Raw genomic sequence first — 144,179 nt, 5'->3', positions numbered from 1 at the left:
TTTTGGTGCAAGGGGCCATCTATCACAAAGGCAGGCTTGCCTGGGCGGCAAGATAGACTGGAGTGCCCAAGGGGACTGCCTCCGATTCCATGTTAAGGCTGTCATCATGCTTTAGGAGTTCACGTTACTTGGTGGGTGAAATCTAATTAAAGAACAGACAGCCAGTTTGGGGTTTGCATCCTGTTCCTTGTCAGTCTGCCGTGAGGTTGGCACTCTAGCTCATGAATTACTCTAAGCAGCTTGATAGCCGCATAGTGCAGATGTGGAGAAGGAGCTATGCTGCAGCAGGAGAACTCATACAGCATTCCTCTAAGCTGGAGCTCCAACACCCTTTTGCATAGCGAGGTGTACATTCCCTGTCACACCAGTCCACCTGTCCTTGGCCAGGACAAAGGCAGTGGCAGTACTAAGACTAACAGAGTGCTTGTGTTAGACACATTCCGAAAGTGGCATAAAAGTCTGAAGGAGGTGAGCGAGAGCCTTGTTCCATACTCTCCCCTACTTGTGCAGCACCAGGCACAATCTGGCCTATAGGAAGCAAACAAAATAAGAGAGGTGAAAAATGGGTGCTCATTTCCTTCCTCCACTTTTCAAAAGGTATTCATGGTAATTATTTGTTTGTTACCAACAGAATTCTCAGGACTGTGTAAGAAATGAAGGTCTAAGACCCTGATGCTGCAAACACCTTATATAAATTTCTTCCCTGAGTATTCCCATTGATTTCAAATCACACCCTTGCTCAAGTGTTTGCAGGCTCTGACTCCAGGTGTACAACAAAGATGGCTATACAAATGGATGAGGGATCCAGAACACTGTGCTACTAAAAGCCCCAGCGCTGCATTGAAGTAAATAGGATTTCACAAGAGTGCAGAGATATTCCACAAAATTGCACAAGAGAGTTCACAGATTCTGATGCAGGATCAGGACCTAGAGCTGGGCAAATTACAGCAGAAAAAGTGTATAAATATTAACTGAAGTGTATTAGTGAGTTTTCTTCAGCCCTCCTCACACCTATTTCATGTTGGCTGGCTGTAAACACACATACAATAGAGCTTTCTGAGGGATGAGTGTGAAAATTACATTTCAAAGCACCATGCACGAGTATGTGCGTGCTTATCCAGTCAAGGTATAGAAGCAAGTACCAATATATAATTGATTAGATATAAGCTGCAAGATGATACAAAGTGTCTGTCAAGGGACAGAGTTATGTCTCTTAAGTATGTGCAGTTTACTGCTGCTCAATGGGTTGGGGCTGCATTTGGGAAAAACCCAATAAGAGAGAGAAATCAAAGTGGAAAAAATGGAGGAAAATAATTTCAGCAAAGCATTAGACATTTCTAAACTTTAACAGTTGGTTGCACTTGTTCAACACTACACTCTCACTCTAAGTAAATATCTTACTGATATTCTTAGCTAGGGAGTGTGTTTGTTCATTTAGTTTTGAACACAATTTCACCCATGTTATACACCAAAGAAGAGAAATGCCAGAACTCCATTGAACACTTAGGGACTTACTTTAAAAAAGATGTGGTTGTTCCACTTTGACTCACTCAGATTTCATACAAATAAATGGACTCTATACAAATTATGCATCAAAGCAGTGGTTATATTCTATCATCATAACAATCAAAATATAGCATAACAGGACAACAGAATATCTCCATCAGTGTAAACATCTTTACACTATCCTGCTAATGATACTGCATTTCCACAGAGTTTTATTTCACAAAATGTCAATAATTCCTCCTCCCTCCCCCACAGGCTCCCCACGGCATTTTTGCTGGTGCCTGGGAATCATTTGTGATGATTCTTCTTTAGCTGATGTAAATTAGCATATGTCCATTAGCTTCAATGGAGTTACCCTGATTTATAGCACCACAGGATCTGGGCCTTATTTCTTAATCCAGGATGAATGTACAGTGTAATAATTTCAAGTTGTTGAATCCCTTTTCAAGGAAACTATGTCAGACTTTCCTACAACTTTCCAAGTAAATCAAATTTGAGTAACTTTATTTTAATTTTTATAGAAAAATGTTAATGATCTGTACAGAAAACCAAGAACGGATGGTGATGCACTTTTTTCCTCCCAAGAATAGCACTAAGCACTGTGTGTGCAGCAGCTTCAACAATGGGAAAACAGAAAGTTGAGTGCAACTCTATTTGGCTTTTACAAAAAGGTTTCCCTCTGCACACACCTCTTGAGTTTCAGAAGCTTGACATCTGTTTTGGTTCCTTGACCAAGCACGGTTTAGATAAAGAATAAAACAAAAACAGTCAACTCCTAAAGATAGTTTGCTGATTGGAAAAGTAGATACATGTGTATATGGGAGTAAGTGCTAGGACAATATCATATCCAAACAGAGAACCATCAAATATGGGGACTGGCTGAGATCCTTAGCGGGTGGGCCTGTGTTTCTGAGGCTAGGTGGTGTGTGTGTGAGGGAGAGATGGGGAAAAATTGTTCTTCTCTGGACAGGTTCCTTACCAGATGTTTCTTACTACATCAGATGACATCTGGCCATTTAAACATTTTTATATGGTTGCATGATTTATTTAGAGAGCATGGTTGAAACTAGTGTGTTGAAATTTTTTTTATTTAAATAGCTTTTACTAGCATCTCAGTAAAGATAATAAGCCATGGAATTTAAAATTAGATAAGTGCTGTGCTTGCTTATAGGATTTTTTAAAGACCATTACATTTAAGCAACCTTCTATTCACATTTGCTATTTTGTTATTTTTGCTTAGAGTCAGGGGACCTAAATAAACCTGGAGTCTCTATGGGTTATAGTTATGTACTGTTTTATACAGACTGGAGAGCCATATGCCTGCAAGCTGAGATAACTGCATAATAAATGTATGTTTTGTGAAATAATACCTTTAACATATGTTATTAAAACCACCACCACCACCACCACCAGAGAAGTCTGTTCACTACTACGTCTGCCACCCTAGAGCTCTATCAAAAGATAGATTTTGAAGACCACCAATAATGGTGAAGAAAGAATATTTTAAAAAGCAAGGAGTACGTTTCGATATATTCAGTCCTTTTAAGGACAACTCTTTCCATAATCAGAGTGTCTAGCATTTTTGCTTTCTGTGAAACCAAACTGTTGGTGAGCTGACACTTTCAACAGGAACAAGACACATGGGGGACATGAAAGGAAAAAAAAAGGTCCTGTAGCCTGTAAGATCTTGCTGTCATATCTGTCTACCATAAATAATGAAGTACTATATCCAACCAAATTTGATTATATATGGTTCTGATTTATTAAAAATACTCCCATCATAATTTGGGGGCATGTGTACAATGTAAAATGCCAATTAAAGCAAAGAAATACCAGAAAGTCAGTTCAATGGCCCTTTGTAGCCTACAAATAAAATTCTACCATTCAAGATGCTAGCTTTAGGCAAAAGCCTTTCAGGATGGCTGATAGGCTTGGGCTTTGGCGGATCACTGGAAATCATCTCCTTCACTGAGCAAGCCTAGCTTCTGGTCCCACACTGTTCATCTCTGAGTACTGTTAGCAAAACATCCCAACGGATGTTGATGATCAGGACAATGTACATGGAGAGAACAGGGCTCTCAGTCTGCAGAGAGATGAATGGAAAAGTTCAGACCTCTCAGAGTTGTTTGAAGCTCTCTACAAATACTGCCAGACATCAATGCACGATTTTATACTCAGTTCCTGGTTTTAAGGTTCCCCTCCCGCAACCATAATGGCTAGAGAGAGAAGGGGAAACACTGGAGAAGATGGCAGTTCTTCTCTTGTTATTGGTTGTAACATTTGGTACTTCCCCGTTCCCATGTAACTTTCTCTTTATAAAAAGAAAACTCATCAATTATGCAGCAGGCTTCCTTTCTAGCAGATTCAATTCCAGTGAGTAATTTTGAATTTCTATGAAAAAAGTGGCAGCCCCTTCCTTCAGAAATGGTGAAATGTTAAGGCTCTAGATCTAAACCAAAACCTTGAATTACAACCAGGTAACATACTGGCAGATAATGAAGTCTATGGAAAACAGGTGTAAAATCATTCAAGCTGGTCAGAAAATGAAGTTTATGCTGTACAGAAAGTTTCAACTTTTGGCAAAAAAAATAAAAATGAAATATTTTGGCCCCAAACTGAAATATTCTTATTCTGAAATGCTGTGTTGGTGCCTTAGAGCAGCAGTTTTGTGTTTCATGCTCCTGTTTCCCTCCATGGGCTGAGCTTAATAGGTAGACTACATCCTCCATGATGCACCATGCTCTTGCCTCTTAATGAGACTTTTTGGTTTTCAGATGCGCAATTCTCTCCCTGCCCCTCAATTCCAATCAACATTTTCTGCACACAAAAGCAGATCATCTAGCAAAAAAAAAAAAGCACTTGGCAAAGGCGGCCATTTAATTGAAAACCCAATGTTGTTGCTGAAAAGCAGTTTCAATGGAAATTTTTTAATCAAACCTAAAAATGATGCACCTGCGAAGCAAAGGTAAGTGGGTAGCCACATTTTACACTAATTTTTTGTGACATTCAAGGGTAGCCTTAGTTAGAGCATGAGTCTGTAACCCATTGTAAAGGTAATGAAGGCATAGACAATGACTGCAGCATTGTTCATAGCTATAAAAATGCTTCTTGACAGACGCAGCTGAATAAAAGCAGGCCCAGCTATTGCTACGCCTTGGGAATCCACAAGAGTCCTCAAGTTGTGAACTTCATTAGCAAAAGGCAGAAACACCCCTTCGATAAAGGCAAGTGATATTATTGCTGCCATTTGGCATGATGTCTGCCCCCACCCTACATGAGCATTAGCCAAACCTTTATCTCAGTCAGAGACAAGGACAAAGACAGTATATTGTCTCGGCCATGTCTACGAAAGCAGGCCTCCTTTGAATGAAAAAGACAAAAATGTCATCTGAACACTGATGGCTCTGCTTTCTCTATACTGCTGTAAGCTTTTGCTCTTTCATTTTGGATGAAAACAAGGGGCTTCTGAAAATACAGTATAACTGAATTATATGTATATCTAGACTTAAGCGATTTGTACTGGTACTTTATAATCCTACACAGAAAGTAAATCTGTTTCCAGCTGTTAATGTTTGAAACAGAAGTGGAAGAAGAAAAAAGGACTCTGGTTGTAAAGCACAGATAGCCATACTTTCTCTTTTTAGATATATATAATGTAAAAGAGACATTGCCTGTGCTGAACAAAACATTAGCATTTTAATAGTCCTCCACATGAAACCTTAAGCTCACTTGTCATGCATCACTGAGGTGAATATGGTAGGCAAGGGTAAGTTCCTTTACTGCAGGGAGTGTGACTTGAGAATGTTTCCTGCAAATTTGAGCCAAAGTGCAGCTGCACATCTGTTTACATTTTGCATGCAATGATATTTGACCTTTTTTGTTACTGAAATTAGTTGTCCATGTTTACAATACGTCAGCTACATTACAATGCTTTTAATCAAAACATTTTGGTAATGCAATGTGAAGGCAGTCAGGGAATGCAAAAGTTAAGGTTCCAAACACTGTTCTTGTTGTTGTTTTGCTTATGATCATACCCATGATGTGGTAGGTGCTTTCCACTTAAAAGGATGGCCCTTGCCTCAGGGCTTCAGTGTTAATTTTGCTGCATTGCCTATAAAATACTTAACATTTTCTGTTTCTTTTTCTCTGGCTAAACATGTAGCTTAATAAGTTGTTCATTATACGACAAACAGTAAAGTATACAGCTCTATAACATAGTAGTTAACTTTTCTTAACTTTAGGATTTCTTGGCTGTTTTCTGATTTTAAGTGTACAACCTTAATGGTCCTTTAACATTATTTAATTTGTATGTACACTTTCATTATTTTGTGTTAGCTGATCAGCCTTAATTTCTGTTAAAACATGTATCTTGAAGTACAAGACCTGAGATCTGTGTGCACACAATACTGAGACAGCCATGGCTTCACAAAAAGTTGTACATAATTATATGGCCTTTTGATAGATGTTTTAATTTAAGTGTGGGAGGCTACTTTATTCTTTATATATTATGAACTGGGAATATGGACAAATATAGTAAAAGAAAACAACCAAAATATTTCACATCTTCTTTAACTGATAGTTTCAGCAGCTCTCTTTTCTACCATATATTGCAGCCTGGGATAGCAAGCATTGCATGATCATATTGCATGGTTAGCAGTACGGGCTACATGATTACTAAAAACTAGGGTTGTCAATTAATCGCAGTTAACTCACATGATTAACTGAAAAATTGAGATAAAAATTAATCGATTAATCGCAGTTTTAATCACACTTAAACAATACCAACTGAAATTTATTAAATATGTTGGATGTTCCTCTACATTTTCATATATATTGTATTCTGTTTTGTAATTGAAAGCAAAGTGTACATTTTTATTACATTTACACTGTAAAAATAAAAAATAGTATTTTTCAATTCACCTCATACAAGTACTGTAGTGCAATCTCTTTGTCATGAAAGTGCAACTTACAAATGTAGATTTTTTTTGTTAGTGCATCTGGTATGTAAATATCTTGCAATGCCCATTACTACAGTGCCACGAGAACACCTGTTCTCACTTTCAGGTGACATTGTAAACAAGAAGTGGGCAGCATTATCTTCTGCAAATGTAAACAAACTTGTTTGAGTGATTGGCTGAATAAGAAGTAGGACTGAGTGGACTTGCAGGCTCTAAAATTTTACATTGTTTTGTTTTTAGTGCAGTTATGTAACAAAAAAATCTACATTTGTAAGTTTCACTTTCACAACAAAGAGATTGCACTACAGTACTTGCATTAGGTGAACTGAAAAATACTATTTTGGTTTTTTACAGTGCAAATATTTTAATCAAAAATATAAAATGAGCACTGTACACTTTGTATTCTGTGTTGTAATTTAAATCAATATTTGAAAATGTAGAAAACATCCAAAAATATTTAAATAAATGGTATTCTATTATTAACAGTGTGATTAATCACACAATACATTTTTTTAATTGTGAGCCATCATAATATTTTTTTCATCGCTTGATAGCCCTACTAAAAACTGTATTTTCCCAGTGTATCACAATTAGAAACATATACCCATTAATTTCATGCTGATCTGCTGTGCAGATCTTGTATAACCACCAGGGAAAACTTTTAAGTGTAGACCAGGCCTCAAAACATCTAACTACCTGCCCTAGATACACAAAAACTTGGGCACTCAAATTTAGCCTGAGAACATGTGACCCTAAAGATATTAAACCAGTGGATGTAAACCAGTGGATATTAAACCAGTGGATGTAAATGGCTTTGAAGATGTTAAATGCTAAGCAGTATTAAGATGTTCTAAATATTAGTATAGTACATACTGCACATCACTGCTCTTTGTACAACATTTGAGAAATAAAAGTGATTTTATTTCATTCATTTTATTTAGATTTACTCTGTGCGTGTGTGTGTTTTGGACACTAATGCTAAACATCATGGTGTCTGTAGACATGAACACAATTAAAATAGTCCATTGGTTTCAGTTTGTAATCACCTGCTTGCGCCCTTGACATTTCCAGTGAACAGAGGATTGGGACATCATCACTGACTAGTGAGGATGAAAGAAAATACTCCACCTCAGCTGTGGAGTAACCAGCATCTGTTACATTTTAGCTGTTATCTTTGGCCAGGAACTATAACTGATCTCACAACTGAGAGAGAGCAATCATATACATGAGAAACACATTAACCCTCACATAGCCAGTGGGTCAGGAGCTTTTCTGTACTTGTTAATGAGAGATGCATTCACAGTCTCAGCACGAAATGCCACCTCACAGGTATCAAAGGGTTAATGCCTAAATACTTCCTCCTGTGTTTCTGATGATGCAGAAGCAGATGCTTGCTTTGTGACTACAGAACAAGTAATGTGACCAGAAGATCTCATTTCAATTAATCAAATAGATTGCATGCTTAATGTAGAGTTTCCACCTACCTCTTTCCAGCCATCTTTGGGTTTGCCTACTGTTTTATTGATTCAATGGAATTTATGTGCGAGAATATCTAAATGATTTGACCCTATTTTAACAAAGTTTGCATGAAAAGCAATGCATTAATTTTAATGCTACAAGAATTACACTTGTGGATTAATAGGCTGATGACATATTTAAGGTTGACAAATTGATGATTGAAGTGTTTTAAAGATTAAAAAAATCATACAGAGAACTCATTAAACCCATAATAATGTTACTAGATTCAGGATACTGATTTGTGAATCACAATTATATCCAGACTTCTAATAATTTGTGATGATTTTTCAAATTTTTAGAAACAAATTAATAATGTTTTTATACTCACATTAAGTACTTAATCATTTCCAATATATCAACATGGAAATTATAAAAAAAACCAACAACAACAACAAAAACCCTTGGAGTCGCCCTTGTAACGGTCAATCAAAAAAGGGCAGTTTTTAAACTTAGCTTTTTAATTTGTAGCTGGGGCAATAAATCCAAACATACTATAGAAGCTCCCTGGAATTGATTCTAAACATAAGTAAATAAATAACAAACTTCTTGACAAGACACACCTAATTATCACTGGTGTTACACTCTTTTTCCATTGTCATTTAAAGCCAGCATCTTATGCTGTCTTGAGGTGACTCCATAGAAGCTTCACTTAGATTGTCAGGGAAAAATATAAACAAAAATGAAATACAGGCCAAAGTAAATATTAATTTTTAAACTATGAACTGAAGTCCAAAATGAAGTAACTCTTTTGGCAAACACCTGCAGTTTTGATAAACTGTCTACACTTATAGTAACTGTGGAGCGAGAGTGTTTTTATAATAGGGATGAGAAATGTGGCTATAAAATACAATATGGAAAAGTCTATGAAATGTTTCATGTTTACTGAATTTGAAATTAAACTTATTACATTTTCAGGTGTATGACACATTCTTTCTCCCCAACAAACTGACTTCATTCTGCAATCCTGACTCATACAAAAAAGGATTTCAGGATCAGGTCTCATAGTTTAGAAGTTTGGAGCCCTCGCTAGATGTTGTAGCTTGAAGAAAAAAGTGCAATGGTAATGGGTGATATTGCCTGACCCAGGATATTAATACAGGATATCTTCAGTGATTCCTTTATATGCTATTAGAAATTTTGCATGAACACTTAACTCTATACTCCAGGTGTGTGAAAGTGATGCCAGGTATGTGTCATGTTTAAGCTACTAAATGATTTAAGTATTCAGTTAACACAATGAGAACATGTTTTTCAGGTGTGTCCCTTGGGATGACCATGGGTTAAAACACAGTCATCCCAAGAGACACACCTGAAAAAGAAGTTGCCATGCCACATAAACTGCTGCTGCTAATCAAAATGAGTCCCCCCCGCCCAACTCCCAGAATCTGTAAATAGTTAGTCAACTCAAATCTCTGCCCACACATTGCAGAAAGACTCCATCCTCCTGAGGTTCCCTATGCAATGTCTGCTGCTTGGTCTTAGATTAGAATTTTCACATTCGGTTGTTATTTTGACATGCTGCCAAAATGTTGCTGATACGTTAGCAACAGAAGAGCAAAGGGAATTTAAAAAAGTTTATATCTCAGCCAAATCTGTATGGAATTTCATGAGATAAAGAAAAAAGTCATTTCACCGGGCTTTTTCCCTACCAAATTTCAAAGTCCTTCTGCAAACAATGGGGAAAAATTAAGCTTATTACATTTTCAAGTACATGACTGACATTCTTTCTCCTCAATCTGCAATCCTTACTCATACAAAAAAAAAGGAGTTCAGGATAATGGAAAATGTTAATTGACCTAAATATATGGGCCACTACCAGCTTTCCCTATTACATTCATAATAGGTGGAGTTGTAGCACCTTAATTTCCTAACTTTTAAAGTTGTAAAGTTAAGTGCTGTACATGGATCTCATGAATTCCAATAGACTGATTTTGCTCCCATCAGTCACTGGCATCATTCCCATTGACTTTAGTTGTGCAAGATCAAGTCCAGTGTAAGAATGGAGGGGATAATATACCCAATTGTGAAATTTGCTGAATTGGGGCCCACTTGTTCATAACTTTGGATGGGACTTGAATGACTAAAAGCTAAGAAAAAACACACCTGCATCTACTAGCATTCATGCACAGGATTAAACTCATTTTTCAAGTGGGTGCAAATGTTGATGGTTACTTGCATGTGTGCATTTTTAGTTCAGTGAAAAAATGGTGGAGGCATCAGTATGACAAAGTTTTGCAAACTTCTGCCACCACATTGTCAGGATTGAGACAGTCAATTTAAACAAACAATGGACATCGTAGACACTGCATAAAACACTACGTGTTTATGGTCCTGCAGGTTGTGTGTCTGGAATGCATCCAAAGAACAATAAAAAAACTAGTTCCAGATCATTCTATGAGAAAATAATGTGGACAATTGGTATTCTTAGTCTTGTTTATTCCTTTTACCTTCGCATTTGTTTTTTCTCATGTCAATAAAAAGCTGCCATAGATTTTAACACGTAAATATCCACGATACTGATTGACAGAATTATAAATTATACTATATGACCCAGCCATTCATAATTTCCCTGTCATATGCTAGAGGGAGTATGTATTTGCCAAATCTGTATTAAAGAAAATGAAAAATAAATATTCCCAAAATACAAAAAACAAAAATTAAAAATCTTATTTCTTCTTTTAGAGGATTTCTGTTAAAATGATGTGCGTAAGGTGTTTTTAGAAAACACTGATTTGAAAAACACTAAACTTTTCAGATTTTCGTTTTTATCTCACTGAAGGAATGCTCAGGACTTTACATCTTTGCAATCTTCACAACAACCCCTGTGAGGCAGATGACTAGGTATTTCTATGCCCATTTCACAGATGGCTACACTGAAATTTGGAGATTAAATGGTTTGTCAAGGCCATGCAGCAAGTAGGTGTCAGTTAAATAACTGAAATTTAGGGATTTTGTTTTTAATCTTATGCTTAAAAAAAAAAAAGGTAGACCATGCTCCTTCCAGTCTATCTTAGTGTGTATCTGTGTTAGTTATCTGTCAAAACACACAATGGTGTGGTATAAATATTTGAATCAGTTTGACTGTGGTATGACCATAGTATATGATTGTAACTCATGGATTTGCCAATCAAAGGTTTCTCTCAAACAAGGGTCATTAATATGCAGAATACCTGATATAGTAATAGAAAAAGTATTGTGGAAATGGTTTAAAAAAAGAGTTCAAAATATTTATATGCAACTTTTGTCCTTATATATCCCCATCTATAATTCTAGGTATATTAATTACCATGAATCCAACTTTATAGACTTCTGAAGGAATAAAATAAATACATATATAAATATAACTAATAGTCATTTTAGCATGTTTTAAAATGTAAGTTAATTTTTATCTACATAAACATGTCACAGCTTTACAATCTGAAACCTTGCTTCAAGCCCTGGTAAGAAGCAAGTGCTGCGTCTGCATGTACTTTTGGGAATCTCCCTTTGCAGTGGCAAAGAGCCCCTATTTCTGAGCCTTCAAGATTTTGGGACCTAATCTGTCACTGGTGCAGGACTGAATATTGGCCTTAAACCAGTATAGTTTTAGTATATATATATATATATATATATATTAAGTGGGGTTAGAGGTGGGAATTTCACATTTGGGCCAAAAATGTGAAAAATGACTAATGATTTTGGATAATTCAGTTTGTGCATCTTAGACAGATCTGATATTCAATGCCTGAGTTATCAGCACTGTCTGAAAACCAGGCCCTTTTTACTGCATCTCAGGCTGGACACCCAAAGCTAACGTAGAACATTTTGACCTTTAAGGAGAAATGTTCTCTGGTAGGATATTAAAAATGGCAACTGACTGAAGCTCTTCAGAGGTGTGGAATGGATATGGATATAAAAAAAGAGGGCAGAATGGAGGTGTGAGTCAATCAAAAGTGTGTGAAATTGCACTCTATCACATGGCTCTGCAATTTATCAAATAGATATCATTACCCTCTGTTTGTATATCTAATTATCGTATACAGAGAATATATAGGAATGAACAGCTTTTGTAGAAGTTAGACTGGCGTGAGACACCATTTAAAAAAACAAAAACAAAAAACCCCACACACCTGATTCTGCCTGGTTTTCCAATGGATAACGGAGGTTTCCTGGGGATGGATGGGAGCACAAACTCAATTGGCAAGACTGTGTAGAATCATTTCAGGAAGCAATAATTTTTCCTGATTGTAGAACAAACTGGTCTCTCTTTTTGTAATTTAGTCTATTGTCAGTGAAACTATTCCACTAGAGGGCATTCAAACTGGAGTGTCATGCAACCTAACTAGGTTTCTTGTTTTTCTTAACCCCCATGCAGAAATATTTAATTACATACTTAATTATGATGGATGCACAATTTGAAGAGAAGAATGAAAGAACCAATGAATGAAAAAGTAGTGAGAATGAAGTGAGCTAACATACCTTCTAAACAGGTAATTATTGTTTTTCACAGCACACAAAGAGATTAGATAAAAATATAAAATAATAATCTTGCTGGAAGGTTTCAAAGTAACACGATTTCTTAGAATTCAGAACACAAGAACCCCAAAACAGAGAGAAACAAAACAGGCTGCTCTGTAAAACAGAGAGCCATGACTCACCCCATTTTGCTTTAAGCTGGGTCTCTTCAGATGGACTCCAATCACACACTTTGCTACAGAGCCCACTAGCCTGCAAGCAGGACCAGTAAAGCACCTCACTCTGAAGCAATAATTTTCAATTCCAACATAGTCCTCAACACACCACAGTTACACTTTTGAGATTATTTCAGCTAATATATTTAGCAACTAAGTACACAGTGAAACAACACATTGTGACCTTGACAAGCCCAAAACAAGCTCTCACCAAAATAATTTAAACCTCCTGCAGCTTGACAAACTTTTAGCCGGATAAACAGTAATTAATACTTTGCACTTGTACAGCACTTCCTACCCAAGGATATGGAAATTCTATGGTATCAGGAAGAGATAAAGCCTCAAAAAGTCCCATGAGGTGTAACTATACTGGTATTATTTCCATTTTGCAGATAGTTGATTTGACTAAGGTCACACAGGGCTAGACTCCAACCTTACAATCTCTGTTCAGTTAGGGGTAATTAGCATTTGCACTTCTCCAAGAGCAGACCAGAGAATGGACTGTGACTCAGTCAGAATACCTCCCCAGATACTTTGGTTGGGGAGTAAATCATTTCACTTTTTGTAGAGCAGCTGACTCCTTGCTGTATGCTCTACCAGCTAGTCTGACAAACAAAATGGGGAAATGAAGCCAGGGTTCTTTCACTCTCTGCCCACTTGCTTCTAGGTGGGAGTATTGGGCAAGTACCCCTGCTCTCCTCCCCCTGGCTAGTCACAAGCAGGGGACGAAGGGGGAGCAAGACCTTATGGTCCCATGGAACTCAGTAAAAGAGCTGTGACAATCTAGTCCATATTTAGTGGCAGACTAGAACCAGATCTTTGCTCCAGAATTGCAGTCTATGGCAATGGGCTGGTAAGAGGGGACTTTAGGCGCCATAAATCAGAAGATGAAAACACTGCGTCTTCAGTGTAGATTTAATAAAATAGCAGTATGGCATTATGAAATTAAATTGTTACTGAAGATTCCCAAAATGCATAGAGAAACAAATCAAAGCCTGAAAATTTCTCACAGGCTACAGCCTAACCTTCCTCAAGCAGCATCCCTTCTCAGGTGGCAGCAAAGTATTTTTTACAAGGGGCTTTGCCTTTTCCTCAGCCTCCTAATTACACCTTAAACATTTTTTTAAAAAGCCTTTCAGAACACAGTGAATATCCTCATCTACTATTTGAGTTGATTTTATGAAGGTGGGTACCATGATTTTTCCTTTACAATCAGAGAAACTAAAATGGCTGCTATGGAAGAATCAAGTTACTTAAATGAAGGGGCATTTCTTTAAACTCAGTTTCTTTAGTTCTCCCGGACTAATGGCAGCTATTAGGCAGATACCATATTGCATAAAAAGCATGCTTGTTTATTTATAGACACATGGGAGTCTGATTCTGCACTCAGTTATGCCTGTGTAAAACAGAAGTAGTCCCACTGAAGTCAGTAGAATTATATTAGACTATTGTAAAACTGGTGTAAATCTGAGGAGAATCAGGTCCTCAGCTTTGGACTGGTCCATGCACAAAATCACTTTTGGTATAAGAGAGTCATTGGAGCTGCACCAGTTTACATCAGGAGAGACTTTGGTCCTTATTTAAAGTCTTCAGAAAAAAACTCCCATAACAGAAGTTCTTTTGGTTCACTGTGTTCCTTTCTCATCTCTTCCAGCCTCAGTCTGCCCAGTGCTCAGGCACTGGCTCCGACTCCTGAGAGAAACTCATTCTCAGAACACGCGCACAGTGCAGTAATCTCACTGAGAATGTTACCATATGGTTTCAGCAGCTTTTTTTGGTCCTAACTTTTGGACCGATTCAAATTTTCCAGAGACTTGGGTGGTGGGATTTTCTGTAGTTCATCGACCCCTCCCCTGCCCTTTAAATGCTCATTTTTCATTGTAGGCCTCATGGGCAGTGGGCTGTCCAGCCAGAGTACGTAAAGATGGAAAGGGGCTTTTCCATCAGCACAGCTTTTACAATAGATGCCTATTATTCAAAATAAGGAAGGCAGTTTTATAAGGCCTGCGAGTACACATTTCCCAGTCTGCTGCTTCTTAAATTACCAGGAATGCAAAAATAACCAATAGTTTGACCTCTTAAATCACAAATTGGATAGGCTTACCATTAAAATACGCTGTAAATGTGTTTCCCATTATCTAGCTTATTTAGCATATTCAGCAGTGAGCATTCGGATGTTTTGTATATGTTTTCCACAGAAGGCATTTGAAGATTTTCCAAGCCATGGGGCTGTTTAAAGGACTAAAGTACAAGTGGCATAATGCTAATAGGTCATCATAAGCCATATGGATGCAGAATAAGGGAGACTGAAGATGCCGTCTCCGATCACTTTGTTTATACTGAAGGTTTGGGTGGTGAGGAACTCTTAACATGTTCAGTATAAAAATCCTTCAGTGTTTATACATATAGTGTACACAGTGATGTGTAATATTTATACTGATTTAATGGGGATAAAGTTTATAATGGGTAAAATTGCCTCATGAATTGAAAACTGTGTCCAAAATTGAGATATTAGTATATCAGATAGAAAATTTGTATCAGAGTGGAAATAATTTTCGTTGTAAACCTTGGTGTGTGGGATTCTCAAAGCACTTAGACCAACATTAACTCTGCTCCCATTTTGCTCTATGGTAATGATCGACTCTTTTGAAAATCCTATCATAAGCATTTGGATAGGTTTCTCTTTTATTGCACCCTAGAAGATTCCTGTTTGTTTTCGAGTGCTACATCTGCACTCTCTCCTTTGCTCTAGGTTTTTTGCTTTTAAAGACCTTGGCAGCTTGTGAATCTATCTCAGCAAGAAGCAGAGATCCAGGCGCAGGTTGGGCTGGAGCTTGGGCTCTCCAGGCCGCTCCCGCCCCAAGCTCTGGCTGTCCTGCATACAGCTATTTTTAGCATGCTGCCATAAACCTGGCTTGCTCCCAGATGCAGTGGAGATATATCCTTAGAAGCCATGCTATTGTCATTCCCCTGACCCACACACACCATGTTTCGGTTGAGAATGCCCTTTTGAAATGACATTCAGTGGGCCAAGGAGTCCCTCTATAATCTCTCTGCTTCTCATTCCACCACTCAAAAATGGTTCCCTGGCAGTAGTTCCTCTGAGGTTTTGGACTTCCATAGGCATAGAATAAGTCTGACGTACTGATACGTATTTGTACACGGATGGTACAATTACTACCTAGATTAGCTAGAAGGGCAACATAGAAAACTATTTCAAGTCATATGATGTCTTAGCCCACTGGGCTATGTTTGATATTGTAGGAAAGTCAGCCCTGATTTCAAAGAAAAATAGTTTCACCTCCTCCCCTCCCCCAACCCACCCCCCCATCTGGGGTTGGAGGGAGAATGAAATCCAGAGGAAATGAAAGAGGGATGAAATCTAGACAATGTCAAGAGCAGGTGGTTTAACTGTCTTTGTGATAAAAATTCTGCCCTTGATTTCTTGAAGGGAAATATGTAAATATGTAACATATGTAATATGAAGGGAAATATGAAACCTCTATTTTATTTCAATATATAAAGGTAACAATTTTTTTTTAATATTTACATGACTAGAATATGGATTAGTGAAATGTGATGAGCGGTCTGTGACCAGATAAAATCATCTCTAATTGTTTAGATATATGCAGTACAATCCTCATTTTTAAAGTCTTACCAGTAAAGAATTAGGCTTACTGATGACAATGTAACAGAACATTGTTCTAACATGACGTTGTCAGCAGAATGAAAGGCATGACCAGAAATAGATAATTCTAAACTATGCAGCTGTGTTTAATGGAGATGTTTGGCAAAACTTGAACAATGCTGCTGAAACTTTAATTGACAGTTTCTTTTAAAAAGCTAACATTTATCTGCAGCACAGTTTCTATAATTTTAAAGTTTAACTTCAAGAATTCCATTTTTTAAAGATTTCCACAGCAGTTAAAATGCTACTGACACCTCAAGAAAAACTTCAAAAAATTATGAGCCAAATTCTGAGACCTTGGCAGCATTCTAAACCATTAATAGTCCCATGAAGCCCTATAGGAGCTATGATGTTACTGAATGCTAATAAAGTATTAAATCCCAGGCCCAAGTATTTAATTTCCAGTTGATCATTTGCAGGAGCTAGTTTTACATGCACACCCATCATTCAATGCAAAATTCCCATTTTAACAACAAATCAGGTAATTTCATGTCCAAACACCTAACAATACACATGAGCAACAGCCCAGCACCAGACAAAGAAAACTGGATGGTTTACTGCCTTCTTGGTTTTAGGGCTAATTCTATCACAATAAGATTGCTAGATCTCCCAGTGAATTCTGTGGATTTCCCATTGATAATAGCTTACATTGGAACAAATGACAATAGTAAAAGGAATAGAAATTAACATGGGATGGGAACATTGCAGCTGCAGTCAAGAACGGGGAAGAATGATACTGGATATACTAAATGATGAATGTAGAGGGCAAGATAGGTGACTCATGGGAGGGACACAAAGTTACCTCCCCACGTGACTCATCAGGTGACCCATACCCGCTTTGCTCCCAGCCGGGGCCCCCACGCTCTCCCCATCCCCTCCCCACGTTAGCTGGTGGGGGGCCTCTCTCCTCCTGCTGCGCCAAATACTGATTTCAGGCAAAAGGAGGGTGGCCCCATGCCAGCAGCTCCTCCGGTGCAGCTGTACTGCCCCCCGTCCTTCCATGCAGCTGGGTCTTCTGGGGTCTACACAGCCCTGCCAGAGGACAGGGCTGGAGGCGGTTCTGGTACAGCACTGCTGGAGGGCAGGGCTGGGGGCGATACCAGTACAGCCCCGCTGGAGGAGGAGCTGCTGAATGTGCCCATCCCCCAAGGCATCTGGGGAGGGGCATGTGACCCTTCTTGACCCTCCCAGGCACCGCCGCAAGTTCATGAAATGTGGAATGTCTTTGAGAGGATGGCCTAGTTGAACTGGATTATCTCCACTTAAACTGAAGGGGTATTGACCGCCTAGAGCTTGTCTATACAGAGATTGTGTGGCAAACTGTGGGGTAAATCTACAGTGCTCTGGCCTGCTGCATGACTCTGTGGACCCTACTGCTGTGCACTAAAAGTTCCCTAGTACAGTGGTTCTCAATCTTTCCAGACCACTGTACCCCTTTCAGGAGTCTGATTTGTCTTCATATCCCAAATTTCACCTCACTACTTGCTTACAAAATCAGACAAATACACAAAAAAATGGCACGGCACACTATTAAGGAAAAATTGCTTACCTTCTCATTTTTACCATATAAATATATAGTACATCAAATGAAATATAAATATTGTACTGGCATTTCAGTGTATAGGATATAAAACAGTATAAACAAGTCATTGTCTGTATGAAATTTCAGTTAGTACTGACTTTGCTAGTACTGTTTACGTAGCCTGTTGTAAAATTAGGCAAATAGCTAGATGAGTTGATGTACCCCCTGGAAGACCTGTGTGTACCTCAAGGGGTAGGTGTACCCCTCATTGAGAACCACTGCCCTAGTATACATTGACCTAAGCTGTTTCAAACTAGCAAGCCATGTTGGGTAAAGAGGGAAAAGAAACACTTTCTCCTAACTCAAGTGATCTGGGGCCAGATTTACAAAGATGTTCCCATTGGTTCAATGAGAGTTAGGCATCTAACCTGCTTCAGTGCTTTTGAAAAAAACCTTACCTGCCTTTCTGCATCTTCAGCTGCCTAAATACCTTTGAAAATCTGCCCCCCCCAGGGTATATTTAGAACACTGAAAGCAAGGCAGGAGACATCGTTCTAAAGCAAAGATGAAGGCTAAGAGGAGTATCAACCAGGGCCCTGTGCACCGACAAGCTGAGTTTTGTAACACAGAAGAGCTGAATTCTACTACAATCAGGAAATGCTACAGACGTGTCAGATAGATGTAAATCCAGAGGATTTTAATCTATATAATATGAAAATGAATGAGTTCAATATTCCTTGCTGTGGCTATTGTGTACATTAAATTCAGTACAAATCTCTGTTTTGGATTCTCTCCCCTCCCCACTGCCTCATTTCCTCCAATATATTGTGCCAGAGGATATTCTGTTTGGCCCTAATAGGTTTATGCCATGTTCGTTACAGTAATATCTGACAATGCGTAACTGCAATATAGAAACAACAGGGAAAAGCTGAAGCTTAGCAAGGGTCAGTTAAGGCTTTTCCATGCAGAAAGGGACAGATCATTTTGCACCCAGGAGGCAGGAAAGGCAGAGGAGGGGATACAAAGCGGACTTTCCTCATATTTAACAGGACTTTCACATGGAAGGTGTGCACAAGGGGTCATAACTAGGACACTGACCAGCGGGAGATAAAGAGTCAGCAGCTCTTGAGAAAGGACACTGAGATGATGGATAAAAGGAGACTATCCAACAGGGGACATGTGATTGGTCAACATTATGACATGGACAGGATTCTACATAATTATAGTACAGTCTCACGTTGCCGTCCCAGACACCATGCAGGCAGCAGAGGCTCTGCACTCTCCTCCTTATCGAGGACAATTGACTAGACCAGGGGTCGGCAACCTATGGCATGCGTGCAAAAGGTGGCATGCGAGCCGATTTTTGATGGCACGCAGGACACATCTGTGCAGTTGCTGTCTTGCGGCATCTTTGGAGATTGTTCAGCACACGCACATCCTACCTCATCGGATCCTTCTCTACCACAGAGTCCTCTAAATCAAACTCCAAAGTAGAAGGGAGGAGGGTGGGTAGTGGAGCACCCACAGGGACACACATCTTGAAGAACCTCAGTTACTGCACAAGGTAAGTAACCTTCTCTTCTTCTTCAAGTGCTGACCCTGTGGATGGTCCACTCCAGGTGAATGTAAAGCAGTACCCTCTGTGGTTGGGGGCAGACTTTGGAGTTGTATTTTTGGTAGTAGCAGACAGTACTGTATGGCCTACTATGGTGTCCGCTCTGGACTTGTGTGATGGCATAGTATTTGGCAAATGTATGGTTTGATGCCCATGTAGTGGCTTTGCATATGTCAATAATAGGTACACTGTGAAGGAATGCTACAGATGTAGACCAAGCCTGAGTAGAGTGTATTCGATGCCCTCAGGGGGTTCAATATCCTGGATCTGGAAGCATGAACTAATACAGTAATATATCCACTTGAAAAGCCACTGTTTTGAAATAGCAGTCACCACCCTCCACTTTTCTTAGAACACAGAGGGAAGGGGTTTTACTCCCACTGTTGGAACTGGTTCCACTGCACCTTAACTGTAGGAGGTGAGTTATCGCTGTTTGTAGTAGGTGCTTGTGAGATGGCTCCCTGAAGAGGAACAGGGAAGGGGGAATGGTAGAAGGGCATGAAATAAAGGGGATGGAGTAGCCTGACTGTACTATTTCCAGGACTCAGCGGTCCTGTGTTATCTGTTGCCAAGCATGGTGGAAGCATTGGAGGTGATGGCCAAATGGGTAGGTAGGCATTGGTATTAAGGAGTGGTCGCTCAGACCTTCGACCAAGCCTTCAAAATTGTGGCTTGTTTCCCGATGGTTGGAATGTGGCTTGTTCCGGCTGGTGTTTTTTGCATCTCCCAATCTCGTACGGCCTAGACTGTGGGCGGTTGTATTGTTGCAAGTGAGGCCTCTAGTAGGGCTGGTACTTCTCATGGAAGGGGGAGTGTATATTCACAATGTGCGCAAAGTGGCCCTGAAATCTATCATTCTGTGAAGGACTTCATTGTTTTTTTCCAAGAAGAGTCTTTATCGAAAGGTAGCTCCTCGACTTTGACCTGCAGCTCTTTAGGGATGCCATATGAAAGCCACAAGGATTATGTAGTTTACTCCCAGATGATACTCCATCATGCAAGATACTTTAGGCAGCAGAAAAATCAAACTGCTCTAGAGACATACTGAATATATTAGTTAGAAATAAAGATGCCACAAAACCTCTACTCTTTAGGGTGTTGACCACATACATATGAAAAGCAAGCAACTGGACAAATATAGTCAAAACAATAATAATGAGAAAAAATCAGTGGTAATCCATATCTAAAAGATGGCTGAAGTTAGAAGTGAAGGAAAGAACCCCTGCCCCAAAAAGAGCAAAACAAATATATAGAAATAAGGCCACAAATGCCCAAGGACCACAAGGGTTCCACGCAATCCAAAAAGCGGCAGTGGTATGAGAAAATAGAAAGAAAAGCAGATTGGGGATGATATGCTGATTTAGCATATTACCCTGGCATCTTCCACTGATAGGAGCCTATGATGAACACTTGATGTGTTTTAAAGTTTCCTTCTACCACTTCAAACCCCAAGAGTGTAGAAGTGGCATGTAACACCAACTACCTTCTCTTAGGGTGAAATATCCCAAGGTGTGGGGGACAAGGCTGGCAAAAGGAGGTTTAATTTACACCTGTGTCCCTCGATACGAATCTAGCCAAAGATCTGTCAATACCAATATACGCAATCTTGCCAATCCTTGTGGGTATGAGCTAATGGCAAGTATTCTGATGCTTTTTGGAATTTGTTGGGGGTTGGGTTTTTTTAAGAAACTACTCAACAATTTCCTTTATAGCCAAACACATTAATGCATAGAGTAATAGTGTAATCTAATACTTCCATAAGACAGAGGAAAGCAATGCTTTTTTCCTAGGAATTTATCAGAATCCAGTAATCACACTGATATACACTAGGCTCAGACTTTCTCCCAGAGAGAGAAAAGACAGGGGACTAATAACAGATGCTAGGTTGGGTATCAGCCTCTTGTGATAATAAAAACAACATTGAAAGTTTCAAGTGGGGAAGGTCTAAATACAGAAATTGTTGGAAGATCTGGTTGAAGATTAGTATTAAACCTCATGTGGGGGAAAGGGAGGTGAACTCTTCCATAAATCATCCAGATACTTAATTTGATATCAGACATGAACCTTAACATGTGTCAAATAATCTGGTTTAATACACCTGGGTCTTATTAAAGTTGTGAGAGCCAAAGATTACAATGATTTAAACAAGTTTAAACAAGTCCTTTGCAAGGCAGGAAAATGTATCTTAAGTTATAGCGGCCTCAATTAGAAATTGTTTTACAAGTATGAAAGTTTCTACCAGTTCTACCATGGGCGCCCACTATGGGTGCCCATTACTGTCAATGGAAAGACTCCCATTGACTTCAATGGGTTTTGGATTAGGCCCTAAATGTATAGAAAAATCTTTCAAAAAGGGTAAAAATTTTCAAAACATTTTAAGCTCTAGCAACAGTGAGCACATGGTGAGGAAGAGGGGGCCTTGCTGTCCAAAATGGAGCATGAAATCTAAAGTTCCCAGCTCAAAACAGCATTACACAAATAAGTGTAAAAGATATTGTTTATCCAAGTATATCTAATATACTGTCAAGGTGATGGAGAAAAGAAAAATCTGATTAAAATGCACAACAAAAGGCAAGAAAAGCTAGATTTCTTGAAAGCACAAATGTTGTCTGAACCCTCAAATAATGAGCAGGCCTTAGATAAGCAGGCAGGAGAATCAGAAGACTGCAAAGCAGAGGGAATTGTACACGAGATTTTATCCACAACTATACAACTGGTGCCAAATTCTTTACATCACTAACTCTATGGTCTTCTGTGGAATTGCTCCTGATTTAAGTAGTATAAGTTAGATCAGAATCAGGCCCCACATGTCCTCCATAATCAAAAATTGAAAGTGTACTTAGGAAGTTTAATAAGCTGGTGAAGCAAGTAAATAGTCACGAGAAACACTGATTAAGTAGATGAGAAGTCTCAAAATGAAAGGAGAGGGTGAAACAATCCAGTAACAAGCAAATTATACAAATATTTTTAAAGTAATCAAATCATAGAATAGTCTAGAACAGCTTGAAAATTAAGTGAAATTTGGGAAGATCATTGCCTTTGAGGCATCTAGTGAGGTGTTCTTAAATTATTCCCACCCATCACTCACATTTTTGATTAAATTCTTCCTCCCAGAAGATTTGGCTCAATTCTTTTAAGCTTGTGAAATTGGTCCTATTAAAGTACCAAGTATTTGTATTACTGGTCAGGACTGTTCTCCTTGCACATTATAAATGGGATCAAGTCATGATCACTTGTACCTAAGCTACTATCAACTTTTAGTTCTGTGATCAGTTCCAATGTATCTGTTAGGAAAAGGTCTAATAGAGAATTCCTCTGTATTGGCTGCAACACTTTGACTTAGGAGAGGTCATCTATAATGTTTAGAAATTCCAAGGATGTTTTATTGGCAGCATGAAACCTCCAACAGGTGTCACTCAAATTGAACTCCCCCATGATCACACATTTTTTCCTACATGTTGTAGATAGGTGTGTAAAGAAGCAGTCAGCCTGTTTCCTAGTGTGATTTGGTGGTGTGTAGCAGACACCAACTGGTACCCAATCTTGTGCTTTTACAATAGATGTGTAGGTTGACTTTTGAACCACAGCTGGCAATTACAACACTTATGGCAGCCGGTGCCACAGGCTGTTCCAATTCAGAGAAATTCTGTATTGCCCTGTGTAGTATGCCATACCTTTTAGCACCCCTTTGGGGAGAAGGTAGGTGCTGCTCCTGTCTCAGAATCTGAGGCACAACCCTCCAGCTGTGATGTTCAAGGCATCCGCCACCTTACAGGGGGAGTTAAAACAGTCCAAACCAATGAATCAGTATGTCTACAAAAAGCAGCAGCTTCAGGAAGCTAGAGAAAAAGTACCAGCACCTCTCCTTTCTAAGGGGGCCTGAATGGCCAAAGCTCTCAAGCTGTTTCACCAGTCAGCAATCCCTTCTTCCGGTGGCCCGGGAACTCTGAGTTGCAATTCTGCTCCTTCAGAGTACTGCCCTGCATTGAGTAGTGATCCTCCTTTAAGGACTTGTCCATCTCCAGGTTTGGCAGGCCTGCTGGGTTGGGCTTGATTGTTACCAGAGGAGATCTTTAACACCTTCCTGACTGAGGTGTGGGATCTGCCCCACCACATCCGGATTCAGCAAAGCATATAGGCACAGTGCCCATTGAATATCGAATACTGGGTCAGTTCTCTTATGCACACGACTTTAGAAAGGGTGACTGCAGAACATTGCCATATCAAAGAGAAAGCTAAGGGGTGATTTGATCCCCATGCACAAATATTTAATAATGAGATCTTCAGTCTTGCAGACAAAAAGGTATAACAAGATACAGTGGCTGGAAGTTGAAGCTAGATAAAAAGGTACAACTTATTTCCAGTATGAATTTAACACGAAGGATTATCCAGTGAGGCAATTTTTAAAAAAAAATTGCAATTGGGTGTTTTTCTAAAGGATATGCTCTACTTCAAACAGGAATTGAATTCAGGGAAATTCTATGGCTTGGTTATACAGGAGGTCAGACTAGGTGATCACAATGATCTTTCTGGCTGTGGAATCTATGATTAACTTTAAACACGTTTAGTTCTGTTCACTTCAGAGGGAATACTTGCATGCTTAAAGTTAAGCAAACACTTAAGTGCTCTGGTGAATTAAAGTCTATGGGCCATGATTGGATATACTTTGAAATCAGTTTTCTTGCCACAAATTTATCCATTTCATTGTAGTATTGAGAAGCTCATTTCTGTACCAAAGGAGTTTAACAATTCTACACAATTTCCTTTCAATTATGTCTTCAAACAGCATATAGAACACAATGTCTTATTTTAGAAGTTAAGAATAAATCACAGGATAAACTAGAGTGTAAGTATAATTAGCAAACATTTGAGATTCAAGATTATTCAGTACACTGAATAGGGTATATTAGATAAACAGCTTCATAAAATATATTTGTGAGTAACTAAGGTTTGAAAGAAACAGTATACGAAACACAATCAAGTACATACTTCCTAAGACATTAATGACAGCATATGAAATAACCCTCAAAGAAAACTCTTGTTTACATTGATCATGCTGAAACTGATCTTTAAATATGAACCACCATCAGAGCTGGAGGATTTATAATTGGCTGTTGCACCAAGAATAGGTAGAAACTTTTTGTTTCAGATTACAAGGTCAAATCCTTACTGAGGTCAGAGCTATGCTGGTTTATAACAGCTGAGGATCTGATCCATCATTTTTGTCCTAGAGTTGCAGTTTCTGTTTAAGGCATAGCATTGGGAGGTAGGAAGCTCTGACACCCTCCCCCCCCCAAAAAAAAACGTTTCCTGTGTGGATTTGGGCAAGTAACGTTTTACCTCAGATTCTCAACTTGCAAAATGAGGCTGATAATACTTATCAACATCCCAGATGTATCAAAACTTGGATGATTAGTTATTTCTATAGACTGTTGCTCTTCTATTGAATGGTGTTGTATTAGAACATGACTGAATCACCACTTAAATCGATCTTACATTTGAGCTATTGGCTCTGTTAGCCACTTCTACTGAATGTACTTTCTCACAAAACCTACATGTGCTTATGCGCTTTTTGTTAAAGCATAACTGAGGCTTGAGACAATTATCCATTGGCTTAGAGCGTCAGGTCATATCACAGGATACAGATCCAAAACAATCTCTCTATTCAGTAATCTTGATAGTTCAGTGATTAATATTTGTTCCCCAAGCTGCTGCTTTAGATGGCATTTGTAAATTTGAAACCCAAGATCTTCTATAGGATTTGATCCAAACAGATTATAAATGGCTTTACATTTTAAAAGCAACATTTAATAGTGTTACCAAGATGGAAAAAGAGCCTCAGTGAAACCTGTTTTAGCCTCCTCTCATATATCATTAGATATTTCCAGTTCAAAATCTCTCCATTAATATTATTTATGGAGTATTCAAGGTAATATGTTATGTTTTGGGAAATAAAACTTTGGGGATTAAACATTTTACTTGTCAGTGTTCATTCCAGTGACTGTACTTTTCCTCCAGCTAAATCCCCAGGTTCTTGAGATAATAGCTTTTACTTGTAAATACTTATTTCTGTAGCCCTGATCTTTCCCCATCAAAAATGAGATAATTGTATTCACAAATAGGTCAGTCAGGGAAGTTCCCCACGCTGCCTCACCAATGTACCTTTATTCTGACTTGGGGCTTGACTTCACTATAATATGTTATTGAATTAGAATATAACTCTGCAGAATTGAGCTAGCTATCATGATAGTGGCCATGGCTTTGTGACCAATATATAAATTGTGTCCAGTTTCATGTCAGCTACTTTTGATTAAACTATACCAGGACCTCTGTTCAGCTCTGGACAGCTCAGATTGTTAACCACCACTTGTCTGGGTCCTTGATATTTTTGTAATTAAGGCAACACTTCTTGTAGGGGACATGTCTAGGAATTATTTCATTCTCCAAGACCGTTCATTTACTGACTGCTCTAAGTCAAGTTTTCTTTAGAAGATAAATTTAATGATAATTTTGCTGGTGACCTGATGTATCTACATGTCCACCAAGAAATACAGAAAATATCATCTCTTAAAGGTCACCAAACTTCAAGATTTTTTTGGTAACTACCAACCTAGAGGGGAGCATGATATATGTGCTAGCCACATAAAACTATAGAGAAAATAGTGAAAATGTACTAGACAATTGCGGCAAGGTGTAAATTTGGAAAAGAGTTATGAGAATTTGTTAACATGTTAACATCTTTGATCTACAACCCAGGCTCTAGAATAATTTGTCTGGTTGAGACAAATTAATTTTTTTAAATGGCTTGTGAACCTAATGAGCCAAAATGAAAAGAGTCTTTGTACTTACAACAGACAAAGCCTATGAAGGAGGAGAATAGTTGAAACATTCATGAATGATTAAAGTTATGGGAGTGAGGTCTGGAAGAGAGAAGATCTACACCACTCATTGTTATTTTGTATTCTTAGCATTTAGAGGAAGGCTCTCAAACAATTTAAATCTAGGTATGTGAGGAGCAAAGTAGCTGGAGCTAGGTTTCAGTAGAAAAATATCATTGTGTTCTATTTCTGAAGACACTGATTAGAGGAACATGCCTTTGACACTGACCAATTTCACCTTTCTTTTGCAAAGGAGCAAGGTCTGGAGCCAGCAGCACTTCTGAAAAGACAGACTATGCTGGGTCTGGCAATTTGCAGAGAATGTAGGATTGCATAGCAGTCCTGTCAGCTACAGCTTGTGTGAAACACACCAGTGAAAGTCAGCAAAAACTGTAAAAGGAAAATCAAATAATGTAGTCCCAAATTGGGCTGAACATCTGATCAACAGTCCTGTACTGGAAATATCTTCTAAGGAATGAATGATATTTCAGATTGCATTAGACATCTCATTAAACAGAGGTAGTGCAATCAGGACAAAAGCCCATTTCCAGAAATTCACTCTCCCCGCCCCGTTTTGGGAATAAAATTCAGTTAGTAGCGTCTGTTCTAAATATACTACTTCCAAGCCCTTTGATCCTAAACTGGAACACAAAATAGATCTACAGTTTCAAGCATAGTTTCTTGCCTACTCTGAAGCACTGAACAGGACCCTCCCAAGCCACATATATAAGGGGAAAAAGAACAGTTTCTCATTCTGCACAGGACAAGCAGTACAAAAAATTCACAAATCAAAAGCCAACAATCATCTTGGTTACTGTATGGAAGCATTCTAAACCTGACAATGCAATGTGCTCACACAGGCAGTGCTAGTATGATTTTACAGCATGCAGATTACTGTGGGGAAAAAGCTTAGTCGAGTTGGACAAAGATTTTATTCTTTAAAGTTGTCATGTTTCAACCTTTGCCCCCTACATGCACTGAATGTATTTTGCATCATGACATAATAGTTTTGGGTTGCTATGGAAGTGCATATTGTTGTTTTAGTTGTCCTAGGAAACACAGAAACAGCGGCTGATAGCGGCTGTCACGCTATAGCTCAAGACAGACAATTGTATTTTCTGCTGTTCAACAAAAAGTCTTCAACTTCAGCATTTTGCCCCTGCAATTGTAGAGAATTGTTTGTGACTATTTGTGCTGTACTCTGACACCAACCAAAATATTCCAACTCCACACTGTTGAATATACAATCTCTGTCCTAGGGAGTTCTGTCTATGGCACCAACTCAGCAAATCACTTCATCCCATGAGCAGTCCCATTGGCTTCAGTTGGACTATTTACACATGAAAGTTAAACTACATGCTTAAATCCTTTTCTGAACTGGGGGCCTAATTGAAGTAAATTAATGTTGTTCTCAGTTGTAAGTGAGGATTTGTGAATTTAATTTGGAGAGTTTGTTACTATCACTTGTGTTTTAAAAATGGCAAAGGATGTATTAGCTTTCGGTGATCCCCCTACCACCCACAACTCAACTGAGTGAAATTATTTTTAAAAAGGAGAAGGAAGGAAGAAAGAGACTCCTGAGGTAGTGCCATGGAACTGAATGCCAGCTACTGCTGAAGTGTGTGTGTAGGCTGAAGCATAGGTCCAGTATAATCAGAAGTTAAACATGTATGCCTTTAACCCAGCCAGTGTGGGTAGGACTATTAATGGCATTATTGTGAACCCATTTTACTGATACCATTGACTAGCTACTCCCAGTAGTTCTATTGACTCTATGAAACTGCTTGTGAGAATGACTGCTCATTATTTTGAGTTAGGGGTTCAGAAATTAGCCTTCACATAGGCCAGTGAGAAAGTAGGACATGGTAGTTGTGTATGCAGAAGCTATTTCCTTTAGTATTTGAAATGATTGCTTTAAGATTCTTGTCCCAGCAACTCATTGGTTTGTCTTAATCTGGGACAAGCAATATGTGAAGTGTCAGATAGAATAAATGGTAGCCCAACTAGAACACTTCAAAAACATTTTAAGAGGCGTCTGTGAAATTGGATTTTTTAAATTAACAACAGTTTAAGGGTTTTGTTATTCAGGTAAACTGGCACCTAAGAGAGAAAGTACAAACTGGGGAAAGCAATAACAAGACCAGTTAATTTTTTTTTAAGTGTGTGTTTGATGGGGAGTGGGTACAGTTCTTGTCTAATTCTCGAGAGAGACTTCTGGGTGTGGACGACATTTCTGGCTGTAGTTCTCTATGGACTCAGCACTGGGTGTCAATAGCACACAGCACATCTGCATTTTCTGGCCTAGGATAGTTCATTTCATTACTACATCCTTTTTTTTTTTGGAATTAGAAAGAGTGAATCTGCTCTTTTGGGGAGGAATCCAGTGAAACTATTGTGCCAAATGGAGTTGTTTTATGTTCAAAGCATAAATGCACAACATTCAAACCATCTCAGTGAGGATGGACTTCAATTTATTGACCGATTGTGGCTCTAACACATATTTAGGTTCTTTCAACAGAAGATTTTAAATGTAGGTGGTATGATAAGGCAATATTTGATGAGACATTTGATAATTGAGGTTCTGATACCCAGTTGCTTTCGTAACCATTTAAAGAAGTGTTTTGAAGAAGTGGTTTTTTTTTCAAATTATAGGCTTGTTTTCTTAAATCAGTTGAGAGTTATTCTAGTGTAAAATCAGCATGGCAAGATCAGAATCAGGCCCAGTATTTGGAAGTGCTTAATCACAGTAGTCAGTTGTTTTAGGTACAACTTGTTATCGGACTTACAATATATAGACATAGCATGAAATTCTAACAAAATGCCAATTGACTTCAATGGGCCCAAAATTTCACCCATAGTATACAAGTTGTGTGTTTAGGGCTTTATCCAAATCTCACCGAAGTTAATGGATACTTCCATTGGTATCAATGGATTTGGGATCATGCCCTTAAAGAATATGCTCACTCCCTCCTCTCTCACAACCTTCCTCCACATAACTACTCTTTTACCTTTTCTCACCCAAGTGTTAATATGCCATCCCATGGTTAGAATTCCCTCCCATTTCTTACGAGTCAAGAAATCTTTTTCCTCCTGGATAACCCTCTTGCATGTGCAACCCTTCCTGACACAAATCTTATCTACAGTTCCATGTTATCCTCCTACAAATTTTTTCTTAAAACCATCCTTTGACATGATGCTTACAAAAAAAAAAACTTGGCAACAGTTAGGCTGCCGGTGGGCTCAGACCACTGCCAATCAGGATGACCAATAGAGTCTCATTGTTTCCTTTACTCTTCTCATCTGCTTATCAGTATTTATTTGTCTGATACTTAGATTGTAAATGTTTTGGGGGCAGGGACCTCCTTTTGTTCTTGTCTTTGGACAGCACCTAGCACAGTGGGGTCCTAGTTCTTGACTAAGACACCTAGATGCTACAGTAATGGACATAATGGTGTCTGCACCCTTTGCTTTTTTTGAAAATTTACCAAGTATATGGTCTGACTAATTTAGATTGTCATCTTTTGGGGCAAGTGCTGCATCTTATATTTCTCTACCGTTACTACTAATGCCTGGTTTTTGCTCTAAGTTTTCATTACTGAATTTTGAAGAGCCATTAGGAAAGATTCATGGGGAAAATTTAACATGCTTTCAGTTAAATCAATTAATGAAACTCCCTTCCCAAAATAGGATTGACTCTTATTTGTGGTTAGCGAGAATTACTCCTCTAATGCATGAGGAAGAATCAGATCCAAGAATATTTATACGATCACGTTTTCCTTACTGTTTTCTGTTCATTTCTGGACACTTCTAGAAAGATTGACAAGTTGGAATGAATTTAATGAGGAACATTCAAAATGTTTTGTGGGGCAGTAGGGAGTGACTTACTACATGAGGAGAGAGTAAAAGAATTAGATGTAGACTGGTTCAGTGATGACTATGTGTGACAACCTACAAATATTTGATGGGTATTAATATCACCAAGGAGAAGAAATATTTGGAGAATACAAAAGAATGGGAGTGAGAACAGAATAAAATTAATAACGTCTGAATACCAGGAAAAAACTACCTCACATTGATTTATAAGCTCATGGGATAGTCTCCTAAATAAAGGGTTAGAAACTCCCTCCCAGTGACACATTTAAACCTAGACTGGACAGAACACTAGTAGAAGTATTATGAGAAACAGAGATGGGATGACCCAAGGAGTTGTTCTCCATCTCGAAATGAAATCATGCAGCCACCTTGGAGATGTATGTTTATTCCAACAAAGCAATTGTATAAACGCTGTCTTTTTTTGCCCTCCCAATGATTTCACTTAATTCCTCTGAATTACAAACTACTAACTTGGCCTTGTCATTGCAATTTGTTTCAATTCTGTGAAGTCCCCTCTCCCTTATCCCACTGCCTATTGGTGGGGTGGGGGGAGAATCACACTTATCCATAACCCCAGAGTAACTTCCAGGATAGAGGCATTAGTTTTTAACTTCGTAGCTCTTTAAAAAAAAAAAGTTGTAATCCTCAATATTTTTGAAAATTTCATTAATGGGTGCCCCCTGGTGGTCAAATACTACCCTAATATCATCATAACCAGAGACTACATAGTGCATAAAGTCTCTGCCCCTTTATTTCAAAGGAATTTTAAATTACCATTGACGCCAATAAGCCCAGGAGTTCACCCTATGTTATTTTCCCATTTTTTCCTCTCAAATGGAAGAGTGTTTTAAACATCCCAAAATGCTACATTTAATTAAAACTATTTGAAGATTGTGTTGTTGTTCAATGAGCAAAGCATGATACATAACACTGAGTTTGCATCTCACTACATTTAGGATAAGAATAGTCTGAGACTAGCATTTTGTTTACCAGTGATTCTGCGTATCCACATCATACATATATACACATCAATATTTTCTTGCCTTTGTCACTGTGTTTCCCTTCCACTAATGGAAATGAATAGTCTTTCTTCAGTGGCTCATTTTAGCTGTACAGTTTCCCATCATTTTTATTGCTGTTGAGTTCTTATTCAATTTTTAGTCCTCTCTTCCCAAAAACTGACAAGAGGTCTGTAAAAGCAGCAAAGAGTCCTGTGGCACCTTATAGACTAACAGACGTATTGGAGCATGAGCTTTTGTGGGTGAATACCCACTTCGTCAGATGCATGATATATTCACCCACGAAAGCTCATGCTCTAATACATCTGTTAGTCTACAAGGTGCCACAGGACTCTCTGCTGCTTTTACAGATCCAGACTAACACGGCTACCCCTCTGATACTTGACAAGAGGTCCTATTTCAGGCAGGATGTCTTACATCTGTCTCTAGCTCTCTTGTCTTTCTTTCCTGTATACTGTTCTCTGATTTTGTCCCCTTTCCTTCCATTTCCTGTCACCCTTCCTTTCCTTCACCATTTTCTCTTTGCTCAGCCCTTATTAGCCATCTTGCTTTCCATTGTCTTTTTGTCACCTCCTGGACTCCACCCTACATATCTCAGTCCTCTGACAACTGCCACTGGGTTCAGTATCTTACCTCTTGTCAGGCAAGGAAAGCACTGTTTGCACCATGCGGCAGAAGATACATGTGAGCTATTTCATCATGGCGAACAGAATAGGCAGGTTTTCATTTTCATTCTGCTCATAAGTATTCACTATCACTACTGTCAAGGCAGAATCAATCTCAGGTTCACACGTTGACTACATTTTTGGGACACTCATCCCCCTGAATTCCACCACATATAAGGAGGATATCATGGGCCAGATTGACAGCTGGTTTAAATCCACTGAAGTCAATGGAGCTACACTGATTTATATCAGCTTAGGCTCTGGCCCTGTGTACTTTTTTTTTTTTTTTTTTTAAAAAGGATGGGTGATTGTATTGAGATAAAAGCCAGAATATGAGAGGATGTAGGCGTCTGCAACAACAACACTGGATATTTACATTTTCCTCCTCCCCCCCGCCCAAGGGTTTAATTGTTTGAACGTAATTAAGCACAATTCACTGAAGGAAGTGGAATCGCTGTACATTTTTATACAGAGAAAGAACACGTTATGATTTCTACATAGAAAAATAACCCAGTATGATGGATGATCTGAGGATGAGAAAGAAGCTTTAGAAGAGTTCTGCTTCTGAGAGAATGTTAAACAGACCAGGACAACAGTATCAAATCTGCTACTGACAGAAGAGGCATAGATTGGCTTGAAGTTTCCTCTGGCTGTCTTTATTCCTTTTACAAGCTCCGGTCTTCTTCTAATCTCCCTAGAAAGTGTTACATCACTTTAGGGAGAAGAAACTTGAGATAATCCGAAATTAAGGGAAGGACTCCAGTGAATTAATAGTGACGAGTTGAACGCATAGTACCTACAGATGAGTTTTACAGTTGGGCTACTCAGCAGCACAGGATGCATATTTATGACAATGCAGCTGTCATTTATGACAATGAAAGCCTTGGGATTTAATGGGTTTTAGTAATGGAAGTTTGCACTGACAATAAGTTGGCCTGGATCATGCATTTGACTTGCAGCTAATATAGATTGTCACAGGGCTAACTTATTAGAATGACAATGGCCAAGCCTACTATGTCAAGGAAGTTCAGAATATAGTAAAGAGCTTGACAGCACAGTCTACCATCCCACCAATCTCAGGACATGTTGCTCAAATGCCATGTTGTGGTAACACAACATGTCGCAGATCCCTGAATCCAGTTCAGCTTTGCTCAGCTTAATAGCCAGGAATCAGCTATTAACTTATCCTCATAAATTCATTTAATATGAGATAAGTCCCCCAGCATCTTGTTTAATCTTATCGGTCTTCCAGATGCAGAGGGTGAAGAAAGTATGGGAATAACTGCATGCCCCAAAATATCTGTATTCTGATGGCCACAATCCAAGTCCTGACTAATGGTTTCGAAATGCTGAGTACGGTAGTTAAACAGGCATCTAGATCTTTCACTAGGGAGCCCTCGATCAATGTGTGGGGGGCAAAAGTGAGAGACGCTCTGAAACCTGAAGCAAGACAAGAGATTAAAACCCATAGTGTCTGTGAGTATTGCAGATAACATCAAAAGGGCTGTGTCCATATGAAGGACAAAGAAACAGTCCAAGGAAGTATAAATCAAGAAACTCGAAGACTGAGAATGTTAAATTGAATGGACTTACAAAAGAGGATTCTACTACAAGGTTTTGTTAGTGGCTTAGAAATGGTGCAGCGTTCCAATAGCAGATAGGATATGCACAGAGATTTCCTGATACAACCAGAAGCCTTGGTCTTTGCTGCACAGGAACTTATGGAAGAATGATGGTCGGTGCAAGTGAGAGTCCTGAAAAGCTGTAAGTGAGCGATAAGAAGTTATGGGTAAGATCACTGGGAAAATATTGCAAACTTGGTAAATGCTGTTGGGAATTTTGATTTTTAAAATGAACTATGGGGAATATTTCCATGTTTCCAGAATATGGCAGACACACTTCAGACTACAGTGTCAGTTTTTAAAAAAATGCATAGTGGAAAATTATACTAACTAATTGCAGGTCAATCAGAAGCATGCAGAAAAGTCTGGCAAATTCTGCAGATGTTTTCACCAAAGATCTGCAGAATTTAGGTGATTTTTGACTTTACATCACATTTTAAGGAATGAGTCACTGACTCATAACAGACATGCATTTAAATGAAGATATCTGTAACGCATTACAAGTCCAAGATCCATCACTCTATTCACATTATCAAGAGTGTCTAACCATTTATGGAACAATTCAGTTTAAACAACATTAAACAGCAAAAAGTAAGAGATTCTATCCAAGTCTGGACTCTGTCTTCCACATGCTATGTCTGTAAGAGATTGAATATTGCCACTGCACTTCCTGAATTTCTAGGAGATGCAAATCAAAGGATTTTAGACATTAGAAATGGAAACAGCTTTTTAGGTCATCTAGTTCCCTACCACTGAAGGACTGTACTCTGCTATTTGTACAGTTTTGTCCAGTCTTATTTTAAGTGGCTGAAGATATGAGATTTGCACCACTGACCTTATGAGACTGTTGTACTTTTAATAGATCTCACCATGATGAGATCATCCCTCCCACAGAAAGTCCCGTGCGAGGCGGCCCATGAAAAGGAAGCCCCCCATGAGTTTCTTCTTGCAGTTTTCCCTCTGACAGATAATTGTAAGGCATGTTATTTGTTGTAGTGCCAATGGGCCAACCAATATTGTGGTCTCATTGTGCAAGTCCTGTACAAATACTAGTAACAGAGTCCCTACTTGAAAAGCTTACATTCTAAATAGACAAAAACAGGCAGGGAGTAGGGGAAAAGGATAAGAACACACAAGCAGAGCTATCGATGTGATGGTGACAACTGGCACATAGTTCTGCCATTTTTGAGGGTGAGAGAGTGGATTTGTCAGGAGATTAGCTACACAGAAAGGCAAGGAAAAGGAAAGAAGTGAGGGGTCAGAGCAGAGGTGAAGAGGAAGGTCTGAGTGGCAGGCAAATATGGAGTGAGATTGAGGTGAAGCGATTGAGACAGGGGCAGTATGGGATTGGCGCAAACCACCAGTCAGCACAGGGCAGAGACAATCCAGTCAAAATTGTGGAAAATCCTGTTAGTGTCCATCAGTCCCCGCTTTATATGCTTCTCTGCTGGCTTTGGCTTCTGGCTCGTGCGTCCTTGCAGTTTCTTTTCTTAAAGCCACATGGCAGGGGACAGAGGAGGGTTTTGCACATTTCTGGGTCTGGGGGATGCTTCAGGGAGAGGGTTGGCCACAGCAGGATCTCATTAAACCTCTCCCTTCCTAGTGCAGCAATCCCTAAATAAGCTGCTCCTACAGCTGCTCTGCCAGCTTGAATATTTGGCATACAATACATGCAAAGTTGTACTTTAATGAATTTGTGATGTAGTATAAAGGATTTATGGGCATAAGTATGAGATGGCCTCATTACCAGGGGGTAGTCAAGCTATAAGTTGGTGCTTTATCATAGGGACCTCCAATTTATATTATCTTTCTTTTCAATTACTGTAGTTTGTTTTCGTTGTTTGAGCCAAAGCCTTTTGGACTCCCATTGACTTTAGTAGCCTTTAGATTAAGCCATTCATTTGTTGCTTTTATTCCTTTTTTCCTGTATCGCCTGCTAGTAGATTGCTTTTGAAACCCAGTGTGATAGTGTGTGACATTCTGTTTTGTTTTTCTTATCTATTTTACATATTACATTTTGTTACTCTGCTTGTATGCATTGGCAACTCATGACTTTATCATAAGATAAATGAGCATTTTTTAAAGTTAGATGGATGGCTTTGTTTACCCAGTACATTAGTGTATCGGCCTTTAGACAAATTCAAAACAGTTACAAAGAGTCTCTGTCATGGACAACCACAATCAATTACAGGGGTATCTTGTTTAATAAAATGGCTGAATCGCCTTATAAAAGGGAAAGAATAAAAGCTTAAAAGCCAGATTTTCAGAAAAGCTCAGCTACACAGAGGTCATTTAAAGACCTAAATCAAATGGCCAGATTCATGTTGTCATTCAAAGTGCATGGCATTTTTGGAGCAGGAGCTGAGCACTTCTGAAAATCTGGCCCTAAATTAAATTGTGTCTGTTAAGCAGCTCATTTTGCAGCAAAGGAGCATTAATATTTTAAATCAGGTTGCTCTGGAGAAGTTTCTCTTCCTACAATTCCAAATTCAAATAGGTCAACATCTTATTCATATACCATTCAAATACATAAGAAAAGCTAGTTAATTTAAGTTATGGGAGAAATTGGGGACATAACCCTTGCTATCTTATATGCAAGCTCTATTTCATTTGAATTTGTTGAAAATGTTTGTGCTGTGCTATTTGTTGGAGGATATTTTGAACCACATCATGTACTCAGAAGATACTGTGGATCTGTTTCTTCTGTAGGCATCTCCAGAGTATTGAAGGAGATGAAAGGCACATGCAATCCCTGGAAACTAGCAAACAATTTCAGAGATCTCTTTTTATTCCATTTTACTACCAGTCATTCTAGAATGTATTTATTTTTACTAGACAAGACCTCCCCCCAAATCAAACTGATTACAAAATAGGTTAAATTACACTCTTTGATCAAGCACTTATTATGGAATTCCTCCTTTGATCTCCCTAAACCAAGTTCACAGACATGATTAGTGAATAGCATTCTACTGCAGGATAAAAATGTGATGCAAGAAATGACTGTTCTTTATGGGTAAAAGTACTGCGGGGTAAATTTATATCTGTGTCTTCATGGTGGAAGCTGTGGCAAACTGAAACAGTGTGCAGCATCAGATGAGACTTTGGAAAGAGCAACAAAGATTATCCTTACAAATCTTGTTTTAAAGATCATATTTAACAAGGGATACCTGCTTGTTAGAAGTTAATTAAAAATTGAATTTAGATTTACTAAAGGATTTTGTGGGGAAAGTTCTCTCATCACTGACAGCAAGTTGGCATGGCTGATTAAAAACAAAGAATGCTAGCACTAGATCTGATCCTGGGAAATTATAGATTTTAATAGGTATTTAAAAGTATTTCAGGAATTGTTACTAGGGGGGGGTCACAGAAATTGTATCCCTCCCCCCAATTTGGAAGATTTGGTTAATCCACTGAATAAACAGAAGCCCTCTAAACTAGGTTGTACACACAGGACAAAGGGTAGGTCTACACTGCAGCTGACCGGTGTGATATCCCGCTCAGACAGACATACATGCACCGGCTCTGCTTGAAGTAGTGAACTAAAAATAGTAGCATGGTTATGGTGGCATGGTTGGTGGCCTAGGCAGTATGAGATATGGGGTTGGGCAGGATTGTACTTGGGTAGCTAGCCTGAACCACCAGCCACACTACTATCTTTATGTGTATATATCTACCTGAACTGAGAATCACACCTCCCAACTGCAGTGTAGACATATCCATAGACCTCAACCTTTACAGACTACCGTATCCCTTTCAGGAGTCTGATTTGTCTTGTGTACCCTCAAGTTTCACCTCACTTGAGAACTACTTGCTTACACAATCAGATATAAAAATACAAGTGTCACAGCACACTGTTACTGAAAAATTGCTCACTTTCTCCTTTTTACCATATAATTATGAAGTAAATAGACTGGAATATAAATATTGTACTTACATTTCAGTGTATAGTATATAGAACAGTATAAACGTGATTGTACGAAATTTTAGTTTGTACTGACTGTGCAAGTGCTTTTTATGTAGCCTATTGTAAAACTAGGCAAATATCTAGATGAGTTGCTGAACCCCCGGAAGACCTCTGTGTACTCCCAGGGGTACATGTACCCATGGTTGAGAACCTGTGCTATAGACAATTGCATGGAGTGCCATGAAACTGCCTGAGCATAACTGGGGGTATGTCTACACTACCAGATTAGTTCGATTTAACTTAATTTGAATTTGTGGAATCGACCTTACAAAGTCGAATTTGTGTGTCCACACTAAGGACACTAATTCGACTTTGTGAGTCCACACTAACGGGGCAAGCGTCGACATTGGAAGCGGTGCACTGTGGGAAGCTATCCCACAGTTCCTGCAGTCCCCGCTGCCCATTTGAATTCTGGGATTTCCCCACAATGCATGCTGGGGGGAAAAATGTGTCGAGGGTGGTCTTGGGTAACTGTCATCATTCAACGTGCTTTCGGACGTCTCAAGAGGAGATGGAGGAGCTTACTGACTCGCTCGGATCTCAGCGAAACCAATATCCCCATTGTTATTGCAGCTTGCTGTGTGCTCCACAATCTCTGTGAGAGCAAGGGGGAGACCTTTATGGCGGGATGGGAGGTTGAGGCAAATCGCCTGGCTGCTGATTACGCTCAGCCAGAGAGCCGTGCAATTAGAAGAGCCCAGTGGGAAGTGCTGTGCATCCAGGAGGCTTTGGAAAGCTAGGTTCCTCAGGGAGCAGGGTAACTTGTGACTGTTCAGTTTCTTTACAGAGAAGCTGAACCTGCCCCTGCTTCAGTTACTGTTGACTTTCTTCTGCGGTTACATACCCCGTTCACCACGTTTCCCCCCTTCCAACACACGTTTAAAAATAAAGTTAATGGAACATTGTTAATTAACAACGTTTTCTTTATTAATGAATTTGTGTTAAAGGGTTGAAACAAGGACGCAGACTGTGGTGGGTAGGGTGTGCAGTGATGTTAACACCACTTCTACACTCGAGGAATGACAGGCTCCTGCTCCTAGAGCGGTCTGCAGTGCCGGACTGGTTGTTTCAACGGAGCCTGCCATCCCTCCTTTTCGGGACTCTGTGTGCGGGGGCTACGTGACCTTGTGGCGGGGGAGAACGGTTACAGATTCCCCTGCTGCGTGGCTCTGTGGTCCGGGACAAGGACCGCTGCATAAGTTCTGTAACCGCTCTCCCATGCCACAAAGTCATGTACCCCCCACCCACACAGAACATGGAAAACACCTCCCAGACCGACCAGGGTGCCTACTGACTGCACTGTGTGTGTGACCTGCTGTTGATCCTGCCCCCATGTCTGTACCCTGGTAAAGGTGACTGTCCTATGCAATTAACAACCCCCTTCCCCCCCCTTCACAGACAGTCTTCTGTAGAAAAACTTGACGGAAATAGTAATTAACAGCAAACTACTTTTAATAATCAACTACACAGTTAGGGGATGAAACTGGGATTGGGGCTTCGGTGAGCCAGGAAGGGAAGGACTTCTCAACATTTAGGGAATAAGAGCCTTCTTGTATTTGTGCACTCTGCAGGGGTGCAGTGACAGTTTTCACGGCCCCTGTCGTCCCTCCTTCTTGTTACTTTGGGTGAGGGGGGTTTGGGACTTTGTGGCGGGGGAGGGCAGTTGCAGATACAGTGCAGGGGAGCTCTGTCCTTGTGCCTGCGGTCCTGCAGAACATCCACAAGGCGCCGGAGTGTGTCAAATTTTCCCTGGGCATTTCCTGTGTGGCTGGTCAGAACATCCAAGCTTGGACTGCTGTCCAGAGCGTCAACAGAGTGGTGCACTGTGGGATAGCCCCCAGAACTACTAAGGTCGATTTCCGTCCACACATAGCCATGTTGAATTTAACACTACTCCCCTCATCGGGGAGGAGTACAGAATTCGAACTAAAGAGTCGACCTCTAGGTCGAACTAATTAGCTTCCTGGTGTGGACGGGTGCATGGTTAAGTCGAATTAACGCTGCTAAATTCGACATAAACTCCTAGTGTAGACCAGGCCTGGGAGTGGAGTTTGTCCCAAAGTGCAGAACTTGAAGAAATACAAGAAACAAAGTTTCAGGTGGAGAGTAGGCAAATTGGCTTTATACTGCAAGAATGACGCTCACACACCAGACTTCCCCTTCAGCCCCAAGCCAACCAACAAGAAAAGAAATTACCACAAAACAAACCAATCTGAAAAAAAGTAAATTAATAAAATTAAAACCTTATTCCCAGAGATTTTACTTCAAAAAGGAAAAAGTGCTAGAAAGTCCATAAAGTCTTCTAGCGACTGCACTATTGCTATCAGTTCTCTGTGGAAGGCACTCAGATATTACAGTGATGGGCTGAAGTGAAGTAATTGATAGAAATAGCACCCCTGGAAATGTATAACCCCAACCTAGGCTTAAAAGCCATAATGCAATGTGCCCTGAATTTGTGCACGCCAAATGGAGGCTAGTTTTGAAAAATCTCACTCAAATATTTCATAGCATTTAATGATATCCTTAGTTGCAAACCTTAGTGAAAGAAAGTAGACACTTTCTTTCATAGCCACAATAAGCACATGGATCAGTCACTACTGTAAATCTTCAGCCTGGCATGCAGGGTATCAAATGTGAGAGTTGGTTTAGCATAAACAGGATCCTGTGCATCAAGCCTCTAGGGCATTGTGCTGAAATTGTATCATCATGGGTTAGAGGATATTACAGCAGGCTGTCTGGAAACATGCAGATACATAATTTCTAACACTAGAACAGTTCACTCTTCCCACATATGAAAAGTCAACAGGTCTGCTGAACAGAATATCTCAGCTTATTTATCACATCTCCTTGTGGACTGTGTTGTGGTGGCCACAAATGAAATCATTCTGCTTTGCCAGGTGATAAATGTTGTGTTTCTGAAAGCTTGTTTTAAGCTTTGATAAGGCTAAAAGTGTCAATCCTCTTCCTGTCACAGGTCAAGTGGAGTGCGGAACACTACAGGCTTCCCCACACACCTTACCACCATGTATCTTGCCACTTTACTTGGGTTTGATCCTGCTCCTATTGAGGTCAATGGCAAAGCTCTCATTAACTTCACTGGTGTGTTACCAGGCCCTTCAAGAGCCTACGTGTCGGTAGGAAAAAAAAAAGTTCTCTTTGGTTTATTTCCACATGGGGCCTCTTTTTTGAGAGAGCAAATACTGCCAGTTGGACCAAAATTGATTTGTGCTAGAAGCTCTAGTTCTTTGGGACCGAAGCCAATACTGCCAAACTCAGCACATGTAGAAAATGTTACTGTCACATCATCAGAATAAGTTCCAGTCCCTTTGGTTGATGCTGGATTCAAACCAGGGTGCTTCAGGTGAAAGGTCAGAGACTGAAAATTAAGTTGACAGAGAGCTATATTCCTTCTCCCTTCTTTATTAAGAAATCTAGGCAGATTAATTAACTCCTGCTCCACGCTTGGCCAGCCAGCCAAGTATGCATCTGTCCCCACCCCCCTTGTGGCAGACAATTTTTAATTCACATCCTCATGGTCTCCATTCGATAAGTCTGAGTTAGACTGCTGCATTTCCCACGCAATAGATTAAAACTTGAAACCGAAAAACATTTTTAGCATATGACTGTCATGAATCATTTATTTAAAAAAAAAATGCTGAGTGAGATCTTTGTCTACTGCATATTCACCTCGCCTGTCTGTAAAATGTAATTTAAATTACCATATTGCTTTAGGAGCGTTTTGTAATCCTAGCTATACTAAAGGCACTGGTTTCCCAGGATAGGAATGGCAACTAGTAGGATTTCTGTTAACTGACAGTTAACTGCTGTCAAGTGAGACTGTGGGACACACCTGAAAATGTTACTGTTAAGGCTACATATAACCAAAAGAAAGTAGTCAGTGGTTCTACCAGTTGGTGTTTTGCTTCCTTTACTGTTTGATTGAAGGATTATCACCATCTCTCTACTTCATTTTCCAGTTGTGTGGTTTGTAAGATATTTAGGGCTTCAGTGGGTTATTGAAGTCAAGTCAATGGACAAAGTCTTTCTATTGACCTCAGTGGGCTGTGGATCAGGCCTTCATTTAAACCAGAAGTATGAGGTTCTCCTGCTCTTTGTTTTACTAGGAGACAAGGACACAAGCCCAGCTCCTCAGAGGTATTTAGGTGCCACTGACATTTTCAAAAAACTGTCACTCTGCTTCTGCCTAACCATGTAGGTACCTAAGTCCCCTAGGGACCAAAGTTTCTGCCAGATGGCAATTGCCAACTCAACAGCTACTGAGCTGTTTGGAATCCTAACTCAAACCAAAGCCCCAGAGGGCCTGAAGTGGGATTCCCAAACAAGGTGCGGAGACACTTATCTCACCATTGGGGCCCAATCCTGTAGGTACTCTCTGAGCATGGCTCAGACTTGAGACCTGTCAGTCCCTACAGCAGGAGGGCTGGATGCAAGCCACTAGGAGATGCGGGTGCGGGTGCAGCACAGCAAACGCACAAGAGATCTCTGGGGTCACAGGGAAATGTAGCATGACAGAGAGGTATTGAACAGCAGCAGAAGAAAGTTTTAGGGCACAGGCAATTTGTGTGGCTGACCTGGTTTAGGTGCCCAATTCCAGAAGAGGGTTTGTGGCTGAGGTGCCTCTCTCAGGCCTGTCAACCTGGCACACTAGGGCAGCCACTTCGTGACTAAGCCTCTCCCGGTAGCTTAGCTGGCTCCCTGCTCAGCTTGTTGGCTTTGAGGATCCTTTTTTAGGCTCCTAACTATCCCCATTAATTAGGGATCCTGATTGCCTAGCTCTGGGACAAGGATTGCACCAACTGGCAGGCCACCTAGGGGGAAAATATTGCAGTGCTGAGCAGAGCAGCACTTAAGTACCTTGAGGATCTGGCCACTGTGTCTTAGTGAAGAGATTAATTGAATGATACCACTCCATACATAGCAGTGTCTGCTCTGTGTTTGTTATTACAACTTATTTGCATCGCAGTGCTGTTATTCCTGCATAATATTTTTCCCACTTTCCTGCTCATGCCAGCTTCCATGATGCCCTTTATACTTCTTAGAACAGACTCCTTCTGTGCATCTACCTTTTCCTTCTGCTTCCTCACAAACAATATTCATTTAATGAAACATTTGAAAAAATAAATTACTGTAACATTGCAGTACAAACTTCAACTCCTAGTAGCAGTAAGTGTACTATATAGACACCATGTTTTTTTTCTATAATTCCATTCATGGCAACAAAGTTATGCTTCAGAACCTAATTTTTTTGTTTTTAAAAGTGGTTTCCAGTGCTTGTGATGGTAACCTTGAAAATATGAAACAAAGCATAAAACAAAGCATAAACCACTGTTGCCTCCCTAAGTCTGCATGCAGTCTGAAACAATAGTTTTGAACACAGCTGGAGGAAACTTCCCGAATTTCAGAATTTTCAATTTTTTGTGCAAAAACTCTATTTTGATAACAAAAACCCAATAAAAACCAGAGGCAGACTCAAAGAATTTTTAAATTAAAACCAAGAGAGCTGGTTAAAATTTAAATAAAAATGAGAGCCTATGAAATATTTAAAAAATAAAATAGAAAACTATTTTTTAAAAAAGATAACTGCAAAATAGACCCTGATTTTTTAGCAGCTTTAGTTCTGAGAGAGCTGTGAACTACAGAATTCAACTCACTGTCTCTACAGTGAATTTAAATGTCAACAATGCTAACATGAGTATTTCACTGATCACTTTAGCATTGAATGTATGTGGCCCAAACTCCTAAAGAGCTGAGCAGACCAGAATGTTCCCTATAGGGCTTTCAAAACCTCCTGCTCCCATTCTAGCAATTTCTATAACATGAAGTCACAAGGAGTCCTACTCACCACTAGAAACCCTCCCCTTGTAGCCACGGCTGGGGAGTAGGTCAGTCAGTCTGATGCCCCTTCCTGCAGGTGCTCACTCTGTCTCTTTCCCTCACAAGGCTCAGCCCCCGTCTTCATAGCTCAGCCTTGCTTCCAGCTAGGTCACTGCAGTTTTCCCCTTCTGGGAGTGGGGGTTTGTGTACCAAAGTCTTTCTGTACCAGCAATTCCAGACAGGCTTCCAATTCACTGCCTCTTAATGGTACTACTTCTCCACTAGCTGTTAGGGGATCCTGGGCCCAACCTCTTCTCCAAGTTCCAGCCCAGGGACCCCACAACCAGCAGCTATGGTCTGCACTAGCCTCCCCTGTTGTTGTTGTTTCCCTGGACTGCTTCCTGCACCTACTCTCCCTAGCCACAGAGAAAGTAACTGCAGATCTCTTCCCACAGCACCTGTCTGTGCTCAGCTATCTGTTTTTTACAAGCTCTGCCTCTTCCTGCCCAGCTGAGCTTAATCCTTTAATTAGTTGCTCCCTGGTTCCTCCTCCAGGTGCAGCTTAAGTGGTTAATGGGCCCACCTAGCCACCTTTAACCCCTTAAGGGATGGGTGTGGGGCACCCCATACAGTGGTTACATGCTCTAGTTGAAAAAAATCAGTGACACAGTGAACTGGGGGGCATTGTAGTATGACTGAAATGTAATATGAAAATAAATAACAATTGATAGGTACTACTTGTATCGTTCCTTTTCATATTTCATTCAATAAACCCAAAGCCATCATCACATTTTCAGTTTGCTGCACTGAGGTGAAACAAAAACCAGGGGATATTGCTCTAGGACAGGGGATACCAAACTTACTGACCCTCCGAGCCATTTACAATAATCTTCAGAAGTTCAAGAGCTGGGTGTGCCAGCTGGGTCTCGGGACTTCTGGCCTGTGAGAAGGTACTGGGGCTCGGGGATTCTGCCCTGAGAGGAGCGGGGACTCTGGGTTTCAACCCTGCTCCTACTGAAGTCCCAAGCCCCAGCAGGTGCACCCCGAGTCCCGGCAGGTGCCTCCCCTGGGGCTAAAGCTCCATCACTCCACCGTAGGGCAGAAGCCCCAAGCTCCCCCCGACACAGTCTGGTAGGTGGAGAATGGGGGGAGGGGCATGAAGGGCTCCGTGACCTGTACTTTAACGGTAAAAGAGCCATATGAGGCCCAGGAGCCACTGTTTGGCCACCCCTGCTCTATAATTTAGAACCTTCCAGCTTGCCACAGAGTACATAGGAACATACGAATTGCCATATTGGGTCAGACACAAGTTCCATCTAGTCCAGTATTCTCTCTCTCTCTGTGGCCAGCACCAAATGCTTCAGAAGAACATGCAAGAAACCCTACAGCATGCAGTTGTGGGATAATTTGCCTTCTATGAATATTAACACCTTATATTGGATTGGCTGAAGCCTTGAAGCATGAGTTTTAATAATCCTTCAAAAAACATTTTTAAGCCTAAATTAAAATCTATTATTAATGTATTTAAATATTTGTATGTACCAAAAAATCTCTTCACTAAGAGTCTCCTTCTGTTTGCTTGTTCAAATAAATTATTTCCCTGATGGTGGTAACAAAACCATTCCCGGCACAGAAATTATGATATCACAAACACAGATTTATGGTGTCATGAGACGAATTGCCTCTTTGCAAACATTTATCTTCAAGAAATAGTCACACCCCCACAAACACACAAAAGGCAAAGTGCATTAGTTGTAGTTGACAAATGGTATACTACAGTACAGCATATATACAGATGACGTTGGAATTTTTGTTTAAGTCTAGGTTTCACTCAAGAACTTGGTTAGGTTGTGCTAGAGTTGTGCCTGTTTACACTAGGGATGTATTTTTTCCCTTGAATGTATAGATTATGCACTGACTGTGAAAACAATACTAGTTCACCTTGCCAAATGGTTGCATGTCAATTCTAACTTCTACTACCAGCATTATATATATTTTTAACTTTCAGGTTTTGGAGGCATATTATGCTGCATATATAATCAAAATTGTATAACAATGCATATCCTGTTGAGGCTTATTGATAGGTGAACTTCAAAAGGTTTGACGGTAGGAGTTTGATTTGGATAAATACCCAGAATTCTGGATACTTCTCTAAAGTATCTGAACCTTCTGTATGAAAATTTTGAGCTGGAAATCTCATGAAAACAGGCTTGCCAATGGGAATCGTTGTACTAAGATTCTATCTCCTGTCAGTACTATGAGAACAGCCTTGCTCATGCTATTTTGGTGCTTCCATTTTCAACCCTGGACAGAACAAGAAAGTCCAGGAGTGTGTTGAAATTAAAAACAACCTGATAAATCCATAGGGTCAAGACTGTCAGTATGATGCATGCTGTGGTCACTCTGAACTTCATGGCAGTAGGGGGATGGAAATCAGATATTCCTGTTCCAAAGATACAGGCTGCTACCTAAGGAAAACCTCTGTTAGAGCACATATGCTCATTTCATTGTCCACTAAATTACACCCCAAAAAATAGTGTAATTTCATTGTCTTTAGTGAAGTTATAGGATTTATTGTCTTTACATCACTTTTTGTATGAACACCCATCTCCACCCAGTTTAAAGGCAGGGCCATTATATTCAATAGCAATGGTAATCAGCACTGACTTTCAAACAATAATAACTTTTAAATGGCTTAAACCACTAGTTTATTGGACCATGCAAAGTAACTCTTCCTCCGTGACAATTGGCTACCTGCATGCCAGATTTGAAAGGTTAAAATTCAGCCACTTTTTATCTTCCCCCCAACAAACTGACTGAACACATTTTTAAAGCACATACATTGAATTTTTTTTATTCCATCTTAAATATAACTATATTACTACAATAGCTAGAACTGCTCAAATAATGAGGAAAAGAGGTTTAAACATATTTGCAACTAGATGGCTTGCTCTGAATTTGCCACCGCTCATGAGGTTGTTATTTCCAAATATTTGACCAGTCATTGGCATTCATGAATGTATTTGTGTTGTGTGTGCAGTGTGTTATTCATGACTGTTTACATTTGTTATTCTCCTGTGAAAATATCAGTCACTCAATTAGGGAGCGGAATCAGTACCAGGCTATTCACAATTCGTGATTTCCGGGTAGTTGTCGTGAACAGTTACCAATCAGTTTGCAAACCATCCACAGTCTAAAAATCACTAGCCCAAACTAGTCAGCAAATATGGATGAAAAACATATGCAGTCTCAGAAAGGCTTTGTGAATTGATCACCAGAAAACAAAGGGGGCCTAAATTCATAACATTTTTGGTTTGTTAATTACCGTTTGAGCCGCTTTGACAATAAGAAAGGAGAATGTGTGTCCCAAGTGTACCTGGGAGCCCAGGGCTAACATATGTAATCTGCCTATCATTTTGAAAAGTATTTTTATGTTAATTGTGGGGTGGGGGATTTTTTGCTAGCATCTAAGATTCTAAATTGTATTTTTCTTTAAAAATGATCTTGGTATATTTAAAAAGGTTAATTTCTACATGAAGATTCATTCCTCCGCTTTAGGAAATGCATCATTCACCAAACTACTTCTAAACAGTCATAGAGCAAGCTGGTACTGTAAAAAACAAAGGCTTTATTTGTACCAGACATTTGTAAATAAGTCATTGACACTTGTGCAATAACAATAGCAGCTCCAAAAATAACACAGAACTGCCAGCATAAACAAGTTTCCAATGAGATCCACTCTATGTTGCAGATCCATCAGGGTCAGTCACAGCAGTGGTGCTCAGAGTAATAGCTAAGGGAACAGATGGAGTTCTGCAGTGCAGCAGCAGCCCCCTCCTGCTTTCTTCTCTTCCTTCCCTTGCAGCTGCCTTTCAGCAGAAGAAGGTGGACTGGGAATCCTAGGCCACCAACAGGCTGTTGTCTATGCTAACTCTGCCCAAACTGAGTGTTTTTCTCAAAAGTTTGGACACATCCAAAACCTGTAGAAACACTGAGGTTTGACTTGGCAAGAAAGCAATGCCTGGTGCTGCCAGGGGAAATGGCAGAGTTGACTTGACATTTTTTAAAAGAATTTTTCCTAGTTTGTGCCTCCCACCCAAGATATCCTAGTTCCCCGCTCTTGGCTTTACTTCCATCCCACTCCATTCTTATTGTATTGTAAACCCTTAAGGGTAATCTGCATGGATCTCACACAGCAGATTCTCTTCTGCATACTCTTTGCAACAGGAGCAGCTCCCTTTCTCCCCTGTCCTTAGGCCTTTGTGTAGGGAGTGTCAGCAGAGGACTCCATACCCCAAGCACCTGATCACCTCAGTCTTGTCCCTCCTTCCTTCAATCACTCCCTATGCCTCTCTCATCTCCTACTATGCTGCACTGAGCAGGTAAGCAGCTGACTGGCAGAGCAGTGAGAGGGCACGAGGAGGATGAGAGGAAATATGCCACTGCTCAGCAACTCTGACAATGGCCATAAACAGAAAGAGCAAAACTGTTGAGGAAATTTTTTTCCCTTCTCCCAGCCTCATCTACTGACTAGAGCTGGTTAAAAAAAAAATCCAACAAAATTTTTTGATGGAAAACGTTTTTTTTTTTTGCTGAAACAGAAGTTTCCTTGGTAAATGTCAGTTTTCTCTACTTTTTTCCTCACAGGTTTTCAAGAATAATCATGCTGTGATTAATATCAATATGCCATATTGTTTAAGTACAATCTCTGGCTATTTCTATCTGTGTTCTTTTACCACGGTGATCACTGGGTATCTGAACAGCTATTCTGTTTGATTTCCTAGACTCTGAATATTATATGCATGCAGATGGGGATATTTTTATTTAAAAAGTAGTTATTCTTGATAGCCTATGGGGCAAATTCACCTCTCAGTTGCATATATACCACATATCAGTGAACAGATACCATTAATTGAAAAGTATAAATCGCTGGTTCTTGAATGAGCAGCTAAAATAAATGTTTTCTTGTTCTTTAGGCATGTGTATTAAAGTAAATGGCAAAACTCCTATTGACTTCAGCATCCAGCCTGTACAGTATACAGTGTTGCCAACTCTTGTGATTTTATGGAAAGTTTCATAATATTTGGTAGGCTTTTTTTTAAATTATTTTTTTAACCCTGGCAGTCAAGAGACTGCCTGAAAACCTCAGCTTTAAAAAAAAGTTTCTAGCCCTCTCAGTGCTGTAAAAAATATGAAAATATGAAACAAATGCACCTATAAATCCAGAAACCAGATGACAACTCAAAAGAATCCCAATTTTTAAAAATAGCTAATGATTTTTTAAGCCGATCTACTTATTTTGGGGCCTGACTCATGATGTTTTGGCAATACTGAGTATATCTTCCAATCCACCCTATTCAGTAAAGACCTATGCTTAAACAGCAGGCAAGGAATGTGGGTAAATATTTTTGGGGAAAAGGACATTTAATATATTTCATCTTATTATACATTATTTTTCTAAATTACAAAGTCATCAGGCAGCACATATATTCTGCTACAAAGCTTTTTGTAAGAAATATCTCTATAAGAAAATACATCTCATTAAACATTTCCTGTAAATAAATTACTCCAAATACTACGTTTTGTGCGGAGAAGGGGAGGTTATGCAGAAGTCAGGACATAAGATGCAAATCACTAGGGGGGACAATTCTTCAACTCCCTACTCACATCGAGTAGACACACTAAAGTCAGTGAGACTGATCTTATATGCATGTGCTGTTATGGTGTACGAAAGGGTTTCGGACTTGACCTCTATATTTCAGTTGTTCTGCTGAAATGATTCACTTTCCAGACTTTATTTCTGTTCTCAGTTGCACTGAAGTAACTCCATTGAAGTCACCGGAGTTGCAGTAATGTAGCACTTGTGACAGTGAGATTGGAATCGGATCATCACTTTTTAAGGAATACGAGAGCCTCTCTCTACAGATCATTCCCTTTTTAACAATAAAAAGTGGCTTGCATATGAAAAATATTATCCTATAAATCATTCTCTTTAATCCGGTATATACGTTGGAATTTAGATTCTTATCAGAGATACAGGAAGCGTAGTTCAGATCTGATTTCCAGTAAGAAAGTTTGAGTCAGAAGATTTACATGAACCATTATTTGTACAAAAGGCACTGGTACCGAAATGCAAGAGTGGGGAAAGGTGCCATAAAGGGGGAGAGAGGGGAAGTCAAAAGTTGGTCTTCACAATTAAAGTAAACTACTCTGCTGTACACAAGCTGTTTGGAACTGATTAATCAAAGGGGAGAGCCATTGTCTTATAAAATGTGGAAACAGATAGTTCAGTAAGTTAATTATATAATCCGCTATTTTAAAAAGAAATTCCAGTCTCTTTACTTACTTTTACACAGATAACATTCCTTAAAATAAGTGAGCAAAGTAAGAGGAGGTGCAAAGACATTAAGAGAGAAGTCAGATGGTGGACATCCTTCGTTTTAGCCAGTTCACAAACAGGGTAGTTATGTTAACAGATTTCTTTATCCACTGTAGTCAATGTGAATCCACTGTTCACAACAATATCCAAACTGTTAACATGCATTCAACCAGAACCTGTTCTCTTTTCAGTCTGAGCTGTTGTGTCACATCACATGACATCTCGCAGCATGTCATAGATGACAGCATCACATGTTACTGTCTGTTCTTTAGGAGAGGCGATGAGATGCTTGCAAAAGTCAACTTTTTAATTTTTTTGCTAACTGTGCAAGGTGAATCCAATCCATTTTAGCTTCTCCAAATCATGGAAGAACCAGATTTACACTAACAGCCTATTGTTACTGTTATAGTATAAAACATTTAATTTATTAGCATACAATCTAACTGTAGCAGATGCAGGCAGCATCTCTTATAGTTAAGGTTGCAAAACAATTTCTGTTATAACCTTCCATATTCAGATGTTCATAACTTTTCAAAATATTACCTTTATGGAACTATCCATAATGCAAGAACGTTCTGACAAGAAAACTATATTTAGTAGGTCTACGAGCAACTGAATGGGTATCATTCTGGATGCATCATGCACATATTTTGCTTTATCTGCTCAGCCCATGTATGCTAGCAGTATACCGAGACAAATACAAGCTATTAATTATAGTAACTGAAGATGAACCGATTAAGGCATTTCAGTTTAAATATTTATAGAATTATATATATATTTTAAACAAAAAAAACCCTGTTTAAATGCCTCTGATCAGAAGAACTGCCACTGGTGTTTTGAAATCACTGTGTGATGAGATTTTGCCACTCCCACTGGGGCCTGCAAAATCCAGCACTCTTGCCCTGCAGGAGTGCTTTCCTTTTTCAAGTGACAGCCCTGATTAACAAGGTGTATGGACATTCACAGTAACTTTTATTCCCATCTCTAACAGCTGCAATTTATCACTAATATTTTAGTAGCCAATAATGTGTTGACAGAAAAAGTCTTCCTGTAAAGCACTGCTTTGTGTTGGAATATGCTGTATACAATTTATTTAACAGTCTATTACCACGGTGGAAACCTATCCCACCCCTAACACTGAACTCTTGAACAGTCATGGGACCATGCAGCTTGATAAATGTCAATAATTTCCATTGTGCTTTTTTATAATAGTTTTTTTCCACAAACTGTCGAAATTATTTACACAAAGAAGTTGCATAATGGAAAAACTCCAGCCGCCATCGCATTGACCTCCAGTTCAAAACAAATGCAGTTTGGGGTGATTTCTATTCCTACCACAATCATTACTTTAACCATTCTGTGTTTATTTACAATCCTCATTTCCAACCATGCTGCAATGCAAATACACAAATTCACAGTCTGTTAGTAACATTTTTCCAATCCTCATTCAGATTTTCTGACATACATGAAGTCTTGATTTAGAAGAATAAGTGGCATCTTTCCATACTTTGCAAGACAGCCCTTTAGCACAGTCACATCGCTGGAAAATCTCCAAGCCGTGAGAGCCTTTCTTGCGCTGTTTGGTACACACCTCCCCCTGATGCAACACAGGTTTGCAAATTTTGGTCCAGAAATGGCGAGCACAGCAATACCCCTCAATGCAGTCTGATGATCGTAAGCAGGGGTCTCCTTCATGCCCTAAGAAAAGCAAACAAAATATTTCAGAGTCTGAGACAGAAAGTATAGATTCAGAATAGTCTGGCTCAATGTTGACTAAGAAACAGAGGATATGATACTCATCGGCAGGTATTTGAAGTACATAAACACCAAGGCCTGGGGGGAGTTAGAGAGGTGCAAGGAGGATATCAATACAATCTACTGTAAGGCCTGATAAGGAGAAATTCAACTAATGAAGCCTCACGGTCACAAAGGCATGCGTTACATATTGCATGATCATTACAAGATAAGTAAGGTGCGGCCTGCACAGATTGCGCAACTGGAAAATACACTTTCCCACCACATCTGACAAATGGCTTACAGTAAAGGAACAAATGCTATTCCGAGCACAGAGGCTATGACTGACATATACAAGCAAATTGGTATAATATCGTTTGTGGTCTGTGAATTCCTGAGATATACAGATGATGACAATCCCAGACCTCCCAACATTTCATAGCAGATTACTGTAAATCAGCCTAGTCTGCGTTGCTGTATCTTGTCTTTCTACAGCGAGGTGAATGAACTGGACTATATTGCAAAAGAAATCCTACCTTTTATGTGTGACAGCTTGGACTGTGGTCTCCCTAGATTCTGCCATCCCAAATCCTTGCTAGAATAAAGACCATTTTTCTTGTTGCGTGGTCCTTCCAGAGCGGGGATGTGTGGAGTAAGGATGCTTTCAGTTACTGGTATGCAAATACCTATGGGAATGAGATGTTAGAAATGGGAAGGCCTATTAGAAGGCTGTGGTAGAGGCTGAGAGGGAGTGTTGTTAGTTAATAGAACACTGAACTGAAATTCAGGAGGCCTGGGTTCTATTGATGGCTCTGCTAGTGACCTTGAGCAAATCACTTCACCACTCTGTGCCTGTGTATTTCCCCTCCCACCATATGTCTGTCTTGTTTATTTGGATTCCAGGCATTTTGGAGCAGGGACTCCAAATCCTCGTACCACAGGTTCTCCAATCTGAGATGGGGCATCAGCAATATAAACAATAACAAGAATATAACTTTCAAGGCATCGTTTTAGTGGAGTAACACCACGGATGAATTTGCTTCTTTACATTTACTGAAAAAGAATGATTATCCAGTTTGCTATTGAATCAGTGAATTAATCCATATTTTAAGTAATCTGTCAGCCACCCATAGTTTAGTCATGAAATATAGGTTTTGTTAAAAAAACCCTTAAAAATCTAAAAGAACAGGGGGTCAGAGCAGTGGTTCGCAATACCTTAAATGAATAGAAATGTACTATGCTATTACAGAAAATTTAATGAAAAGGGGGATTTAAAAAAAATAGTAAACATTCCCCTGCTGTGTTTGACATTGTATTAGTGTGAAACACAACAGCGCTGCATTAACACAAGGGTCATGAATCTGACCAGGCACTGAATAACTACACTCTAAATGGCTAGTTATGCATCGAACTTCCTATTGCCACATGCAAATACAGTTTGAGAATGCAATCAAAATAACTGCACCCTCAAATAAGGTATACAGTTGCCTACACAGTTTTGAAAACCATGTCTTAGGTTTCTTACTAGCAGAGCAAAATCACAGAATCTCTTCTAATCACAAGGAAGAAATCATATGACATATTTATACAAGCCCTGTGTTATAAGTTTTTTGAGATGTTTCCTATTGGTCTGAAGAAGGAATTGTGGTAACTCAAACAGAACTACTACTACACATGTCCTCTGCTTACATATGTTCTCAATATATGCCATTAAACCAGTCATTGTCATATATAAAAGGAAAACAAGAAGAGCTGCTTAAGTACCATTGTTACAGCGGTTCCCAGGGCAGCACATGCCGTCTCTGTGGCAACGCTTCTTTTTCCTTCTGCAGATCATGCAGGCAGAAGTAGCTTGATGAGGGCTATGGCAGTATCTCCCAACTTCACATTCCTTATCATTAGTGCAAGGGTATGCCTGGTCAAGAAAAAAGAAGGATTTAAAATAAAGGAGTAATGCACAATAATTCTTAATTCATATAGTTCAAATCATATTAGCAAAACGAAAGCAAGAAAAACTAAATGTGAGAGGTATGTCGGGGGAGAAGGGGGAAGAATTTATCAGATCCAACAAGGGACCACAAGGGGGTGAAATGAAGGTGTGCTTCTCTATGGCAATTTACAGCTGGCATATGGTCATTCAGGGACTATGGCCAGCTTTTATAAGTTAGAGCAGCCCATAGGCTGCTCTAGCTGATGTTGGAGCTGTGGCAGGAAGCCATAACCAGGGAATCAGGAAGCCATAACCAGCTCCTTGATAGCCTTATTCCTTCTTAGATCAAGCATATCTTGGTGCAAGAGAGAATCTGGCCTGTGTTTTTTAATGCATTCCAAGTTATTGAGGCCTGTAATTAATACATAAAACCTCAGTAATCCAAAGTAAGGAATGAGCAGTTTTATCTTTGGTGGAGATCCACCTGGAAGAGAGTAAAACTCCCAAAGTGTCCTCTGCACTGGATCTTGTCTAAAACCTGGGCTAAATACTTAGGTGGCATCTTTACTCTGAAAGGTTCCAAAGTCATGGTGAAGAATATAGACGAAGAGACCTTTCCCATAAACTCATGATATTTACACTGAATACTCCCACATTGGTACAAATTCTTCTTTTGCATGCACACTGCTCCCACTGACACCTATCAGTGGGATACTTTGAAAGCAAACAGTATCAACATCCTCCTAGAATGACTGCCACTAAGGAAGGAACACATGGAACACTCCTGTACTCATCAAAACCATAATTCTCTTCCAGTAAGACCTCTCTGACACTTTTTCATGTGAGAATAGCAGAATATGGCCCTAAGGAGAGAGAAAAAGAAGCTTTGTCCTTCCAGGTCTGACATAATGCTTCCATGAGACCCAAATAAGGACCCCGGCCCATTCCAGAAATCCTACCACTGGCTCCCAAGCAGCTGTCATTGTGCATCACTGCTGTATCTGACTGAAAAGATAATTTCATATGCACTACTTACACAAGCAAATATATGTTGTTGTGTTATCTCACATTAATTCATTCAAGACTTTCTACACGCGTGCTTGAAAATTATATTCAATATTTTATTTAGTTTTCTATTTAACTTTTTGGATTTGGGATATTAACATGTCTCTCAGAACTAGTGCTGAGAGAAAACTTAGTTTCCTAACAACTGTCAAAAAATGTTGAGGAATTTTTGAAATAATTTCCCCCCAAAATTTGTTACTGAAAGCAGTCAAAATGATTAATTCAATTATTTGTTTACCACAGAGGGCCTTGTTGGGCTTCTACAGCCTATGCACTGAAGCCTGTGCTGCAGTCTTCATTGCTATTTTTAGCCATACTAGCTAGATTACAGCTAGCTCAATTATGCCTACCTGTGCTGCAAATCACACCTTTGACTTCAGTGTAGACATCCACAAAGCCCGTTTCCCAACCAAAGAATTCGCTCCCTGCACAATCTGCAGTATTTAAAAAGGCCATTTTCTCACATATGAACATGTAGTAATAACAAATAAACACTTGGCTATTTGAATTTGAATTTACCAGTCTTCACTCAGTGGCATTTACTCCTTCTCCTTTGTAGCCACCTCAGAAGCTGACACTGCTGCTTCATGGATAGTGGAGGGAGAGAAGGTGCTTAGGGGGCTGACTGGAATTTGGTAATTTAAATGAGGTGGATGCATTTAACCAGGAGCTTCCTCATCCTACTCCTTACCATATGGGGTATCTACATCTGATTTCCCTAAACCAACCTGATTCGACTTTCAGTGCATACCTAGGGAGCACAATCCCTCTCTGAGCTCCCAGGATGCAGGAGAAGTATGCAGCCTATGCTGCAATAAGCATATCTAACTCTACAAGCTGCTGCAACGAGGGGGATGGAGCCATGGCCCCCTTCTTATCTCCAAGCACTTGTTTTCAGGGATATATGAGGAGAGCAATCTCTGGGCTTACTGGATATAATCCAATGCCTATTAAGTCATGGAAAACTCCAACTTGACCTCAGTGGACACTGGATCATGCTTCTTGAGCACGGGAACTGCAACTGTCCATTGCCTTTCCATGGGAATTGCAGAGGAAAGTAAAGGGATCCTGTGTGTCCACTTTCCTACTCAAGGACCAGAGAAAATCTGTCCTTTGGTGTTTACCCTCTTCAGTATTTGCCATAGCACAAGAGAAGCGAGCACTCCGTAAAGCCAGAGCTGCAAATGCTGTAACAGTGGTGCCCACACATGTCTGCCCGACATGTGGCAGAACATTCCGTGCCCGTATTGGCCTTACCAGCCATTTGCGGACACACCGTGGACAGCTCACAACCTGTTAGATGTCAAGGTCTTCTTCGAACACGATGGACGAACATCATCATCATCATTTGTAGACAGTTACGCTCCCTTTAGTCATTGCTTAATCACACTATAATTCCCCCATAAATCAGCCCCTTCACCAAGCAGTGTCATGATTTGGTTTGGCAAAACTTAATAAAGTACTTATCTGAAGTTATCCCAGCCCCTTTGACCTAGGAATTTGGCTAGAAAGCCCTAAAGAACTAACTGGCTTTCTTGTGAGATTTCCAGTAGAGTACTTCCTGATTTCAGTTAAGCAGGAATGCCACCACGGAGTGTGAAAGTAATCCAAACAGTATCTTTTAAATTAAGAAGTTAACCAAAACTTTTTGCATCTCTTTTTTCTTTTTGGTTTCTTTGTTGTTGTTTTTTTTTTAAAAAAATATAACAGTGAGGGAAATTAACAGAGCATCAGCCTCAGCTTTCAGTTTCCTGGGTTCTGTTGGTTTGCATCACTTCACAGCCTTATCCTTTTTTATGGGTAGAGTTTTGTCTTCATTGTAACAATCTGCCTGGAGATACTGGTTTTGAGAGAGCCAGCTGTTCGCCAGTGATGTATCAAACGAGTGGAAATAATTTAAAGTCTAAGATGGAATTTTTCATTGTGTTACGAAATGTACCATTATCAACAGTGGCTGAGCCAGTTTATAAATAAAACTTCAAACCATCGAATTATACAAATCATGGAAAATCCATTTTTTTCACACAATGGTAAATTAGCACAGCTGCTCTACTGTCCTGTGCTGAGTTCATTTGTTCTGGAAAATGTAAAGGCTGAAACTTATTGAAGTAGTGAGCTTGACTGACCTTGATCATGGTTCACTACATTGACTGCTGGGGTTAGGTAATCAGGTAACCGCTCAGGGGTAGATTGCCTGTACCTGTCCTTGCGTGGGTATGCAGGGGGGCAGACAGCCAGGATCCTTCCACCCCACACAAGAACAGGGGATGAGCACAGCTCTTGCATTTGGGGAACTGCAGGGACTGCTTCCTCCACGCATCCTTGGGGCGCAAATTAACTCAAAAAGGGCAGGGAAGAGGCAGGGCCATAATTCACCCAGTAAGTCTTCCTTCCCCAACCAGGCCAGCAGAGATAGGCCCGCTGCACAAAGAGCAGCATGCTCACCATAGCTCTTGTGATTCCTCAGCTATGAGGCACCATGTCACTCTCAATGGCTCTAAATATTCATCCACTAAGCACAGCTCTGATTATACAGGAACCTCAATGAAACTGATAGATAATATTTAGCACTCACTACATCTTCATTTAGATACACTCATTTCATGTTTTCAGCCCAAAATTAGACTTGGTCATTCCAATAAAACCACAGAATAATCTACAGATCAGATCTACGACAGGAAGTTGGAAGCTCAAATTGCATTAGTAAATATAATAACAGATGCTTTGTTTTTACAGGGTTTGCTGCTCTCCTCCTCTGCCCACAGTTTCAGTCTGTTCTGAGCCTATTCATAATAGATATTGCTGATTTGGTGGCAAGAAACCACATTTCAAAGACTTTGTTGAATTACGGCTGGGGTAGAGGACTCTGCAACCAGAGAGTCTGAATTTTGCTTTCCAAGAGGTGTCTCTGGAAGTGCATCTCTCCGTTTGTGTTATGGCATTCAGGTGGATCAGTCCTCAAAGACTATCCTGTTTCAGCCATGGATGTTAACTCTAAAAAAAGACCCCCATAAACAGTGATTTTGCTGCATTCATAATGCCAAGGGCTGTGAATGAGTCATGGGAATATTCAGGGGAAATCACAAAGGGGCCATGGAAAAAACCCTCAAAAGTGGATTATTTTTAGTTTTGAAAACATCAGCAGTATTGGCTGAAAACATCAGGACATAGTTTGTGGTAAAACTAATCCTTATTTTTCCACTTTTAGTACAAGCTGTGATAGGGCAATGTCCCTCTCTTGTCTTCTGCTCTGTCTACACAGACTCCAAGACCTTCACTTGTTAAACATCCCACCACCTTACTGATCCATACACCATAGGCATTTACAGTTTCAATCTTTCCTCAGCTCTCTGCCAAGGAGAGGAGAGGGAAAAGATCACTCTCTACCCAGAGATCCTTCCTAGCTCTGGTTCTACTAGCTTGCCTCTCTGCACTTCCCTACTGAACCTTCTTATACCTCCTTCATTAATGGGGCAATTTGCTCACTAGTGCTCCCCCAGTCCATTCTAATCCACTAATTAGGCCTGGTCAGGTCCAGCCTGAGGGGAATTAATTGGTGTTCAAGTGACAAGAGTACTGACTTAGTTGTTGGTTCCCAGTTCTCTGTCACTGATCTCCCCTTCTTGCTGCAGGTCCTGTTTTTTATTTTTCTCGGGTCTTCCTCCCTTGCCCGAGGTGTTACTCTGCTGGAGTCTCTCCTCACCCTCTGGATGGTCATCTGGGGGTGCCCTTGTGGAGTCCATCCATTCTTCACCCACAGAAATTGCATTTGATGGGCAGAGGTCACCCCCATAATACTGCTTCTGCCCATAGGTCCTCATATCATGGGCAAACTATGGGATCAGCCTCCCTATCCTAAACCCCTTTACTTTGTGGTAGGGCCTAGGGCCTACCTTCCTCCACCTGGTTGCTCAGGGTCGCTGTTTCTCCCAGCCCTCCAAACTATATCTGGGCTCTGTCCTTCTGGTGTATGGGTGGAGGGGGGGACCTGATGACCTCTCAACCCTGGCTACCAGGCTTGGGGTATTTGTTTCTTCTGCCTCTATTTCCATATTTTTCTTATCCTTCCCCCTTTCTCAGGAGACCCCACTTTCTTTCCCTTCCTGATGGTTTGTTGTCCTAGGTCCAGTGTTTACCAATCCATATCCTTCCAGTTTCAGTTTTTTTACCCCCCTCCCCCCCCGGCTCAGGTTTTATTTCCTCCAGCTTGGGTTACATTTTCCACTGCTTGGGCCCCCTGGCACCATACTGCATCTGAAATGGAAATGGGCTCCAATCTGTGCCCAATGTCACAAGTTGGGGCCATCTGTCTATTACCCTGGCTCGATCCTATAGTCAGCCATCTTTCCTGGGGAGGTCCACCTCTATGAATTCTTCTGTCAGTTTAACAGCCATGTCCAGTGTGGTAGGCTGATGTCATCTGACTCATACTTGAGTGTTCTTGGGGAGGCTCTGTAGAATCTGTTTAAGGATCAAAGTGTCCATAATCTCCCTCAGCCAATGGGTGGTCCAGTCCCTCAGCCTCTGGGCAAAAGGATGCGGACTCCCACATCCATCTCGTAGTTCAAAATTTCTTCGATATTTTTCAGTGGTTGGCCTGCCCTATCCAAGATGGCCACCTTTACCAACTCAGTCTCTCACTTGCACATTTGTTAAAGCCATATAGGCCACTTGTGCCTTCCCAGTCAAATAGGGCACTAGACATTGGGCCCAGATCTCCTTGTCCCAGCCTGCACCCACAGCTATCCTCTCAAAAGCTGCCTACAAATGCATGTGGATCATCCACAGGACCCTTCTTATGTGTTCCCTGTGGCTGGTTACTGGTTTCCTGTCACAGGACTCACCATACTTGGGAGCAGCTGCTCCTTCATGTGCAATTTCTCCTTTATAAAGCCTTGCAGGCTCTTACATTGCTCTGCCAGTCAGGTGAGCAAAGACTGTCTTTCCAGATGGTGGGCCTATATGGATAATTGGCCTACCCTGCCACCTTAATCTCTTCAGAACTGGTATGGGGCGAACGCCGCATCAGACAAGCAATAAGAGGACATACATTTTTTTGAACATTTTTTATATTTTTGCTCTGAACTCCCCCCTTTCTGCCCAACTCCTTCCTTACCCCTAAATTAATTTGAGTTCCTGTGTGTGAAGGAAGCTCAAACAAGTGGCAAACAAGCAACCACTCTGCCCCTGTCAAGTTCTAGCTGTTGTCTTTCTAGGAATGAATGGAGCATTGCAGGTAGGACTATTGTGTGGGAGTTAGTCCAGCATATCATATGTGGAATTCCACTATGTCACTATTTGCTGCTTCCTCTGAGGGCAGTAAGCAGATCCTCCACTTGAAGGTCCTTAAGAAAATTGTCTGAGGCTAGCTGAAGTGGCCAGCGCGGGGTGCAAGCATTCTCATTGTTGTGGAACAACTATTGCTAACAGCAGTGCTTAATTTGTGCCAGGGCTGAGCCCTGGCACCTCTAGGCTTGGCAGTTCATTGCCCTGGCACCTCTAGGCTTGCTGCATCAGTTATAAACGTAAAAAATGGCTTGAGCCCCGGCACCTCTTTCATTTCAAATTAAGCACTGGCTAACAGGCTGTGGCTATATGAGAAATGGGATATGGGTGGAAAATGGCTATTATGTATCACTTTCCTTAGTGCTGCCTATTATCTGAGGCCACAAAATCTGTGGATGAGAGGGGAGCTTGTCATAACTCTTCATTGCCTATGCAGCTTCTTCACTGTACTGCCAATTCTCAACTTCACATAAGCACAGTTGCAGGTGAACAACGCTATAGCTGACGCTTCTGCTAAACCTGAGCAGTGTGTGCAAGCAGACAGGCAATCAGCTCCTCCACTGTGGAAATCATGATTTGCTCTCAGATGTTTGCAAGAAGAAAATGAGGCTAATGCCTCTAAGAAAACTATTGGCTGCAAATCATTTGTTCAGCTCTCATTTTCTTCCTTAATTTGATAGTGAGAGAAAGAGAGAAGCCACGGGTTCAGTGAGAGGCTGGGGCTAGCCAGGAATTCCTTGAGTACTAATCTTGGCTGCGGAATTGGCTGTTCGTGCTCTCACTGAAGCAGAACACCCACTGACTTCAGACTGGGCCCTTGGTGAGTAGTCACAAGCTCATCCACGTAGCCTCTCTTCCCCGATCTGTAAAATGGTGTAATAACACTTACCCACCTCTCTGCAGTGTTGTGAGGATTAAGAGATGGGCCACATTCAGTCTGTGCCAGTAGAAGCAAGCCCCCTTCAGCCAAGGGGGTTGACTGTGCTACGCCACAAAGGGAGGCACTGACTCTCATTCTTTTCCTGCACCAATAACTCCCTTGACTTTTCAGCTTGCCCTCTCTGCAGCTGTTTATAATGCTGTGAAGATGGCAGTACAGCCAACACAGGGCCAGATTGTGTGCATTGGTGTATCCCTGAGTGAGGGCAGGTGCTTCCCCCAATCCATAACTCCACAAGCCTTGTGCCACACAGACACCCATCTAAGTCACAGTTCCTCCCTGTTCCCCCACCCCATTGCTGTGCCAGAATATTCCACCACCACCCCAGCCCTCCACGCTGTGTTGGACAGTGTGCTGAGGGGTGGAGCCAAGACTCTCCTTATTTCTCATCCCTGCCCATCCATTCTGGGTGCAGGTCCATGTAGCCCATGTAGGAGAATAAGTGGGTTCTTATCCCCTCCCTATACCCTTACTCTCCTTCATGGGCACGTAGTAACTGGTTGCCAACTTGATCTGCTATCTAGGATTTCTTTTAAGATACAAGAATGAAAAATAACCCCCGCCAGTAACTGTGCACAAATTGCTGGCAGCTGTGAAAATGATGGTACTGTCTGCACTCTCCGATTCCATTCACAACAATTTCTCACTCTGTTCTGGAAAAGGGTACCGTATCTGCAAATAAGCCAGTTTTAGGAGAAGTGAGCTAGCAGGATATAATTCTTCCCCATCTGCCTATGTTTTGCAGGGACGCTCTTCCTGTCGGACAATACGGTCAACAAGCAATGCAGCATTTGTTTTCACCACACTAGTCCACTTTGATCTCCTTTTTCCTTCAGTTTTTTGCTTTTCCGGCTCCTTGCTATGGCATTAGTGTAGAAGGCAAGCCCCAAAAGTCATTCAAACAAACTGCCTTTGTAGCCAACCTTTTTTTTATACCAAGCAAATTGGATTGCCCCTATATATTCTCAAGTCTTGCTCATGGACTGGTGCAAATATTGACTCTGTTCCATCTTCAATATTGCAGGAAAGAATCCTAAAAGTCTAAGCATCCCTGGTGTTTTTTCCCCCAATCCAACTACTGTGCTGTCATACTGATTTCAAGTGACACACCACAGCAACTCCATACCAGAGCATTCAGTAGTAGTAGCACAGCAACTGGCTTTTTCCTGGATTCACTCCTAATAAGAAATAAATAGCGAGTTACAAGGTACGAGGGGCTAGTTTATGGTAGCTGAATCCCAAACTGGCACATACCAGTAACCAATTACCCGGACTGCAGGTTACCTCTCTCTATCTGTTATTTCTGTGAATGTTTCTATTGACTGCACTGTAAAATTAGCAGTTTGATTGTCCTTGAAGACATTTTCATTATAGATAATTATATATGAGTAAGTGTACTGGAGTTTGAAGTTTTTCAAACTTTTCAAATTATTCTCTGGGTTCACAAAATTAGTTCAACATCCTCAACCCATAGTTCACCTGTAATGTAAATTATTAGGGCTAGATTTGGACTTTAGCAAGGGGCTGTGAATAAGTTGCCGTGACTCAAGAATAGTGTCAGCAGACATTGTGTTTCAGAGTCAGCCCACTGAGGCACAATTCCCCCCTTGCGTTCTCCTTGCCCCAAGGAGTAGTAATTTACTTCAGTCTTATTCTGATAGCAAAGAATGGCATCTCCTGTATTGGCTGACGTGACGGGGGGCTGGAGCCAAGTCCCTACTAATTCCCCATCCCTCCTCACTTACCTGCTTCAGGAGAGAGCTGTGCACCTTCTTAATTCTATGCCCCAGACTCCAATGGTCAGGTAGCCCCCACAAAGGTGTGATTGTTCTTACCCCTTCACACTCCCCCATGTGGCTGTGCAGTCCAGTCACAGTCTAGTCTTTATTTTTCATGGTTAATTAAAAACAAAAACGCCTATGCTTTTTTTTTTTTGGCTAATGGGAAGCCTGTGCTACCCAGTGTATCCAAGATAGCATCTGTATAGTTATTCTTTCCCCCTTTTCTGCTCCTTTTTTCACTGCCTCTTCTAAGCAGAACATGAGCACAATAATATTTGGCTTTGAGTTGAACTTTCAAGAGCACAAATTTGCCCATCCCTAAAGAGAATCTTAACAAACCAACAAATTGCATGCTATGCATAGACAGAGCTGTATGCAGGTGTTGCACTAGGGCTTCAGCTCTGGAGACCAGGGTTAAAATCTTGATTAGGTCACAAGTGAAAATGAGTTTGGTGATCTCAGCTTAATCCCTAGTGGACATTTGTCCATATCACAAGACACCAGAGTATCTGATAAACTACAGTCATTTCCTGTTCTACGTATAGGGAAAAATCACATTCCTGCTGTGTTGGTGAATGGAAATCACTGTAGTTGTTTAATTATCATTAGCATTAAATGGGACTTACATGAATGTATCTATTTCTGTGGGTGAATAGCTTCCTGATGATAAGGTTGATGATCATAAATTAGAAAAAAAATCGCTCCAAATTGGGGAAGGGAGTTACACGAAACCTCTAGAATGATTCAAAAAAAAGTTTTGGGTTTCATGAAACTTATTGAGTTACATAAAACCTTCTTCCCCTTAATTTAAAGCATAGTTTATCCCAGGGAAACAATTTTTAAAAACATGTATTTCTTACTAAATGAAAACCTGTGTTAAGCAGAAAATAAATATTCATGTTTGAGAGTAATTCTCAGCTTATTTCTAGGACTATCAGGGGAATAAAAATTTTAAAATATGCAGCAGTCCAGACCTCATGCTTTCCCAGAGCCAAATAAAACTCGGACCATAAAAGTTTTGAGTTCTCTTTGGAATCTAGAGTATATAAGTATTCAGAGGATTCTGAATTTGACAAACCAGGTTTTCCCAGTTCTTACTAAAATGCTATGGACAACACTACATGTGAGTTGTAGTAGAAGTGTGTAGCCAATACCATTCAGGTGAGGTATTGGAGGCACTGTGTCTCAGTGAGGCCTTGGGAACAAGAAGGGGTGGTATCAATTACACTACCAAGAATTGGGTGCAGCGTGCATCCACCATGCATAGGGACAGCCATTGTGACCAGTCCCTGCTTCATTTTGGAAGAATGGGCTCCTAGTGCTTTCTCCCTTTGCATACCCACCCATTTTCTAGCCCTAGGTTAGGTGTCATGTTTCAACTGGCACGTTAGGGTTTTGATTACACACCCATCTAGAGGTGTAAGAGAGTATAAGGACCCTCCTTATGTAACTCTCTGGACCTTTGGGCAGGGTGGATAAGAGTAAGCAGACCAGACACACACACACACTTACTCTTTCCCTGGAGTAAGTGGATGAGGAGTGGATAGGAGAGGCAGGGAATGGATGGAGCCTTGTTTTCAGCCTGAGAGGCCAGTGCATCTGAGCCAGTATGCAGGGCGGAAGGTAACAATTTTATGCTGGTACTATAGGCCAGCCATAAAATACTACTGCTGGGGAGCAGGGAAGGAACTGTGGCTCCCAGTGGAAGGCTAATGTGACAAATTCTAGCCATTAGACTATAACTAGTCTCTTAATTATTCTGCATTTTTAACCTGAGTTTATACAGACTATATATACACACCATACCTCCAAGGGAAAAAAAGATGCTTTCTCAAAAGCTTCAGTGCTAAATTGGTGTATTAGTAGCTAAATGCATCCAGTGGGCTCCAGATCAACCAAAGGGTGCACACAACAAAAGCACTTTGTGGCATTCCTGGCTCCATCTTGCCTGGTGGACCCCAGCACTATATGGCATTGCCTCCCTTTCAAACTTTGGGTGTAAATTTTGTGGGTCCATGGTCCCCTCCAAGCTCAGGGCCTGGATCTGTGAATCCCTGGATCCAGGCTTAATTTATGTCTATCGATTTTTAATGCGGGTCACTTATTCCACTTTAAAATTGATATCTTTGATGAGACAGGTTAAAAACGTTCCAAGATTGGGGAGCAGTCAGAATGACCCAACCTTTACTGGCTTTCACTCACGCCGAGTGGCTCATATTGGTTGATGAACTACCAGTAGCAGCATTATAATGGAGGGCACCAAAGTAACTTTAGGTAATTTTTGAAAGCAGCCATACAGAATTAAATCAGTTGTGACAAAAAGCCTCTATCTTTTGAAGGCCTCACTAAAGACTTCTTGAAAGATGAAGGTTTGTTACTATGTACTTTGTTCCATATCCCGTCTTTTCAACAGTCTGTTTTTCCTTTTATCTCTGCTTTCTTCTCACCCATTTCTGCTGATTTTACTTTTCAATTTGGTTTCTAATTGGCTATTTACCATGTGTTCCAGAATAAGATCGTTGTGGATTTTTGATCAGCACATTAACTGCTATGGCTGAACAGTGGGTTGCCAAAAACAATTTTCATACATGATTATTAATGCTGGAAGTATGCATTTTTATTTACGAATACTATCCAAATGGAAACAGCTAGCAGAGTCTATGGCGTACAAAACACCAGGAATTAAACCTCAGGTAGGTACTCACACATTATGGTAAGGAGTTTATTAATGTAGACAGGAAATTGGGAAGAAGTTAATGTTTCAACACATTTAAGGATGAAAGTTTTTGGAAAATCATACCACTGGAAGGGACCTCAAGAGGTCATCTAGTTCAGTCCTCTGCACTCATGGCAGGACTAAGTATTATCTAAATCTTTACTCCCCATGTAGAGAAAGTCAAAAATCAGGGGGAAAATGTTGCAGAAAGTATTCCCCTCCTCTCTTTTTTTTAAAGTCAAAATTAGAAATTTCTATGAAAATTTTGAAATTTGGAACATTTTTGACCAGCGTTTACTGCTGTCAGTGTCTATTTGAGGTGAATATGCAAGAGTGAAATCACTGCCACTTTATCTTTTAGATGGATTTGTGGAAGCTTGATGTCACGGTCCTGAACTATCTCTTGTGTAATTTGTGACAACATCTTCAGTCTGGAGGCATCCCCCTTGCGAATGATTAATGAGGGAGTGGTACTGGTACCAGCCCTGAATAGATCTGGTAATTTCTTGCAATATTTAATGTACCCTGTCTAAACAGAATATCTGAGTGGTAGAAATGGGCCTAAGTCACAAAGGTTGGATCCAGATCTGAACTTTCCTGAAGTAAGAGGGTATTTTGATCTGGGGTTTTGGTCTGACCCCATCTCTACATAATAGTCATCAGCAATCACGACCAGGAGAAATTACAAATACACCAAGAGCATGGAAACAAGAAGAGGTTATAGCCTTTCCTTGTGGGTTCAAACTGCTGCTCAAGAAATGCACCTACTTTGTAATAAGAAGGCCACAAAAAGGTAGAGAAAGTAATTAATTAATAGGGTGAAATCCTGGCTCTACTGAAGTCATTGGTACACGTCCCATTGATTCCACTGCTGCACAGTTATAAAAATATGTGCAAGGCTCCACATACTCAGCAATTCCATGTCTGTGGACTTGACCAGGGAAACCATCCCTTCCCTACAAATTGCTGCAGAATTATGCTACTGCATCTATAATTTCTTTTTTTTTTTAAAAATACATGTTTCTAGCCCTCATGTTTACATGTTTCATACATGTTTCTTGAAAATGTGAACTGAGTGTCTATAGCAAAGCGAAGACTCGCCGGTGAGACACCTCCTGCTGGTCGTTTGGGAATTAGCTCATCCACCACTCAGAGCACCTCCTGGTGGCCAGTATCTCACCTGCTTCAGGCCCCTGTGTCCCTTCCAGACCCCAGTGCCTCCTTCTCTGGGGTTCTGCCCCCAAAGAAGTCCCCACACTCTGAGTCTCCCCTCCCAGGGGAACCCCCACCCCTCTACGCCCACCTTGCCTCAGTTGCTACTGCCAGTCATCATCTAGCCCCCTCTCACTAGAGCAAACTGCAGTCTGTCATGGCCACTCATCATTGGCAAGGGGGTCAGACCAGCTGCCTCTGCCTATCCCCAGGCTGCACTTTAGCCCCAGTACTTGTCTTTGGCCTTTATCAAGGCCTGCAGCCCGGGAAATTGTCAGGCTGGAGCTCCCCACCTCCTCTTGCCTTTGCCCAGCCCTGCTCTGCTCTGCTTCAGGTACCCTATTCCCAGGCAGCTAGGTCCTTCTCCCTCCAGCACTAGAGAGAGACTAACCCAGCTCTTGGCTCACAGCCCTTTTATATAGGGCCAGCTGTGGCCTGATTGGACATGGTCCCAGCTGTGCCTGCTTCCCCAGTCAGCCTAGCTTTCCACCCGAGCAGGGTAGCTGCCCTGCTACAGTGTCAAACTGAGACAGCCAGAAACAATAGCACTGAGAGGCATGACCTGCACTATTCATCTCAATTGACTGTTAACTCTGAAACATACAGATGGCAATATATGGAAGCATTGTTATTTACTTCCCTGCTGAACATTTTAGCAGGAACAGCTGACTAACATGCTTACATCACAATCCCAAACTGCTTTCCCGGGTGTCAAAGGCCACAACTGTCATCACCCAAAACCCTTCACCTTCTCTGTTACATTCAACTTTACAGTGCAAAATCTATTATGTGAAATCTGTACTATTCCCCTGGCTAGAGAGCTGGCAGGGACTGAATCTCAGCTATCAATCTCCAAAGCACAGATGTGTATCCAAAACTGAAAACACTGGACAGCATGAATCAGTCTGATTTTAATATCAAAATAAATAATATAGGGCACTTGCACAGACTGTATTAATCATTTTCATGTTTATGATTATTAAAATGCCCATTTTTATATTTAAAGCAAGATATCACAGTATTTAGTTTGTTGCACAATGGCACTGCAGAATTCAGGATCTAGACATAAATGGGGACTTGAATATATGTTAAAACAGATCCCACTTTTGCAATCCTTGCAAGTGAGTCAGTGTTGGTAGCATGAGTAAGGGTTGCAGAATGGGACTCAAAATTAAATCACTGAATGCAACTCTGGGCTTTCATCTTTATTACTATAGTGTGAAATATAATATTGGGGCCCAATGCAGAAATTCTTCCGCATAGAAGATAGTCCCATTGATGTCAAACAGGACTACCTGCACGAAGAAGGACTATACGTATGTAAGAGTTGAAGGCAGAGGCCCTTGAAATGTCACATGATGGTATCACTTGGGTCTTTGGTTGATTCATCACTAACAATAGTAAAGTCCATGTCACAATACTACAACATTAAGGACAATAATCAATCTCTACCTAAGGCCAATTAAGACTAAAGGGGCACTATGTGAAATAGTCTGGACTCTTCACAGCAACACAAAAAAACACGATGATGGTGTTGTATGACTAACCTAAATTGTTCTTATTTAGTTTTGCATAAACAAGAAAACAAAAATAATACAGCAAGGCAAAAATGTGAATAAAAACAGATGGGCACTTATATATTTATATGGTATATTGCAGACTTATTATAGACTCAGGCAAACCTTGGACCTGATTCTGAGCTGCACCTCTCAGGATGTGCTCTGGCCATACCCTCTTCTCCCTTTGACAGCTCCCCTCCCACTTCCGGGCTTGTCCTGGCATCCCCTTACACCAGAATCTAAAGGAGAAGGGATGAACAGTCCTACATCCTTTCACTGGATGCTCTCTGACGTGTTTAATGCCACAGGAATGGTCAAAAGGGACCAGAATGCAAACCAGACCCAGCGTCTGTAACTCTGGAAAGATCCTTGCAAAATATATGTCAAGGGGAGAGAGAAACCATATGCATTTGGGAAGCCAAGCAAGCACTCTGTTCTAATCCAATGACTGCTGGTGTGCAAATACATAGAAAGCTGCCCTTTTACACAACAATGACATTACTGTACCTATTCTAGATGACGACTCACCCTTAACCTCAAGTTCTGCTGCTGATACTTCTCTCTATCCTTTTCCATGCCATATTTTACAATATTCATTTGATCCATTTTTACAACCCGTCTGAAAACAATAAGAGTGCAGGTGTCATTTCTTGCATTTCACAATCCTGCTCTAGAGAAAACTGTGCTATGGTCTATATAGCATGTTCTCATAATGTGTTAGCTGTCCCCACACCATGTTGTAATTGTTAAAACTTGAATAGCTAGAAATCTTAATGTTGACAAGACTTTATACAAGTAATTTTAATTGCTCTTAAAAATAAAATATTTTTCCATACATGCAAAAAGGAAATACGTATTTTTCAATAAGCGCCCAATCCACCAAAGCACATGAATATTTGACTGCAATGGGACTATTTGCATGCTTATAGTTACACATGTACTTATGTACTGGATCATAACATAAATCTGCTCACACTCTTTTATTATAGTTACATTGTTCTCTGCCTTTTGGAGAGATGGACTATTTCCCCATAACTACATTGTAAGGAGGCAAAGAAAGAGGACACATGGAGACTGAACTGACATTACCCCGTCAGTGAGGAGCAGTGAAGCAATGATAGATGTCTTTCCTCATCTATGAGAATGATATTTCTCCATCTCAACCAGTTCTCTTTCTTATATGTACCCATCAAATAGCCCAGGTGAATACAAAAACCACAGGAAAATTTGCACTCAAACAAATGGAGTATTACAAAAAGGATACAGTAAAACCTTTGCGTGAATCTAGCATAGTAAATGTCACACAGTGGGTACAGTGTGTGCTCCTGCAAGCCTAAACTACCATATATAGCAACACAGTCCTAGCATCATACCGCCAAACCTGTGTGTGGAGGGGGTCCTCTGGTCATGATTTTCTCCGCCTCCTCCACCCCATATGGGAGTGTCAATGAAATCAATTGAAGTTAGGTGCCAAACTTTCTTGGGCATTTTTGAAAATCCCACTAAACAGCTACCTGCATGTTTAGTGGCCTAAAAACCTTGGCAAATCTGATCAGAAATCCCCACCTGAAAAATGAAGAGAAAATATCCCCTACATGGGCCACTCGGTTCTGACACAGGCAAAATTCCCATTGACAACCAGAAGATTTTTCCTAATTGGAGATTCCAGCTTCAGGCCATAGCATTTATGTTCCATATGCTGCAGAGTTAAAACAATAGATGGTTTTATAAATAAGGTGTATGCCCTAAACAAGCCTAAAGATTTAATGGACTCTCAGTGTGAACTGCTTCTTGCCTGATAGATGTTCTCCTTCTTGGTTGGAGAAGGAGCAGTGTCGGGAAGCTAATTCTCCTGCTAACCATGCTGTGCCTATTCTATAGAACAGTGGTCTCCAAACTTTTTTGATCGTGCACCCCTCTCAGTAAAAAAATTTTGAGCACGCACCCCCTGCCGCATTGCAGGGCCGGCTCTACCATTTTTGCTGCCCCAAGCAAAAAAAAAAAAAAAAAAAGATGCACCCCACTTTGGAGACCGCTGCCATAGATGCATACAGAACTTCAGTCTCAAAGGTGTAATTTTAAAAGTCCTCATATGATTAAAATGAAAAGAATCTTAATAGCAGAGCAGGCCCATGGGCCAATCTCCTACCAGCGCTCCCATGTATCTTACTTTTGTTACAGGGGAGGCCCTGGGTACAAGGTATGTACAGCGCTTTTCCGATACAACTGAACATGAATTGAGTTGTTTCATGGGAACCCTGGGGACACATTAATATTTCACCCTCAGTCGTGAGAGCACAAATTCAGACTGTAACCTACTTTGTGCTAATTCTGCATCCTATGAATATATACATAAAGTCCAAAGGAAGCAGGAATATTCCCCCCCTTGTGATGCCTCCGTGAAAGAAAGGAGTTCCTACAAAATCAGACTTCCTAATGTAGGAAGCTGCTGCTGAGAATAGTGTTACAAATCCTTTTTCTTATACCATATTCCATTGCTAATTATTATTATTACAAAACACTTATATTGTATCATACATTCACATGGTGCATTGCAAACGCTGATCTTGATCCTGCAAACCCTTACCCACATGAGCTGTACTTACTCAAGTCAGAGTAGCATTGATGATTCCCAGATTGTTTAGTTTGAAAATACCGGATAAAGTCCCCAGAAGATGACATATTAGATATTAAACTGTGATACTATATTTGATATTGGTCTTCAGACATAGAGGAATTGAAGACCATTAAATCAATCGAATCTGAAATCCCGAGGATGGCAAAATACTGATTTTTAAAAGAAGCTGCAAATAGCTATTTGTCTTAGTTCATAGACAATTGACCCAATAGAATTTAACAGCTCTATGTTATGTTATTTTTTTTGCCAGATGGACACATGAATCTTGCATACTAATTTGATTGTATTATGAACAGAAAAGCAAGGACCTGATTCCCTGCTGCCCTTCACCTTGTGTAGTCATTTGCGCAAAGGGGATGCAAAATACTACCAGATCAGGATGGTAGCATGTGAATAGACCTAAGTGACTATGCAAGTTGCAAGGTAGTGGAGAGTCAGGTCCGAATTTTCTAAAGGCATACATAGAGTAATACTTTACTCTGTGAGGATTCACATTGAAATCAGTGGGACTTTTCACAGCATGGGATAATACAGTGTGAATAAGGGTACCAGAATCTGGCCCTAAATGAAATAACTTAAATTTTATGTTTCTCCAGAAATCCTAAAAGCATTAGTTGACATTATAGACTAGCAAAGGATGGCATAGGAAAGACAATAAAAAGATAAAACCAAAGACCTCAAAAGCATTAACCTGAATATTATTTCCCCCTGCTGGCTGGATTTTTAGGACCTAGTTATGAAACACTGTAAATAGATACAGATACAGATATAGTAGTGCTGACTTTTGGCAGTATGAATGGCAGTGCTATATCACACCAAGAATACTGACCTACTCTGTAGAATAATGGGACTGAGGATATGGTGGTCTGGTAACAAAACAGAAATGACTGGATGCACGTCTGTGATTATTTCTATCATTTATACAGACCTATGGTGAAATCCTGGCTCAATTGAAAATCAATGGGAGTTTTGCCATTGACTTCAGTGGTGCCAGGATTTCACTCCTGGTTTTCATGTTCTCACGTAATATCTAGTCTATATGTACAAACACAAACCCCATGTGTTTTCTCTTTTTTCTCCTGTCAGTGGTGAAATCCTAGTATTTAAAATTGTAACAGAGATGAGCCTGAGCCACAATATTTAAGGACCTATCTATTTATTTCAAATGCTCCCCCCAACACACACACAAGACAGGCACCCCCAGCTGTATGTTACAGATTTACTGAGGAATGTGCAGTAGTGCCCTTATCAGTTATATCAGATGTAACTCAAGGAAGGTTTTTGAAAGGTTCAAAAGAAGAGCAACACAATTGTTTTAATGAGAATCCATTAGACTTAAACTTTGGTCATAAGTCTTCCAGATCATTGTTTTGTTTATTGTGCTTCATGAATAATAGTAAAGTTAGTCACTACTTAATGACTGGATAAATGCCGAAACTCTGGGAAGATGGTTTATTTTAGATGTTATATCCAGCACTACTGTTATCCGTCCTGTTTGGAGAAAATTGATACAAATGAATGGAAATTTTGTGGCTGCCCAGCTGTCACAGGGTGGGTTCCCCCTCCCCATGTGTTTCACTGTGCAAGCAGTCCTCACACACTCCCACATAGGTTCAACACAGTGTGCTTTATTTACAATGTCTTCGACAAGTTCGTGTCCCCACAGCATAAAGCTTTCCCCAAGTTTTAACCTACTCCCTAAGCACCGGGTGGGAGAAATCTCACCTCTTTGAGCTCCTAGGCTTCTTTGCCCTTCCTTCTAGACTCCTCCTCTCCCTTCCTGCAGAGAGCAGTGAGTCATCCTTAGGCTAATCCTACTCTATCAGGCCAATAAAGGAATTTCCCCAGCCAAAATCAGAACAAAAATATGAATTAATTTTGAAAATACAAAGGCTAAAGGCAAGATCTTGCAATCCCCTACTCATGTGAGTTGCTCTAACTGATGTAAAGAATCCCACTGGCTTCAATGGGAGTCTCAATGGATTTACTCAGTAAAGATCTCTTTCACATGAACAAAGGTTTGTAGTGTAGATTATGCTGCAACATAAGAATGCCAGAAAATGTAACCTTATTTACTGGTTGGAATGGTTCAGTTCTAAGGAATTATTTCAGAATAGTAGATGACTCATGGAAAACATTGAAAAAACATTCTCTTTAGAAGCAATTCTGTGTACAGGAGAACTTGTTCCTACGTATTAATTTCTCTGAAATAGCACATCCACTAATCTTTGCAAAAGGGTTGGGTCCTACTGCATACAGCAGGGGAAGCTACAGAGCTGTCATTCAGAATCTGACACTATCGGAGCAAGCCCATCTCTTCCATCCAAAATAAACCTTCCAGAGCTAAAAAAGCAGTCACTTCTGTAACTCAACACATGTTTTTTAAAGTGTGATTGCATTCAGGAAAGTCACTCTCCGAACGGCACTTTCAGACTCACTGGATCTGCTCCACATGTATATTAAGCATAGATCTACCTTAATTTCAGACGTAAGTAAGTGTTCCGATTTTTCTCCTATCTAGTACTGTGGAGTAAACATAATTGAGAGTTAGATGGAGCAATTTCGGATCATGCATCATCAACTGAATCGTTAACTATATTCTCATCCCTGAATCTTTTTATTGTGGGGTATTTGTGGCCAAGATTTTCAAAAAAGAGTGCTTAAGGTTAGCTTCCAAATCCATATTTAGGCACTATGACAGGGGTAGGCAAACTACAGCCCACCAGCCGTTTTAAGGCAGTCCTCGAGCTTCTGCTGGGGAGCGGGGTCTGGGGCTTGCCCCGTTCCAGCGCTCCAGCCGGGGAGCAGGGTTGGGGGCCGCTCCACACTGCTTCTGGAAGCAGCAGCATGGCCCCGCTCCAGCTCCTATGTGTAGGGGCAGCCAAGGGGCTCTGCTCTGCACGCTGTTCCCATCCCAAGTGGCCGCCCCGCAGCTCCCATTGGCCAGGAACTGAGAATGGGGCAGCATGCAGAGCCTCAGCCCGGAGCCCCCTCCCACACCCTGAATGCCTCATTTCTGGCCCCACCCAGAGCCCACACCCCCAGCCAGAGCCCACACCCCTTCCCACACCCCAACCCCCAATTTTGTGAGCATTCATGGCCTGCCATACAATTTCCATACCTAGATGTGGCCCTCGGGACAAAAAGTTTGCCCACCCCTGTGTTAGATTAAACCAAGTCTTATGTGTAGTGTATACAGATGTGCAGTATATACAGATCCCCTGCTGGAATAACTGAATTTTCAGTCTGATGCACTAACATATCCTAGAAAGACCTTGGTTGGACCAAGATCATCTCTGTTAAAAGAGAAATACGAATAAGAGAAATACTAATAGAATCATACTACTACTTAGAAACAAATCTACCCTTATAATATATGTATTGTTATTTACGATTATTTGTTATTTATAATATGCCAGTACAGCGTAGCATGTTTATATGAAACTTTAGTATAAAACAATGGTAAGTAACAAGGTGGAAGGAATTTTTAATATCATGGTAAGAGTCTGTATTGTTTTCAGTGCCCCCCCACTTACATACATAATCTGTAGGAGCTCAATTTTCAGATACGGGCACAAAGAGCACGCCCAGAAAAATAAATCACTATGTTACTCTGTGACATTTTGAGGTTCACGCAGGCTTGTAAGGGGTTTGGTCAACATGTGCCTTGCAACTCTGGGCGTCTGGTGGCTATGAAGCTTTGCCTCATCCTAGCTTTGCCCAACTTGGATAGTCCTTGCAGGCTGACCTTAGTACCCTTCCAGTCCCTATCACTGGACCCTCTCAGAAAAAGTATTAGGTTCACTGCCTATGTAGAAACAGCATAACATTGTAACATGTTAGCGTACTAGAAGCACACACTTTACCGAACTTATCCAGCACTGATAAATTATCATGAAAGCAAAACAAGGTTATTAACAGAAGAGTGAGGATTAAGTGATACCAAGTCAAAGAAATAAAGGTAGCAATGGTTACAAGCAAATAAAAAGTGAAAACATGCATCTAAAAGTCTAGAACTTCATCTATCAAGATGCAGTCTTTGTTCCAGATGGTTTTTCTCTCACCAACAGTTTTCTTTCCAGCTTTTTACTGTCCCACTTGGATCACAGAAATCAAATTATTTGGTTTCTTTGTCTTCTTAAGGTTCACTTCCCTTATCTTTACAGTTCAGTGAACCTTTGAATACATTCTTCTGAAGGGTACCCCTAGATAAAGTTCATTAGTTCATTCTCAAATAAAGGATCCATGAGGTTTGGAAGATAAGGATCCCTGATGGTTCCTCCTCTGCTGGTAGTTGCTACTATGCAAATTATCTCTTCCTTCTGCAACCTCTGATGGCAAGTAAATAGCCCATTTAATTTGGGCCACATCATGTTTGCGGTGTTGTCCTCTTTCATTTGTTTGAAGAAAACCTTTTATCAACTCCCCCTGACATGCCCAGTTTAAACATCTTTTAGTCACAGGGCTAGTCTACACTAGAAAGCTACAGCAGCGCAGCTGCACCACTGTAACGTGTCTGGTGAAGACACTAACTCAATGGAAGAGCACTCTCCCGTCAACGTAATTACTCCACCTCCATGAGAGGTGGTAGCTATGTCAGTGGGAAAAGCTCTCCTGCCGACATAGTGCTGTCCACATTGGTGCTTAGGTCGGTGTAATTTACGTCACTCAAGGGTGTGGATTATTAGCATTCCTGAATGATGTACATTATACCAAAGAAAGTGGTAGTGTAGACAAGCCCACAGACTTTAAAACATAATATTAGCGCGTGTCCATAATTTAACATACAGTGTTTTTACACATAGTTTACAATGATATTATTGGCCAGTGTGGTGTTAGTTTTCAGATGATACCTCACAAAGCATATTTTGTAAAAAAATCATTGCAGTGGTGTGTAGGGATGCCTAGAGTAATATATTCAGGGCCCTATTGTGAGAGCCTCACTCATGTTGAATAGCACCTTCCTCAGTGAGTAATCCCAGTGTGGTCAATGGGACCACTCATGGATTAAGACTTTACTAAACATGATACAAGAGGTAACAGAATCTGGGTGTAATTGTATTTCCTGTTTTTCCTTCCCTCAATATATTATCACTAGGGCTGGTTCTACTGTGACATACCACAACACACTTGTCAGACTCTCAGTCTGTGAGTAATGCTGTTTATTAGTTGTATCTGGGACAAGCACTGCAGCTTCTGTTATTTTTTGTCAAGAAAACACAGCACAAAAAAGTAGTCGTCCCCAAAAATGTTAATAAAATAAAAAGTATTGATACTTCCTAAAACATATTGAAATCCTGAGCATTGAAAATGAAAAGAAAATAATAGTCTTCCCAATAAATTCATTAAAATGAAATGACCATTCCCCCATCGCTCCCAATACTCAACTACACAAAGACAAACAAACAAAGTCTGCTGAATTGTAATAGTGGCTATGTGTTTGATGAGACTGATGTTATTTACGTTTATCAGCCCCTGTCTATTTTGCAAAGCATTCGGGATAGTATGTTAGTGATGTGCCTCATTAAGGTGACAATATGATAGGCCACAGAGAACCCCAGCATTGTGAACATTTAGTTTTGTCCGTGAGTTGTTGAGGTATGGAGTGTGCTACTAGAGCTCTGCTATTAACATCCAGGTTTTTTCTGGCTCACATTTATGGCCTGATTGTCAAAAGTGCTGAGTTCCCAATATCTCCTATTTCGGGTCCAGACCCTTAAAGCACATAAGCACATGAATAGTATATACTTAAAGTATACTTCATATACTTAAAGCTAAGTGTGTGCCTAAGTTCTTTACTGGCATAGGTCATAGTGCAGGAGTGGGCAAATGTTTGGCCTGAGGGCCACATCTGGGAATAGAAATTGTATGGCAGGCCATGAATGCTCACAAAATTGGGGTTGAGGTGCGGGAGGGGGTGAGGGCTCTGGCTGGGGGTATGGGCTCCAGGGTGGGGCCAGAAATGAGGAGTTCAGGGTGCGGAAGGGGGCTCCAGGCTGGGGCAGGGAAGTAGGTTGTGGGGTGAGGGTGAGGGTTGGGGGGTGCAGGAGGTTGCTCCAGACTGGGATGGGTTCAGCAGGGCTGGGGCAGGGTGTTGGGGCACAGGAGGGGCTCAGGGATGCAGGGTCCGGGCAGCGCTTACCTCAAGCAGCTCCCAGAAGCAGCAGCATGTCTCCCCTACAGCTCCTACGTGGAGGTGCAGCCACAGATCCTGCTGCTGCAGCTCCCATTGGCCGCAGTTCCCACTTGGGGTGGGGAGAGCGTGTGGAGCCCCCTGGCTGCCCCTACGTATAGGAGCTGGGGAGGGGGAAACATGACACTGCTTCTGGGAGCTGCGCGGAGTGGGGCAAGCCCCAGACCCTGCTCCCCAGCAGGAGCTCGAGGGCCAGATTAGAACATCTGGAGGGCCGGATGCAGCCCCTGGGCCGTAGTTTGCCCATCCCTGATCTAACATGTTTAGTTACGAAACTTTTCATTTTATTTGCTTTTCTCTTTTGAAAACAGCCTATTATATATATATATATATTTCTTTTATGGTCCACCAAATCACATATGACCAAATGTACCTATTTAGTGAAAATGGGTTCCATTAGTTTGTAATCTTATCCAAGCATTGTTTTCTTCTGAAGAAAAATAATGGAGAACAGGTGGAGATGCTTAGCATCAGGCTCCTGTTTCTAGAATTACAATCTGCTGGGAGCCACCAGCAATCTCTGAAAGCTGTCAAAAGTGCTCAAAAAAAAGTATGATCCAGAGCACACTCAATACATTAAAAAGCCTTTTTGAAAATTTAAGTAGGTGCGACAGGAGAAAACTAGCAAATGGTGTAGGGATTTTAAAATGTCCCTGTAAAAGGTCATGATTTCCTTCTGTGTCCCACAATAACTCAAGCTGTCCTCCATTTCCACAGAAGAAATTAGCCATTTTTTTCTTCAGATCTCTACCATATGCACTATAATTTACACTGTTTTACTCTCCAAATATAGTAGGATTCGCAAGACTGGAAAACAGGGTCTTCCATTTCCCCTGGAAGAATATTTCCCCACAGTTGTTTATCAAACTATTCTAGTGTCACAAAAAATGCTGTACAGATGACTATCTCACTGAATTATTTTTAAGAATGCATGTGATATTCTGCATAGATTTGATCATTTGGTTACAACAACATACAATGAATGACCATGAAGAAACAAAAAGATAAGTGTAAGCCTAGACACTTTTCTGTAACTGTTAGACTGTTGGCATCCTTATCTTACTGAATAGGAAGATGACTGGGAAGAGGTATTGTAATTGAGGGCCATATTTTCAAACATGGGGCATTTGCACTCACAAATTTAGTAGCAGGTTAGGCTGAGATGTACACACGTGTTTTTATACGCACAGCCATTATATCCTGATTTTAAAATTTGGCTCCAAAGTTTGTTTGTGGGAGCATATATAAGGCAAATTTCGACAGACCTCCACCTCCAATTTTATTAAACTAGTCACTGAAGCTTGGTGGGTACCACTGATTACAATTATGTGTCTGTCTATCTATTTGTACAGCCTTATAAAGAGAGGGTCTGATTCGAAGCCTATTGAAGTCAGTGGGCGTCTTTCCATTGCACAGCCTAAACTCTGTAGTATCTGAGGGCCTATGTTGCTCTAGGATAATGGATATTTTATTGAGTTTTTAAATTTAAAACAGCTTAGATGGGCTGGGGTTGTGATAGAGTAGTTCATTTTTTAATTTAAGCTGGGGAGCAAGAAGGGAAGTTAAAGTTATATATTTAGGGCCAGATCCTCCGCTGGTGGAAATTGGCAAAGCACCGCTGACTTCAATAGAACTATGCCTAATTACACCAGCTGAGTATCTTGCCCTAAGAGTTAAGCTGTACTGTTTATAGTTATATAAAGTGCAAAGTTCTATTTATTATATTATTATTAATTATTATTTCTCTTTTGGAGCCTAATGCAAAGTCCATTAAAGTCAATGGAAAGACTCCCACTGACTTCAATAGGCTTTGAATCAGCCCCTCTCTGTGCCTTGGTGGTTATTTCTGTCTTATATGTGCTAGCCTTGCTCCTCTGAAGTAGACAGCCTGCTGAGCTACAGGTACCATAACAGGCATATTCTGTCTCAGCATTGTCCCAAGATCATCTTTTCCTGCTTCTGTTGTTCTTCAAAGGAGACTAAATGGCAACAGCACCTCTGACCCCTGAAGGTACTGGTATAAGTGGCACTTTATATAAAAACCTCTTGCTGCTCTCAAAGAAAATCCTGGGATGCCTCATAGCCTTGAAGATGCTACTTGGGACTCAGCAAAAACTCCACTTTGTACAAACAGTTCAGCCCAAATCAAATGGAAGAGCCAGCAAAAGAGGAAAATATTTGCTAAAGGGAGGTTTTTACCCCACTCTTGGGTTTGAAAGAGGGATGATAAGAACAGGAGTTTTCAATTTAAAGGAAAAACTATTGCCTCATGAGTTGAAAAAGTAATTGCTAAAAAATTTTTAACCTAAGAAGCAACTGTTTTCTGCTACACAGACTTCTGTACTATTCAGTCTGTCTATCTGAAACTGTGGATTACTGAGACAAGTGATTATATAGAGGTGTCAGATGCATACTCAATAGATCTGCTCCCTGTCTGTGTCTGGAGTCATATGGATTCCGGACTTTTCTGACTAAAATAAATGTTTTACTGCTTTTTACTCCTGTTAGCTCTGCAGAACCAATGCAGCTGGATACAGATAGAGTGAACTGGATTCTCTTCTGACTTGTGCATCATCAACAGAATTGTTGACCAAATTCCAACTGTAGAATCTTTATTACTGGTGATGATGTGTGAGCCAAAATGAACACAGCTTGACTTTCTGCTCCCAGGGTGCAGCTCCAGCAGTTAGATTTAGCATCTCTTTATTTGTAAACTGAGCACATTTTATATGGAGTGACTGAAAGACAATAAACATGAAAGCCCATGATGCCATTTTTACAAAGTCCCTATTCAGAATATAGTTGTATTTTAATGCTAAGGTTCTAAATTCCCTTCCAAAGATATTTTGAAATAAAATATTAAAAGTGCAACATATTGGTGAGTGAAATATGTCTGAAAGGGAGCTCAGACAAATTTCTTAATCACCTTATAAGCCAATTAAAAACAGACAGTGTAGATCTACTTACACGCTATGATTACCATTGTGTAAGACAGATAAAATGTAAATTCTTTAATTGAAATTACAGTGCATGTGTCATTATTAATACAAAAAAATGTATATTAAAAAAAAGGTGAGTTACTGTAGTGGGAAAATTCTCCCCTCACACCTACTCTTAAGTTATTTGCTCCCTCTTCATAAACATTGAATAATTTTATAGTCAGGAATTTATTTATCTCCTCTTCTAGCTATCATTCTGCATTTTAAATGAACATTTGCTAAATCTATTTCAACATGTAATTCACCTCAGTCTGAAGCAACAAGGCTTGGGTTCAGTTCCTAGGAATTTCACTCATTCCAATTGTATATTTGTTTGCACATATTCAACCATTTTTCACTTGCACCTCTACCGTGATATAACACGACCCGATATAACACGAATTTGGATATAACGTGGTAAAGCAGTGGGGTGGGGGGAGGCTGCGCACTCCAGTGGATCAAAGCAAGTTCGATATAACATGGTTTCACCTATAACACGGTAAGATTTTTTGGCTCCCGAGGACAGCGTTATATCGAGGTAGAGGTGTATGTGGCATAAACTGGGAATTACACTTTTGAAATCAGTAGACGCACACTGGGGTGAAACTGGTATATATCAGAAGGAATCAGGTCCTTGGATTTTCAATAATGTAACTTATTTTCTTTGCAATTTAGATATATGGATACATAGCTTTGAAATAGATATGTGTGCTTGAATGTTGTTCCTGCACCTGGTTTACCAGTGTTTTTTAATTGTTTATTAGCCACTACATTTGGTTTTACAGTTGTAAAAGAACACTCTACATTTCCTTCCTTTCCTCTAGACTGGATACTATGCCAGGAATAGTAATTAGTATAAAGGAGTTTAGCTTCATTTTAGAAGCAAATGCTTTTCAACATGAAAATTCAATTTACAAGAAATAAAATAGTGAATGCCGTGAAGCAAAAGTGATGTTAGAATAAAAGATAAACAGGGAAAAGAATGTCTGATTTTATAAAAATCTCATTGCGTGATTAATTTTATGCACTTGGTACATAATGACTTTTCCATCTTTCTTCAAAGAAAAGAAATCTTCAATTTCAAAACCATGTGTTGCCAAAATAAATCTGTCCTGAATTATATCATTCTGAACTAGCTGGAAGACACTATATTTTTTTGTTCATAATACCACAATTCTGATACACAAACAAATTGCTTAATTTTTTCAGGACTGCATTGCTTCATGTGCAGAACACTAAGTATCACCTTGTGGCAATGCTGCTTGCAGACCTAGAGTGCTGCCCCTGCATTTGACACAGTTGCTCACCCTTCCCAGTATGCAAAATCTGGATCCAATTTTCAAATGAAAGATCCTTTGCTGAACATTTATTTGACTGTGGAATGACTTTACCAATGTTTGGTGTATAGACTCTTTTCAACCTTTGAGGTTATTTATTTAGATTTTTATTCTCTTCAAAAAGTTGATGGAAAATATTTGTCTGCTAGAGGGGGATCACATGCTTCTGATTTAAAGGTTGAGTGACTTATACTGCCAAAAAAGCAACTGGTCAGCAAATATGTGTGTCTTTATGGATGTTAAGGCAAGAATGAAGGTAAAATTTTCTAAAGTGACTTGTGAGGCTAACTTCCATTCTGAAAAGGGAGTTAGGCACTTGGGAATATACCGTAAGTCTAACTGAAAGTCAGCGTGATTTAGACTCCTACATGCCTACCTCACTTTTGAAAACAGGACTTGAGTGCTTTTGAAAACGTTAGCTGGAGTTCCTTGCTCAGGCGTGGTACTCTAGTGAAGGGCGATGTAGAGGCTGTAACTAGATTTACTTCTCAGAAAGCAATACAAGGTCCCACATAGTTTCTCAACTTTCTGGTTCATTCCAATGCATCCTGTGACAGAGGAGTCCTGAATTTGAGTCCCAGTCCTGGCGTGAGAGAGGCTTGAAATATCCACTCAGGCCCTAGCAGAAAAGAACTGCCTTGTGTCACTGAACAGCAGTCTGTCCTGGTGCTGTATTGTCAATGGGATGCAAAGAATCACTTGCTTAGTGAGGTGATGGTAACCACACTGGGGAGAGTGTTAATGTGAGGAACTGGGGTTAAAGTGGAAAAATCCTAAGACTTGAAGGGTTATACAACATGCAGATCTCTGCCGACAAGGTTAAAAATAACTAACTCCTTGTTTGCCTATTAAATCATGTCATGCTTTTTTTTTAAAGGAACAAATAGCCATATCATTGAATTAAACTATCCCCTATTACCTAAAATATAAGATAATTGAAATCAGCACCAACAGCTGCCTTATAATTGCACTTTTAAAAAAAATAGTGTTTTTGTATAAGGGTCAGAACTGCCCTCCATACAATAAAATTATAACAGTGTGATAGCATAGCACTACAATAATATAAAGGTTGAGACTAGCTTACTGTTTAAATCCACATACTTACTCAGATTGTCTTGAAAATTGCTGTACTTTCTGGGCCCAGGATAGGGTTAGGGTCCAAATTTGAGGTCTGACCACAGGGTTCCTGAGATATAGCCCCTCCTCCCATCTACAAATACCATGTGATATGAACATTTTATAATGTGTTTTGCGCACACAGGGCTCAAACTATGGCTCTGATCCTCCTCAAATTGATGCTTACCTGCTTTGGGTTAATCACAGCTACCGCATGGATATTTAAAAAAATTATTCAGGATAAATGTTGGATTCTCATCCAAAATGTTGAGCCAAATTGACAAGACAGAGAATGTCAATTGTGCATGTACAGCAGGACTAGGGTATTGATTAGAAAGTAAATACAAAATGATTCTCTTTCTACAAAATTTTTAATCCATCGTATACCACATACTTAATAGAGATATTCCTTCTACAGAATTCTATAGGCTGATTTACAAGGCTATAGAAAGCAGAGGAGGGCAAAAGTTTTTCATCAAAATATTTTGTTGATGAAAATGGCTTTGAATCACATTTGTGTGGTAAAATTTCATTTTGGTTGAATTTTTCTGGTCTGAAAACTGAAATTTTCAGTAAAATTTTTCAGTTACAACCTTTTGTTTTTCTGTTTGTTTTTTTGGTTAAACTACTGGGGTTTTGGTATTCCAAAACTAAAACTTTGTATTAAAAATTAGGATGAGGATTTTTTTTTTTTACAAAAATGGGTTCAAAAATTGAAAATATATTTGTTTTTTCCCCCCATAGAAAAATCCCCAAATATAAATTGATCATTTAGGGAAAATCTCACTTTTTTAAAAAAATCCATAAAATAATTTTCAAACAGCTCATTTTCTGCATATTTTTTCACTTGGACCCTCTCTGATTCTACTCCAGTCTTTTCCTATATCCCTCCAGTTTGATCTTCTCTTTTATCATCCTCCTAATATTTATTGCATTCAAAAAAAATCACATAATTGTCATGCAGAAAAAATTTGTAACCATAATACACTACCTGTCTGGAAATGTCAAAATCACTATTATAGAGCAGCATCTCCCTGTATCTCTAGAATCCAGAGGAAAGATGGTCTTGTGGTTAAAACACTGGACTAGAACTCAAGAAATTTGGTTTATCTGCTGGCTTTGCTACCAATTTCCTATGTAACCTTGGGTAAGTCATTTAATATTTCTGCGCCTCAGTTCCCCATGGGTAAAATGATGATAATACTTCCTTTCTCTCACTCTTTGTCTGTCTAGTTTATTTGGGCCTTATCCAGAGCCCACTGAAATCAATGGAAAGAGTCTCAAATTCGTCAATGGGCTTTGGAATGTACACTCTTCATGGCACAATAGGGCCTCAACCTAAGTGGAGGCCTCTAGGCACTACCGTGAGAACAAGAAGATTGCTTACAATATTATAATATATATAATACACATGGGACATATGTACTAAATATGTTGCAATATAAGTTATAGTATAATATGTATAGTGTTACAGTACTTGCAATCTTACTGTGTGATAATTGTTTGCGTTGCTGAAGAACATCAGGTCTGGATAACATAGCCAATTACTGGAATTAATATGGTAAAATCTATCTTAACAGCTCACCTAAGAGACCAGCAAACATTAAATGCCTAGTCAAGTGGTCTTTAGTTAAAGGTCAAATAAATTGCTACTTTTAAAGTGATCACTTAAAACAGGACCTTGGAGCAAGTTTCACTGTATTAGACATAACTAAATGAGATCTTTTTTAGAAAGGAATTATTTGTTTTTTTTAAAATGTGGCTATTTCCTTTGCTCACTGCAGTTGGAATTGTGTTTACTGTCTTCATGTATACTCCATGCAAATTGCCATATTGGGGTGTTCAAGCCAATCTCTGATCCACACAAAATCCTGAAAATTCAAACCAACTCCATCATTTTAATTTGCTAACTAGTGCAAAGAGGAAGAAGGGTTTGAAGTAGGACAATGGATTAAACATGCCTGTCACTGGGGCTATTTTTCTTGAATGCCTCAGCTCCTGACTGCCATTCCGTGGCCTTGGTCAGTGAAAATAGCCAGCAGACTAATTTTGTAATTTATTTGGCAGCAATTGTGACTTTAAAAAAAAATACTGAGCCATATTCATCCCTAGCATAACACCACTGAAGACAGGGGAGTTACAAAGGGATGGATTTAGGCCACTGTTCTTATTTGGCATTGTACATTTATAGATCTATAGATTAAAAAATCTATTGAGAGAGCAAGCGAGAAATCCCTTCAAAAATGAAAAATGACCCACACAGCTAATTGGAGTTAATTAAGGCTAAATGGAGCCTGAATCCATAAGAATCCTGGTTCCTACCCCAGACAGTTGTCTCTTCTGAGCTACTCCCATATCTCTGAGATGGACTCTTGTCTTCCTCCCACTTCTGAGTCCTTGATCTTTCTCCCAGGCAGCCCAGCCGGCAGTCGGCCAGCAACAATCAGCTGTGGGCTGAGCTACTGCCTGCTACTGACTCTCACTCAGTTCCATCTGGATGGTTTCAGGCTGGGCTGCACAGTCAGATAAGATAGAGCTTTGATACGCCTCTGCAGCTAACAGTGTCCCACCTTACTGTGAAGATAATGTGATGTCCTTAGTATTTTACAGTTAGAACTCTCATGCCTTCAAGCCATTCTGTAGCTCAGTTTAGTATAACTCATCACAAGAAAAGAACTTAGTAAATGTTGCTTCTGAGGCTCTCATGGTGAATGTTGATGTATGGCTGAGATTTTGAACACAGGTGCCTGAAGTTAGGCTTTGTCTACACTAGTATTTTTGTCAGTAAAACTTTTGTTGGTCCGGGGGCTGATAAAAAACACCCCCTAACCGACATAAAAGTTTCACCAACAAAAACACCGCCGTGGACAGTGGTATGTTGGCGGAAGATGTTCTCCTGACAACATAGCTACCGCTACTTGTTGTGAATAGTAGTTTAATTATGGCAGCAGTGGGAGAGCTCTCTAGCATCGCCATAGAGCGGCTACATGGGAGACCTTACAGCAGCGCAGCTGCAGTGTTAGAGCTATGCCACTGCAAGATCTGTAGGGCAGACATAGCCTTGGGCTCATAAGTCCTTAGGTTTTAGCCCACAAAAGCTTATGCTCAAATAAATTTGTCAGTCTCTAAGATGCCACAAGGACTCCTCATTTTTTTGAAGAAACACTGAAGTCACTGGAAACTGCAAGGAGATCATTTTGAAAATCAGGCCACTTATTTAGTTGCCCCAATATGGACTTAGGAACCTAAACTTAGGCACCCACTTTGTTAAATCTTAGTCTGTGTCTCTACGGTATGGCATGCCAGTGAAAAGGAAGGCTCGGGGGGAGGGGGGGAAGTTAAGCTATGGTCATCAATACATTTACTGAAAAAGCAGCAGAAAACAGACCGCTCACACCATGTGTCAGTGTTTCAGCACATTCTAAAACTAGGGCTGCTAAGAGCCATTCACTAGACAGTCGAGCTCTGGAGACAAGCTCCTTTAAATCTATGCCATAGAGAAGACTGTATATATGTTTCTGTCACTTTTTATCAAGAATCAGGGGTTATTCTGAGAGCCTTCTAATAATCACCAGGTAAATTACCAAGTCACAGAGTGTTCGACGTGCTCTGGAGCAGAGCCCCGACAAGACGGCTGATTGGTCTGCTAAGCCAGCTGGCATGCTCTTCACTGTGTTGTGGGGGCGGGGAACCCAGAGCTTAATGTCTTCAAAGCAAACCAGATGGGGGTGACAGACATCATGGATTTTGATCAAACAACCTAGAAGTCATGGGTTTTGTCACAATTGTCAGAGCCTGTGACAAAAATACAGCCAGACTCATTAGAGGATTACTTTCAAATCAGTTTTCCCATTACACTTGCACCCAGTTTAAACAGCTTCATCAGGCTCCATTTGACTCATTGTCTTCATCATTTTTCATGGCTGGTTTATTTTGGACGCAGTTAGAAGCAGTGTGAGGAAGCAACGGCAGTCAACTTGGGAGAAGCACTGTTACAGTTTGGATTTCTCAGTGAAGTATTTTTGCAATCTAAGGGCTGAGAAACTGCCATTGGGCTGGAAAACTGCAGCTCGGAGGTAGAAGACGGGGGGAGAAGATTATTTTTTGTTTTGTTTTAAATATTTTAAACATATGCATTCATAATGGCTCCAAACAAGGTGGGAGTTTACAGCTGGAAGGGTAGGGCAAAGGGGGAAAATATTTTTATTATTAAATATATTTATTAAATAACTTGTAACAGGAAACTGCAGCTGGGGGAGCGCGCGAAGGGAATGCAATATTTTTCAGATCACATGCAATTTCTTGCGTGCACACAGTAAGTAAGGGAACTTACCCGGGTCAACATCAAAATGGGCAAAGTCCTCATTTAAAATACAAAGTAACTTTGATTAGGTTCCCTCAGTCCCTCATTTAGTAAACTTAACATGGGTCTGGAAGAAAGCCTTCGAGTTCTATTCCTGACTCTGATACTGAATTGCTATCTGGCCACTGTTCTCTGTGTCTCTTTTCTTCCCTCTGAAAAATGGGGATAATGAACCAAATTCATCCCCCGTTTAAGTGGGTGCAACGCCCATGGAGTATCAAGGTAAAATTAAGCAGTGACTTAAACAATGGTGTAACCTTTATATTGGGCACAAACTGATTGCAAAAGAGAAATGGTAAAAAAACATAATTTGCACTAATATGGTAGTCAGTGAATGTGTGAATGAAACAGGTACTATTTTACAAACATTTTCTCAAAAATGTTTCACATTTTATAGCTATAACTGGTTGGTTCATCAAAAACAGGGGAAAGTGCTGACCACCTCTACTATTTACTTATGAGAAAACTATGCTTATTCTGCTGTAAGGCCTGATTTTTTTCAGCCATTGTCCATGGAGAACTCTAAATGACTTCAAAGGGAGTTATGTACATATAAGGGCTGTAAGAGCCACACAAAAAATGCGAAATCTTTTCTGGGGGCAAAAATGGCTTAATAGCTGCATCTCGGAGCATCAAATAATTTATTGTGCATGCTCGGTATGAAAGTTACAGGACCTGTTTATGATTTTTTATTTTGTGAAAGTTTATTCATCCTCACCTGTGATCAGAAATTTTGGGAGGAAGAGCTTCACTACTGACAGCGAACAGCACAGGAAGTTGCAGGGAGAGCTTTTTAAAAGACTTCAGCTCCCATTGTTGAATGACTTGAAAACCTGAGTGCTTCTGAAAATCTTACCATGGCCTTTAACTACCTAAACAGGAGCAGAACTCTTCTGAAGACCCAGTCCCAGCTGTGCGTGCTGTACACTTCTGCAAATTTGGCCCTAAACCTATTACTCTATTTTTTATTTTTTTGAGCCACACTCATTTTCCCCCATACCCTGCAGTAATCTTCTCTTTGGAATAGTTAACAATCTCATTCAGAAGCTAAGCAGCCTCTTTGGACAACGAGCCCGTACTGAAGGCCAAGAGAGGTTTGTTATTGATTTCAATGAAAGAGAGAGCAGGCCCCAGATGGACTTGATATCAAAATATTCATAACAGGATACCAACAGCCTAGGCTTCAGTTCAGCAAAGTACTTGAGCACATGCCTAACGCCAAGCACATGAATATTCCCACTGAAGTAAGTGGGACTATAGTCATGCTTAAAGTTAGGCAGATGCTTAACTTTACCCTTGCTAAATTAGGGCCCTCATTATTAGTTTCAGCGTTTGCATTCTGGTCCCATTCACATTAGTATTTTGTAGAGTTGTGGCAAACAGTTTGCCAGAGATAAAAATGTTTTGGTTCACTGTGGTTATAATCTGCCATTTGCAGGGTTGTCTTTCTTGCCAGACTTAATGATCCCTTTAGGTTTATGATTAAGAGTAAACCTTAAAAACACTGTTATGTAGGGCACTTGAGACAGACAGGAAGGAAGCGGGAAATGTCTGGGTTATTTTGCTCTGCCAAATATTTGTGGTGAAACATATTGTGAAAATAAACTGTAATCAGGGTGAACGTATCCGAAATTCTTCAAGTATCAGAAATTTACCTCAATTTCCTGCCTTTTACGTTGATTTTTTGGGGGGAAATCAAGTAAAAGCAGTATGATATTTTACTGGACAAGGGCAGAGTTTTTTCACTTTACAAACACAAAGACTCCAGTGAAGGCAATGGGAATACGTGTGTGAGTAAGGTAAGTGGTATTGGGTCCCCCATGTTCGATACGATGACACATAGTAATCAAGAGTAGTAGGACATACTGTCATCATGACAGCACAGAAGTGTGTTATGCAATGAGAGTCTGATGAGCAACTACAAATTCATGTTTTATCTCTTCTGCTCTTGCTGTGTATTCTAAGCATTTGAGGATCCACCATGAGAATGGATCACTTTATTAGAAACAGAGTGGATCATCTTGACCAGAATTCACCCCTGTGAAAAGGTGGTAGATGGGCCTTCTGCAGGTCCAAAACACCACTTAAGTTCTCAAAATCGGCCTCATGCCATCACTCCATACAGGTATGAACTTAAAATTAATAGGCTTCCTTCTAATTATTTTACTCACAACTCCACATTTCAATGCTTTCCCTGTAACCCTCTCCCCACCCACACACACACACCCCATCAAGCACACACATACAATATACCAAATACTGAAAGGTGACCAGAAAAGGCATTTGAGATAGTACGCAGGGAAAGAGAGGAAATCAAAACAAGAAATTTGGCCTCAGCCCGTTGTTCATACTACACCTCTACCCTGATATAACGCTGTCCTCGGGAGCCAAAAAAATCGTACTGCGTTATAGGTGAAACCGTGTTATATCAAACTTGCTTTGATCTGCCGGGGCACGCAGTCCCACCCCCCTGTAGCACTGCTTTACCGTGTTATATCCGAATTTATGTTATATCAGGTTGTATTATATTGGGGTAGAGGTGTATTCTCACAGACTCAACTAAATCTGATTTAGAGAGCCCTTCCTCAGCCACTACCGCTGCTACCGCTAAGCCATGGTCATTGGGAGACACTTCTCTGAAGAAGAACATGGTACCAGTGCTTCAGCAAGGCCAAAATTAAAACACTCATGTTTCAGATACTTGTATATGTACAAGTGCTTCTGCAGAACTCATTAGGTGTCAATTGTTTTAGACAGGATAGATAAGGAAGGGATCTCCTTGCAGCTCTGCTTGCAACATCCCTGCATCCTAATCCAATTTTTCACTGAAAATGTTAGATCATTTTAGGGAAAGCAGATTAAGGGTTAATTTTGAGGGCTGTTGAAAACTATCTGGTGCAAGTGTGCCAGATGAATGGTGTCTTATTCAGCAGCTCTCCTTCATGGCATCGTTTGAATGTTGCCCTAGTGCAGGGTTTCTCAAACAGGGGTCACCGCTTATGTAGGGAAAGCTCCTGGCAGGCCAGGACGGTGTGTTTACCTGCCCCTTCCGCAGGTCCATCCAATCGCGGCTCCCACTGGCCGCAGATCGCTGCTCCGGCCCAATGGGAGCTGCTGGAAGTGGCGCGGCAGCCAGACCTGCGGATGGGGCAGGTAAACACACTGGCCTGGCTCGCCAGGGGCTTTCCCTACACAAGTGGTGACCCCTGTTTGAGAAACCCTGCCCTGGTGGCTCCCAAATTATATATATAACCCAAAGGGCCAAATTCTGACTTCCCTGCAGGACAGCTAAGGAAGAAAGAAGTTCTTGGAGTCCCTCCAATTCCCCCTTGACTGACCCAGGAGGCAGATACAATTTAGCTACTTGCTCTCCCTGCTTGAAATTCACCCCTGTGCAGAGGGGACCAAGAGCTTAAGCAGAATTAGAATGGTGCTTAGTTTTTGTGTCAGCTCTGTACACGGGGTGAATTTCACTCATGGGTCACACAAAGGAACGCACACAACTGTTTCCAGCCCTGGGAAGCCAGAAGGGGTATCTGGGTAGTGTGAGATTGTGTCCATGGTCAACTTCCCCAGTGCATCAGATAGGAAGTGCTGAGAGTGTGCTTCTACAGGTGTTCTTCTACATCACTTCTACAGGTGAGCCTCAGCATGCCTGGAAGCATTATGCCTGCTTCTGCCTTGTAACTACAGCTATCATGCAAGAGAGGGCACCTGCTTCTCCTTGTTTTCCCCACTCCCTGTAGTGCAATTATGGCTTCTTAAGTCTTAAAGGAGGTCAAATGTCAGGGGTGAAATCCTGGCCCCATTGAAGTCAATGGCAAAATTCCCATTGAAGTCAATGTGGCCAGGGTTTCACCCCCCATTTGTGTGTGTGTGTGTGTGTGTGTACACGGTGCGTGTGTGTGTGCATACACACACACACACTTTAGAAGGGTTAGGACAGCATTATCTTACACTGTCTCCCTGTTTATTTCAATGGGAATGGGAATGTTACCAGTAACTGCTTCAGTTCAGACAACAGCCTGAATGACTTAGTGGATACCCCAGTGTCCAATGGTATCTAAACTATTTTGACCTCTCTCTAGTACATGCCTGTTTAGAATAATAAAGGATTTTCTTAATGACAATCCCTGTTACACAGACAATCTGCAGTTCATTTGCTATTCCCTTTTCACTTTATTTTTAATGGGCCCTTAAAACATATTTCCCCTTAAAATTACAACATCCTTCTCAGCCCTTTTTGTTCATAGGACTTGTGTGCTCATAAACAGTTTGAGCATTCCCTTCACACCTGCAAGCACATGTCTGCCTCTGTTAAAGACTCTCCTATCTAGCCCTCACTGATAACTAATGAGAACAGTGTTTATACAAAGGCACTGGTCCTTTTCACTGTAATATCACAAGAACATTATTTTTAAAGCAAACATGTTGCAAGTCGAGATGGGCCTGAGCTGCAAAGTTTGGATAGGGATAAAAACTTCCCCACTGTTCATGGGAATCTCTAGTTTTGAATTATGGTGTGTAAACTCCTCTTTGGCTGTATTCAGTAAAGCAATTAATGTACATTTCAAAATAAGATTTTCTACTTACAACTTGCCTTTCCCATGAGTCTCTACAAGCACATTACAAATATTAATTAAGCCTTACAACATCTCTGCAAAGTTAAAAATGATTATATCCATTTTACAGAGGAGTAAACTGAGACAAAGGAAGATTTCCTGATGTACCTACAGTTTCACAGCAAAACAGAGCTGAGTGGGAAAAAAGAACTCAGGAGCCTTACTTACAGATTCATATTTAACCACCAGATACTGTCTGCCCCTCAGCATTCCAGTTTGTTTCTCCTATTTTTGAACTGTAATCCAGTGATAAAGAAAACACTTATATTGTTCTATATTTATGTTAAAGCAGCAAAGAGTCCTGTGGCACCTTATAGACTAACAGACGTTTTGGAGCATGAGCTTTCGTGGGTGAATACCCACTTCGTCGGAACATATATTTATGTTGTCTTTTAATTTAGGATTGTATATTTTATTTTAAAGTGTGAAACAGGTTTAGGTATATAAAATTCAGGTTTCCTTCATATACAGCTCTGCCAATTAAATTCTGACCTGCAACACCTGTGCAGCTATTTGAGGGTTTATTCCTGGCTTTGCTCCTGACGTGTGGAGGATGGTATCTAGACCAACAGTTTCAAACATGGGTGCCTAATGTTAGACACTTATGTGGATTTAGGCAACCAAATCAGTAGTTTTGAGAGTTTTACATATCCACAGCTCCAACTGAAACCATAATATTGCTTTGTCCTATGTGGCACCTTTTATGCATTTCAGCAACTCAAATGTTTACAGTTCATATGGTCCCTGGGTCTAGCAAGCACTCTTCTCCCCCACCACTTTGTGCACTCCGTGCAAGGGCCAAGTCAATCACATGCCATAGGGAAGCACAGGGACTGTTCCTTCCTTGTGACTCATACATGTAAATTGCCCCAAAATTGGGATGGGCAGTAGCAGGGAGGAGAAGGCTCTGCCGTGGCGCTATCCACACACCAGGTGACAGAACTGGCTGGGAGCACTGGGGAATCAGCCTGTACAAATCCAAGGTTCTCTGCAGTATTTTCTTGAGTTCCCCTGGAGCAATGTGACACAGCAATGAATAGAGAAGGATCTAAATGCCAGTATCTAGTCCTCATAAATTTACTCTCACAACATCCCTGGGAGCAAACTAAGTACAGATGGGGAAACTGAGGGTCAGCAAGATTAAGGCTCTCCCCCATCTGCATAATGAGAACAATGGGGGTTACCCCTCTCAAAGGTATTTGGGAGGCTTAATTAGCTTGTGTCAGCAAAGTGTTCTGGGAGGCTCAAAAGGAAGAAAATTTCCATGTAAGTATTATAACAGAGCATCAGGAAGACAAGGTATAAAACTTTTGTAGGGGATCCTGGAAAAAGTATTCTGAAAATGCTTCCCCTTTAATGCAGTTTGGTATCCCAAAGGCAAAAGGGTTCTTTTTCAGAGGCATCTTGCTCTTCTAGTTATCCCTGGCAGGGATGGTTCAGCAGTGGGGAGCTGAACGCTAGACAGTCTTTTGTTTAGTTTCCTTACTCTGGGAATGTTTGTGCCACCCTTACTCATGCGGAGTTGTATCGTACCTCTCCGACAGCCCCCGCCCCTCCAAAATGGATGGAAGTACTCAAGGAATAAGATGCTGCACCAGCATGAGTATGGGTATTGGAATCTGGCCCTCGGAAAGGCACTCAGATGCCACAGTAATTGATGGCCATGATATAAGACCCTAAATCAAACAGAACCAAATAAGATTAGTGTCAGGAATATTTCCTCAGGCACCTTCAATTCAAGCACTGGTATAAGGGCTTGGAAATATTGATTTTTGTGCAGAAAGCTTGATTTTCTGGTTAGACAATTAATTCAGCATAGCACAAACCATTGCAAAATAAGTAAGTTATAATACAAATATTTGTCTGGTCACCTATCATTTTAACACTGAGAACCAACTGAGACTAACGTTCAGTTGCAATTTGTTGCAGCTGCTGTGGCAAGGACCCCCTTGGAAATGTAATTTCAAGAGGATTCTTCTTGTTAAAAAGCCATTTCCTTGTGAAGGGGGTTCTGGAAGATAGCAATAGGGAGAGGAGAAAAAAAAGCAAGCACAGAAATTTACAAGCATTCCTGAAGAGCGTTTTGAAAGCACTGTATTAATTTAAACAATTGCAGATACATTTTTACCAAGTTAAACAGTTTAACCCTTCCACTAAAACGTTATATTAAAAGTGGATTTTTAGACATAAGTTTTGACAGAACTTTGGCCTCAGTGAACACATTGTCTTTAACAAGATGCACATGATGTTGTGTACACCATCAGGCTCTGCTCTGGAGTTTGTTGGGAGAGAGAGAATAGCAGCCCACCTTTTTTCCTGGCCCCTTCCAGAGACATCGGGATCTGCTGTTTCCATACAGATACAACTCCCATGTGTTGTCCAGTCCTGGCTCCCTCACAGGAGCTAGCTGAGTTATATCATGGTGAATAATATTCTTTGAGTCATTCATAAACTGATCCTGATTGCTACTAATTCATTTGTTAATCATAAGTATTCATTCAGTAGTCTGGATGAACAATTTCAGCTCCATTAGCTGATCACAAACAGTTTACTTCACTCTTTGCGCCATGTGTTTGGTTACTTAAAGCACATGGTATCATTCCTGCGCCTTACTGGGTGATAAACTGAAGAGAAAGAATGACAAAACTCCAATATGAGAGAGACTAGATCAGGGGTCGGCAACCGGTGGCTCGCGGCTCGCCAGGGTAAGCACCCTGGCAGGCCGGCCCGGTTTGTTTATCTGCCGTGTCGGCAAGTTCGGCCGATCGCGGCTCCCACTGGCCGCGGTTCGCGGTCCCAGGCCAATGCAGGAGGCAGGAAGCGGCGCAAGCCGAGGGATGTTCTGGCCGCGGCTTCCTGCCTCCCGCATTGGCCTGGGACCGCGAACCGCGGCCATTGGGAGCCGCGATCGGCCGAACTTGCCGACGCGGCAGATAAACAAACCGGGCCGGCCCACCAGGGTGCTTACCCCTGGACTAGATGGGCGAGGTAATATATTTTATTGGACCAACTTCTGTTGGTGAGAGAGACAAGCTTTCAAGTTTACACAGGCCTACACAGCTCTGTGTAAGCTTGAAAGCTTGTCTCTCTCACCAACAGAAGTTGGTCCAACAAAAAAATATTAGCTCTCACCATTTCTCTCTAATATCCTGGGACCCACATGGCTTCACCAACACTGCATACCACTCCAATATGGCTTTTCAGACCGTCTGTGCTAAAATGTGGAAACGTCTAGGATTCCAGAATAATTGCTACCTCACTTAGTGGCATCCACATATTCACAAATATGTAATATGGCCTCATGTACAGCAGTACAAGGAAGTTGGTTTGTTTATTTCTGAATGCCCTTGTTTAATATTAACTATCTCTACCAATACCACCTTCTTTCTCCTGCAAGAGGCCTGCCTCCCATGTATGTCACCCTATAACCATGCCCCAGATACATAATTGAGGTGAATGCATTCTCTGACCCCAGACAGAGACCTCTTCCACTGGTGAAGGACACAGCTCCCATGTGGGTTACCTCCTTTGCAATGCACAATTTACTCTTCCCTCTCTAAGTCACTTCAGTGTGCTCCCTTCCGTCCATGAGACAAGCATCCTTCCTTGCAGATCCCCCTATCCAAGAGCCAACTCTCTCCTCACCCCATGAGCTATCATCTCTCCTCAGAAATGGATGGGGCACCGTCTCTTCATCTGATTTCTTCCAGTGAAGGAAATACATGTGAATGACCTCCCAGAATCTAGCCCCTTTGCCCCATTGGAAAGAAGGCAGAATCCTCTGATCATTTACACTTCCACTAGAAGGAGAACCAGTAGGAAAGTAAACTCACAGTCCTGTCCTCAGAGCAACTCCCCCCTGAGGAAGACAGGACTGACACCAGATTCTCTCCACCTGATCCAACTCTCTCACGAAAAGTAGCAGTTTGTAGGGAGGTGGGTGAGGAGGGAACAGCAGATTCACCAAGCCTAATTCTTAAGAAGAGAGGAAAGAAGATGATCTTGGCTCAACATTTACTCCATGGAGCCTTTCTTCCACATGAAGAGAAGCGGGAGGCAAACTAACTTTTCTAAGAACACTAGCCTTTCACCACTCTGTCAAGAGAAAAAGTGAGAGCCTCATTTCCCTATCTCCATAATGAAGAGCAGCTGGATAGAAACTGGCATGTTCTCCCCAATCTTCAACCCAGAAGAGGAGAAGCCAAGTAGCAGATGGGATTTGTGCAGTCCATTCTATCCCTACTGGAACAGAGGCTTGTAAGACAGCTTCATGTAGCCTGATCTGCAGCCTCTTCTGAAGGAGAAATTGAGGGAAATGATCTCCTAAACTCATCTTTGCTTCTCTGTTGCAAAAGAAACAATGTTTTTTAAATACCAATCTGTAAATATTTTTGGACTGAGCTCAGATAACAAAACAGAACAAATAAAAGAACCCCAACATATTCTACATGAATACATAAGAGCTAAGAAAACTATGAGAGAAAGTAGCCAGAGCATACCTGCTGCTCTAGAAGCATGAGGTGGATACAATTTTCAAAAGCATCTGAATTATTTAGGAGCCTAAGCCTCATTTTCAGAAGTGATTTAGCACTTAGGAGCTTAAGCCTCACTGGCAATCATTTGAAAATGGGACTTTGGCTTCTAAGTCACTTAGGCACTTTTGAAAATGCTTCCATTGCAGCTATCCAAACTGTACTCATCTAGATTAGCTTTGACATATGGTTTCAGACTAGTTGTGTTATGCATATTTTTATTTTGTTTTAATATGATTTTTCTCATTCTCTTTCTAATGAATCTTGTTTTACTGAAACCCATGTAGTTTTAGGCTCTTTGGGAATTTCATTAAACTGAACAGAATGGGGGGAACCTTCAAAGTCTAACATGATGTAATAAAAGAAGGGTGTCTCAAGACTACCCTGTTCAGAATTCCTCGTCTAAAAGAGTATCATCTAAGGAATCTTTTCCCATAAGGTTTGTGACTTCCAGGGCTGTGGTCCTAATGATATACAGGAAACATCATGGATGAATATGTGGTTTTAGGGATGTAAGCTGGCTACTGCAGTGCAGAGTATATACATACCATTGCTTGTATTCTTTATCATCCATTTAAAAATAACACTACGTTAAAAAAAAAAGTCAACATTTCAGTTCGGCAGTCACAAGTCCTGCAGACCACTGGCTCATTCAATGGAAACTATAAAATGCATAGATCTGAAGCCTATCCTTTCATTCACTGGACTAATGGGTCTACTTTTAAAAGCATACACAGCCTGGTTAACACTTACATTATGTGGAGAGAATGAGGCAGAGTTCCTGTGGAGTTGAGCAACACCTCATACCCTGAGCATTGGCAGAACAGTCCACCTTTGTCATTGCTAAAATGTATTAAAAGTTGTACTATTTGCACTACATATGTGCAAAGAGCAGTTTTCAAAGATTCATAACTGTCATATGAACACTGTATCATATCAAAGACTGTAAGTAAGTCCCATGGGACTGAAGCAAGTGCTTAAGTGATTTCTCGACAAAGGGCTTAAAAATGTTATCTTCCTTTCCTCCATTCTTTACTCATAGAAAGTCCAAAGCAGTTGTTAAATGAGGAAGCTTTTTATTTTCATTAATGATTTTAGATATGCTCGTTTCAGAATCAATGACTTCTGTGTCTATATGCCCAAAGGAACTAATAAATCATAGATAGGTATGGGGCTGCCACAAGAACGACTATTGTGAGAACCATAACTATGATGGGGAAAAAGGGGAAAGCACTGTTGATTTGTACTTCGGCCATTTGGTATAATTGTATATGTCCATTTATGTCTCCTTCCCCAAGGCAGAATGTAAGGATACATTATGTGTTTGTAACATGCATTTTTATAGCTAGTTCTAGAGCTGTGTGAAATTTTCACTATGAAGTTGAAAAACTGAAATTCCATTGTTTTTAAGTTTCATTTTGAAATTGAAAACTGCCCTGTTTTCATGAAATTTAAAGGGAAAATGGATCTTCATTTGAGCAAAGATAACATTTAGGGCTGTCAAGCGATTAAAAAAATTAATTGTGATTAATTGTGCTGATAAACAATAATAGAATACCATTTATTTAAATATTTTGGATGTTTTCTACATTTTCAAATATAGTAATTTCAATTACAACACAGAATACAAAAAGTACAGTACTCACTTTATATTTATTTTATTACAAATATTTGTGTTGTAAAAAAACAAATGAACGTTGAAATTACAAATGTAGAATTATGTACAAAAAACTGTATTCAAAAATAAAACTATGTAAAACTTTAGAACTTATAAGTCCACTCACTCCTACTTTAGCCAATCACTTAGACAAACAAGTTTGGTTACAATTTGCAGGAGCTAATGATGCCCACGTCTTGTTTACAATGTTACCTGAAAGTGAGAACAGGTGTTCGCATGGCACTGTTGTAACTCACATCACAAAATATTTATGTGCCTGATGCACTAAAGATTTATATGTCCCTTCATGCTTCATCCACCATTCCACAAGACATGCATTCATACTGATAATGGGTTCTGCTCGATAACGATCCAGAGCAGAGTGGACCAACACATGTTCATTTTCGTCAGACGCCACCAGCAGAAGGTTGATTTTCTTTTTTGGTGGTTCGGGTTCTGTAGTTTCCATGTCAGAGTGTTTCTCTTTTAAGACATCTGAAAACATTCTCCACACTTTGTCCCTCTCAGATTTTAGAAGGCACTTCAAATTCTTAAACCTTGGGTCAAGTGCTGTATCTATCCTTAGAAATCTCACATTGGTACCTTCTTTGCATTTTGTCAAATCTGCTGCAAAAGTGTTCTTAAAATGAACATGTGCTGGGTCATCATCCGAAACTGCTATAACATGAAGTATATGGCAGAATGCGGGTAAAACAGAACAGGAAACTACAGTTCTCCCCCAAAGAGTTCAGTGACAAATGTAATTAACAATTTATTTATGGAAGCATGTCCTCTGGAATAGTGGCCGAAGCATGAAGGGACATATGAATGTTTAGTATATCTGGCATGTAAATACCTTGCAACGCCGGCTACAAAAGTGCCATGCGAACGCCTGTTTCTCACTTTCAGGTGACATTGTAAATAAGAAGCAGTATCTCCTGTAAATGTAAAAAAAGTGTTTGTTTTAGCAATTGGCTGAACAAGAAGTAGGACTGAGTGGACTTGTAGGCTCTAAAGTTTTACATTGTTTTGTTTTTTAGTGCAGTTATGTAACAAAAAAAAAATCTACATTTGTAAGTTATACTTTCACGATAAAGAGATTGCACTACAGTACTTGTATGAGGTGAATTGACAAATACTATTTCTTTTATCATTTTTACACTGCAAATATTTGTAATAAAAATAATATAAAGTAAGCACTGTGCACTTTGTATTCTGTGTTGTAATAGAAATCAATATATTTGAAAATGTAGAAAAACATCCAAAAATATTTAATAAATTTCAATTGGTATTCTATTGTTTAACAGTGCGATTAATCGCAATTAATTTTTTTAAGCGCAGTTAATTTTTTTTGAGTTAATTGCATAAGTAAACTGTGATTAATTGACAGTCCTAATAAAATTTCATTCAAAGCAGGTCGTCATTGAGGAAAATTAAGTCCCTTTTTGATCAAGGATGGATCTGCAATGAAGACACGAACATTTGTATTTTCACTGTAAAAATTAAAGGAGAATTTTGCAGACAAAACATCACCTGGAACCAAATTATGAAAGTTTTCCTTGTAAGGACTTTGGCAGTTGTGTGGGGCTCTCCGTGTCACTAGAGTCACAGCTCAGGGAAGCTAGTTTCAATCTAAGGATGCCAAAGGCACAATCTAGCCCTTAAAATTTTTTAAAAGGACCCCCTGAGGCTCTTCTAAGATTAACAGCCTAAATGTACGCAGGACTTTACTTTTTGATAGTTCCTTTAATGCTTACGGATCCTTAGACAATTTACAATCTTTACACATCTGACACTTCTGCCATGGACATGACGCACACTATTAAGCATGGAAAGCATCCACCAAATGGCACACTTACTGTGGGGATGAAGAAAGTTTGGTGAAGGTCACCAAGGCAAAGCCTACTTCTTATAAAAAGTGCCCTGGGATCTGGCCACAGATCTTTAATGCCCACACAGAGGAGGCCAGGCCTCTGCCTTTAAATAAAAAATCTTTTGAATAAAACCTTAATTCTTGATGTGGCAAAGCTTAAAATAGTAAAGGGACGCATGAAAAAACAAACTCAGGAACCGGTTTCAAGGGGCCTCAGTTGGGCAGAATTAAATACACTGTACTATATGTCCTGGGAAACGTAGTTGTAAGGCAGTCAGGAATAAGACCCAGAATGTTTACCCAACTAACAGAATATGATAGAGATGTAGCATGCTGTCAACAGATACAAATGCTCAGTTTTAGCTACAATTAAAGCTGTATATCATTTGTACATACAAAGCTTCAGCTTCTTTGAGCTCAGGTAGGTGCTAAAAAACCCATTTTCAGAGAGAAAAAATGTTATCAAACTCTTTCTCCAGCATTTGTCTGTGTAGTCTTTTGAGACTGTTAGATCTTCAGAATAGGGACAGTCTTTTGATATGTGTTTATACAGCTTCTAGCACAGTGACACTCCAATCTCAGCTGAAGGCCTCTAGATGCCACTGTTATCTGAACAGTCATAAATTGTAATAAATAAATATACTACTATTTTATGGGAGATCTTCCTCCAAATTAAGATGTTAACAAAACATTAAAGGGGACTCAAAGTGAGACACAGAAAGGAAATAATTCCTGCCCAGTTCTCCCACAGAGAAAGAAAGAGTTTTCTTGGCCACTTAACAAGATTGCTAACAGTCAGCCTGTAAGTGTCCAGATTCCAGACAGCTAAAGATGAGGGCAAAGAATAATTTCTTCGGTGGCCTTTATGGATGCTAGCAATTCTGGTTACTTACATACAATTATTGTGGCTGGATATAGTTCTGGATACTGTAGTTAAATTATTCTTGATCCTTTGGTTAAATAATTGGTGCTGTCTTGGTTGTTAGCAATTCAAGATACTGTGGTTACATTTTTGGTGTCTTTGGTACCTTTTATTGCTGTGTTCTCAGGATACTGTGGTCAATTACTGAGTCTCATGCTGTTTTACTTGCCTGCTACTAAGAAAACTCATCTTAGCATTTTCTAGGATGTCACAGTGTTCATGCTGGTAATTATGTCCAGTTGGGAAACACTAGTATGTAAATGAGCTGGTGAATATTAGAGCTGTGCAAAGCTCTGCCATTTTGATTCAGCTCACATAAAGCTTAGTCAAAAAACAAACAAACAAAAAAAACCCATCTGAACTCACAAAGGTTTGCTGGTTTCAACCTCTTATCTTCTCCATTTTCCTCACTCTGTTTCTCCCTTAACTAGCCTTTTTTACCCACTCAATTTCTCACTTGCTCTTTCCTCTAACTCTTAACCCCTCGTTCTTTTCTCTCACCCAGCTCAAAGCTATTGTCCACTCCCTCAACAACGCCCACCACCACCACGAAACGGTAGGCCCATTGAGGAGTGGAGATCCAGTTCAGCTACTCAGCATCTGCTCTTTTGGCCAGCTGCAGTGGGAGAAGGGACTGGACTTGGCAGAGGTAGGAAGAAAGAAGGGGCCTGTAGCTGGAGTTAGGGAAAAGTGTGGCGGGGGCTACTAGGACCCATGCATTAGTAAAGGAAAGTAGTTGCAGCTAGTAGGTGGATAGAGCACAGCAGAGAGGATGGAGTCAGGAGACGGGAGGGACCTATACCTACATTAGTGAGTGGTACTTGGGAAGGCTGAAGCACAGAGAGTGGAGAGTCTCTAGGAAACAGAAGGGTAAATGCAAATTGTGGTGAAGTGAGATGCGGAGACAGCATACAAATATAGTCTCACTGAAGTCAAGGGAATCTTCATTACTTTCAACCAGGAGTAAGAATTTAAGGTTAATGAAAATTCTTAGGTTAATGCCGTGGGGGACGGCATGGGAAAGCTTGCCCTGCCACAGTGTAAACTATACATAAGTGGCTAGAAAAATTCAATTTGCAGTGCTGCTAATCTGGCATTTTTCATTAACCTTAAATTATTTTTTTAAAAGATTATAACTCCATAATCATACTCTCAAGAACCCAAAATGGTAGCTGTTCCCAGAATTCACACATCTAAATCAAAATTAAAAAGAAAAGTGAGAGGAGGTGATGGCATGTCACCAGGCCCTTAGAATAGCACATTCTTACACTATTCCTGCTCACTTGATTCAGGAAAAGAAGCCATTGATTTCACTGAGCCTCACGGAGCAGCAACTAACCTGGGGCCTGATTCTGCCACCTTTCCTTGTGGGATTATTCATGTGAGTTAGTAACACAGAATCAGGTCCTTACTGAGTAAATGGAGGCGCATATGGCCCCATATGTCTATATAATTTCCCTAGCGTGACTGCTTGTACATTTTATACTTTTGTGAAAGTGGATAAACAACCATAAAATGAGAAGAGGAGTGACAGGAATGAAGGGACAGCCAAATCCAAATCATTTAGCAATTCTATGATCTCTCACTCTCTGCAATTGAAAAACTGCTAAATTATGTTATAGCTATTTTTAAAGAAATAATGCTTATTGTATAGGCATAATTGTGTTCAAGAATTATTCAAAAATCGTATTCCTCCTGATTGCCCCATATGCGTATGTCTACATTGGAATAAAAGACCTGAGGCATGCCCATGGCTGGCCCGGGTTAGCTGACTTCGGCTCACAGGGCTTCGCCTTGCAGGATAAAAATTGTTGTGGGGTCTCAGGCCGCAGCCTGGGCTTTGGGATTCTCCTCACTCATTGGGTCCAGAGCTAGAGATCCAAGCTGAGCCTGAACATCTACACCACAGTTTTACAGCCCCGCAGCCCAAACCCTGTGAGCCCGGGTCAGCGGACCCAAGGCAGCCACAGGTATTTAATTGCTGCGTAGACATAATCTGAGACCAGATGCTGCTTGCCTTACTCATACGAATATTCCCATTGACTTCAGTAGGAGCTTTGCCTGAGAAAGAAGTACAAGATCATCCCTTTCTAAGTGAAAGCATTAAGTGTCAATCGCTAGAGGAAACATCAATATTCCAGAGAAATCATGGACTATTAACACATTCATTTCTTTAATTGATTAAATTAGAGTCAATCCTAATCTTGATGTCGCATTTCATCATAGGATGTAAATAAATGTACGAAATGCACCAAAGGCATAGTGGTCTAACCAAAAAAAACAAACACACACATACACCCCAACAACTAATTGTTAGCTATTGTTCTCTTGTTCAGCGTGAACCAAATTCTTTGCTGGAAGAGTTCTGTTGACTTCAGTTGAGCTCTGCCAGTTTACATGAGCAAATAACTGAGCCCATACTCCGTAGCTATCGTAATACCAAACACTAAATTTTATTAGTTTTTCTTTGCACTTTATGCCCTAATTATTAGAAAAACCATTTTCTATTTCTACATAAAATCGAAGTCTCAACATTTTAATACCAAGGAAATAAAAGGTACTGCTGTTTTTATCACACTATCAATCCCGCTATGGAAAAAAACATTAGCGAGAAAAATGTAGGAAGCGCTGCTCTTTTAACAAACATATCAAGTTCCCACAACAATGTCCGATTGTCTAAACAAATCAAGAAGAGTACTAATTTAATAAAGCTCTATTTTAAGAAAATTATTAAAATGTCATGTCTTAATTGGTTTGTGATATACGATACCACTGTTTAGAAATTCAGCAGCTTACCAACTCTGAAACCATAAATGTCAACAACAAAAAATGAACTATCAGCACAAGATTTGTTGTTGTTTTTTACTGAAGTGTTGTGTTAATTATCTTCAAGAACGAGAGAAAGAAATAATGTCTAAGAATTACTGGTTGTAAATCTCAGCAATTTTCATGGCTATCCAACCCCACACCTAACGATGTAGCCACAAATGGGGATGAAGCTTCATTAATGAGAAAATATGATGAATACATTACCCTCTCAACAGGAGCCAAGCCTGTATTCCTTGTTCAGGATAAACAGCCGTTTATGGGAGTTTTTCCTGAGTAAAGAGTGCAGGAATGGGGCTCCTTGAGCGAAATCTTGTTTGCGTTTCTCAGCCATGTAATCCATTGAAATATTGACACTATTCACATGAGTAAATTGAGCAGGATTTTGGCTGAAGGGATATATTTGTAGTCCAAATTATATGAAAACAGGATCTGTAAACTAAGTGGCATCTTCTTTACCACTAAGGACATTTATATTTCTATATAGGTGTCTCAGTGTGCTTTGCAGTAGAACATCACTAACTCGTGCTAGTGATTGAGAGCCAATATACATGAACAAATACTTCAAATTAGCAAATCTTACTCCTGAGCAGTTCCAATGACTTCACTGGGAATAGGTGAATAGTATCAACATGTCTTTAGCGCTAAAGACATCTTATCCTGAGTAAGGGTGGCCATGTTAATACCAAATAGCCAGATCCTGTCTTCCATACTCTTGTATGTTACTGTGGAAGCAGCAGCACAGAAACTAAGGGACTGCTCAGAGAGCAAGATATTAAGGGGTGCGAGAATGGGTGGCAAAACCTGCCTCTTGGTGATTAAACACAGTGAAGAAAGCAAGAAGAATGAATAATAAAAATGTACAGTGCTCCTTTATTTTGTCAATGGCAAGTTATAATAAGTCATACTCCATTGTTTCCTAGTAAATGTAAAAGTAGTAAAAGAATGCAATAATCTTAGTAATATGAGACTTCGCTACAGCACCTGCTATTAAACTTTTGCTCAGGGGTAAGGAATTCTGTGTGAATTATAAAACATTGTGAGGTCTGAGAAGGGAAGCTTCAGAAATCATGTAATTAGCTTAAAATAAAACCCTAATCACATATTGCTAGTTTTGCATGCACTCCTAACAAAATAGCTACATCCAGTTATTAGGAAGCTGCTGTGAAATAATTCAGTGAATTCAATGAATCACTTGAATTTGTAGCTTCTTCCTTGCTTTAAAGAAAGATGTGAACAGGACAGGGACCCTTCAGGCACTCAAGTATGTTTCCTCTCCAGTGCTGAATGTTGGCAGCTCCCTTGCCGCAACACTCTCTGTTGCTTATGAAAAGCAGCTGTATCTGGAGGTGCTACTAGTGTCTGATTGTATGAAAACCCGTATTTTCCAACGCAAAATAATGCATGCTCTATCTATGCCATTTATACAATCACTATAATGTGCCATTCAAGTGGCGACCTAAAAGACAATAGAGGGCTGATGACTTAAAATGCTACTTTATCATTTGCCGTCCAGGAAACACAAATGCAGAAATGTTTCAGTCAGATTTGAGTGTATCCAAAGCAGGGGGAGGAAGGAGTTGTTGTTCACAGACAAATCGGGTTCCCATCCTACTTCTGTAACTAACTCCTTTTTATTTCAGCTCAGCTTTGCCCTCCCCGTCCTGAGGGCTGTCATTCTGTCCCCAGCCTACCATGGCCATGACCAAAGAAAACATCTGCAAACATTGTGGGGTGTCCCAGAGTGAAATAGGCAAATCTTTTCCTACCTCACCCTAAACACATAACTATGCGCAAGAATTTTGCTAAAATATTAGACTAGAAGCCTTCTGACCCTCATTAGTACACAAGATGATTTCTCCTGCTCTATCTCCTACTTGTGATTTTTATGAAGGGTTTCATTTTATCACTAGCAACATCATTTTCACTTTGAGCTCTAATTTGACATCATCTGTTCAAACTTGACTTACTAAAATAAATAGCAAGCAACGACATCCTTAATTAATTAATTATTATTATTATTAACGGTTTTATTTCCAGCTGTCTTCATGAGCAATTCCAGCAGAGAAATGCTCAAGACAATCATTTAAGATTACTGACTCCCTTAGTCAATTTTTGATACTTAAGAAAAATAAAAGGTTTAAAGCCTTATAAATCTCCCTCTGACATCTACTCCTCTAAAAACAATGTTGTCTTTGACAGTCTTGGAGAGGTGAATTCATTTCATTTTGGAAGGAAAGCTCTGTCAAGAAGAGAGGGACTACAAATCTGACTTTTTAAAAAATATAATAAAGCTGTATGTTAGACCTATGTGAAGTAGGGAGGGAGAGAGGGAGAGAGATCACATATAAAAATAATCATTTACACGTTAGTGACGGAAAGAGGGAGATGTGTATATGAATTGTGTCCTACCTCTCCTTGCCGATGATGGTGCTTTGGAGGTTTTCCCATCTGCCCTAGGATTTTGCCCTTCTTACTGCTCCCAAGTGCCAGTCCCTGGTGGATGCCTGCAGATTTGTTGGTTGCCTGCGTTGGAGCCTCCCCCATCAGAGTTGACTTGATCGAGTTCACCTTGGAGCTGGAGCTGTCTAGCTGGGAGCTCTCCACCATCAGGATCACGGCTAGTAAGAAGAGACAGCAGGAGCACTTATTCCATATCAGCAGCATCATCTCCCCCTCCCACCAAAAAAGAATTTTAAAAACAGCAGAGGGATAAAAGAAAAAAAAATCTCCCAAAGTTTGTTAACAAAACAACTCAATAGATTTCAATGCCACACGCTCAGGAAACCGCTGTCCTGGGAGAGACAGGAAAAAGAATCCCCTAAAAAAAAGTACAGTCTATAGGAAATGAGCAACACTCAGATCAAGTGAAGTGACAGCTTTTTCCTCCAGATTCTTGAGAAGTTCAGGAAATTTTTTAGTGACTGGAAGCAATAAACTATGAGGCAATTGCACCCAGGAAAGCTTCCCACCAGTGGAGTCACCCCGCAGGTTTGCTCAAACTTCAGACGAAGAGTCAGTTACTTATTTCCCCCCACTCCTCCTCTCTTGCTACACAAGTCAGCAGGGAGAAAACTCAAACCAGATCCAATCCAAGCAGCACCGTCAAGGGCTGGGATTAGTTTTGTTTCTCTCTCTCTCCCTCCTTTTTATTCCCCTCCCGTCTTCTTTTTCTTTCTTTTGCCTCAGCCTCTGTAGCCAGTGTTTGTGAAAAGAACACGTTCTCCTCCTACAGACTAGCTGGTGCTGGGGTGAGGGGCTCCAGGCATCCGGCAGACAAGCAGACAGGGTGAGTCCTGGGGACTGAAGCCCTGGAGTCGGGATCACACAGGCAGAAACAGACAGACATCTAGACAAACTCACTGACAAAGTCCTTAGCACAGATCTCTACACACACACTGTTCTCTGACAGTCTCTCACTTTGCTCTCGTCTCCCACTGCCCCCTTTACTTTTTATAGCTTTCCACAATGGATTTCTTTTTCCTCCGCCCCCAGTTCAGAATGACAAAGAGTGAAACTGACTCTCTTCTCATCCACCCCTTGCACCCTGCACCCACCTTCCCAAAGCAGAGCTTTCTTCTCATTTTGGCTGGGAGACAGGAGAAGTAGCCCCTCTTCTTTAGGAACACAGGGGGCTGTATCTGTCTGTGTCCCCCTGAGCAACAAGCACACCTCCTGAACACATGTACATACACATAGTGTTTCAGCGGTCAGCATACTCAAGGACACATATCCCTTTGCACTGGACTATCTGTTAGGCTAAGATTTTTGGCACTTCGGCATGGTGTTCAGAATAAATCAGGAATTTCAATAAAGCCCTTGATGAGTTTGTGCTGCAGTGGTGGCTCCCTCCTGCAGGTTTGGGCCCAGCTCCATAGGCACTGGAGACAGGTGAGGGGGGCAAATGGCCATGCCCCCGACTTTTAAAAACCTGGACAGGAAAAAATGTGCTGCAGCGCGGCCCAGTTAGCCCGCCTGCCTCCAGGTCCTGCTCTGAGTCATGCTGTGTGTAACATGTCGGCCAGCTCCTGCTCTGCACTGTGCAGTAGAACTGCCGGCTGCTGAAACTGCAGCGATAGCTTCTCTTGGCACCAAGGACTGGCCAGGTCGGGATACAGGGTGGACCAGTCACTTGAGGTCTTGTTCTTGCCGGTAAGGAGCTGTAGGGAAGATGGTACAGGGCTCCAGCAGGGTCAGGCTGTGGGGAGAGGCTTCCTCAAGGGCTCTGGAAGGGTCATTGGGTGACCTTTCTGTGACTTCCTCCCCCCCCACATCTCTGCTGTGAAATTTGCTAAAAAAAATTGTGCCAAAATTGTAGCCTTAATTATCTGGGATACGAGTAAAAGTTGGATCCTGCCAGAAAATGCTGCATTCTGCTAGATCCTGCCAATGTTTATACCCAGGCCTACAAAATTCCACTGTCTAAATAAAAAATGTCCAATCATTAGCAGTGTGCAGAAAAATTCCACAGTACGAGACATTTCAGCACTAGCTCCATAAAAACACGGATCCAAGACATGAATCCTTCTGTATCCTGCCAATTTTTGTGCCCAAGCCTCTAAATTCCATTATCCAAATAAAGAACACATTCAACTACTATCAGTGCACCAAAAAATTCCTGAATACAGCACATCTCGATGCTGCAGTACCACAAACTTCTGGATCTGGGACATGGAGTCTGGTAATTTGGGCATGCCAGTTATCCAAATCCCATCCAACTGCTACTAGTGTGCTAAAAAATTTGGGAGTATGGCACATTTCTGCATCGCAGCACTGCAAACAACCAGAGACAGGCAATGTAACTGGGGACTTGGGTGCAAAAATCAGCAGGATCTGGCAGGATCTGTCTAGATCCAGCTTTTACCTTTTTCCCATTAACTGAAAGGGACTCACTGCAAAAGGCTCACCTTCTGTACTGCTGTGGAGTAGTTACAAACCCTGGATTCCTTAGTGCGCGTGTGTGTGTATGTATAGTGAGTGGCAGGAGGGGAGAGAACAGTTTTTCTTGTAAGTTGCTTATTTACACACTTAAGTGTAAGCAGTAACATTTTGGGAGGTGAGGGGAGTTCAATAACTGGGTTTTCACAGGTTCTTTTCCTTCCACAGGGCTATTAATCTGAAATAGAATCAATCATTTCCACTTATTATAGCCCTTTACATGGGTAGGGGGGAGGAATAAATGAAATTTCATTTCCCTTCTCTCTGTTAAATCAGCAGTTGTGTGAGAGGAAATCACTAAGGCATGCAAGGAGGAGGGAGGGCAGAGAGGGGAAAGCCCCCTGAACCAACATCCTTTATTCTTGTGATTCTGTGAACTCTTTTGCCTGGCTGTGAAGCTGTGGTTAGATTCTTTTGAAGGAGATAAGGAGCTGTGTCTCCAGCAATGACCTCATGTAAAACAATGCCTTGTGCAGGCTTTTAAAAGAACACAGAGGGCTGTTTCTGCCAACGTGTCCCAATTTTAGGCTTTGTGGTAGTCTAGAAGGAGCTCCTGGTAATGGCAAAGTGACCCTATAAAAACTTCAACTCAAGCCTTTGATATTTTTTTAAACCCAATTTTACATGGAGGAATTTTTTTAAATCTTTTTTCTTATCCAAAGAGGTTATCAGCTTCAGTACTCATTTTTAGTATGGATGGATTTAAAATTAGTTTCATTTCTCAGAAGCAGCAGATCAACTATAGAGCTTGGATCTTAAATCCACAGGGTCCTAAAATAAATTGTGTTGCGTAGTTTAGAGTCTGATTCCAGGGTCAGATAAGTCCTTGTTTTGTACTTTAAAGATTAAATGGTCTTTATTATGGTCAGTGCAAAGGTTTATAAGTTTCACGTTTTCCCTATCCTAGCCTTTGAGCAGAGAGGGAATGAAGGTGAACTGAAACTTCATTAACAATCTGACAGAGCTTTTCTTGCTAACAGCATTTGTCTTTTGCCCCTTTGTGGAGCCATGGATAAGGTTAGGAAATGAAGGGTGATTTTTGCATTTGCATCTGTGTATAATCATGGAAGGCATTTCTATAGGAAAGTTCCTAGCAGGGAAGGAGGGAAGTGCTTTGAAATTTCTGTAGGAAGGAGAAAAGAATTTTCCCCCCACCCCAGTTTTGTTCACACACCTTTCCCTAATGTGATCTGGTTCATCAGAAACCTGTGAGAGAAAGCAAGGGCAATCATCTACCAGGGCAAAAGCAAAAGGCTACTTCTTATCAGGGGACTCATTCAGTTTGTATATGGATGAGCCTCTTTTTCACTTATAACACCGCGAGTCTGATTGGAAACTGGGTGGCAATTTAATGTGTTGAAAAGATCCTTCTCTGTAATTAAATTTTTAAAGCATTTGAAAGAAACTTGAATTTCACAGAAAACTAGTGAAATGAGATCTGAACAGACTCCACACAGCAAGATCCCTACAACGCTGCCAGATAGAAACACCCGATCAGCTCTGATACCCTGGAGGCGCACACACAGGCACACTAGCCCTCCATTCACACATAAATCGCACTGAGATGGACAGACACACAGCTCACTGGTTTATCACTGCAGTGAGAGATGTCCTGCATTTCTTTCCTGCAGTCAGAAGAGTTCTCAAACGGGTGTGCCAGGAGCTGAGATACTACAGAGAACAACTACCATGGAAGTCACGCCTTTCCAGTCTTCACAGTGGATTTCACAAAGCAGCCTTCCCTCAGTCTGCTGAGTTCACTGCCTTGTGACAAAGGAGCAGAAGGATAAAGTGGTGAGGTTTTGCGGGATCTGCTTCCCATCTCAGTTATCACTCCCCCACGGTATACAAGATCAGTTTAGAACTCTACTTAAGTAAGCAAACCTTCCCCCCCGACACCTTACTTAAATTGATGGCATAACTTCTACCAGATTTTTGGCTTATTGATCAAAAAGCTGTGGATGATTATATTAGACAGTCATGTGGGATGAAAAATGTGATCCTTTATTGACAGTTTAATTATTTCATAAGCACCTTGGGGGACAGACAGTGTCTTCCTCTATGCTTTGTATAACTAGGAACACACTGTAAGCACTCAATAAGAGTCTGAACCTTCTCCCATTGAAGTACATGTGAGTTTGCCTATTAACTTCAGAGGTAAGAGAATAAGGCCATAAGGGAATTAATTTATTGGGACTGTGGATTTTGCCTGAGCAAGGGTTGCAGGATCAAACCCCTTATTAGCACTCACTAGTATTTATGTTTTAAAAAATACATATTCTATTTATTTTAATTAAAATCAACAGAAATAGACAAATCAATGATGAACAAGTTTTTTTGGAATATTGCCTCTTATGGGATTATAAAACAGTGGCTGAGAGAGAAAGAGAAATACAGAGAGAGTCCATGAAAATAAAACCTACAATCTAATTACCTGTTCCAAGTAACCACAGCTTTCACTGAAATCAGTGGCAACTGAGGATGCTGAACATCTCAGAGGAGGCACTGAGCACCTAACTGGATTGCACTCTAAATATGACGATTTATCTTTAAATTAAAAAATGCATATATCATGTATGTAGTCTGAACATGAACCAAATGACAAGATTTTCATTAGCTTCTATGCCCCTGGGTATAGAGTCAAAGAAAAGAGAAAAATGTGGGGTTCCAAAGGTGGTATAATAGATAGCCAAATACATCCTATTACCATTCTACTGAGTTCAGTGGAGGGATGAATCAGAAATAAATGTGACTTAGGATAAGCATTGTTCAGAGGATGGGGGAAACCAACTGAGAATCCAGCAGTCCAAAAGGCTAGGACCTATTTTATGGTATGTTTCTTACATGAGAGTCTTTGGAGTGAGGATTGCCTTGCAGCATCTCACAGGATTTGGAGAAAAGGTCTGCACTGTCTCTCCTTGACAGTTCATTTTCTCCATGAGGACTGAAGATGCAAGTTCTGAGTTTCTCTCTAAGTGCAGGAGGGCTAAGGGGTACTCCACTTGCTCAGGGTGCAGCTTCTGCTCCTATTACACCCCCATCCCTTCCCATAGCTCCTGTCCCACTCTCTCTGCTTCTATCCACCTCTCTGTCCTGGGTCCTTTCTCCCTCCCCTCTGCTCCTATTCAACCCCACCAGCTCCTGCTTCACTTGACATCTGCATCTCCAGCCTCTTCTGCTTCTATCTACCACACATACAGTCTCCTGCCCGACCCCTTACCACTGCTGCCCCCTCACCTGCTGCCTCCCTCATCCTCTGGCTTCTGCAGTGCCCTCTTCTCCCCACTTCGTTCCTTCCCCCACTGCATTCGGTTGCTGCAGCACTGCAGCGGGGGGTGTGGGGAGGCTGCAATCTCACTGCTCAATTCCAGAGTCTGTTGCCACAGCAGACAGGAGGAGTAACTGCAAGGAAAGCTCTGTTCAGCCCCCGCATGCAGAGGATAGAGCATGCTCACGTGCTCTTTGGGGATGGCACATGCACAGTCTAGTCAGCACCAGGAACTGTGAGAGGATAGTGCACGCTCAATGTGAATGGAATCTTCAGATAATTTAGAAGCCAGATTAAGATGGTCTCTACTGAGCATGTGCAAAACAATTTTTCAAAAGCTCATACCTTGGCCAAATTTGAGGAAATTTTCACAGGGACAGCAAAAGGAACACTTCTGATATGCCCCTTCCCACATATCCCTGCTAAAGCTTCTCAATGAAACAGTTGTACTTTATATTTTAAAAACATGGGGGGAACAATGTATTTTTTAAACAACAGTTGAACTGATTTATCTTACGCTCCTACCCCTCCCCCACAAAAAACTAAATCAGCATGAAGCAAACACCTGTCATGGAAAATTTCTGCCCAAATGGGAATAGTCTGGCAAAGTTATAAGCAATTGAAATAGTGTTTTATAATGGGAAGTGTTGGGAGAATATTAAGTACTGTATAGGTGGCACTACCAGCTCAGCCTATAATACTAAGAATATTGCTCTCTACACAGAAACAGCTGAAAACTCAAATACAGTAGTGAATCCCCGCAAGATGCAGGCTAGGCTGAGGGCTAACAATAGGGCTGGTCAAAATTTTTCCAAAGCTATTTTTGACAGTAACTTGGTTTTTCAATTAAATAATTTTTTTCAGTTTCTATTTTCCACAGAAAATTTGGAGTTCCCTAACAATCAGGCTATGGAATCATTCTCACTTTCTCTCCCGCCCAGTGAATGTTCTTGTTTCACCGAGAAAGCAAAAACACTTTGCTTTGGGCTGATCCAAAACAGAAACATGTTTTGCTTTTCGATTCAGCCAGTGAACCTTAAAAACAAACAAACAAACACACAAACACACAAACACACGATTAGGGAGGGAAAAGTAAGCTTCCATTTTCCCCTTCAGGAAGAGGACAGCTTCAGAAGTTGAAATGTGATTAACTAAAGCTCTCTTATTTCTAAAAATGTATGCAGATATCTCCTTGATGAATTTATCCCTCAAGTTTGTCTCTGGACCTTAACGTTTGCAACTTTAACTGAGCCTCTCTCTTGTTCTCTGGGTACTAGGAAACAATTTTAGTTGTATGAATGCTTTTAACCATACTGTTGCACATAAAAAATACTTTAGACTTGTTCTAGAAATATATCAGGGTGTTTACTTTAATTACAGCTGGTCATGTATTTTTCATCCAACTATCAAATGGACTTTTTAAAAAAACTAGAAACTTTTGGAAAAATATTCCAGTTTTATGATTTTTTTTATCATTTCCCCCCCCCAAAAAAACTTCAAATAAATTAATTTTCAGCATTATGTTTTCTAAAATGGTAGTTTTTCATAATTTTGACTTTCCCCCTCCTTCTCCCTCTTTGTGCCACAGAATGCATTCATTATGGCCAATTTGTTTGTTTGTCCACTTTTTCATGTCTTTCCTCTTCATTTTTCCTTCTGTTACTCTGAAACTTTTTAAGAGATGAGAATGTTATGAAAAAGTTAGACTGGCAGAAGAAAAATTGGAAAGAAGGAAGCAAAATTTAAAAAAAATCTTTACTCAATGACAAAAAGGAAAAGAAATTTTTAAACACACTTTTTGCTTAGTTACGGGTAGTAAAATTTGGTCCATATTTTGACAGCTGATGTAGTCTTTTCTGATTATATATATATATAAAGTTCAGAAGTGGGAAATAGCCCTTTTTCAAGGGAGTTGCAAACTTTGAGAGAAGGGATCTCAAAGAGCCTTTAACTGGCTAAGGTGACAACCTATATGTGAAAAATATTACAGGACAGATTCTAATCTCACACATTTTACACTAGTTACACCATAACTCAATTGTCTTCAGTTAAGCTATTCCTGATTTATACCAGCTTGAGTTCAGTTTCCGGTACTATGTTTTTATTCCCCTTAAACAAACAAAATTACCTGTTCTAATCTGCTTTTAATTCTGTGTAAAGCATTGTGGGATACAGATTATATGAAAGACATTATATAAAATAAAGGTGTATTGTTTGTGCTTTTTTTTTTTTAGGTTTTCCAGCTGCATTGAATTTCCACCACTCCATGCAACAGCTCTCACAGCCCAGATATAGCCAGTGCCTCCCTTAGCGCTCCCACTAGGGCCAACTCAGCAGTTTAATTTCTTACTGAAAAACACAATCATGGTCATAAAGTAGTTCCCAGTTTTGTTTGGGCTCACTGAAGAGCGTTAAGGGAGAGGTAACACTTCAATACCTAAAAGGAAGGAAAATAAACTGATGTCCAAATGCCCCTGCTGCATAGTACCTTTGCTGCCTAGCAGCATTTCACACTTGAACATAGCTGTGCACTTTCACTTTCTATATTAACGCCAATGGAAATTCTCATGACAGACTAGCATGAAGGGTCTGATCCAAAGTCCACTGAAGTCGATGGAAAGATTCCCACCATCTTCAGTAGGCTTTGAATTGGGCCCTCAGTGCTTACAGAACTGGGGCTCAGATCCACAGAAGGGACACAGGCACCTAAATCCCAGATTTAGGCACCACTACAATTCACAAAACCCCTGCTTGGTTGTTACCTAATCCTATAGGCATCTAGCATTACTCTGCAGCTAAAGTGTTGCTGTAAATGTCCCTTAAGCGCCTACGTTTCTGCCTGGACATAATAGGTGTCTGGAGACCTATTACAGGACTGCCCTTCAGAGTAGGGTTGTCAATTTTGGTTGGACATAATCCTGGAGAGTCAATCACATGACATAATCTTTAATTAAAGATGAATCTTTAATTCCTGGAGTCTCCAGACCAACCCTGGAGGGTTGCCAACCCTACGTCAGAGGAATCCTCAAACTAGGTGAAGGGAGGTGGGGGTAACACCTATCTTGCCTCTGGGGCCCAATCGAATAGGTGTGTTTAGCTCATGCCTACTAGATCACAGCCTATTCAAAAGGCAGCAGAAGGAGGAGGTGATGGCTCCTGTCTTTTAACTTTTAGCTCTGTAGTCAGAGCACACACATGGGTTGTGGGAGATCCTAGTTCCATTCCCCGCTCTGCCACAAGAGTGCCCTAGCTACAGAATATTTCTCCCAGAAAGGGACCAGGAGATGTTATGTTCTGTTAGTTTTGTCTAATTTCTAGCACCTCATTCCATATAGGAAGGGAGGGAAAGGATGCAGTAATTTATAAAATGGGTTAAAAGTGCATGTTGACTTATTCAAACAGGTGTGTCTTGAGTTTTATTCTTGTTGCTCATTACATGAGTTCACCTCCTTGATTAAAAACAGTACAGAACAGTGTAGTATTAACTAACTGCATGGTAGCATGATTGGCTTGGCCAATTACAATTCAGGATTTACATAGCTCATTTGTTAATAGTTGTTAACCTTTCAGGGTTGGGAATCAGAATTTCCCTGGGGCAAAAATTGTTGGCCAGGAATATGCCAGAAAAAGGGTGTGTTAATGTCCACCCTGTGGCTATCATTGATCTTTTCCAGGACAAGCATTACTCATACATGGAAACTATTTAAGATTTGGCATTTTGATCAGCCAAAGATGAACTTGGTCAGTAGAAGTTTACAATTTACATGAAAGGAAGATCAGGACAATTAAGCCAGTCATGGAGTATTATCATTCCTGGTCACTAAGCATGAATCTATGACTAATCACAAGGAAATGTTTCTAACTATACCCCATCCCACACGCAAAATAAATGATTAGTATTGACAAATATCGCTTTCAGAAACTAAAATTTCTAATTAATTTAAATAAAATTATCCCAAAACATTCTTAAATATACCTTCACCCATTCATTGAATTAAAAGTGGAATCCAAATTGTATTGATTAACCTTTCCACTACTCTGTTTATCTCAGATCCTATCAGAGAGAAAGAGGAACCAAAAGGAAAATTTTTGGTACAGAACTAGCTAGTTCCTTTCCATTGATGGGGATGAAAAACTGAAATGGTCTGTCTTACTCCAACAGTAATCATTAGGTACCAGAGAGGAAAGCAGCAGATAAAAGGGTATAGGAAGATTTAGTCACTTTTATTTAGTGACATAACCAGTCACAGAGAAAAAGGTTTCTATTCCCTATAAGTTACTGTACTATGTGGCAAAGAAAACTATGCTATGGTAATTAAATTTAAAGACCAGACAATATTGCTTCATGTTGAATAAGTACAACAGCACTGAAGTCCATGGAGCTACATCAGGGATGAATTTGATGCATAACGTGTATTTCTCACTATTAAAGGACTAGCTTTTTTGCTTTACACTGCCCCAGTGATGGAAAGTAGCCATACGGAGGTCAGCTAATCACAGTAGTGCTTTCTGGTCTGGAAAAAACAAAATCTATGTATCTATAAATCTGGCTTAATTGATCAGTCAGCCGTGTTTACAGCTGCTTGGCATTGCTGACCTGGTGGCAGCTGGAGGATGTTGATGGATCCGGCCCAAATACTTGGGATGAAATCCTGGCTCTACAGAGCAAATGGCAAAACTCCCATTGACTTCAGTGGGGTCAGAAATTCATCCTTGGTCTCTTGGAATCACCACAGAGTGGATTCTTTCATCTGCCTCTATTGGAGAGAGAAGAAAGAGGCAACAGACTAGGACCAGGAACAGAAGGGAAGAAGCAGTGGTTCTGTGGCATGTTCTGCTCCTCCCCTGTCCTTACAGATACCCCCTGCAGGGCTATGGCTGAACACATGCTCTTCTGAGCACCGAGAATGCCTGAGCTGCACTTTATCAGCAAAATATGCTGTATATGTGCCACCTGTAATTTTCAAAGATCATAACACAGTCAAACTAAAGCTTAATTTTGCTGTAACACTCAAAGCCTTACTAAAGGCTGTTTCCTTACCAAAATTTAACTGTCTATCCCCAGCTGCAAGAGCTGCAGAGTTGCTAAAAAAAAGTTTGAATAATTATTTATAGTTGGGAAAGTCTGTATACCCCAACTTCCCTTACACTCAAGCAGCTAAATCATTTTCGCTCAAACTTCCCCCAAGAAAAATAACCTTAAATAAAACTCAAACCTCAAGGATGAAAGCTTCAGAAAGTTATGAGGGGTGGAAAACAGGGGTTAGAAGGAAACTAGCTATAATACATACTAAGAAAACTTTTATTTTCACACTTTTTTCTGATATATGTGGAATCACATCTGAACATTTTTACATGAAGTAAATTCATATGGTCATTATGTTTTCTGCCTAAAACTAGATGGGGCAATTTTGGGAGTCAAATGCAAAATGTGAAAATAGAAAAAAATTAACAGTGAAAATAAATCGTCCCCCAATATTTTTCACAGAATTACTGAATGCAGTAAGATGTTAAGTCAGTTTCAAGAACAAATCCAGGAGCCAGAACTTGGAGGAGGGGAGGGAGGGGAGTATAGGCAGGATTAACATTTCAGAGCAAATAGGAAAGTAGGACAGCCATTCTCACAGGGATAAACTTGCTGCTGTGCAGAAAGCCAACACAAGGCTTATCTATGCACCATTTAAGTCCTATTTTAAATTCTTATAGGGTGACCAGAGGTCCCGATTTTATAGAGACAGTCCTGATATTTTGGGCTTTTTCTTATATAGGCTCCCATTACACTCCACCCTCTGTCCCTATTTTTCACACTTGCTGTCTGGTCACCCTAAGTTCTTAGGACTTAAGGAGGGACTTCTTGGGAGGAGGGGTTAGAGAGATAATGTCATCCTTAGGATTTTTGGCTCTTCCCCATCCTCTCCAAGCTGAAACTAGGAAATATAAAATGAATGAAAAATACTGGGTTAAAAGCCCAGCATTCAAAACTCTGAAAAGGCTTTGAAATATATTGCAGGGGTTTCTGGATGTAGTACATTATATCTACAGTGTTTAATCTGGAAACATCTCAGTACAGAGATCTAGCAGTGTCTCTTTTTTGCCACAGAGTTCTCTCGTCTTTCTGTATGATCATGCTTAATTCTGTTTCCTATTTTTCTTTAAGGATAGGACTAAATTGATATTGTAGTGAGCTTAACCATCTAGAAGGTGCTAAACATATTGTCACCTTAGCTATATTTTCATGAAATCAAAAGTAAAGTGCCAAACTTCCTTGGTGAGTAGATACTACAGTCATGAGCACGTTAAATAGATAAAATAGGCTTAATCCATCCATCCCATGCAGATATTTAATCTCTATACCATATTTGCTAAAACTACTCGTTATTTAGATTTTCTTGTTAGACTGCCTTGTGAGACCCTTTTAGGTGTAGATCAGGTCACTGTGGAGGAACTTGTTTGATGTGAATGAGGGAAAGGAAACATAATAATCGCACATAATGAAACCAAGAAAATGAAAGTACAAACAATGGCTCAGTTTGGGTTTGGTTCAAGATTGTAGAGAAGGTTCAAGCTGGTTCTCATTCAACACAAAAACTTCCTTCATCCTTGCTTGAAAGTCAGCTAGATGGGCAGTTACAAGAGGGCACCAGACAATGGTGTCAAACTATATATTTTTTAAGGGATTTATATGCAGTCTCCAGATGAAGCAAGTACAAGGGGTCCAAAATTCTGACTTTGGTCTTAGATTGTTTTTGGTTTTGTTTTTATCTTCTAGGCAGAGGGTGCAAATACAGGATACCAACACAATGAGCTATTGCTGCTCTATTCCCACGTTCCACAGCTACTTTCTTCTGTCTGTATCACCCCGTGATTGTGGGTGGGAGGTCAGTAAGGAGAAGAGCTTGTCTTTCAAACAGGGTCAGCTAATGCCTGGCTAGTCTAGGAGCTGGCGGAGGGTGCAATTGCTATAATCTCATCTGATTTGTTTATCCAGTCCCTTCTCTCCTTCACTCTCTCCCACATCCCCTGCCCAGTTTCCCTCTCTCCTAGGGTCACTCAATGGAAGAACCCTTCCAAATTCATCCCTGGAGAATTCCACTGAAATCAGTGGAATTATAACAGGGTGCATTGGGTCCTTTGCCTTTTTCACTAATATCCACCATGGGCAGCTCCATGTTTCTGCATAACAAGTACCAGAATACTGAAACATTACAGCTGCCAAGAAATGCAGAACAAACAGATTTACATGTTTTTCCCTTTATTTCCACCATTTGACCCTTGCTTTTTAGTCCTAGGAGAAACTGCAACTATATTTACATGTTTAATCTAGAAGAAATGTTAACTTTTGTTTAGATGGCTATGGAGACTTTGATCTTTGACTTTGATTTTCTGATTTTTTTTAAAGCAAAACATAATGTATTAATGAAAACACTGAAATTCTTGGGTTTTTAAGACTATTTCCAGTTCATGTTTTTTATTCTTTCAGCTCCTGCTAGATCTTCTTTGGCTTCCCTGAAGTTTTGGAACTTTAGTTCAAAGCCCAGAAAATTTAACTTGTATCCCAACAGGGTAGGCACTCAAATCACTCAGATTGCCCAATTCATTTCAACCCTGGTTGATTCTGAATCAGCACAGAAGTATCTGGTAAGTATCAGAAAGGAGTTAGAGCTTTGTTACTACCTAAACAATTATAAAGCCCCAAGAATGGAGAGAGGAAATCTGGGGAGCAAGAAATTAAGGATTTTGAAGAAAGAATATGCATCAAGATGTACAAGATAAAAACAGCACAGGAAAAAAAGAGAAAAATAAGAATGGGGGGGGTTGTTTCTTTTATAATAGACGTTCTGAATCTATTATTTAATTATCTATTAGGCTTTACAATTAAAAAAACCCAGACAAAACCGTGAACATTTTCACAAGCCAGATCTGATCCCTTTTAGATGCTAAATATTACCCAGGGTTGGTTGGTTGTTTTTTTAAAAATGTTGATAGGGATGCAGCTCACTATTCAAACTGAGTCTGGTCTGCCAATATATGAAGGGATGAAAGTGGGCCAGTACAGTGTACCGGTAACGTCGCTGCCCCAGTCAGGGAGAGGGAAGGGGCAGCTGCCTTGGTGCTGGCGATTTAAAAGAGCCTGGGGCTCCAGGCCACCGCTACCGTGGCAGGAGCCCCAAGCCCTTTTAAATCACCGCTGGATCCCCGAGCAGCGTGGACCAGACAGCGTGAATAGGCTGGCTGGGGTAGGCTGACCCCCCCTGTCCCACCCCTTCCGCCCGAGGCCCCGCCCCTTCCAAGGGCCTGTTCTGGGCCCCCATACCGGTAAGAATTTTATATTACTTTCACCCCTAACTATATGTAAATAAATTGTTGGTGATATACCATTAGAATGGTCTTTAATGCTTCTTCTGCCATTAACTCAAAGAATTTCTTGCAGATTGAGGATACTGAACTATTGCAAAAAAGAAAAGATTGAGTGTTTTCTATTATAGACAAATGATGTTTGATGGTAATTTTGCAATCCTGTGTAAATTACACCAAATCTTTGTAATGGGATTGCACTCACATCTTGCGAGTGCCCCCTGGCCGAGTGCGTGTGCCTGCACACTCTCTCCACCTGTTTGTGGAGGGTCTTTGCTGGCTCAGCCCTGTGGCTGAGTCACACACAGTCTGTATATGAAATAAAAACAAAGCAAACCCCTACCGGGTACAAGTACAGCTGGGCCTATCGCAATAATGTCTCTTGATCTATAGCCCTATCTTTGGGCTCGTTCCTCAGTCAGTCCAGCGGGGCCTAGCACGGTACCCTGATTTGAACTGTCTCAGCCCCTTCTGGGCTCTCTCAGGGCCCAGTCCAGCCTGTCAGAGTCTTGTACAGATGTATCATCCTTAATTATCACAAATGTGTATTGTTCCATTTGAATTGTATAGCAATACCTGAAAGCCAGCCAAAAGCTCCATCTGGTGCAGAATGCGGCAGCCCATTTAGACAGAGCAGAACAGAAGTATATTACTGTATTCTGTACTGGAATATAGGAATAACTACTCAACCCAGATTACAATTACCTCTGGATAGCACTCTCTCCCACCCACCCAATTTTATGTATTGCACTACTGTTCTTTTTAATATATAGGAAGAAGACGAATGTTTCTGGAAGGCAAGAATGATAGCTTGGAATGTTGAGTTCAACTGTATGGAGTTCATAAAAATTAACTTGTCCTTTCAGGATGCTCTTGAGATTATCAAAACTTCACTCTCAACAGCAGATCTCTGGGAAGAATGTAAACTGGGAGAAAACACAGTACATTCCTCATTGTCAGAGCTCCAAAGGATCTTTAATATAACTCCTGTCAGTTTGACAGACCTTGAACTTCCCAAGACAAATTAAACATCCAAGTAACACAAAACTTTTAAAGCAAGAATACACGTAAGCTGTTTTGGACTAGATCAAGGATCGGCAACCTTTGGCACGTGGCCCATCAGGGAAATCCGCTGGCAGGCCGGGACGGTTTGTTTACCTGCAGCATCCACAGGTTTGGCTGATCGCAGCTCCCACTGGTCACGGTTCGCCATTCCAGGCCAATGGGGGCAGTGGGCATGGGCCGAGGGATGTGCTGGCCGCCGCTTCCCACAGCCCCCATTGGCCTGGAACGGTGAACCGTGGCCAGTGGGAGCTGCGATCAGCCAAACCTGTGGACGCTGCAGGTAAACAAACTATCCTGGCCTGCCAGCATATTTCCCTGACAGGCCGTGTGCCAACGGTTGCCGATCCCTGGTCTAGATGATCTCCTGAGGTCTCTTCCAACCCTAATCTTCTATGATTCTGCTATATTACCACTTAAAACAGTATATTGTGCTGTTTGTTCAATTTCAGATTTGCTAAACACTGGGTTTGCTTTCAAAGAATAATCCTCTGCAGTGTATGCAGATACTGGCTCTAAAGCTGGGAAAGAAAGTTAAGAATGTGTGGGTTTTGGCTTCAAAATTAGCCATGCTTTAGTAATCTAGCACACTAAACTGTTTCTTATTACTAGATCATGCAAGTACTCTCCCATCCCCTCACAAGTCTGACACTTTTCCAACATATCAATAACAAATGTTCTGTGAAATGTGACTTTCTGATGAAGCCCACCCTGACTTTTATTGTGGTCTTAAGCCACCAAACTTGAATATCAGATGTATTTTTAAATAAAGAAAACAATCTAAAAAATTCTTGTTAGTTCAATACCCCAAGTTTGATTTTCTTCTGTAGAAGGCAGTCTGTCTGCTTAATCCAGATTGAACAGATTTCAGTTTGTTGGCTTTATCAAGTGATTTAGGGAGAAGGTTGGTGTCATGTCCCTCAATGTAATTGTTTGCCGTAGAATATGGTTTTGAAGGGTTTCAGCTTTAAAAACAGCTGTTTTCCTTTTTAATACAAGCAAGGCTTGTCAAAGGAATTTTTTCAAAGAGTTTAACTTAGTGAATGAATTTTATAAACACTTCTGAGAAGACAAAAATCTTTGTCTTCTATGTCAGATTATTTGATATTAATAGTGCCATGGTGTCCACAAGTCTCAGTCAGGACTGGGACCCCCTTGTGGTAGGCACATACAGAAACACAGTCTCTTCCCAAGGAGCTTACAAAGTTTAAAAAGACAAATGACACATGAAAGACGGGGGAGAGGGATACAATCATATATAGTCAGTTTTCTTATTCATTTTCAGTTTTTTAAATGATAGTAAATAGACAAAGTATCATTTATCCCCATCTGCCTCTAAGGCTCACCCTCATTAATCATCTGATTTTTATAGGTATTGTGGCAGAAGCAGGGGCGGCTCTAGACATTTTGCCGCCCCAAGCACGGCGTCATGGCGCGGGGGGGCTTTGCCAGTCGCTGGTCCCGTGGCTTCGGTGGACCTCCCGCAGGCACGCCGCCGAAGGCACCCTGCCTGCCGCCCTCCCGGCGACCGGCAGAGTACAGGGCCGCCCAGAGGATTCCGGGGGCCCGGGGTCTTCGGTGGCGGGGGGGCCCTTCCGTTCCGGGACCCGCCACCGAAGTGCCCCGAAGACCTGTGGCGGGAGCCTCCCGCCGCCGAATTACCGCCAAAGCGGGACCCGCTGCCGACGTGCAGCCCGGTCTTTGGCGGTAATTCGGCGGCGGGGGGGCGGTCCCCGCCGCGGGTCTTCGGGGCACTTCGGTGGCGGGTCCCGGAACGGAAGGGCCCCCCCGCCACTGAATTACCGCCGAAGACCGGGCTGCACGTCGGCGCGGCTCCCGCTTCGGCGGTAATTCGCCACTGGGAGGTCCTTCCGCTCCGCCGGCGAAGCTCCTGCGCTCTCTTGCCCCGCCCCCTCTGGGCGGCCCTGAACCTATCCCCCCCCCGAACACCCACAATCCAACCCCCCCATTCCCTGCCCCCTGACCGCTCCCCCAACCTCTGCCCCCTCCCTGTGCCCTGACCGTCCCCAGGACTCCCTGCCCCTTAGCCAACCCCCCCCGGCCCCGGACCCAGCCTCTTACCCCCGGCTCCCTCCTCACCCGGAGTCTCAGCGCCTCACCCGACAGCCGCAGCGTGTCTCTGGTGGGGCCTGAGCTCCGAGCCGCGTGGTGAGGGGGCGGGGCTGGGAGCTCCACGCCGAGCGGAGGGAGCTGAGCTCAGCCCGGAGCTCCCAACCCCGTCCTCTCACCACGCGGCTCTGAGCGGGGCGGGGCTCAGGGGCCCCGGCGGAGACACGCTGCGGCGCTGTCTGAGGACAGCGCTTGATGCGCTAGGGCTCCAGGAGAGGGGCGGAGGCGGGAGCCTCAGCTGTTCTCTTGGGGGCCCCTGCGGAGCCCGGGGCCCGGGGCAAATTGCTCCCTTTGCCCCCCCCTCTGGGCGGCCCTGGCAGAGTACCCCCTGCGGCTTGCCACCCCAAGCACGCACTTGGTGTATGTATATGAGGACGCACAGAAGAAAGCACAGAGAAGGTTGTGTGAGAAGCCATCAAATGGATAAAACTGGCACCACTGGTGGAACAAAGGAGGTGGGGTGTGGGAGACACAGAAAGAGATACAAGCAGAAAAGTCGGGGGGAGAGAAGCAAAGTAAAGGGCCTTGGAGATCCAGATAAGGAGTTTGAACTTGATGTGGTGTAACTTGGGAGTGGAAAGATTCAATGTGGGCAGTGATGACAGAGAGACAAGCAAGGATGATGACCTTAGCAGCTGTGTTTCAACTGGATTAGAGGGGGAATGTGCTTGTGAAGGATGCCAGAGAGGAAGAGGTTATGTTAATCAAGATGGGAAACAATGAGTGTCTGGACAAGAATTTTGACTCCCCATAGAGAAAGTAAAAGGATAGCTCATAGAAATGTTACAGAGACAGAGAAGTGGAAAGATTTAGATACAGCTTGGATGCATGGAACAAAAGAGAGGAAGGAATCAAAGGTGAATCCTAATTAATGTGACGTTATTGATATAAATTGGGACCATATAGAACATGGGTTGCAACCAAGGTCCTGTAGTGGCACCAAATCTTAGGTAAAGGGGGTCATATAAGGTGTCTAAGACCAGGTTATGGGTTGCTGGTTATGTTTATGCTGTCTGTGTGCATGTATCATTTTTAGTTGAAGTTATGTATATTGGCTCTATACTGTCTGTATTTCAAGTTGGTGATGTGCTTCTGGGTGATATCCCAGACAAGTTGGTGTTAGCTCTGCTTAGCCTGCTTGATGGCCCATTAAGGACCATCAGCTACACAATTGACCCATGGAGAGAAGGCAAACACGCCTTATGACTCAGCGAAGTATGCAGGGACTGGCCCATGTGACTCCAGACTCCATTTTGCTGTAATTTTCCACAGTAAGGACAAAGAGGTTCTTACACCTGGAAAAGCCTATATAAGGCTGATGCATCATCTCCATCTTGTCTTCAATCCTGCTTCTTACCTCTGGAGGGACTTTGCTACAAACTGAAGCTCTGCACAAAGGACTGACTGACCTATCCCAGTGGGGGATGTACTCCAGAGACTTGATTTGAACCTGCAGTTTACTTCATCACTGCTGCAAGCCTGATCTAAGAACTTTGCCATTACTGTATGTAATTGATTCCATTTAACCAATTCTACCTCTCATCTCTACCTTTTTCCCTTTGTAAATAAACCTTTAGATTTTAGATTCTAAAGGATTGGCAACAGCGTGATTTGTGGGTAAGATCTGATGTGTATATTGACCTGGGTCTGGGGCTTGGTCCTTTGGGATCGGGAGAACCTTTTTCTTTTATTGGGGTGTTGGTTTTCATAACTATTCATCCCCAGGACGAGTGCACTGGTGGTGATACTGGGAGACTGGAGTGTCTAAGGAAATTGCTTGTGTGATTTGTGGTTAGCCAGTGGGGTGAAACCAAAGTCCTTTTTGTCTGGCTGGTTTGGTTTGCCTTAGAGGTGGAAAAACCCCAGCCTTGGGCTGTGACTGCCCTGTTTGAGCAATTGGTCCTGATTTGGCACTCTCAGTTGGGTCCTGCCAGAACCGCATCGTCACAACATTCCTGAGAGAAGATTGTGTTTTCATAAGTGACAGAGATTGGGGGAGCAAAAGCATGTTAGAGGAAAGAACAGGAGACCAAAGACAAATTTTGGACTTCCAGCCCCATCTGCAAGTGCCATGAGTAAAGACAATTGTAGATTAATGTGCACTGGTTTTAGCTTTACATCTCACATATCTTCTTGATTACAAGAATCTACAAGTTCTCAAAATCTTTCAGTCCAAGATGGCACAGCTGCCGCCATCAGATCTTGTCATAGGCTAAGAACTCCCAGGTATTGAGGTCAACATTGAAAAACTGGTGATTGGCCTTGAGAGTGTCTTTGTAATGTTTTCTTGGTCTGCCCCTAATGCAACTCCAGTCTCCAATTCTTCGTAAAAAGAGACAACCTTTGGTATGCTACTCTCAGACATACAGACCACATGACTACACCCTCTCAGCTGCGCTCTCACTATAAAGGTGTCAGTGCCTGTAATAGTGCATCGCTCAAGGACCACTGTGTTTGGAACAAAATCTTGCCATTTAATTCCCATTAGCCACCATAAATGGAATTGGTCCAAGTGTTTTATGTGGCATTGATCAGTAGTCCACATATCACTGTCTTAGAGGAGTGTGGTTACAACAATGGCATGGTAAACATCATGGAATATCAGGGTTGGAAGGGACCTCAGGACCTCATCTAGTGCAACTCCCTGCTCAAAGTGCAACTAATCCCCAGACAGATTTTTTGCCCCAGATCCGTAAGTGGCCCCCTCAAGGATTGAGCGCACAACCCTGGGTTTAGCAGGCCAATGCTCAAACCACTGAGCTATCCCTCCCCATGCCAATGTTTGTTTTCAGTCTGTTTCTGGAACACTGTGTCAGTGCTGAAGTTCTCCAAAGCCATTGCTGGCTGCAACAATGTGTTTCATAATGTTGTCATCAATCATTGCATCTAAGGTTTGAGTCTCTAGTAAGATGTCCAGGAAGAGATGCCAGAGAGTTAAGCTGAGATGGAAGATTGGATTGAGAGAAGCAGGATGGAGGTCAAGAATGGAGAGGTAGATTTGTGGGTCATGGGAGTAGAAATGTTAGATGAGATCACCCAGAAAGAGGTTGTAAAGGAAGAAATGGAAGGAGGCAAGTAAGGATTCAAGGAGAGAGTCAGTATCTAAATAGGAGAGAGAAGGAAAAGGAATGATTGATAGAGATGCAGAGGTAGGAATCACAGGAGTAGGAAGAGAGACAGGAGAGGATGGAGTCACAAAAGCCAAGAAAAGACAATATTTTAAGGAGTGTGATTGAGATCATCAGAAGAAACCAAGAAGTCAAGGAGGAGTAGGATGGAGTAGAGACCCTTGGATTTGGCCATTTATCATAAAGGTCCACTATGATAACACTCTTAAAAATATATAAACCTTTATTATATTATCTTTAAACAGATAAAAAGAGTTGTGGTTTTGAACAGATATTTCTTGGGTACTCAAAATTCCCATTGAGATGTTAGTGGACATTTTAAGTAGGCAAGGACTGCAAGATCAGGCTTTGTGTCTCCAAGATGAGCAACTGTGATCTAAAAGTAGGTAGGTATTAAAAGTTTACAATCTATACATTTGCCTTTGTAAATTTAACAGTTAGTTCTGATCTAGCAGTGCAGTAGAGGAACACAGTAATTTCCAGACTGGATAAGATCCAAGGTCCATCTAGTCTAGTATCCTGTCTCCCACAGTGGCCAGCACCAGATGCTTCAGAGAAATATGCAAGAAACCCCTCTTTAGGCAGATGTGGGGTGTTCTTGAGGAGGCACTTACATTATAAGCTCTTTTATAAAAATTATGCCTAAGACATTTTCCAGTACTCCAAAAAAATTATTCTTTGATATATCAAAATGTGAAAAATTTGTGCTCCTACTTATTTAAAAGTTTGACAAATACCTATTTATTTATTTATTGGCGGCGCTTGGATAATATAAAAATATCATGACTCACTGGCCACTCATCCATCATGGACAACTTCACATACAGTCATTTCACTCCATGCCTCTTTACAAACTAACGAGAGATGTGACATCTGTGGCCAGCAGCAAGGCATCAAGTCCCTCTGCATGGGTTCTACACTGCCTAATCCAAAAGCACACTAGCAACACAGAATTTCCATTATGGCTGGAGCTGCCATGGGCTTGCAGGGTTTTCCAGCACAGTATTTTAGATGAAACTGGAGGAACTAGAATATAATTAAGCCTCAGATACTACCATGGTTGGTACAGTATAAAACAGAGAGACTGGAATAGAATCAAAGATTCCAGATTTCCTTGAATTGAAAGTTCTGGGTCAAATGAAGAGGTGATACTTAATTGTTGTTTAATCCAAACTTTTATTGATGTTAATAGGATTTACCCAAGCTTTGGTATTTTAGCTTTTAAAATAACTGTTCAAGAACCTGACTTCCTTTAACATGTGTACAAGATTAAGTGGTTACAAATAGAAATGCTTGATATTTCATAATATCTGGGCTGCTTGTTTTGGCAGCTTTCATAGGGAAGGGGATCAGTATGGCATCTGTTTTGTTTTGTTCAGAAACATTAAGAAAAACTGATGTGCAATGAAGAACTGGAGAAAATGAATTCAGAATGAATTACAAAGAATATCTCTCTGCCTAACCCATGAGTTGGGGCTGAAGCTCCCTTCCATTGTATGGTATGCCAAGTGAGTGAGTTAGGATCATAAACAGTGTAATTCTAACATTTCTCGATTACAATGCAGCTACGTCTGCCTTTTCTGTCGCATTCTCTTTAGCTAGACCTTCCCCAGACAGTCAAACGCCCTCTAGTGACCAACTAGCAATTGCACCTTGTCATATGAAGAATTTAAACACATTACTAAAATTGAAGAGGTGCATATTTACAAAGTAACATTTCCTTTCTTTACTCTGACAGATGGTTTTCTTTCATGCACGTTCTGGTGAGCTGTTTCCTCAGGGCTGGATTGGCACATTGCAATCCAACCTGAGTAAGGGGCATAGCAACGGCCAAATTTTAATTCGGAGTTGTAGTTAACTCACTGCTTCCCCCTTACTCCAGGGGGAAAAGATATTTGGAACAGATTGCTTCCTCTGTTTCTACCACCCAAATGTGGTGCAGTGGCTGTATATGGAGTGGGAGGGGATGATGCCATAGTTTAATCCTATGCACAACCCACCTGTCCACACCACCACCACCTGCGTAGGAAGTGGAGTAGCATCCCAGCTGAAGTTTCAACTTCTAATTATGGAGAATTTTCATTTTATGATATGCAAATAAAATGTCTTCCTGAAATAGTTAACTAAAATGTTTGTGACAAATGAGTAAATATTGCGTCCAAGATATATACCACATACTCCTGGCCTTTCCATACTTTGCAGCCAATAACAGCTGCCAGGCCCCCCTCTGGCCGCCTTGCCGCCATCGGCGGCGGGCCGGCCCCCCTCTGGCCTTGCGCAGATCTTTTGAAAAATGGTAAGTTAAAATATGTTTCATTTTGTAATTTCCCTAGATTTTATTAAAATGAATACATCCTAAACTGATTTTTTTTACCTTTGCATTTCATGAAAAAATTAAATATTGCTTTGCACCAATCCAAAGTGAAAAATTGGTTATTTGTGCAGCTATCTTCATGAATCAGAATTTCCAATATGCAAATATTCACCATTAAAAAAAATTGCCAACAGTGGTTAGTGTGTTTGTTCTGCTATAGTTAGGCAATATCTGTGCCAATTGTGTACAAGTCCTGATCCTGACCTTCAAAACCATCAGTGGATTTGGCTTGACTACCTCAAAAGCCACTTCTTGCTCTGAGATTGACAGCAAGTACCCAGGTGTCAGGCATTTAAGGTGGGGACACTGACTGAGATGCAGCCAGGAGAGAGCTGGTAGACACTGGGGGCGGGGCCTGGGAAAGTGTCCTTCTCATCAGTGAAAAGTAAACAAAAGAGGTGATCCCCCCACACCCTATGCGTTTTAACTATACCCTGTAAGTTGTAGTCTAATTCTTGGAAACATGTAAACATTTAATAGTATTAACAAAACCTTATATTTCAGCAGCATAGACAGAAGACAGGGCCGGCTCCAGGCACCAGCTAAAGAAGCAGGAGCTTGGGGTGGCCAATACCAAGGGGTGGCCCTCCGTCCGCTATTGGGGTGGCACGTCCGGGTCTTCAGCAGCAATTCAGTGGCGGGTCCCTCAGTCCCTCTTGGAGCGAAGGAACTGCCACTGAATTGCCGCCGAAGAGTGGAGCAGCGCGATCGCGCTGCCGTGGCTTCCCCCACCCGCCCCCTGCTTGGGGCGGCAGAAAACCTGGAGTTGGCCCTGACAGAAGCTCAAGAGGATTATTGACATCAAAACCTTGATTTTCTGGATATCCCCAACCTTTATGTGGCAAATTTCTCTTATCACTAGAGAAGCTGGCCCTGGATAACAGGAATGGATCACTCAATAAATTGCTCTGTTCCGTTCATTCCCTCTGAAGCATCTTGCACTGGCCACTGTTGGAAGACAGGATACTTGGCTAGAGGGACCATATATATGGTTTTTACACACTTTGGAAACTTCCTTTGGAACATATTTCTTTTTATAAAACATAGGTATTTCTGTTAAGTTAGTTCTCAAAAGCTAAACATTTGTTGAGCTGTTTTCAATTATAATATTAATAGTCCAACAATTTAAAGCCAAGACTTCTAATTTACAACAGGACTTGTTAATTTACAACACTGAACTTGTAATGTTTAAGTAAACACTACACTTCTGGATGACAGATAGCTAAACAATGAAATAAAACTTCAGAAACATCCCTACTCCTAGAGCTTTCAAAGAGCTTCCAGTGCTGTAAAAACAAACAGCATTCAGCTGGCCAGCAGTCACTTACAGTTATGTCTCCTGTACCGCTAATGTGGGGGAAAACCAACAGCTTAAAATTCCTCATTCATCAGATTCTTTTATCATTTCAAACTTAAAAGGAAAATCCTGCCTTTGTCTTTCCTCTCTTGCCCCACCCCCTTGTGGCGGGCGAAGGGGAAAGAATTCTAAGGCTAGCCAACCTATTTGTATTATACAGTAGCCAGCTCAAACCTCAGATCTTTCTCCAAATCAAACCTTCCTAAGGGCCAGTTTGGTCAAGGAGAACCTGCTTGTGTTCCAGCCTTCTATCATGTGACTTCTAAACGTGCTGAGGGTTTCTTGCCACAACAACCCAGCCCCTAGCCTCCTTCCCTAGAGAACAAAAAGTTCTTCTCAGCTACACTGTGGGTTGCTTCTCCATTAAACAATCCCTCTAACATGCCATCTATCTTCTTCCGCCACAGCTCTGGGGGATTTGGGGAAGGGGGTCAGAAAATGTGGAGGACAGGAACATATGCAGGACATGCCAACTTTTTGGTAACATATTGAAAACTGAAATATTTTGTTTGAAAACCAAGATATTTAATCTGAAAACTAAAAGATTTTGGCTGGAAACCTTTTCCATTTTCAGGTGTTTGGTTTTTCAGCAAAATCTTCTACAGACAGCAAACATTTTTAGTGAAAAATTTCATTCAGCCGAAAACCCAATTTTCTATCAAACAGTTTGGATGGCAAAATTTTGACCAGGCCTCCCTAAAGCTTGTAGCTTCTATACTTGAGGATCCTCCCGCCTCCTTCCTGTTTCCTGTCCTTTCAGACTCCCAACAGCCAGTGCTCCCAGTTCTAATAATTACAAGCACATCTAAACACTAGAACCAAATACTACATATGGTCTCATGAATCTGCTATGTTTTTCTCATGTTTTAAAATGAAGTGGAAAACCATTCCTCTTCAGAGCCATAATGCAACAAATCCCCAGATTTAGACCCAGTTCAACAAAGCATTTAAGCATATGCTTATCTTTAAACACACAAGCACTCCCATTGATGTCAGTAAGCACATGGGTAATCCCATTATTTAAAGTTAAGCATGCATTTAAGTGCCTGGCTGAAGTGGGGTCACAGTGATATTGCTCATGGGAAGTCCATTAAAATTCATATTAAGAGGGTTCCACAGTATTTAAGATGGGTTCCAGTTGAAGACCTCTGACAAACACAAATGTTCCTGCATCTAGTCATGAGTGATGCCATCTACAGTGTTACATGTTTACATATATTGAAAAGCCATCACTCCTGCTGTATTTATCTACATTAAAAAATCAGTATTTACTGACAGTGAGCATGACATAGCAACTAAGGCACCCTAGTTATTTCTTATTGTATGTATAGATACTTCTTCATCTCAGACTCCACTGAAGCAGAAGGATCTAGAATTGTTCTAAAAACTGGAATTGCTTGTTTAAGTAGAAAAGAATGAATACGGGAGCTTTCACTTCACTCAAAACTAATGCATGCTTCCAACATACAAAATAAGGTACAACACAGCTGCATCTGAAACAAAAGACAAAGAATAGGAAGAGTATTAATTTACTACAGTGTTTGTACATTAAAGAAAGGAGCAAAGGACAAGCACCAAGAGCTAGAATTAATGGAGAGTATAAACTACTGGGCATAACACAGAGATTGATTCTTATAAATAGAAATGTCAGTACGTGATAGGTGTTAATAAAGCTAGCTAGAAAGAGAGAACATGCATATGTGTTTGTATGTGTGTGTATTTGTGCATATGTATGTGAGTTTACCCTGGGAGTAGAGAAGGATAGACAAAGAAGGAATGGGAGCACAAGAGGGTCCTGGGAAGGAAAGGGCAAGAATTAAGGTAAATTGCTAAATTGTCCAGCTGTGTGACAGTCATAATAAGCAAAATAATAATAATAATCAAACCTGGATAGCACCTTTCATCCCATGGCACTCATCCGATTGACATTCAAGTACTGCCGCAGTCAGCAAAATAAGAGATACAAATTTTATAATAACCTGATTTTCAAAGGCACTGGTACCTCAGCTCCCATTGAGGTCAATAGTCAATACCTCTGCAACTCAGGCAGTCATAAAATCTGTTTCTCCTATTTTGCCAGCCATAAAGGGTTATGATTACAAAGCACAACCTGAATTTTCCTTTGGCAAAAATGGAAACCTTTGTGCTTTGCAGTGGCATATAACTGATATGATTGAAATGATTGACTAGAATAATATTTAAGAAGCTCAAAATTACCAGTAAGAAAATGTGATAATACAATGAGGCTTTAAGCAAGATTAGATGAAAGCTATGCTCACAGTTAAAATGAACATACCTAGAACTAGCCCTAAACTGATGTGATATTTGCTCTATTTTTATTATTTATTAAAAGCATTATATCTTCAAATCCCGGTTGTCCCAAGGTCATTTGAAAGATGTGAGCATTAACTTATGGTTAGGAACAGATGATTTAATATCATGCCGTGATGCCACTGGCAGAACTGTGAGGAGTCCCAGCATGAAAGTGTGGCATGAAGTAAATTCCATTCCTACTTCCCACAGGGAGCAGAGATTCCATCACTCCAGCTTCTCTCCCCATTTGCCCTCTCCTCCAATGAGCACAGGAAATCCTGTCAGATTTCACATTCTACATTCCTCTGTGGTATCAAAGAGAAATTAATACATTCCTAGCATGGCATTTGGGAAAAATATGCTGGAGAGGTACAATCATCTCTTTCAGCTCTCTCAAAATGAAAATTCCTGCTTGAAGACATGGGTAACACACTCGCTTGGGGGTATAAGGACAACATTTCTGAAGCATGGAACATGAACTTAGCTTGGTTTCTTTAGATTTGCACCTGGATCTCGCAATGACCTTCATGCTGGTGGACTGCTGCACCTGTGTGGTGTCCTATGGACTTCAATGGGCAACTGAACTGACACAGGGTATGCCTAGGCAGAGCCAGCATGCTTAAAGCTAAACTCATACTTAAGTGCTTTGCTCAGTTGGGACCAGAGGGCTCCACACTTTGCAGGACCGAGCTGGTACAAAACATTAACTTAGGATAAATGATTTCAGTCTTCTGATTTTCCAGGATCACAAAATGCCTTCCATGTGACTTAATGGAATAATTATGTAATCAAGCACTGGATATAGGGCTCTATCCAGCATTGAGAGCTAAGTGGGCACAGGGATATGTCAGAAGAGTTCTCAATGCAAGATCAAATCCTAAGTCTTCAATATCATTAAACAGTGCTGTACTCTATTTATTAGAGTTCCTTGACTCATTATACCTCTGTCAAAATGGAGCCAGCAAAAGAACATACCCAGTACACATTATGCTGCATAACAAAATTCATTCAGCTACTCACACAATAAATATTTGCCTTTCATTCATAAACTTTCATAGCACCACATACAGGCCTCAAATCACATCCAGATAGATGGGTAAAATCTGGCCTAATGTAAAGTGTTTGTCTATAGAATTAATTGTAATACGATCCTGATCCCTTTCTGCTGAAGCCAATGGGAGTTTTGCCATTGCATAGAGTGTGTGAATATAGCATCTGGGCATAAACGAACAAACTTGCTGCTATAGACAGTCATTCTAATTCTCTGCAACACCTGGTAAGTGCTGATATCTGAGGAATGGGACTAAGAATAACTTTGCTTGACATTCATCGAGAAAATATTTGGCAGGCCACATTCTCCCCATTCTCTGTCACTGATTTGTTGATCAGAAACTATTGGACCCACTGATTGTCCGTTCAAAGGTAGATTTCAGAGCACGTGATGTGACTGAGATGCAGCCAAGCATCCCCTATATATTTCTGCAACAAAACTTATCCATACTGCAATAGCCTTATTTTTAACTGTATTTGTACTAAATTTTTACAAGACACAATATAGAGAATAGCTCACAAGGTTCAACATATAAACACTATGATTTAATATAAATGATGCAGCTATAATTATATATCAGCCAAACTTCATATTAAGTTCCATTAATAAATGATTTATAAATTAATTAATAAATCATCAACAGCTGCTTTAAGCATGTTATGGACATGAGTAGTATGTATTACAGATGGTTAGAAGTAGATCAGTTAAAGGTGCTATATCAGTGGTTCTCAACCAGGGTATGCGTACATCTGGGGGTACACAGAGGTTTTCCATGAGGTATGTCAACTCATCTAAATATTTGCCTAGTTTTACAACAGGCTACATGAAAAGCACTAGTGAAATTAGTACAAACTAAAATTGCATACAGACAATGACATGTTTATACTGCTCTACCAGTGTTTCTCAATCTGGGGGGCGGGGGTCATGATTTATTTTATAATTATATGATTAAAATGAGAAAGTCAGCAATTTCTCAGTAATAGTGGGCTGTGACACTTTTGTATTTTTATATCTGATTTTGTAAGCAAGTCGTTTTTAAGTGAGGTGAAACTTGGGGTATGCAAGACAAATCAGCCTCCTGAAAGGGGTACAGTAGTCTGGAAAGGTTGAGAACCACTGCTATAGATGATTATAAGCTATGGTTATAAACAACCTATTGACTTGCTGGAACCTATAACAATTGATTAACCATTTATAAATCCTTTATAAATTGTTTATACATGGAATCTTAAGATAAAGTGTGACCAATTTAGTTATATATATATTTAGAAACAAAATGCCACATCTAGTTACATTTCATGTGTTTCAGCTCAATATCAAGGAGGAAATGGTGAAGCCAGAAAAAGGCATATAGGGCTAATGGAGGAAATTTGTATATGTGAAATAACATGTCTATAAGCAAAACTGCCACTCATTCCTTAGGTGTATCCCATGAGACATGAGAAAAGTCTTCTTAGGGATTGTTTACACATCAGGTTACTGTTAGTGCATGACAAGCCAGAGTTTAACTGTACAGTGCACTATACTGTACAGTGCACTATATAGCTTGCCATATGCTAACTCAACATGTGGACACTGCTACAGTGCATTAAAAATTCTGTAGTGTAGTTTGATGTACTCCGGTTTCAAGTAGCACACCAGCTTGCTACACTGAATCGCTGTGGAGACACGCCCTTAGGTTTGGGCAGGAAGGGAACATGCATACCATTACAAAGCTTCTGATGAAGAAGTTTTTAGGGCTAAAACTGAGAGATTTCCTATATTATGGAAATAGAAGTGTATTTATTTCATTTTATAAATGTGTGTCCAGTTCGGGCTCTGAGTGTATTCACTATAAATATAAATTATAAATAGTTACATCTAATCAGTAACAAATGGAACCCTCTCAAATCTACCACAACTCCACATTCAAAATGTAACTATGTTTTTCCTTCCAGGAAAAGCTTTGAAGAACAAATTGGCCTTGCAGTGACCCAAAGGACAACATGGGCTTTGACAAAATGATGAATGATGAAATTTCCACAACTAAAGGCCTCCTCACTGAGTATGACCTGCTTCCAACCCGATTAGCTCAGCACTGAAGATGATCTCTGGCTTCCTCATTACCAAACAAAGAGTGTTGCTATTCATATTAAGGCAGGAAGACCTTGTATTTAGCACCTAAATTACTTTTATTTAAATATTATATTATATAACATAACAGCAACCAAAGCCTGGTGTTGACTTCAGCCTACGGCTCCCTGTAGTCTAGAGCCCACCTTCCAAAATGGAGGATGGTCTTTGGTCTTTTCAGCCACACCTTCATCCTTACATTACAATAGCAGCTACTTCACTCAAGGAATGAGGTGGCTTCTGAGGTAACCAAGTCTCAACGTATTCAAGGCTGGTCCATAAACAAATTTGCACTGAAATATCTAAATCAGTTTTCATCGACATCTTTTGTTCTCTTATTGGAAGTGTCCAGTTATTTCCAAATAAAAGTGTCCAATTTCAATAAGCAAAATCAAAAGGGGCTTGTACCAAAAGCACGTTTTTACTTTCTCCCAGAGGGGCTGACATAGGAAAAAGTACTAAGATGCTTGTGGGGAAAATGGGTGATCAGGGTGGATATCATTGGCAGAGTTAATCCAGGGGGCCACTTCACAATAAGAAATTAGTTTTGATGTGTAGAGAAAAGCTAAATAAAATCTTAAAAATTCTCATAAATTAACAGAAGGAGGAGCAATGTGAATTTGTCTATATTGGAATCATTCTCCAGACTCAGTCAGCCTATACACACTGCTAACAAAATCACTGGTAGGTTGATTTAAGCAGTTTTATAGCATTTTTTTCTATTCATTTCAAAGAGATAGTATGTGCTACTGTTAATTGGATTTGGCCCAAATAAATAGAGATGGGTCCAAATTTAAACCCTACATCAAGTGCTCTACATCTGAACCTGCAACAGATTCAAAGTTTGACTATGAGCTTTTTATGAGGCAGAATCAAAATTCCAGATCCAAACATTTAAGACTAGAATGAAATTCAGAGTATTAATAATTTGTACATTGACACTGTGGCTAAACAGTACAATTAATAGTAAGCTAGGGGATCAAACTAATGTAATTTATGTAGGTGGTACTTGTTTAAGACAATTTAATATTTCTGTTACTAACATTAACCATCACTCCATCATACAAGCAATGTGCCTTTCATTAGGAAAGAACTTCATGCACAACATTCTATCACTCTCCTTTTATCCTTTAAGTTTCTGTAAGACTTAATTCAGAAATTTAGCTATTTTGGTATTCTTAATTTTGGAAAAGATATCTTTAAATTTAGGTTTAATTCAAAGGGATAACATGTCTGACAGTTGGAAAAACAATACCCATTACAATATGCGAATCTGTCTGATCAAATTAGCTCTCTGCAGAGCAAAAATCCCACTCTAAATTTGTCTGTTTTATTTAAACATGCTGTCTCTAACAGAGCTAAAGATGGAACAGTACTTGAACGTTTAAAAAATGCTTTAAAAAACCCATCTCAACACTTTGCATGCCTTAAGTCTTGCTTAGTCTGCATAAACTCTGAGCTGAAGGGCAAATGAGTTTACAGTAGCATTTTTATGTGGTCCTGAAAAATCTATTCAGCCATACAGTAGGCTAAGAAATATGTAAGTACAGCAAGAGGTGGGTGACTAAATGCACTTGTAATGATGTTTTGGAAACTGAAACTCAATTAAGATACTTAAAATAATAAGCCTGCACTGAAATTCCTATCAGAAGAAAGCTGATAGGTCAGTCAAATTGATGATCACTAAAGGATCAATAATTCAATATGGGCTAGAGTCAAAAATAGAATACATGTAATTATTATTATTTGTATTACTGTAGTACCTAGAGACTCCAGTCAGGGTCAGGACCTCATAGCATGAGGCCCTGAACAAACTATACAAATAAGATATAAATCGTGCCCTGAAGAACTTGCAGTTTAGACATGAGAGAGAAAGAGACACATAGTGACTTGCCCAACCTCACACAGCAGGAAGGACATAGCACCCAGACTTGTAATCTGTTATTGTCCTATTGGCAGCTAACATCTGGTACCTCCGAAAATACTTAGTAACTAAATTAATTGCCTGAAAATGATTGGCTGGGATTTGACAAAGCGAAATAAATGGTCTCATCAGCATTCAGTACCACTTCCAAATGACAACAAAAGAGAAGAGAAATAAAGATGAAGGAAGAATTAAAAGACCCTAACAACATCAAATGTTGTTGACTGAACTGTATACTCTCTCTTTATTTGATCCCCTTTCCATAACTAATCTGAGCTGGCACAAGATGTTACATGATATTTCATGCTGTGGTCATTAGAAGCTATTGTTTTCAGTAGAAATAATAAAGACTGAAACTAGTAACGTGCATCAGCAGTTTCAGACCATAACATGGCCAATTAAGAATGTGCATCTTTAGCAGTGCCATGCCTGTCTATCTTGCCTCTTCTACAGTGTCCATCATAATGGTATTGGAATGTCAACGGTGGGTTCCTTTAAAGTGTCTACCTTCTGTAGAGCTCTGTGACTTTACTGGTTCTAATACTATGCTCCATTATAGGTGTGACACTGAGCCAGCAGGCTAAGTGATCCAAAATCAACCTTTAAAGACATATTAGAGAAGTATTGAAATGGTAAACAGGGCCTTTTCTAGTAGATAGTTATTGAAGCCATATTAAGTACACTACAGTCTGTGAAATATAAACCTGTATTGTCAGAGAATATCAAGTAGATACTAATTGTATTTGTCTGTGTTTACTTATATCTATTAGATCATAAACTTCTGTTCCTGTCTGTTACTATATTCTATTGATTCAGAGATCAAAAGGGAATATTAACATCTAGATGAAACTTGGGGTGTAATATGATTGTTTATTTTTCTCTTTGAAGTTTGTAGTAAACTATCTATGAACTGTTTGAATGGTTAATTACCTTATGCTAATGAATGCAGCTAGTTACTGTTGTGTGCCTAGGAAATAGAGACTTACTTCAAAGCAACAATGTATGTTACCTATTCTTCATCCAAGGAATGTTTTGTTACTGGCTTGGTGAATCTAATTATACAATAAACCACCTTTTTTGGGGATCATCTGCCCTATTCTTTGCAGTATGCCCTGATTGGCCATTCTCGGCATGGCATCTCCCAGCAACCATGGTCACAATGGACAAAAGAGTGTAATTTAACCTCTGGACCAGGTAGGAGCAATGAAGAGGCCAATGTGTATGGGAACTGTGTAGGCTATACGATCCTTTAAGATGTGATTTATGGTAGTCCCTAAATAAGGTTCCCATGCATATTTCAGTGTTTACAATTGTTATCCATTAAATAATTAAATTCTAACATTAGACAGGTGTATTAGTATCTCTTTCCTCTTCAGTTAAGGATGGGTTAATCAGAGTTATATGAACAAATGGTTTATTATTTAATTATTGCTAAAAATTTATATTAGGAAGAGAGCCAAACTTTTGACACTCAAAGAGCCTCAGAGAGGTTTTCAACAAAAATTAAGGGTAAGATGGATTCTTATTTTATCCAAACAGTTTATCTATTCCTACCTAATACCCTACTTGGATTGGACCCTAAATGAATCACATATATGTTGGTTAGAACCAGCTAAGGCAAACCGTGCAACATGACAGTCTTCTACTAAGAAATAACAAATCTATAGAGATGAAACAAAAATAACATTGAGTTCAATTTCAAATGTTTTTATTACAAGTGTGAAGTGTAACTAAATTAAATGCATATTAAAATGGAATGTATCATTTAATTTATGGAGTGCTCAAAAGTACAAAGAATAAACTGTTCCTGAGCTTTTGATTCTCATCATAATCATTACTTTATTCCCAGTTTTAATTACTCACAACAGTGTTAAGAAATGCATCAGAATTTTCAGTTTTCTCCTTTTACTCATTAGCTTTCATCAAATGGCTTACAGAATTCAAACCAAATGTTGGCATGATTCATATGTTAACTAATTCAAGGGAGATCTAAGGACATCCTCCTTATAAGATTTTGCAACTAATTAAAATTGATTCAATATGGTATTTAAAAATGGAAGAGGGAAAAGATTTATTTTTATATTTAAAGTATCTTGGGGATTTTGAAATTAAAGCAAATAAAAATATTCCACTTCCATTTAAAAAAAGATTGTAGGCCAAATTTTCAAAGCAGCTTTAGCCAGCCTTCTAAATTTGTCAGTATATGTTCTAGATTGTTTTTTAAAAGTTTTTCCCACAAACTCAATGCGTTATATATTTTTCTAGTGTGTTATGGCCAGGAAAATGTTTGTGTAAAATCGGCACTTTAATGTTTAGCATATCTGCCTTCTACTCATATCTTCTTATGTTGCTGACAAGAAGTCAGTTCAGAGACATGCAGCCCTATTAGTAGGGCCCTACCAAGTTCATGGTCCATTATGATCAATTTCACATCTACAGGATTTGAAAATTGCTAAATTTCACATTTTCAGATGTTTAAATCTGAAATGTCACATTGTTGTAACCTTAGGGGTCCCGAACAAAAGGGAATTGTGTGGGGGGGAGGGCGGTGGAGTCACAAACCTGTTGTAGGGAGGTCAGGGAATTACCACCGTCACTTCTGTGCTACCTTCAGAGCTGGACTCTGAAGGCAGCAACCGTAGCCTTCCTGCAACTGCAGGAGGTTCCTGGAGATGGAAGTGGGTCTGATCTCCCTCCCCCGCCAAGTAGCTGTGCAGGAGATGGACAAGTCCTGTCCCTCCCCTGCCCAGCTGGAGATAAGGGCCTCCTTTGCTTGGGTGCGCTTAGGAACAAGGGGACATGAGATTTCACAGGGAAGGACTTATTTCAACGTCAGTGAAATTACACAGCCCCACCTGTTAGCAGCTAAGTATTTTTACTAACTTTAGCTCTGAAGTGTAAATACAGGTGTGAAAAAGATAACTGAATTCTATTCTGCCTTGTACATCACCTCAGCAAAATTGCCAGCTAAAATTCTGAGTAAAGCAGTGCAAATGTTCAGAAAGGCCCAAGGTGCACATGCAAAAATACTTGTGCAATTTCACACCTAAAAACAGCCTTCTGCTGGCCGTCTCAGGAATTAGCTCTTTCCAGCCCGGAGCGCCTTCTGTAGGCTAGTGTCTTGCCTGCCGCTGGCCCCCCGTGTCCCTCCTGCACCCCAGTGCCCCTCTACATCAGGGTTCTGTCCCAGCAGTACCCCTACACTCTGGGTCTCCCCTCCCTGGGGAACCCCCAACCCTCTAAACCTACGTTGCCTCAGTGGCTACTGCCAGTCATCATCTAGCTCCCGTTCCATGGGGCAGACAGCAGTCTGTAAACCACTCATCATTGGCAAGGGGGTTTGGGACCGGCTGCCTCTGCGTATCTCTGGGCTGTCCCTCTGCAGCCCCAGTACCTTTTGTAGGTCCTTAGCTAGGCCTGCAGCCTGGGGCTTTGCTAGGCTGTAGTTCCCCAGCTCCCTCTGCCCTTCCCCAGCACTGCTCCACCCTAGATACCCTCCTCAGCTTCCCAGGCAGCCAGGTCCGTCTCTCCCAAGAAATCTAGAGAGAGAGTGTCTTCCAGTCTCTGGCCCTCAGCCCTCTTATAGGGCCAGCCGTGGCCTGATTGGAGCGTGGCCCCATCTGTGGCTGCTTCCCCCAATCAGTCTAGCTTTTCCACCACCCCAGCCCTCTCCCAGGGCTGTCTTAAGCCCTTCAGGGCATGAGTGGGGTGATCATCCTGCTACAGGGAGTTGAAATGATAATTGTATTGAAAAATGCACAAATATAACTTACTATTCACATAAACCAAAGGGGGCTTCTCTCTATGAAAGAATATAAACTATGTCACCAAGTGCAAAATGGGCATTAATAAACCCTTAATGGTTTATACCAGGAAACTAATGGTAAAAAAATAAAATGAGCTATGGTACAGACTCTGTGGTGAAGTCAACAGTATCTAGTGTTCCATGATCAGACATACAAATAAAACATTTTATGTTTTAGTTTCCTTTTTGGAAAAAATACAGAAATTCCCAGAGTAAGAACTTTAAGATATTTAAGAAGTTTTTGCATAGATTTCTGGTTAAACATTTTAATTAAAACAAAAATGTATATAAAAAAATCAAAAAATTAAAGATTGTATTTTAAAATCACCAACTAAATGTTAGTCTGTAAATACTTCATTTGGGTTCCCAGTCTATACACAGTCAGTCTTTGAGTCCTCTTTAGGGATGAGTCAGTCTCAAATGAGATGACTTCCACTGGACTTATTTTTACTAAGTGATTCATTCCACCCCAATTTAAGATTTTTCTTCAATCAAAGAGCATTCATGGAATTGAGTCTCTTAATTTCCCAACAGAGTATTGTCACTCTGTAATCTTTCTAGAATCATTGCAGATTTTGTCTCCAGACATTTACAGACTGAGTTAAACAAGAATAAGTGACAGGCCATTTGCTAGAGCTTCAATACTCAACTTGTTGACTGTAGAGCTGGGAAAAGCAGAAGGAAGAGAGAAGAAACACCTCCCCTAACTCCCAGAAGCTAGGAGGAGTAGGAAAGATGGGGGAGAGAGGGTGGGAGATATTGTCCCCAACCTAGAGCTACAAAACAATCATGGCACAACTTCCTAACATTAGCTACCTAAACATCTTTAGATATTTCAAAGTCTTTGTCCCGTTGGTATCTGCATTCTGGTGCTTAAGGCTCAAATAGCATGAGACAATATTGAGTTGTTGCTGATGCAACACCACACTACTAACTACCACCGAGTCATGAAGACATTATAATGTGACTCTCTGATTTGATGATGTGGATCTGCAGTGTTTCAAGTGAGGAATAACAGGGTAGGGAGATTTATGTTCACCTTGCATGCATCACAGAGGATGCTACTCTGACACAAAGCACTGCCATAAGGTCTGATCTTGATCACCACGAAAGTATCAAATTCTTACCACAGACTAAAAATGAATTAATTGAACTTTAACATTTCAGCTGATTTCTTTAAGAGTTCATTTTTTACTGCCAGACAATAGCCTTTAATACTCTTGTATTTGTGTACAGTAAACACTGACATCCAGTGGTAGGTTAGGTGAATCACCACTGTATATTTTTGGAGCTGTCCCAAGGAATATACCAGGTTGATACTGATTTAAAGATGAACCTGAGCTCATCAGATAAGCAAATCTATAATTGGATAGATTTATGCTCTATGGTTGGAGCATGAATAGCTGTGATGATAATCTATTTATATTTCTACCATGCAGCGTCAGTTCAACTAGTGCCTAGTGAAAATCTGATTTAAATGGTTTAATTGATCTCCACGGAAAAAATTCTAAAGATAGTAAGGATGGCCTGGACGTCTGCATGTTGAAATCTCCATTCTGGAGTCTGGATAGGGTGACCACATGTCCTGATTTTAGAGGGACAGTCCTGATTTTTGGGTCTTTTTCTTATATAGGCTCCTATTCCTCCCCACCCCCATCCCGATTTTTCACACTTGCTGTCTGGTCACCCTAAATCTGGATGATGATAATTCAATTTGTCTCACATTAATCTTGCATACCAAAACCAAGTTACTTGACTGAGTTCATTTCAACAATATAGCACTATTTTGTTTACACAGATGTAGATAGTAAACAAATTCTTACAGATTAGCACACACATTTTTAATGTATTTCTATCCCAGTCCTTAAAGCAACCACTTTCTCTTTCAGATCTGTTGCTGTCCTAGGGCACAGTTTGCAAGCTGCTGTATGCCCTCAATCTCTCCTGATGTCAATGAAAGTTGAGGGGATTTAACCACATCTAGGGCAAGGACCTTAATTTTTTCTATAAAAAGAGGATGTGTGTGTGACTTTAGACATCGATATGTTTATTTTTCTCCCATAATATTTTCCATTGCCATATACCTCTCCCCTGAAGCATCACAAATCTTATGTTAAAAAAAATCTGTTCACTTGAGCATTTCTAGTGCAATTTTCCAGACTTAAAATGCATGGAAAGTTTGGATAAGGTTGATTAAGAAACCAGACTTTGGGTTCTTATCCAAATCAAATTTTTGAACATTCTGAGGCTTGATAGGGTGCTACCATTGTAGAAAGGTTGCTGCTTCAGATTAGGCAGAATGGCTCCATTTCAGAAAAGCACTTAAATATACTTAAGTGTTGAAAAACTGAAAAGGGTTAAGAATAGAGCGACAAGAAATTTGAGGTCGGGAAGTCCAGCCTTACCACTGGAGATTTAAAATGCTTAATCTATTTACTTTATCCAAAAAAAGTTTAGAGATATTTTAATCCTGGTTTATAAATACCTACATGGTGAAATGAGTTCTGATAGACTAGGTCTGTTTAATCTAGCAGACGACAGCATAACAAGATTCAGTGACTGGAAGCTGAAGATAGACAAATTCAGACTAGATATAAGATGCCAAATTTTTAACAGTGAGGGTTAAGCAATACAACAACTATTCTAAGGATGTGATGGATTGGAAATCTTCTTTAAAGATATGGTCTGCCTCAATAAGAGCTATGAGTTAAATACAAAAATTAATGGATGAAATTTTATGGTCTGCATTATGCAAAAAAATTAGACTAGATCACTACAATAGTTTCCTTCTGGCCTCGAAATCTAGGACTATAGATCTCCATTCACTAATCTCAGTACCTTAAATGGGGCAACTCAGGTGCTCAGAACTGAGCTTGTGTTTAAATGTTTTGCTGAGATGCGACCTAAACCAAGATCTATATGGAACTACCAATTTTTGGTGTCTGCCCAGGTAAAGCTGAACAAAGTGGAAGTCAAAGATCTAGTGGTATATTTCAAGTAGGGGATAATCTCAATGTCTCCACCAACATTCTCTCTCTCTCAAGAAAGCTGTCTCTGATACAGGGCCAGCTCCAGGGTTTTTGCCGCCTCAAGCAGCAAGAAAAAAAAACAAGCAAGCCGTGATTGGCACTTCTACCACCGCCACTTCATTCTTCGGCGGCAATTTGGCGGGAGGGACTTGCCACCGAAGAGCAGGACGTGCTGCCCCTTTCTGTTGCCCGGCCCAAGCCCCTGCTTGCAGCGCTGGTGCCTGGAGCCAGCACTGCTTGGATATCCTGATGTTTAAAGCTATGACTGGTCACATACTCTTACCAGAACCTACAGTAATGAAGCACTTCATATTACTTTGAAAGCAAAAAGGTGTTATTTA

The 144,179-nt window shown here is 40.6% G+C and overlaps 1 protein-coding gene across 1 annotated transcript; it reads right to left on the bottom strand.

Moving 5' to 3' along the window:
- Window positions 1-48,845: 48,845 nt before the first annotated feature.
- DKK2 (dickkopf WNT signaling pathway inhibitor 2) lies at window positions 48,846-105,662 on the bottom strand. Its single transcript, XM_045019224.1, has 4 exons — window positions 105,405-105,662; window positions 53,211-53,361; window positions 51,983-52,132; window positions 48,846-51,410 (listed from the first exon to the last, which is right to left on the bottom strand). The coding sequence occupies exons 1-4, from the start codon at window positions 105,660-105,662 to the stop codon at window positions 51,160-51,162; spliced, it is 810 nt and encodes a 269-aa protein (XP_044875159.1). The 3' UTR covers window positions 48,846-51,159.
- Between the last annotated feature and the right edge of the window lie 38,517 nt (window positions 105,663-144,179).

Source organism: Mauremys mutica, chromosome 5, assembly GCF_020497125.1.
Source record: "Mauremys mutica isolate MM-2020 ecotype Southern chromosome 5, ASM2049712v1, whole genome shotgun sequence".
NCBI classification, from domain to species: domain Eukaryota; kingdom Metazoa; phylum Chordata; order Testudines; family Geoemydidae; genus Mauremys; species Mauremys mutica.
Note: the sequence above shows the minus strand (reverse complement) of the source record. Positions and strands in the feature narration are given on the sequence as shown.

Coding starts and splice junctions, on each gene's coding strand:
- DKK2 (XM_045019224.1), bottom strand. CDS start 105,662: ATGATGCTGCTGATATGGAATAAGTGCTCCTGCTGTCTCTTCTTACTA. Junction 53,362..105,404: donor ACCATCATCGGCAAGGAGAG/GTAGGACACAAT, acceptor TTTCTTGACCAG/GCATACCCTTGCACTAATGA. Junction 52,133..53,210: donor TGGGAACCGCTGTAACAATG/GTACTTAAGCAG, acceptor TCATTCCCATAG/GTATTTGCATACCAGTAACT.